The 136,171-nt window shown below is 61.0% G+C and overlaps 7 protein-coding genes and 1 long non-coding RNA gene across 19 annotated transcripts in view; 2 read left to right on the top strand and 6 right to left on the bottom strand.

Moving 5' to 3' along the window:
• Window positions 1-3,601, bottom strand: part of CYTH1 (cytohesin 1) — a 16,036-nt gene extending 12,435 nt beyond the window's left edge. The window contains exon 1 of the mRNA XM_017837684.1: window positions 3,560-3,601. Within this exon, the coding sequence (XP_017693173.1) occupies window positions 3,560-3,587 (28 nt within the window). The 5' untranslated portion in view covers window positions 3,588-3,601. The remainder of the gene's footprint in view (window positions 1-3,559) is intronic.
• A 265-nt stretch (window positions 3,602-3,866) lies between these two features.
• USP36 (ubiquitin specific peptidase 36) lies at window positions 3,867-13,840 on the bottom strand. Its single transcript, XM_017837637.1, has 20 exons — window positions 13,751-13,840; window positions 13,391-13,679; window positions 13,079-13,303; window positions 12,241-12,351; window positions 11,884-11,986; window positions 11,182-11,249; window positions 10,731-10,801; window positions 10,278-10,360; window positions 9,841-9,961; window positions 9,439-9,579; window positions 9,019-9,119; window positions 8,597-8,735; window positions 7,738-8,379; window positions 7,037-7,122; window positions 5,913-6,572; window positions 5,535-5,674; window positions 4,978-5,142; window positions 4,571-4,686; window positions 4,348-4,480; window positions 3,867-4,261 (listed from the first exon to the last, which is right to left on the bottom strand). Exons 1-20 carry the CDS (start codon window positions 13,838-13,840, stop codon window positions 4,257-4,259), a joined length of 3,489 nt encoding a protein of 1,162 aa, XP_017693126.1. The 3' UTR covers window positions 3,867-4,256.
• Window positions 13,841-14,665: 825 nt separating this feature from the next.
• TIMP2 (TIMP metallopeptidase inhibitor 2) lies at window positions 14,666-23,806 on the bottom strand. Its single transcript, XM_017837686.1, has 5 exons — window positions 23,462-23,806; window positions 17,299-17,399; window positions 17,108-17,216; window positions 16,643-16,767; window positions 14,666-16,234 (listed from the first exon to the last, which is right to left on the bottom strand). Exons 1-5 carry the CDS (start codon window positions 23,586-23,588, stop codon window positions 16,034-16,036), a joined length of 663 nt encoding a protein of 220 aa, XP_017693175.1. The 5' UTR covers window positions 23,589-23,806; the 3' UTR covers window positions 14,666-16,033.
• Window positions 22,808-23,136, bottom strand: LOC108508694. The gene is made up of 2 exons (XR_001878463.1): window positions 23,082-23,136; window positions 22,808-22,936 (listed from the first exon to the last, which is right to left on the bottom strand). It is a non-coding gene; the product is annotated as an uncharacterized LOC108508694 (long non-coding RNA).
• A 378-nt stretch (window positions 23,807-24,184) lies between the features above and the next one.
• CANT1 (calcium activated nucleotidase 1) lies at window positions 24,185-30,864 on the bottom strand. The gene is made up of 4 exons (XM_017837727.1): window positions 30,835-30,864; window positions 28,680-29,319; window positions 28,232-28,435; window positions 24,185-27,745 (listed from the first exon to the last, which is right to left on the bottom strand). The coding sequence occupies exons 2-4, from the start codon at window positions 29,296-29,298 to the stop codon at window positions 27,375-27,377; spliced, it is 1,194 nt and encodes a 397-aa protein (XP_017693216.1). The 5' UTR covers window positions 29,299-29,319; window positions 30,835-30,864; the 3' UTR covers window positions 24,185-27,374.
• A 587-nt stretch (window positions 30,865-31,451) lies between these two features.
• On the top strand, window positions 31,452-36,567 carry C1QTNF1 (C1q and tumor necrosis factor related protein 1). Of its 3 annotated transcripts, none has more exons than XM_017837632.1 (5): window positions 31,452-31,839; window positions 34,076-34,214; window positions 34,471-34,624; window positions 34,742-34,869; window positions 35,208-36,567. In XM_017837632.1, exons 3-5 carry the CDS (start codon window positions 34,485-34,487, stop codon window positions 35,756-35,758), a joined length of 819 nt encoding a protein of 272 aa, XP_017693121.1. In that variant the 5' UTR covers window positions 31,452-31,839; window positions 34,076-34,214; window positions 34,471-34,484; the 3' UTR covers window positions 35,759-36,567. The 3 variants fall into 3 exon arrangements, with proteins under 3 accessions (XP_017693121.1, XP_017693122.1, XP_017693120.1); XM_017837633.1 differs by having other exon boundaries at window positions 34,451-34,624; XM_017837631.1 differs by having other exon boundaries at window positions 34,076-34,624.
• Window positions 36,568-37,579: 1,012 nt separating this feature from the next.
• ENGASE (endo-beta-N-acetylglucosaminidase) lies at window positions 37,580-42,212 on the top strand. The gene is made up of 14 exons (XM_017837636.1): window positions 37,580-37,791; window positions 38,127-38,203; window positions 38,339-38,540; window positions 38,829-38,977; window positions 39,067-39,224; window positions 39,395-39,543; window positions 39,701-39,866; window positions 40,197-40,300; window positions 40,536-40,644; window positions 40,745-40,917; window positions 41,137-41,291; window positions 41,391-41,493; window positions 41,585-41,699; window positions 41,808-42,212. Exons 1-14 carry the CDS (start codon window positions 37,580-37,582, stop codon window positions 42,210-42,212), a joined length of 2,277 nt encoding a protein of 758 aa, XP_017693125.1.
• A 2,038-nt stretch (window positions 42,213-44,250) lies between these two features.
• On the bottom strand, window positions 44,251-133,030 carry RBFOX3 (RNA binding protein, fox-1 homolog 3). 10 transcript variants are annotated; one of them, XR_001878469.1, is made up of 15 exons: window positions 132,956-133,030; window positions 121,485-121,600; window positions 74,036-74,080; window positions 63,312-63,648; window positions 50,895-51,146; window positions 50,242-50,376; window positions 49,792-49,845; window positions 49,211-49,303; window positions 48,210-48,270; window positions 47,931-47,984; window positions 47,512-47,644; window positions 46,929-46,963; window positions 46,300-46,361; window positions 45,934-46,012; window positions 44,251-44,338 (listed from the first exon to the last, which is right to left on the bottom strand). XR_001878469.1 is itself a non-coding variant. In XM_017837725.1 (15 exons), the coding sequence occupies exons 4-15, from the start codon at window positions 63,411-63,413 to the stop codon at window positions 45,046-45,048; spliced, it is 1,104 nt and encodes a 367-aa protein (XP_017693214.1). In that variant the 5' UTR covers window positions 63,414-63,648; window positions 74,036-74,080; window positions 121,485-121,600; window positions 132,956-133,029; the 3' UTR covers window positions 44,967-45,045. The 10 variants fall into 10 exon arrangements, 1 of the variants encoding a protein (XP_017693214.1); XR_001878472.1 differs by having other exon boundaries at window positions 50,242-50,379; window positions 63,312-63,331; window positions 132,956-133,023; XR_001878466.1 differs by having other exon boundaries at window positions 50,242-50,379; window positions 132,956-133,022.
• Between the last annotated feature and the right edge of the window lie 3,141 nt (window positions 133,031-136,171).

Here is a 136,171-nt window from a genome sequence, read left to right as displayed (position 1 = left end):
CAGGAGCCCACGCGCCAGTCCCAGCCAATCCCGGCCGCACCGGCACACCAGCCCGTGCCGCTGCCGGAGCCCCGGCCCACGGCTCAAAGCCACTTAGAGGACGAGGAGTTTGGGAAGTCCCCAGCAGCCCCTGCGCCCAGGCCGCCTGCCCCCCAGCAGCCCCCTTGCCCCCGCAGGGGGCCGGCAGCGGGGTATTTTTAGAGTGGTTTTATCCCTCCGTATTAGAGCATTAAGCATCGGGAGCCGGCGGTCGCGTAGCAACGAGCGCTGCATGAAGGAAGGTGCACCCAGAGACAGCGCGGCGTGTGAGCGTGGGGGAGCACCACAACCCCCGCTCCCGGGGCGCAGGGCCCGGGCCCCGACCCCGGCACAGCCTGACAGGCTCAGCCAGCCCTGTGTGCAGGCATGTGCAGGTGCCGAGCCCCGGTCATGCCCCAGAGGTGCTGCCCACTCTGCTCTGATCCTGGAGTGTGGGGGGCCTTCTGCAGCAGGAACTGGGGGGTCTTGCCCTGTGATCCCCTGAGGCAGAGCTGTGGAGCTAGGGAAAGGTGCAGCCCTCCTGCCCTCCTACCCCACAAGCACTGAGCAAACCCAAACCGGACTGACAGCTCCTTCCCTCAAAGCAGAAGCGATCTTGAGCACAGGGCACGGCCATGAGTAACAAACCCCAGGGCCTGTTGGGGCAGGAGCAGCCCAGCAGCTCTGCTCGCCTGCCTCAACAATCGCTGGGATCGCTGAGCCAGAAGTAACCCAAGTGGGGCAGGCAGGAGCCCAGATGGGGTGGGCAGTGGGGAAGGGCACCCTGGCAGGCAGGAGCAGTCCCTGCTCCCGGGAGCACTGTGACTACAGACAGAAGGAGAGACAGTGGAGAAGGGCAGCTTCTGGAGCTGCGAGGGCAGCCAGGCATTCACCACTGATGTGACTGACCTCCTGCTTTCAGCACCACTTCCCCTTTCCCAGAGGCCAGAGCAGTGGTTGCCCCATCACAGGGAGGCAAAAGGGCAGGCAAAGAGAGCTGGGGACACAGTGGGGCTGAGCTGTGGCAAGCACCTGCCCGGGGCCTGGACTGGCATCTGGAAAAACTCCCATAGGGCACACGGGTGCTGTGGCCAGGATGAGGCAGGGCCAGGTGGCATCTCCCATGCAGAGTGATCCAGATGCTCAGTTTGGTCCTTGCACCCTGCCTGGGTGAGGTGGGGTGCTTACAAACACCTCTGGGTCACAATAACCACGGCTGCAGCCCCGACGTGTGATTGTGAGCATCAGCAGTGGGGCTCATCGTTCTCTGCTCCAAACATCTCAGGAGAAGAACCAGCCAACTGCCTCTGCCCGAGCACCCAGCTCTGCTCTCCGAGCCCACTGCTACCCCTGCACTGTCCCTGCACCTTCGATCTGGGAGCCCCCGAGCTGGGCCCAGCGACTCGCCCTGGCTCACCCCACATCATGCCAAGGAAGGAGCTGGGGCATCATTGGCAGCTTCCCCAGCAGCATCCCCTGGTGCAGAGGGGCATGCCATGGTCCCAGGATGCCTCTGAAACAGCTGAGCCTGTGCCAAGAAGTTGCCAGTGCCCACTGGCAAAACAGGGCTGTGCAGGCTGGCCTGAGGAGGACAGGGATTCTCTGGGTGGGGAACCCCCTGGCCTGCTGGGGGACGTGGCAGCCCACCCTCCTTTGTGGATCCCCCACACCTTGCATAGTCCATCCTGCCTCCACGCATCCATCCTGCCCCAGACAGCGAGGCCCCCCAGGCACAAGCCGCTTTGCTGGAGGCTGCATCAACCCCACTTAGAGAAATCCCTTAATCCCCAGGCCAGAGCGAGCAGTAATCCCTTGAGTGCAGCAGGATTACCAGCACTGCCCAATCCCCCTCACCCTGGGCCGGGCCTGAGCCGTGACGGGGCCCAGCTCAGGACACGGTGCTGGGACCGGACCGTGCTGCCCACATCCTTCCGCTGGTGCTGCAGGAGCAGCTGGGATGCTCCCTGGTAGGACATCGCTGCCCCACGGCCCAGAGACGTTTGACCCGCACTGCCACGCTCGCTCAGCTACGGTGAGGTCTGGGATGGGTTTGGTCTCACCGCCGTCCCATGGGGAGATGCTGGGAATAGGATGGGAGTGCAGCTCTGGCAGGAGTGGGGGGAGCCCACATCTGTGCCACCAGCTGCTCGCCCCAGGATTTGCTCTCCGCTGAGGCAGATGGCTGGAGAGGGGCTGTGAGCTGTGGGGCACACTGGCATCGGCAAAATCCCACCAGCAAGAGTCTCCCTGTCGACTTCCACCGTGCTGTGGCCCCAGCAGAATGTCCTCTGCTGAACCGACTCAGCTCAGGGGCTTCAGGGCAGCTGTGGGTTGTGTTGCCCCCGGCACAGGGACAGCGGCAAGGGTTGGAGGTGCCTGTGCTGCTCCCTGTGGCCCCCGCGGCAGGGTGAGCAGGACACTTCTGATGCTGACAGATGACCCGGGACATCTTCCAGGTAATTCCGGGAAGCTGTGAGAGGCTGCTCGCTGAATCGCTCCCCGCGGCGCTCTCCCGCTAATGGGCTGTATCTGACAACGCCCGAGCCAGGCCTCAGCGGGGCCGGGTGCTGGCACCTTATCTCACACTGTGAAGTCCTCGCAGCCAAGCACAGTCATTTCTGGGGTGGAACAGCAGTTTCTAATCGGCTGTGCCGCACAGCTGTGCAGGGCAGGAAGGCGGCCCGCGAACCAGCACCGCCGGCAGCAGCACTTCCCTGGCACTTCCCTGGCACCGGCTGCTCCCGCGGGAAGAACGGCCACCAGCACCGCTCCCCCACCGGGGCCGTGGGCTTTCATCTCACCCAGACTTCTGCCTTCCCCTCAGCAAAGTCCCTGCTCTCTCTGCTCAAGGCAAAATCACCTGCCGACTACAGGAACCTGCCTCGAATGGCCTGGCACAGGCAGTGACTCCCTGCCCGGTCCCGGTCCTCAGCACCGGGAGGGAATGCTCGGCGGGCACGGAGCAGGGAGGGAAGCGGGAGGCAATTGCGCGGGCATGAGAGGGGGAACCCGCAGCCCCTGAGCCGCCGCTGCCCGCCCTGGAGCGCATCCCGAGCCGGGGCGTTTGTGACACTCGGCAGGCGCCATCGAGGCGAACCTGCCCTGAACTCTGCGGCGTCGGGACGCGGCAGCTCCGCGGGGGCACCTGAGAACAAAGTGTGAGCGGCGCGGGGCAGGTGTGCGAGCAGCGGGTCCCGGAGCTCCCGGCGCAGTGCCGGGGGCGCAGCGGGAGCAGCCCCGCGGCCCGCCCGCTCCCCGCGCCGGCGGCGGGAACCGGGTGTCGGCTCTTTCCGGCGCCTCCTCCGCCACCCACGGCCCTGCCCGCCCGAAGCCCCGAAGGCCGCGGTCGCTCTGACACCGGGTCCCGCCGTCCTGCACCTGGGAACGGCCCGGCCCAAACGCTCCCGCCCGCCCGGGAGAGGCGCTTCCGCCCCAGTGCGGACCACGGAGAACGCCGGCGCTTCGCCCCTGCCCAGGTGCCCCCTAACCCCGAGCCCTCCGCCCCGTCCCGCGGGTGCCGGGACCCCCGGCCCGCACTGACCGCAGCCGCCGCCCTCCTCCTCCTCCATCCCGCCGCCGCTCCGGCCCCGCCCGCGTGACGAGCGCGCCGCGGCCGCCACGGCCGGGGTCACGTGGGGCCGGGGGCGGAGCCACGCCGACCCCGCCCCCCGCGGCCCCGCCCCTTTCCCGCCGCTCCCGAGCGGGGCCGATGGACAAACACCGGGATTTATTCCGTTCAGTCCAATCCTTCAGTCCCGCGGCCCCGGCGGCAGCGCCCCATCCCCGCGGGGAGCCCACCGATGCCCCCCGCGCCCGCGCGGGGCCTGGCCAAGCGGAGGGCAGGCTTTCAATGCGGCTTGTGCAGGGAATGGGGGTCAGGGAGCGGCGGGGAAGGGCAGTCCGGGAAGGCGAGGGGCGGCGGGAGGCACGCTGACACGGAGCAGCAGGGACGGTCTTGAGGCACTTCCCAGGAGCCCCCGCAGGTGCAGGCTGGGGAAAGGAGGGGAAGAGGCACGGAGAAGTGAGGAGGAGCCTGGCCAAGGCACGTTGGAGGCACGGCAGCGTGGGAAGGTTCCTCCGCAGGTGGAAAAGAAGCTCCCGGAAGGGGAAGGCACGACCCCAGGACAGGGGCCGCATTCCCTCCTCTCTGAGCATGGTCCACCAACAGCTCCCAGGACAGTGCTGCCCCTGGTCCTTCGCCTGGGACTGCTCCATGAGCTGTCTGGGGGATGCAGATCTCAACCTGTGAGGCAAGAAGCAGTGTCAGCCCCTGCCAGTCTGCCACCCCCTTCCTCCCCCTGGGCTCACTGTGCCCCCCAGCTCACTCACCTGAGAGCCGGTGGCCCAGGCTGGCCATCTTGGCAGGATGTGACATCAACCAGAAGTTGCGCTTGTTCTGCAGCTTCTGGAAGGGATTCGAGTCTCTCTTCCGCTCCTGCTTCATCTTTTTCATTTTCTTTATCTGTGCAGAGGCAGGCAGGCTCTCAGGTCAGAATGCAGAGTCTCCAGCCTCCTCCCACCCACCCCAGCCCAGCACACAGCCAGCATCCACCTTTCCTTTGTCGAACTCCTGGTCCCACTCATCGATGATGGTCTCACTCCGGGCCAATGCCGTGTCCTGAATGGCATCCTGGCTGACAGCCGAAATCTCGCCCTGCCAGGTCAAGACTGTAGAGCAGCGTGGTCAGCAGGAGCACAAGGCTGTGCCCCACTGCACCCACCTGCACTGGGCCCCCACTGGGCCCAAGGCTGGAGCCCCTCGCTTCAGCCCCCCACCCTGTGCCATCCCTGACAGCCCCCAGCTGGGTTCACCTGCCTGGCTCCAGGAGCCCTGTCACTGCCTGTGCTGGAGCAGGGGGAGCTCAGGCCCTGGCAAAACTCAGAGGGCTCTGCCTGTATCCGGGGCTTGGGGCAGGGGGGCTGTGTGGCTGCTCACCCACCCAGGTGAGGCAGGATTACCTTGTTTGCCATAAGCCTTGTCCAATGAGTCCTGGAGCAGCTCGCCCACCACGCTGGTCTCCTGGCCCCCAGGGGCTGTGCTAGCCCAATTGCTGGCTGCAGGGCTCGGGGCAGCCAGGGTGTGTCTCTCGTCTCCAGTCTGGCTGTCCTTGGCACGCGCTGCCACTACAGAAACAGGTGGGGTGAGGACATGCTGGGAGAGCTTGGGGAGCTCGTGCATCCCTCCTTCTCCAAGGCAGATCTAACCCCAGGAGACACTGATGGCACAAGGTGTTTGGGAACACCAGGACCTATGCTCAGGCAAATTGTCACCCCTCAAGGAGCCTGTCCCCACCCCTCCTCCAGAGCACAGCTGGGGGCTCTTGGGCTGTCCCACAGGAGTAGCAGATGGGTTTGGGGCAGGGCAGCCCAGGATGGGGGGCAGGATGATGGGCATTGCCAGGCAGCTGTGGGACCAGCAAGCGCTGTGGAATGCACAGCAGTGTTCTGAGGGGCCCGTGGGCAGGTGAGTGGCTGGCTCAGCCCTGCCAGGCACCAGACAGGGTACACGGTCACACCTTGGGGGGTGGTGGTGGCAGGGACGGCATTGGCAGCCGGGCTGCTGAGGCTTTCCATCCGTTTGCGCTTGCGGTGCTTCCTCTCTCCAGCCTCCACGCTCCAGTGTGTCTCACAAGGCTCCAGCTCAGCCCTCCTGGAGCTGGGAAAGGCAGCAGGGTCAGCTTGCTCCAGCCAGACCAGAGCAGGGAAGAGTCTGAGCATTGCAGGGCAGTGGGGTTCAGGGACACCTGCACTGCACTTGGGGAGGGGTGAACCCACCCCAAGGAAGTGGGTGTTTCAGCTGGATCCATGCCAAGGCACATCCCATCCTCAGGAAGATGAGAGGCCCCTAAACATGGCCCAGAGAGCCTGACCTCAGGCTCTCATGTGCCCCTCACCTGTCCAGTGACAGCAACCCAGAGCAGCGCTCTTCTGTTCTCTCCAATGGCCTATCTTTGCTCCTGTTTTTCTTTTTCTTCTTCTTCCTCTTGAGTGGGAAGGTTGGCCCTATGCCCAAGTCAATACTGGGCTCTGGCACGTGTTGCTTGGGCCCACTCTCCATGTCCTGACAGCCCGGACTCCCCAGGCCATCAGCACTTCCCTCGCCTTCTGTCTCCTTCCCCACAACAGATATGAAACCCTCCAGAGAGACAATTCTCCTCTTCTTCAGGGGCCTGGAGTCTTTATCCATGAAGTCCTTCTGAGACCCAATGCTCTCCTTCTTGGGGGGCCTGCAGTCTTTGTTTTTGAAGCCCTCTGAAGAGACAAATCTCTCCTTTTGGGAGGGCCTGGAGACTTCATCCATGTCACTCACAGCCACAGCACAAAAGTTCCTGTCTGTGCTACGATGCTTCCTCTTTCGACGCTTCTTTTTCCAGGAACCCTCTGTTTCCAACTGGCTGGATCCCTTCTTCCTGCTGCTGGAAGGAAGGTGGTGTGAAGGGTGGGCAGTGGAACCGTGGGTCAGCGGGGAGGCTGGGAGCCGAGAGTCCAAGGTGAGCATGAAGCTGAAGGAAGACTTTTCAGGACTTGGTAGTTCGAGAGCAGATGAGGACAGGCTGAAGGACAGGGAAAGAGGCTGATCTGAAAGCCCAGAAGCCCCTCTCTCCCATGCCACTCCGACTGCTGCCATCTTGGCCATGAAATCAGAAATCAGACACTGGTCCACAAGTGCTCACAGAGACTGTGCCCCACTGTCCCACAGCAGACAGGGCAACAGTGAGCAATGCTGCAGCACATGCTGCTGTTGAAGGCTACAAGGGGGACCTGGAGCAAGATCTAGACCAGGCTGGTGCCTCCTGATCCCATGGGACATTAGTCCAAGGTCAGGGCCTGCAAAGCTCCCTCCCACCCTGTGCTGACAGTCAGAGACTGCCCTGCTTCTTGGATTCGGAGCAAGCCCTGCCAGCCCTGGAGAACTGGAGAGCCAGCTGCGAGGCCACACAGATGCCCCATGGAGCACCCCGAGGCTGCCATTGGCCTTGCTGCCACGCAGGAGCCTGGGAGCAATGGCACTGCTTACCTGGACTTGCCCAGAGGCCCAGGAGTGGAGTCAGGGTGGGACTGTGTGTGGCGGTCACTCCCACTCGCCTTCTGTGAGGGTTTGCCCTGCAGTTATTGACATAAATAAAAACTTGGTGGTCTAAAGCAGAGGGGTTTCCATGAGCCAAGACAAAAACGGGAGCCCAGAGAAAGGGGAGGGGAACAGACACAGACGGGGGGAGGGAAGTGGGGGGTGGAAGAATCAGAAGTGCTTTCAGTTAGAAGAACAAAGGAAAAAAGGAAGGAAAGAAATTTAAAGACCCAGAGCCCCAGCACACCATCCCGAGCCCTGACTGCACTGCGGCACCGAGGGCCGGTCCCACACCCTGCCTGGGGAGGAGGCACCCCCACACCCTCCTGCTGCAGCATCACCACTGCCACTCACCCCAGGGAACACCTGACCCCAAGAAGGTGCCAAGGCCACCCCACTGCAGGGACTGGCATAGCCACCCCTCCATCCTGGGAAGGGGGCAGGAGCCATCCCCCTACATCCCTCAGGGATGTGAACAACAGCAGGCACTGGCCCAACATCCCGACCCAGAGGGAGGGCAGAGCAGCCACCATTGCCCTGGGGGGCTCTTCCCCTCCACCTCCAGCTCAGCAGTAGCTCTACACTTCCTCCAATGCAATCCCAGGTCAGAAGGTGTTGAGTGGAGTCTCCAGGCAGAAGCTCAGACTCACCTTTTTGGCAGAAAGTGATGGTTTCTTGGCCAGTGGTGGTGATGTGGTGCTGCCCTGCTCCTGCATGGCACTGCACAGTGGGGAGGGTTCCACAGTGGCTGTCCTGGAGTCTTTGGGGACAGCCGGCTTGGCGCCAGGGCCAGTGGGGAGGTGGGTGCCAAAGTTCCTTCCCTGAGAGCTGCAGAAGCTGCTGGAATTGCTCTTGGCCTTGTGGGCCTCCTTGGCCAGCTGCCCCACTGCACTGCCACAGGAATCCTTCTTCAGGGTCCCGGCCATCGCCCCACGGCCACTGGGCTCCTGGTTGGACTTCAGCAGCTTGGATGAGGTAGGTGGCTTTTCTCTGTCTGTCCCCTGTGGGGGCAGCCCCACTTTGGCCCCACTCACAGTGCTGGTGACATGGAAGCCTGCTCTGGGCATGGCAGGTGTCTGTGGCTTCTTGGACCTCTGGAATACATCATGGGGCAGTGGTATGGCCTTGTGGGTGGCTTTGTGGGGCAGTTTGAGTGATGGGGTCTGAGAGGGCAGCTTTGATTGAGCAACTCCATTTGTCAGCTTCAGCCCCACGCCAGAACTGCTGCGGGACACGGGGACTCCGACATCGTCTGGGCCTGGCAGCCCCTTCCCCAGCAGCTTTTCTTGTTTCTAGGCAAGGGGAAAGAGAGAAGTTCAGTGAGGAGAGAGTCAAGGAGCCATAGACACAGGAACAGTGCCCTCCAGGATCCCTGGCCTCAGCAGGATCAGGATCTCTCCTGCACACTCTCCTCCCACATGCCTGTCTCCCAAGTGTGGCTGCAGAGCCCAGTCCCCACAGAGCAGCAGCTCCTGGGAGCACTGGCCAGGAACAGCCTTCAGGACTCACCGGACCCGCTGGTGGTGTGGGCAAGGTCCCATTAGTCTCAGTTTTCTTCACCTGATTGAAGTCACCACCAGTGTGGCTGGACAGGTTGGAGGCAGCCTTGGCCACAGGCCCTGCTGAGCTCTTCCTGGGGCTGGAGAGCCTGGGGAAGGCAAAGTGCAGGCATCAGCTGTGGGGTGAGAGCAATCAGGAGTCTTGGCAGACACACACAGGGAACAGGAGCCAGGCACTCCGAGGAGATGAGGTGCTACAGCAAAGCCATGAAAGGGGATGGATGCCTCCCTGCCACCTCCCACCCTGAGCCAGCACACACACACAGGCATTGGGGTCGCTTGGGCCAAGCTCCCTCCCCCAGCCAGGCAGGTGCTGCCATCTCTGTCTCAGATGGTGGGACCGGGGCCAGGAGGCACAGGGTGCTCTCTCACCTCAGGTAGAACAGAACGTAGGCCTGCTGGTTGAGGACTACCTTGATGTTGCTGGGGTAGACCTCATGGTCATTCATTCGATACCACTGCCCATTGCTGGCCTGTGGAACAAAAGGGCACAGGATCAGGCTGTGTCCAGGAGGAGAACAGGGTCAGGTTGTGGCCAGGGACAGAGCAGCAGGAACAGTGCCTGTCAGCAGAGCTCCTCTCCCCAAAACACACAGATGACCCAGGGCAGGCCAGGGGACTCTACCAGAGCAGAACTTCACATTTCCAGCAGCAGACTACAGCGTGTGTCCCCTATAGTGCTCAACACCACCCTCTCTACCCAGCACCCTCTTCTCCGCACCCTACAGGGACCCACGAGCACCCCCCAGCCCCCAGCCCAGGCAGGGTGCCAAGAGAGCACCCCAGGCTCACCTTCACATAGCAGAAGTAGTGCCCTGCATTGCAGCTGTACCCGGAGTGCACCAGCACTGCATAGAGTCCGTATGTGACAGGATCACCCTTGGGCTCAGACATGTAAGGACGGATATCCAAGAACTCAGGGTATCCCACATCCTGCAGAGAGAGAATGTCTCAGGAGGTCACACAGTAGATGGCTTTCTTGCCAGATCAAGACTGGCTCTGCTGTCCTACAAGTCTTGTCTCTTGAGGGAGGGGACACGCTCTCCCCAGGCAGAGATCATGGTGAGGAAGATGCCAGGATGAGCCCAACTTCCCCCATGCAGTGGGGAATGGCTGCAGGCCTATACCAGGACCACCTCCTGCCCTGCCCTTAGACCAGGACACAGCCCCTGCTCTGGATTGCTGAGCACTCACCTTGGTGATTTTTCTTCCACCTGAAGAGCCACAGCTGCCAAAGCGCTTCAGTGAGATAGTGAGAACATTGGAGGCTCGGTGGATGGTGAAACGTTTGCTGGCCAACACTTTCTTCCTGCACCTGCCCAGGAAAAGCTCAAGCTATTCAAGCTGTTCCACCACCCAGACAACTGCCTGCCCTGGCCATGGGAATGGCAAACCCCACGGGAATGACCACGCTGACACCAGGCACTGCTCCAGGCACCTGCCTGTGGCCATGTCTGCTGGCCCAGGTCCTCCTCATGTGAGGAGGGAGCTGAGGAGTGGCAGGATTCATCACAGGCTTTCATGGCCCTGTACCTCACAGTTTAGCAGGTACAGAAGCCCTCCCATATCGTGGCAGCCTTCCCACCATCACACCCGTGGGCTCCATCCTGCCTGCAGCCCCCCACACTCACATGCTACACCTGTAGGCGTTGTCCCCCCCCAGCTGCTCCGGCTTCACGAACAGCTCCAGCGCCCGCACGACGTTTGCGGCTCGCTGTGAGGACAAAGTGGAAGTCAGGGCACGAGGGGCCTGTTCAGGCCACAGCTGTGCTCTGTGCTGCGGCGCTGGGTCCAGGAGAGAGCACACAGCACAGGGCCACGGGCTGCCCCAAAGCCATGAGCCTGCCCCCAGCACACCACGGGGGTGGCTGCTCTGCACCCCAACACCACCAAGCCTCCACGAAGGAGTCGTGCCTCAGGCTCAGGCAATGGGCACTGCTCTGCCAGACTGAGAAGGCAGCGGAACAGTGGGAGCTGCTTCCCTCCTGCCAGCACCATTCCTGCACACTGGCAGGTTAAGGAGCCTCAGAGCAGGAACACCCTCCCAAGGTCAGAGCCCCCCATCCCTAACCCTGCCTCGCTACCTCAATCTCCAGTGTCACATCCAGGTAAGGGTCATAGGTGTCCGAGACAGTCTTGCACTCCAGGCATTTCACTGCAAAAGGAAGAGCCATGAGCACACCCCAACACAACATCTGCACCTGCCACCCCCACACCACAGCACGGGCAGCTGCAGTGTCCCCCCAGTCTGGATTTAGGCTCTGGGATGTGAACACCAGGATTCACAGCCTGGGAGGGAGAAAGGCTGGTGATTCCACTTTGTGCTAGGACAGCAAGTGTCGCTGGATAGCTGGGAAGATGGGTCGCTTTGCTGGTGGCACACAGCCAGCAGCTTTTCCTATCACCACAACTGGGGTCATGACCCTCAGGTACCGCAGGACTGACTGACTGTGGCTGTGGATAAGTTACACATGCTTAGTCATTTTCCCAAAGAGTTCTACTGCCCAAACCCTGGCCCTGGCAGCTGGCACTCACCACGGGACCGCAGGTAACCGCCAAAGATCTGGTGAACCAGGGTCGTGGCCTGGGTCTGGCGATCCAACCTACACAGAGACAGTGGCACTGGATCTCACACCACCCCTCTGCAACAGCCACCCCTGCGGGACCCCTGTGTTATCAGGACAGCCCCACTCCATACTCTGGGCAGCGGCTGGGTTGTGGAGCTCTAGGAGCAGCAGGAAATCACAGCCCCTGCCAGCCTGCTCTCCCTGTGTCACAGCCAAGGGATGGCATCAGGCTCCAACATGCACCCTCCTCTCAAAGGAGCAGAGGCTCCTGGCTGAAGCTCAGAGCTGGGTGCTAAAGGCAAAGGCAGTGCTTCCTGGGATAGAGGGCCTCGGGGAAGCTGCACTCCCACAGCCACAGAACTAGGGCTGAACTAGCAAGCATGCCTGGATCCCTTGGCAATTGGGATGGGATCCCACCCCATAGCAGGGTGGGACAGGATTTTGGGACAGGACTGCAGCTGTGCCGGGGTGAAGGAGTCAGGAGAAGACAAACAACAACCCAGAGCCACATCCCTGAGGGGCAGGGAGCTAGACCCCACACACAGAGCCCCTGAAGTCATGACCTCCCCGCAATAAGGCCAACACAGGGGACACGTTCACCCCACAGTCCCCTCCCATGAGCACGGGGGACCAGTGAGGGGACAGCAAAGAGCCATCAGGCCCCACATACTTGGTGTAGCCATTCAGGCAGGCCTTCTGCATGGCATCAATGGTATAACGCAGGAACTCATGTGCATCCTCCTGCCTGCCAAAGCGCAAATTATGGGAAATCTCTGCAAGAGAGGGAGGAATTAGCACGTGCTGCAACAGATGCTGGCCATCCCTGCCTCCCCTGTGGCAGGAACTCTGCGGTTCAAGCCCCCTCAACCAAAACCAGACATCAGACTTATGCCAGCCACAGGACAAGTCCCAGGCAGCCCCCTGGCAGGCTCTGAGTTTTCTCAGTGGAGCCATCTGGCAAAATGTGCCCCAATCCCAACAGTTCTGCTTCTGCATTAGTCATGGGGGGAAGGGCAACCATCCTTACTCTTGAGGTCTCGGATGATGGACAGTGGCTTTATCGCATTGCCGCTGTTGGCAAAAGCCTGGATCGTGTGGTTCTGCATAGTGCACATCATGCAGAAGCTTCCGTGGGCACCTGTAGCAGGAGAGATGATGGGATGTTGGGGGCAAACCCGGGAGAGACGGAGGCAGCACAGGAGATCGCTGATCCAACACAGCACAGCCATGCTCAGTTTTCCCTACGAGCTCTGTGCTCCAGGACAGCTCTGGGGCATCCCAGGGACATGAGAACCAGCACACGCCACACTGACTGGCAGAGCCCATCCCAGGACCAGCTATGGCAGCCCCCCTGGCGAGACAGCATCCACATGGATGGAAAACAGGTCCCAGGTACTCACTGGATGAGCCCACAGGTCGGCTCTGAGGGGTAGATCCCACCGGAGTCCTACAGATGGGGCTGCAAGCCCTTTGTGTTCCCCATGGTGACAGCTTGGAGCAGGGCCTGCCACACTGCCCTCAAGCAGTCCCCATAGGCAGGAGCTATTTGGGACCCCTCAGCTCAGCCCCCGAGAAGCCAGCAGGTCCATTGGGCCTATCTTAGTCCAGGCTACACCCAGCAGAGAGAAAGTCTCCCCAGAGACAGAGATGCTGAGCTTGGGAACACTGCTATGACCAGGACGTCAGTTGGACCCGGGAACAGCCTCTTGATGGAGAAACAGGCAGAAGGGAGCAGGGAAGGTGCAACCCGACACCCACACCCCCTCACCAGAGCCAGGCGCAGAGGTGCTGAGCACAGCACTGCGAGCGGGACCGGCAGACGCTGCTCCTCCCTCCCGGCCCCCCGAACTGGAGTCCCCACTCACAGGTGCGTCCGTGCTCCCGGGAGAGCAGGTAGTTGGTGAGTGGTGGCGTGTAGGTCAGGCACTGCAGCGCCGAGTTTAGGAAGCAGGTGTTCCCCAGATTACTCAGCCCGGCGCCCACACGGTGGACACGCTCCCACTTCATGGAGAGGCGCTGGGCTGGGAAGAGCACCTTCTGGGGCGTGGGGATCCCGTCACTCACGGCCCTCGGGGAGGCTTGTCTGCAGCCTGTGGGGAGCGGGGGGTCAGCCCGGGGGGACAGGGGGGGAGCGGGGCACGGGAGCACGCGGGTGTCCCCTCGCCCCCTCCACTCACCCTGGGGGTTCTGCGGCCGCTCCGGAGGGCTGCCGGCCATGCCGAGGGGGCGGCCAAGGGCCTCGACCCCGATGTGCTCGTACTTGTCCCGCAGGTGCTCCAGCTGCCCGGCCAGGCCGCGCCGGGCGGGCGCGAACTCGATGCGCTGCTGCAGCACGGAGCGGGCGGCGGCGGCCAGCGGCCGGCCCAGCTCCGCCGCCGCCTCCCGCCGCACCGGCTCCAGCGCCTCCCGCAGCTTCTCCGCGATCATCGCCGTGGGCGGCCGGCTCGGCGGGCCCAGCGGCCGCGGCTGCGGAGAAGGAGAGAGGGGGGCGGCTGAACGGGGGGCCCCTCCCGCCCCGCTCCGGCTCTCAGGGCCACTGGCCGCGGCCCGGACCCGCCGCCGCCCGTCCCGGTCCACTCGGAGGGTCCCCGCCCGCCGCGGGCACCGCGCCCCCCGCCCGCCGCCATCCGCGCCCCCGAGCGCCGCCGCCGCCCCGGCCCGGCCCGCCCGCCGCCATGTGCGACCCGCCCGGTCCCGCGGGCAGGGCAGGGGAGCGCGGCGGGAGCGAAGCGCAGACCCCGGCGCCCCTGGGCCCGTCCCGCCCGACCCCGGCAGCGCTCACCATCCGGGTCCCGCCGCACGCACGTGTCACCGCAACGCCTCTCGCCCGCCGCCGGCACAAACTCCTTCCGCGCCGGCCCCGCGGGGCGGCCCCGCTCCGCCTCTGCGCGGCCGCGGCGCCTGCTCGGCACAGCCCAGGCCCGGGCACGCTCCGCCCGCTCGCTCGGAACAGCCAACGGAGAGATGAGCTCCGCCCGCTGCGAGTCCCGGCGCGGACAGGGCCGGGCCGTGCCACGAGGGACCGCCCCGCGCGGGACCGGACGCGGGGCTCTGAGCGCGGCCCCGCCCCCTCCGGCACAGACCGCGCCCCCTTTCAGCCCCGGCCCCGACCCTCCCCGGCACCGGTCCCGGTCCAGGCCCCCATCCCGGCCCCGTCGGACCCCGCGCTCAGCGCTGCCGCCCGTATCTGAAGGTGGCCCTGCAGCAGCTCTTCCCCTCGCCTTCTCGTTCCTTGCCCTCCGGCAGCCCCGCGTGGAGGACCGGGTGGCCCGGGGGTGTTCGGTTGGATCCGGAGGGGTGGCGGGAGCCGGGGGGGTCCTGGCCGAGCCGCCGCAGGGCCCCCGCCCATCGTCTCCCCTCCCCGGGAGCTCTCGGCACGGACCCCCCGCCGATACCGGGGCGGCTCCAGCGCCGGATGAGGAGACGGAAATCACGGCACAGGGACCACAGAGCCGGCGGCAAAACAACTGGCGATATTGAAGTCAAAGACAGAGGAGCAGCAGCGACAGGAGCACAGCGGGTACAGCCATACAGAGCGCCTGGGATGCGCGGTCGGGACTGAGTAAAGGTTGGGTGGGGTTTTTTTTTTCTTTTTCTTTCTTTTTAATTTTTCTCTTTAATATGTTGCAATTGCCCAGACTGGTCCAGTACGACATCTCAAACCTTACAGGGACACACAGCATGAAAACGCCCCCGATGCAGGGCCCCGGGGAGCATTCCTGGCACGCTCCCAAAGCCGTGGGTGCACGTGCCAGTGCCACGGGCGTCGCAGCGGGGCAGCTCTGCGGCACACGCCAGCACCGCTGCAGCGTGGGGATGGCTCAGAGAATGTGGGGCCGAGGAGTGCAGGGGGTTCACTGGAGGGGACAGGTTTTCCTGCAGCTGCCCTGCCGCCGGTTCCAGGCTCCATTCCCGACACCATGGAGGAGGGAGCTCTCCTGGCTGCAGTGGTGCTGAGGGCCACAGCGCAGCCCAAAGCTGCAGGAGGCAAGGATGGACACCCCGTGCCTGCGCAGCCAGAGCTCTGGCTCCTGGTGCTCTGCCAAGGGTTCCCTGCCAAGCCCAGTGGGTCTCAACCTCTCCAGCAGTGGCAGCTGCAGAAGGATCTGCAGGAGGTTGCAGGGGAATGGAGCCCACTGGAGAGAGGAACATGTGGAGAGAGGAGCAGCAGTGCCCGGGTGCATGTGGGGGTCACCCCTGACATGCTAGCGTGCCCTTCCAGCTTTTTCAGACGAGGCACCTGCACGGGAGTCCTCTGGCCCTGTGAAAGGCCCGGAGCCCCTTGCACTCAGCTTGGGGCTCTGCCACATGGTAAAGCCCTCTGGAGCCCCTGCCCAGAGAGGTACCCTTCCTACACCCCAAGGGGAGGGGATGGGCAGTGGGTGGGGAGGGAGGTGGGGGTCTCTGGGCACTGCGGTGGGCAGGGCTGCCTGGCCAGAGCTGCGGGGGCGGCTCCCACGGCAGGGGCACTGGTAGACCTGCTACGCAGCTGGGGCAGCTCCCGCCACTCAAAAGGGCTCGATTCCTTCACAGCTGCCAGGGCAGGGCCAAACATGGCTGGGGAATCATGACCCTGACAGGGGGGTCCCAACACCCTGCTCAGCCCTGCACAAGCCCAAGTTGCCCAGTGTGGCCGTGGGTTGCCAGGTGCCTGCGACGAAGTGGGTCCCGGTCCCTGCCCCCCGCATGCACGTGGCAGCCTCCGGTGACCCCCGCGGCTGAGCAGATTTTCATGCTGTCTCCAGGATTTGATATCAGCATGGACCAGTCTAACATCTCGCAGGTTTTTTCTACTGGCTACTGGAATGCGCTCGTTTGGCTTAGGGGTCCTCGATGTCGAGAAACTCTTGCTTGGGGGGGGCCATGCCGCGGTACCAGGCACACGAGCCGTCGCTCCTCTTGATGCAGGCGTAGTGCTTCGCCTGCCGCCCATCCACGTTGTTCTTCTCCATCGCCCAGTCTGTCCAAAGACACTCGTCCGAGGAGGAGACGAAGCAGGGGATGGAGAGGCAGCGCGAGATCTGTGCACGACAGAGACTGTCACCCATCACCCCGACGGGGGACACTGGGCTGGGAGGAAGCAGTGTGGGGCAGTTGGGTTGGGGGTCCTGCACAGCTCTGCTTCATTCACTCCCTCATCTCTTAACACAGATTCCAGGCTGACTCTGCACTGTGAGGCATGCTGGGGACATGACCCTGATCCAGGGGGACTGAGGGAACCCCTGGGTGCTGGTCCCAGGGCTGGCTTTGGTTCCCAGCCAGAGGGAGCCAGAGGCTCAGCCACTCTTCCAGTCTGCCTGGCCATGCTGTCTCTGCACAACTTCATCCTTGAAGGACAGGGAAGAGCGTCTCCCCACAGAACCCACCCCTCCCTGGGGGCTGCAGATCCCCCTGGTGTGGGGTGTGTGGGGGACAGCCTGGTCACTCACCTTGCACTCGCAGCCCATCTGGTACCGCTGGTTTAGGCTCTTCTTCTGGGTTGGGGTCAGCGAGTCCCAAGTGGAGACCAAGTCGCAGAGTGTGATGTGCATCTTGCCATTGCCCTCCGACTTGCCTGGGGAGAGGCCAGACAGACCACTCAGGGGGTCCCCCCCAGTGCCCCAGGACCCCAAACTGACTCGAGGTGCTTGGTCCCCTCACTGTGCACTGTCTCTGGTGACCCCCCAGGGAGCAGAGGCTCATCCCCCAGCTGCCTCCACCACAGGCCAGGGCTGCCAAGTGTAGCCAGGACACAGCTGGGGGGTCCCCCAAGGGCTAGTGGTAGGAGCTTGAGGGACGGGGGGGGAACATGCCCAGGGAGCAGGCACACACATCAGGTGTCTCCAGGGGTGGGTGAGGCAGCAGAGTCAGCACTGTCCTGGCACCCCTCGAGCACCCTCCCCTCCAGTGCCCACCTGCGATGAGATACTCCTTCTTCCCGCCGGTGTCCAGCAGCCGGCCGCACACAGCAGTCGACGGAGCCGTGTAGATGAACTCTATGTCCTGGTCGGGGCCCTTGAACATCTGGGGAGCAGAGGCAGGAGTGAGTGGCTGGTGCAGGGGTGCCCCATCCCCCTCAGCCTCCTGCCCTGATGTGCACTGTTACCTTGATCTGCTTGATTTCATACTGGATGCGTTTGATCGGATTCCCGTATATATCATTCCCCGAATCCACCTCTTTTGCAGAGACGGCCTTGGCTCGGATCACTGCAAGGGAAAGGTGAGGTAAGTGAAGGTGACCAGTCCCACTCAGCCCCTGCATCCCACAGTGATTCCCACATGCATAAGGGGCTACTGCCCACAGCAGACCCCACTGCCCTCCCCGCAGATGCTCAGCTGCCCACAGAGCCAACTGTCCCCTGCTGTCCCCAAAGGAACGGGGCTCTGGCACGTGCATGACAGTGACTGGCAGCATTGCAACAGCACCCTCCAGGTGGGTGAAAAGGAAAGGTCATCCCAGGATTGCCCGGCCCTGCTGCCACCGCCTGTGCCAGACCGTTCACCCTTCGCCGGCGCTGGCTCAGTCTCTGATGGATTCCTGGGTGCAGGCTGGCCCTGCCTGGACTTGTGCCCATCACTCAGATGGCACAGAGAGTTAAAACCTGCCTGCAGTGTCCTGGGAGCACCGCGGTGTTTGTCCCACTGTCATTAATTAAACCAGTCCTTGACAAGGGCCCCATCCAGGTGCCCGAGTGGCCTGGCCGGGCCGGAGGAGGGAAGGGCAGAGGGAGTGATTTGGACAATCATCTTCGGGAAAGAATCACCTTACAGAGGGTGGCAGAGCCACGTCCCCGTGGCACAATCCCAGCTGCTCACCAAGGCCAGTGTGGGCACCTGCACTGCCCACCAAACACCAGCACCTTTGGCTGGGGTCCCCAGCCTCACCAGACCCTTGCTAGCCTCTCTGCACCCGATGCTGGGAGAGCAAGGGTCCCAGGACAAGGCTGCCCTTGCACCCTGGAGCACGGGATCCCTGTCCCACCACAGTGGGGTCCCAGCTGCCCCAGGGCGATGCTCCAGCTGATGGTTCCTGCCTCACATGGAGCATTGTGCTGTGCAGGCACAGAACCCACATCCTCCCAGGACTGGGGCCGCGGGTGTTGCTTCCTGCCCTTGCTCCTGAAAAACAATCTGGGACACCGAGAGCCATGGGGGCGGGAGGAGGCAGTGAGGGCCCAGCCAGCAGCCAAAGGCAACAGCCCTCCCAGCACTGGTGGCCCTGAGGGGGTCCCAGCTCTGGGTGCTGAGGGACAAGGTTGGGAGCCCCAGGGCCAGAGAGGTGCGGCACCCTGAGCCTGGGGATAGCTCTGCTATGGCAGGGTCCCTGCGGTCACGCTGCCAGCACAGCCCAGGATACACGATCCGGCATGTGAGTGCTCAGCACGTGGCAGTGACCCACAGGGTGCCGGGCAGGGCGGGCAGCCAGCTCACCCTTAGTCACCAGCTGGGACATGGGGCTGGCTTGGTGCTGTGCTGTGTGGGTTGCCTGGGTCCCCATGCTGAGACCTGCAGCTCCCAGCCTTGCCTGTCTCCCTCCACTAGTGTGAGGACTGGAACTCCCAGGCAGCACTGGGGATGCTGACAGTGCAGAGGACAGTGGCAGCCCCAAAGCTGCAGCTCCTGCTCAGCACTCTCAGTAGGGAGGAGGCCTGGTTGCAGGAGATAGGCTGGTAGGACTCCCCACTCTGCCAGGGTACCTCTATCCCATGGGAAGGCCAACCCCCTCTCCTGCAGGGCTCCCTGGTGCCCTGCCAGCCTCATATATGCACTGTGGGGTGGGGGACAGGGAGCTGGGCACTCTCACAAAGTTCATCCCCACTCAAGTCCCCACCAAAAATGTGCTGGGCTGGGAGCGGCCAGGGACGTGTGGGGGTCACCCACAGCTTGGCACAGAGGAGCTTCTCCCACCTGGCATGGCCAGGAGGGAATCTGACCTCAGTCTATAAATACTGCTGGGCATGGGGGCACGTGGATGGGCTATTTCAGCTGAAGGTCAGGGGGGCACAGCCACACGTGGGCACCAGCAAGCACCAACAAAGTGGTGCTTACTCTGGAAAGGTGAGGGTGGCGCCAGCGTGAGCAGGGAGCAGGGAAGAGGTTTCCTGTAACAGCTGTCCCTGGTCAAGGGGGGCACTCGCTCTGTGCAGGGCTGGGGCATGCAATGGCTGCTGGTACCAGGGCTGCACTGGAAGCTTTCCCAGCCATGCTTCCATCCCTTGGGAAGGGCTGGGCTGTCCAGGCCCACTGGCAGCATCTCAGCTGTGCCTGAGGACAGCGCCCACTCCTCTGTCAGCAGCATGCTGGGGCCACTGCAGGCACGGGCCACCCCTTGCCCCTTGGCCCTGCGGCCGCTGTGTCCCCACGTGTGCCAGGTCCTGTGTGTCGGCGGCTTAACTTGGGTGCAACCAGTGCTGGCCCCATGGCTCCTGTGTGGGGAATGGTTACTGGTTCAGTGGGCTCCAGCCTTTTCCATTCACGTGCTGATGAATCACTTGACAAAAATGCAGCCCAATTCTGGGCGGATTTGTTCTGAACAGTGCGGCTTTGTGGAGGGGACGGCCGCGCTGTGCTTTCCCCGCCAAGACCCCACGGTGCAGCCAAGCTGCTCCGCGCCCGCCAGGAACCAGGGTGGCGGGGAGGGCAGCCACAGGGATGGTGGAGAGAGCCCTGAGGAGAGCCCGGGACAAGGAGACTGGGTGAGGGATGGAGAAAACCCCTGGGTGCATAGGGACCAGCAGTTAGACCTCCCCAAATGCCAGTGCCCCCACTGGCCATGTCACCCACCCCTCCTGCTGCCAGCCTGGGCAGCCACCAGCTCCAGGAGCAAAGCTGGGGACACACAGTCACTCAGTGCCACAAACCCACCAGGATGTCTCTTTGGACTTGCCAGTTGTGAGGTTTATCCACCCTGGCCTCACACAGGGTGCCCCAGCTCAGGACACTGCTGTGCCCACCTGTTCCCCATGGGCAGAGAGGCAGCACAAAGGACCTTTAGCCCCAGGCCCCCTCCTCCCAGCCTAGGGTGTCCTGACTGGCTGCCGCTTCCTCCACCATCCCACCCCAAACCTCTCCAAGCCACCCTGCCCACACCTGCCCACAGCTGCCCAGGAAGCACTGGTGGCCGTGGACTGTGAGGCTGCATCCAGGAGGCTGGTGCCAGGCTGGATGCCCAGGGAACAAAGCTCCCTTCTCCTGGGCTGCTGGCAGCATCGGAGCAGAAGGGCCGGCTGCCAGTGCCAGCACTGTCCGTTGCTCACCCGGCACTGCCAGCCCAGGCACCCGTCTCTGTAGTGAAGGGAGCCCCGGGGTCATTCCAGCCCCGCTTGAGCCCAGCAGAGCTGCAGAGCCGGCAAATCACCCCGGCAGGGACTCCTGCATCCCAGCTCTGCCTGGCACACGAGCAACAACCATCCCACAAGTGCCTGCCCGCACCCCAGCAGCCGTGGGTGCCCCGCCCCGGCACAGCGGTTTAGAGATGCTGAGGCTGGAGGTGCGGGGCTGAGCAGGGCGGTCCCGCAGTGGGGAGGCCGCGGGGGCTCCCCGGTGCCCGTGGGGCGGCGGGTCTGCCATGGCCGTGCGTCATCCCGGCCGTGACGGAGCGCAGGGAGCCCACTCAGCGCGGCCCCCGCGCCCGCCCACGGCCCCTCCGCACGGGAGGGCACCGGGCACCGGCAGTGCCGGGCCCCGCCAGGCTCGGCGGGGTCGGCAGGCAGCCGCACCTCCCCGGCACGGACGGCTCTCACCATTCCCACCAAACCTCCTCCTCTGCGCGGTCCTTACTGGCTGCTGGCAGCCCCCTCACTTCCTGTGCCCCCGTCCCGGGGAACCAAGCACTGGGATGACTGGAATCGGCACAATACTGCCAAGGGCCGCAGTCCAGGTGCCCCCGCCCCAGGCGGCACCGAGCCCATCGGACCCTCCAGGAGTGGTGCTGCCACACAGGGCCAAAGCCACAGCCGTGCCCAAAAGGTCTGAGCATCACCCCCCTCACACTCCACATCCCCATGCTACTCCAGAAGGGACTGAGCAGAAGCCAGGTTTCCTGCTGTGGCCCCTGGCCTGGTTGTGGCCCCACCAGGCAGCCGAGCATCTCCTGTAGTGGAGCGGCCCTGCCAGAGCACCTCCAGTCCCCACTGCTCAGGCATGGCTCCAGTGAGGGACGGTGGACAGGGCAGCCCCAAGCCCTTGGGCCCTGCTGAAACCCCCCGCACATCTCACTGGCCAGGATGCGCAAGTGTAGGCTGGCAGGTCACTTGTTCCAAGTCACCAGCTCCAGTGACACAACACCCAAGCCCCTCCATGACCCCCAGTCCCTCAGGCACCCCATGTCCAAAGCAGAGTTGCATGGGCCTTCCCCTGCACTGCTTGGAAGTGCAGCCCTGGGCTGCAGCTGCTCCAGCCCTGCTCCAGGGCAGAGCGATTGCAGGGCAGGTGCAAGAGCAAAGGGGCCATGGGGAGGCACAGAGGGATATGGCAGGCACTCCCCATGCTATGGAACAGAAATGCCAGCCCCCAGGGCCAAGACCCCACAATGCACTCACCTTGATCACCTCTACTGAGGGCTGAGTGTGAGCCTTGGGGCCCACTGGCCACCTCGGGTGCACCCACCCAGCACCACAGGACATCAGCCATCCCCACACCACCACATCTCTGTCAAGGACCCAGCCTGGACATGGGTCCCTCCAGCCACAGCAGCTGGGAAGGGTCCCGGCAGCACCAAGGGCCCCACACTCTCCCTGGGCTCTGCATACCTGCAGGGATGGAGCTGTCTGAGGAGCATCCCAGCTCCAGAGAGCATCCAGGGGGAAGATGAGAAGCAGCAAAAGGCTGGGGATCACAGGATCATCCCAGGACACGCCCTGCTCCATCCCCAAAACCAGCACTGTCCCCACTCGGACCCACACAAGGCACGACTGACATACGAGCAGCACAGGGCACCTGGGCTGGGAGCCAGAAGGTGCCAGTGCTGGCGGCAGCACAGATGGGAGGAGGCTGCCCTGGCAGGATGGGCTCCGGGCACTCGCAGGACAGGCACCTGCTGAGAGTAGTGGGGCAGCAGGAGACCAAAGCCCAGCCAGGCTGTGCCCTCCCAGGGGATGGTGGAGACAGCTGGGGCCGCCAAGACAGACGGTGACTCAGCAGCTGAGTCAGGGCTGAGCCGGCACCCCACGACAGGCAGTGAGTCACAAGTGCCCCGAAAGCTGATCCTGACAGGAGTGCGATGGGAAGCCACAGCCGCGCTGCCAGAGGGGGCACAGGGCATCCTGCGGGCCAGGGACACCTCCAGAAGCACCTCCAAATATCCAGTGCTCCATTTTGTCTCAAATCCTCCCTGTCCCCGACGTGCCTCACTGTGAGGCTGGGCAGAGCCGGGCATGTGGAGCAGCAGCCAAGTGCTGCAGGAGTTGCCCTCACGGGGGAGAAAGGCTAGGAGTGGGTTCTGGAAGGCGCAAGGGAAGCTTGGGAATCTGTCAGGAGCATCCTGGCTCTGGAGCAAGGGAGAGGGCAGGGCCATCCAGAGGTTGGGGCTGCCTCAGTGTTTGGGAATGTTACCTCTCCAGCTGAGCCTGGGAACAGCCCCGGGAAGGGAAGCGCCGGGAACTGGGGCCGGCCTGTTCGGTTCATATGTTAAAATTTAATAAGGGCATTATTCATAGAAAGAGGAATCCAGATCCCGGCGCTGCCAAGCCCTCCCTTTCAGCAGCATCCAAGCCGAACAAAGTGGGACGGGGGAAAGGAAATGCCTGGAAATAAGGAGTAGACGGGGGTGACCAAGCCCGTGGCGGTGGCTCCCGGGGCCGGGGGCTCCTCCGGGCTCTGGGCCCGTGCCGTGGCCATGCTTGGAGGGCCCCAGCCGCCCCCAGGCCCCAGCCCCGCGCTGCCACGTACCTCCGCGGTGTCATCAGAGTCGGGGGAGGCCGGGCCCACCCGTGTCACTCACCGGGGAGGCGGCCAGTGGGGACCGGCCTCGGCGGAGCCGCGCTCCGGCCGCCCCCTGGAGGGATGGCGGGCGCGGGGGTCCCCCCGAGACGGCGGGAGGCGCGGGGAGGGTCGGGCACAGCCCGGACGGAGGGACCGCGCCCGGCCGCGCATCCGCGCCCGCCGACACACCCCCGGGCCGGGCCGGGGCTGCGGGCAGGTGTCGGGAGTCGGGGGGCTCTGCCCCCTCCCCGCCCGCCCCGCGCCAACTTTCCGCCCCTTCCCCCGCTGGGAAGTTGGCGCGGGCCGGGCCGGGCGGGGCTCGGGACGGGGGTCCCCGCGGCGCTCACCTACGTCGGCGTTGCAGAAGGCCTGCTGCGGGTGGATGGGCGAGCAGCTGCAGGCGTCGGCCGGGCGGGCCCTGCCTAGCAGCAGCACCGCCAGCCAGGCCAGCAGGCTGGGCAGCGCGGCGGGCATGGTGCGGGGCTGCGGGCTCGGCCACCGGCCCCGATCCCGCACCCACCGCCGGGCCCGGCCGAGCCGCCGCCGGGAACTTGGGTCCGGCCGGGGCGGGCGCTCTGCGGCCGCCGCTCCGTTGCCTCCACGGAGCCGTTCGCTTCCTTCCCCGCCGCGCTCGGCCTCGCTCTTTAACGTGCTCCGGGGATCTGCTGCTCCTCCTCCGCGTGGCGCGGGGCCAGCCCGGCTGCGCCCGCCCTCCGCGGGATGCGGCTCCGCCGCGACCGCCGCCCCCGCCCCGGCACGGCCCCCGCCGCGGGCACCGGCCGCCCCCACCCCAGCGCAACCCGGCCGCCCCCGGCCCCGTCACTCCCGGCCCCACCACCCACGGACCCGCCGCCCCCGCTCCGGAGCTGCCCGCGCCCGCGCCGAGAGGAGCACTGGATGTCCGCGCAGGCTACGGTTCTGGTCGTGCCCGAGCGTTTCTTCCCACTTCAGCCCCTCCAGCCCAGCTTGTCCTACCCCCGAATCCCCTTGCCCACTTCCCACTCCTACCGGAGGTCCTGCACCACAGCGACCTTCCCGAGGCCTCAGGCCTCTCCCCCTGGGCAGCAGCTCCTGCCCTCTAGCACAACTCCAAAAATCCACCTTGTCCCTGTCCTGGCTGCGTGTTGGGGTTTAACCCCAGTGGGCAACTGAGCCCCCACAGCCTCACTCCCCCCGGTGGGGTGGGGAGAGAATGGAGAGGGTGAAAGTGAGAAAACTCCTGGGCTGAGGTAAAGGCAGTTTTACAGGTGATGCAAAAGCCACGCACAAGCAAAGCAAACCAAGGAATTCCTTCACCCCTACCCCATGGCAGGCAAGTGCTCAGCCATCCCCAGGACAGCTGGGCTCCAGCACGTGTGATGGTGACTTGGGAGAGACAAATGGCCATAACTCCTAATGTCCCCCCCCTCCTCCAGCTCTATATGCTGAGCATGACACCATACAGTATGGAATATCCCTTGGGTCAGCTGGGGTCACTGTCCTGGCTGTGTCCCCTCCCAAAGCCTTGTGTCCCCACTGCCCCTCACTGGTGGGCTGAGGAGCAGAAAAGGCCTCGAGCTGTGCAAGTGCTGCTCAGCCATAATAAAAATATGTCTGTTACCAGCACTTTTCCCAGCACCAATCCCAAACACCAATCCCCACACCACCTAATATGTAAAGACACGACTCTATCCCCATCAAAACCTCCATGCTGTGTCACCGTGGAGGTGTCGGGGTGCTGCTGCTGTCACTAGACCTGTACCCCGTGCCCGGGGGGCTGCGCTTCATCTCTCCTGCAGTGCCTCTGTCCCAGCGGAGCGGGCAGGGAGTCCGGCTCTGCCTCTGGGCAGGGACACAGCTTCCAAGCACAGCCAGGCCAGGTGTCACGGGCACATGTTAGCAGGGATAGTTGCCACTGTGGCTACAACAGCTGCTCCCAAGACAGCCTCTTGCCATGGCACTCCCACAGCTGCTCATGGTGGAAGGAGGTGTTGGAGCTGCTTGGCCTCTGGAACAAGAAGAAACAGTGGAACTGCGGGCAGCCAGACCTTGTCCAATCCCTGCCTGAGGCTTCAGGAAACATGTGGGAGGTGACAGTACTGACAGTGCCAGGATGCTGGATGGCACCTGGAGATGGGGTTTCAGGTCCCCAGCTCTACTGCAGCACTCATGGTCTACAGAGACTCCAGCAGCAGCAGGATTCCTGCCAGCCTGGCTGCCCAAGGCACCGGTGCTGTTGCTCCAAGGGTACCTCAGGGCTGAGGTCTGGGGCCCAGGGATGCTTCAGCCCAGGGAACAAGAAGGGGTCATGTGGCAGGGACAGCCACCAGCACAGTCACTGGCACAGCCCTGGGGCCGTGACAGGTGCTATGGAGCTGTTGGCCCTGAGTCAGGAGGGTGAGTAAGGCCAGGAGAGGCTGTGCCAAGTGAAGTGCAGGCAATGGCTGAGTGGCCGTAGTGGCCCAGGGCCAGCTGGCACCAGCATGGGCCGGGAACGCACCCTGGATGCCCTGGGCTGGGTGCTGCATGGCCCCGAGGCCACATGCAGGGGCCGAAGCCAGGTCTGCCCGCAGCACTGGGGACAGGTCCATGTCCAGAGGAGACAAGCGCATCCGCTCACAGCCCAGCGCCGGCTGAGTCATTGTCTGGGCTAAACGAAAACACGTGTCTGGCCTCGTCCGCGCCCCGCACGGCTCGCGAAGGTGCCGGCAGCGTAAACAGGGATGAGGCGGAGAGAGCCTGTCTGGGCTCTTGGGAGGGCTCTGTCCTCTGCAGGTCCTTCCACCCAACTACAGCCCAGTCACTGTACCAACAGGCCCCCTCCCTCCCTGAGCACTGCTGTACCCCCAGCAGGACAGTGCCAGGGCACAACCAGGGGCCATGGTGGGCCCAAGGCCCCCCCAAACCACAGTAGGCAGGCCCAGTTCACTGAAGGCTTGCCTGCTGGCAGAGCTGCTCCAGGGGCAGGGTGTTAAGGGGGACCGAACCAGGAACAGCATGCAACCAAACATTGGTCCTGGCGTGAGGATGTGCTGCCCTGTGACCTGGAGCAGGGCAGGGCTGAGCCGGGGAGTGTGGGCAGGCCACAAGCCACATCCCCCAAGGTCAGAGGGGTCAGAAGGTCCCTGGGGCCAGCAGATGCCCCTTTGACACTTCTGGCTCCCGAAACTGCGCAAGTTCCTGCCAGAGGCCACAGGCTGCGGATGTGATTTCACAATGTGCTGGGGAAGGCTCCCTGGCCAAAGCCTCGGGCTGCTACGAATGCTTCCCAGCTGCTGTCAGCCCTGGGAAGCTGAGCTGGCGCTTCTGGCTCTGCTCCTGCACCGAGCACAGCAGCCCTTGGACAACGGGGCCATGCATGCCACTGCCAGATTCCAGCAGCTCCTGTCCAGGGCTCAGCTATTCCTGGAGCTCACAGCTCTGGGGCTGGAGCCACCTCTGGGGCTGGAGCCATGTGCAGTCAGGGCTGGGAGAAGAGACACAGCCAGCACACACATGGCTCACAGGAGGTGGGCTGCGAATGGCACTAGAATGGGCCCATCAGTTGCTTGGGACCACCTCTTGCCCCTGCCCCACAGGCAGGGCCACTGTGACAGTACCACAGCACCAGGAGTGGCAGTGGAACCGGTGCTACCAGTGGTGCTGGAACTGCTGCACCTCCCGTGGTGACAGAGGCAGAGGGACACAGCCACTGTCCCTTCCTACGTATGACTTTTCCCAGAAACAGGCCACCTGTCACCCCAGCCATCACCTCACCCAGCTTATGGGAAAAGGGAAGGAAAACCAGCTTCTGGGGAAAAAGCCTGATGAAATCTGGGTCTGACTCGCTTCAGCTGCACACCCCTTCCTCTGCCTGGGGAGCCCCGCGGCGCATGAGGCAGAGCTGGAGAGCTGGGGCTCAGCTGCTCCTCAGCTGCAAACCCAGAGACCGGATGTCACCAGAATCGCTGACCCACCACAGAGGGGTCTGTCGCAATTCGGGGCTGGGCACTAAGGACTGCAGCAGGGCCTGCCCGGAAACCGATGCTCCAGGATGTGGCCACTGCCACTGGGGCCGGGAGCACCCTGTGGTGGCGGTCCCTTGCCACCAGGTGCCACTGTCGAAACACTCGCACCATGCCTGCTGCAGCACAGCCAATGCTTTACGGGAGAGGCCATGGCCAAGAACAGAGCTGGGAGTGCTGTCTGGCATCCCTCGCAGAGCCCAGGCTGGAAGCAGGTTGGCAGGGACTGCCCATGCCCCTCGGCCGCCCGCGCCCCTCCACTCGGTCCAAAAGTCTGTTAAATAAACTCGATGCCCTCGTACTTCACACTCCCGATCCTGGTCTCGGGCAGGAGTAAGCGCCCATCCAGAGTGAAGGCCATGATGTAGCTGGCGATCTTGCCGTTGTCCTCTTCCGATTTCAGCGCCACGATGATCTGGTCATCTGTGTCTGGGATGAACTTGAAGGAGGAGAAGCCATGGGTGGGAACCACCTCGCCCACATGCCCCACTGTCACGTCCCCGAAGTCCTGGGTGGAGCTCAGCAGCAGGTTGGTGCCTCGCCGCTCGTCCGCCCTCTCGCTGTAGCGCTCGTGGCTGGCGCGGCGCGGCAGGAAGAACCAGCGCTGCAGCGTGTCGCTCCAGGAGGCCGACTCGTGGATCAGGTACCCTGCGGCAGGAAGTGGAGTGTGACCGCATGGGGCACACGGCACCGGCCGGGCTGGGGCAGGACCCTCTCCCTCCTCCTCCCCTCCTCTTCCCCCTCCAAAACACTTCACAGGTTGCAGCCCTGCACAGGCAGCCCCTGTGAACATTTCTGCCTCCTTCTGCCCCACTGCTCAGCAGCAACATCTCAGTCCCTTCCAGAGCCTGACAGGGGCACCTGGCACAGCTCGCTCTGCCCAGGGGCCTGGCTGCCAGCCCAGTGTCAGCTGAGCCACCCCAGCTGCTTGTGGCACACTCAGGAGAGGGAAATGGCCAGGGCAGGGGAAGGCTCTGGCCTCTGTGCCAGGACACAGGGAGGTCTCTGACTGCCAATGGCCTTTTAATATCACCCAGTATAATACAGTCCCAGTATCCCTAGGGAGGGTGACCGGCCCTGGAGCCGTCAAGGGTGTGGGATATGGGGTGACAGGAGGTTGTGCCCGCTCCATACCTGGGGGTCGGATCCCTGCTGCAGCCCTCAGGGCATTGTAGTTTGCCACCCAGTTCTCGTGGCTCACGTCGCCCTTGTAGCCGATGACCTTCACCCATAGGGGGTTCTCGTTCACCACCTCCCCCGTCGTGGTGGTCCACTCCTTGCCCAGTCCCCCCACATACAGGTGCTCGTCCTTCACCGCCAGCCACTCTGCCTTGAAGCCTGCGGTGGAGAGAATGGCTTGAGGGGGCCTTGGCCAGCACAAGGGCATCAGAGTGGCCCCACACCCTGAACACCACACCCTAGAGCCCAGTGCTGGGCACAGCGTCCCCCATGCAGCTGGCCCCTGGGCAGGAATTGCCCCCATCCTGGCCAGGCACAGGGGTCACAGGAAAGGTGCACCCCACCTCAACAAGCCGAAAAGAGCTTCACTGCTCTGCATCCACAGGGCAGGATAGGAGCTCACCTTTCCCCACGGTGCCGTCCCCATCCGGGAGGATCACCCAGGGCACCACCTTGTTGCCCTCAATCTGGTAGACCACGCCGGTCCGGTCGTCCACGGCGTACAGCTTCCCATTGAAAACCACCAGCTCAGAGAGCTCCATGCCCCGGCCCTTCTCAGCCAGGTGGGACTGCAGCATGGTCTCGTCCTTGTCCCACTCCACTGTCACGCTGTCCCCACTGTCTGACAGCACCAGGTAACCCTTCTTCAGGTAACTGAACCAGGTGTGCTCCTGGGAGCCCCGGGACTGCGTGTCCAGGTCCGCGATGACAGCGATGCGGTAGCGCACGCCCTCGGGGTTTCTCTGGGGGGGGGACAGCGGGTAGGTGTCATTGTAGCGGTCCCCTGCCCGCAGGCCGAGCTGCCAGGTCCGAGGGCTGGGGGGGCCATGTCGTGCTGGGGAGGAGCGGTGCAGGCAGAGGAGCAGCAGCACGAACCCCACACAGGCTGAGGACAGCACGATGGCCTTCCAGCGCAGTCGGAAGCGGGGGTCAGCACCCTTGGTCATGGACGCGAGGACAGGCAGACCACCCACGCTGATCCGGAGGGGGCTCATAGACTCATGGCAGGGCGGGACTGGCATTAGAGTGGGGGCAAGGAGAACCTAGTGGAAAGAGGGGAGGGAGAAGGTCAGATTGCTGGAGCTGGCACCAACTGAGCTTGGGGGGTGGCAGGACACAACCATGAGGGACCCTATCCCCCCTCCTGTAGCAGGAGAAGGTACTCCCACCTCATGCGTGTAGGAGCCACCACACCCAGGGGCTGTTTGCTGCTGGAACCACTCTCAGCCCCTCTCACCTAGCCCCCACACCACCTTAAACCAAATGAGCCCCAGTGCATTGGCAGGAACACATGACCTGCCCAGCACCTTTACCTGGCCCAGGGTCGCTGCAGCCCAGGCAGCGAGCCAAGGCAACCGGCTCAGGGGGAGCCCTGTATCGGGGTGTCCTGAGGTATGTCCCCACACAGCCCCAGGAGTGAGTGGGTTCCCCTCTGGTGGCGAGGATGACCTTTGCTGCCTCCAGGGAGGCTGGTTGGCCTGGCCCAGCTCCCGCAGCCCTGGGAACAGGCCCCACTGGTGAGGGCTGAGTGCGTCCCCAGGCTCCACAGGGACACCTTGAGACACGTGGCAGCTCCGCCCGAGCAGGATGTCAACACCTGAGCAGGAAGCACAGCACAGGGCACACACCCTGACCTGCTCAGTCTTAAGAGACACAGCAGACCCCCACCCCTGCCCACGCTCACAGTGTATATCCCTCCGGGCATGTGGGCACTACAAGCCCACCCCAGACTGTGCCCACTGTGCCCACCCGCGGGGACGGGGTGCCGGCAGTTCTCCTCACTGCCACCTCCCTCCCTGCAGCACAGTGGACGTGGCAGTGGCCCGGACTCCTGCAGAGGGGCACCCCGGGCTGAGCAGGGGGCAAGAAGCCCCCAAGACCGGATCCATGCTTGTTCCGCGCCATGCAGCCTGGGGCAGAGACCCCCCAGCTCACGGCAGGGAAAGGGGTCCCCAGCTGCCATCCCAGGGCTGTCCCCAGTGGGTCCGTCCGTGTCCCCGCGCCCGGAGCTGGGCTCGGGTCGTGCTCCCCGCAGGGTCTCAATGTGCCTTTCAGCAGACCGAGCGGAGAACAGAGCCGGCATTGAGCGTGGGGGGCCGACCCCGGGCAGGGAGGCTCCGGCGCGGCGGGCACGGAGAGCCCGCGGGGCTGCTGCTCGGCCCGGGACCCCGCTGGGGCGAGGGGGGAGCGCCCCTCGCCCTGCCGGACCCGGAGCATCGCCCTCGGCACGGCCTCGGGGACCCCCCAAAACCCCGGGCCACGGTCACAGGCACCCCTCTGGGCACGGACACGGGGACCACCCCAACACCCCCGGGCAGGGACACGGGATCCCCTCATAAGGACACGGGGACCCCCCCATCTCCGCCGAGCGCGCCCTTGGGGACCCTCGCGCTTCTTCCCGGGCAAGCTACCGGACTGAGCGGGGCCCTGAAGTCCCCGGCGCCGCGCGGGGCACGGCCCCGGAGACCCCGCCGCTCCCGCCCGGGCAGGGTGCTCGGGGCCCGCGGTGGGGACCCCCGGCTGCCGGCCCGGCGCCCCCCGCCCGTGTCCCCGCTCACCGCGGCGCCGCCGCTCCCCCGCCGCGCGCAGCCGCCGCCGCCGCCGCCTACAGCTCCCGGCGGCCCCGCGCGCCGCCGCCGCGACCGGGAGAGACCAGACCTCCGGGTCCGCGAGAGGACTACAACTCCCAGAAGCCCCCACGCAGCACAGACCGCCCGCCGCGCCGCGGGGGCTGCCGGGAGCTGTAGTCCGCGCCGGGCCGGGCCCCGCCAGGCCGGGTGTCGCACGCGGGAGGATGGAGCCCAGCGGCGGGGGCCGAGCCGGCCCTGCGGGGTGGGCATAGCCCGGCTGCCCGGAGGGCATGACCTCGCTGCAGGCCCCGGTGCAGCCCGGCCCCAGCCTGCAGCAGATTCTGTCGCTGTGCCGGCTGTCCCTGGTGTCCCTCTGCCACTGGGGTGTGGGGAGCGGGACAGACCCAGCCCTGCGGTGTGGGACCCGTGCGCGTGTCCGACCGCCAAAAGCTGGTTCCCGGTGGGGCTGTGCTGGCCCCGGTGCCCTCGGGGCTGAGAATGGCCGGCGACGCTCCCGGCATGGGGCAGGGTCCTGCCTCGGGGCCACCGGCACCCGCCGGGGCCCGCCCCGTCCGTGGCGCGGGCGCGGTGCGGCGGCACCGGGAGCACACACGGTTTATTCGGCCTGTCCTGGGAGCACAGACGGTTTATTCGGCCTGTCCCGGGAGCACACACGGTTAATTCGGCCTGTCCTGGGAGCACAGACGGTTTATTCGGCCTGTCCCGGGAGCACACACGGTTAATTCGGCCGGTCCCGGGAGCACACATGGTTAAGGCGGCCGCGGGCGCACATCTGGCGGGGGAGGGCTGCAAGCCTCGTCCCGCGCCTGGCTGCCTCCTGCGCTTCCAAAAAGTGCATTTCCGCCCGGGCCGAGAGAGGAGAAGGCTCCGGAGCGGGAGGCACCGATCGGCCGCGGGCAGGCTCTGCCCCGGCCCGGGGGATGCTCTAGGGCAGCAAAGGCAGCGCCGGGAGGGAGCAGCCCTGCCCCAGAGGTACGTGGGGGGCAGGTTTTGGGGAGCCCTGCAGGCCTGGGCACCAGGCCTAGAGCTGCACTGTGTTATGCTCACTGTGGCTGCTGCGGCATCCCTGCGGAGACACCCGAAGGCGGCTCCGCCTCGCCAGGATCGCGTATGCCCTGGGGCAGGTCCAGCGAGGGGCACCGGTCCTTGTGCCCCACCCCCGCCCAGTGAGGCTGGCCCCTCCCCAGCATTTCTGTAGGGGACACTTTGGCTGTTGGGGTCCCTGCACAACATCTTACTGGTGCTGCAGGAGCTGGAAGGCTGCAACCACCCCGCGCAGCCCCCACACTGCTGCCTGCCGGGTCTGCACTGCTTCAGGGGGGAAAAAAGGGCTCTGCAACTATTCCAGCTGCTGCAGCAGAATGTGGGGGTCCTGTCCCACCAGCACGACCCCAGAGGCATCCCAGCTCCAGCTGCTGTGGAGCAGGGAAGTCTGTGTCCACCACCCTGAGTGGAGGGACAAGCAGGGGGTGCAGGTCCTGCCGCCTACATGCCACCCTGAGCCCCTTGTTCCTCCCTCAGAGTTTGTTCTGTTTCATCCTGGTCTTTATCTCTGCCTGGAATGTATTTTGGGATGTTTTGACTTGCAGTCCCAAGGCTTCCGCAGCCACTGAGTTTAAATCTCCAACCGTTCCTGGAGAGCATCCAACCCTGACAGGAAAAACCGCGTCCCTCGGCAGGGCTGTGTGTGCCCACACGCACGTGAGCACCTCCCACCTGGCACACCTGTGGGGTACAGGGGGGACGTGCTGGGGGCCCAGAGAGCCCCACGTACCCTGTGTGTGCCACATGTTTGCCTCCATTCCCAACAGCCTGGGAAGCACTGTCTGGTGCTTCCTGGTGAAGGGTTTCTCCTCATGGAGCACCTCCCTGGGACACTGTGTTTTCCCCAGGGCTGAGCCTGCTCTGGGTCCTGGGGGAATGTCTGGTTTCATGGTCTCAGAGCTGAGGGAAATCCACAGGCTTTCCAAATTCCTGGCATGCTCCATGCCATGCTCAGCAGCTCAAGGCCAGGCAGGATGAGCAGAGCCAGGGCCAAGCTGGGTGATACCTGCTCATGAGCCCCTACTTGGCCTTCTCCATGCTTCTATCCATGAATCTGCCTCTCCCCTGCCTCAGAGCTGAGTGCCCACAGCCCTGCCTCTCCCCACATCCGGCAGCACCAAGACATGGGCCGAGATAATGGGGTAAGAGATGGTGGGACAGAGGGGCCCAGAAACCACACGAAGGGGTGAGGCACTTAGCAGAGGGTGCAAGCAGTGGGAAAAGCCCTTTGGAGCTTTTCCCTATCCCTTCGCCCCTTCCCGGTTCCAGTGACTCATGATCCAGTCATCCGCCCTGGCCTCGAACGCCCTCCGCACCCGCTGCGGGAGCACACACAGTCCCCCGACCCCCAGCTTGGGAACAAGAGTAACAGCCACCCAATACCGACTGAGGGCCCCAGTGCTCCGAGAACGGGTATTCAGCAAAATAACAGGATTCTGCCCCAAAATCCTTCCTAGCCTCGCCCACCCCCAGGGCAGGGCAGGGCTGCGCAGGCCCTTTGCCCCTTGGGCCGGTGCTCTGGGATCCCGTCAGAGCTGTGGAGCATGGCTGGGTGGTGCCAGGGGAGGCCGCTTGGGAGGGGAGAACGGCAAAGGCCGCACCCAGTCCCAACCCAGGGAGGTGCCTGGCTAAGACAGGAGACTGGGGAGCAGCCAACCCCATCCCAACCCAGCACCGCCTCAGACCCTGCTGCCGCGGGATGCCGAGCACTGGGCAGTGCCACACGCCTGTTTGGCCAAGGCTCGGGGCCTGGCGCCTCGGGGCCAAAGGACAAGGTGCTGCGTGCCTGGCCCCACGTCTCCATCAGATATGGCTGCGATAAGGCAGGGAAGGGCCATGGAGGGCTCGGGCTGGGCCACGGTGCCACCACCACTGCAAATATTTGTTTTGGCCCCACATAGGATGTGGTCTCCCAGGAAGGTTTCTCCCTGTGGTAGCCAGCTCTGAGCTGGGACTGCCAGCCCACATCCATGTCTCTGGAGAAGTGGTTCTTGTGCCCTTGCAAACCCTTTGGCTAGCAGCCCCTGGGGCACAGGAGCCCCCTGCAGAGCCTGTGCAGCCTGTGCTGCATCCTTGCAGGAGTGGGGATGCAGATATGCTCCCCAGACAGGGCTGCACCCTGACATTTGCCTTGTGGCATCTGGAGCTGCCTGTAATTTTTCAGGTGCTGACACCCTAAATTGCTGCTCTTGGGCATTCATGGGAGGCAGCTGAAGCCAGGCTGAGCAGGAGCAGCAGCACTCGGCCCAGGATTTGGCTGGTCATCTAGAGCCTGCTGCTCTGCTCCACCCTCAGCTCTCCAGGTAATCCCCTCTGCTGCGTGTGCCAGGACTTGGGAGACTGCATGGTCCTGGCCCACATGTTGGTGAGCCCAGAGCCTCCACACTGCCCCAGTGTGGGTCTCCCCAGGTGCTCACTGGGGTGACAGTGTGTCCCACAGTCCAGCCAGAAGCCTAGGACTGTGCAGTGCACAGGTCCTGTCCTAGGACAGTGCAGGGCATGGTTGGACTGGGCATCTCCACACTCCTGTCCCCCTCAGCTATCCCTGGCACCTCACAGGGCACTGCCAAGGCATGGAGGGGCTGTGGGTGCACAGTGTCCTGCTGCTCTGCCTGCTGCTGTCCTGCCCTGTGGGGAGCCAGACTGGACCCAGTCCCGACCAGCAGTGGTGGACAGATGCTGAAGAGGCCCCAGCCCGGCACCAAGCTGCCAGGTGAGGGGACCCCAGGGCCAGGGCACTGCAAAATGGGGGCCAAGGCAGCCTTGGTGCCGCAGAGGGCCCCCGCCCCCTCCGTAGCTCCCTGTTGGGCTTTGCTTTCTGCCTTGCCAGGGCCACACGGGAGCAGAAGGCTGATGGTGCCCAGGAGGGGCTGCCCCCACGGCCCCGCTGTGTCCGCTGCTGCCCCCCGCCCGACCAGTACCAGCCTCTGCCTCAGATCAACATGACCATCCTGAAAGGTGAGGGCTAGTAGGACCCCACTCTGTGTGCCAGAATCTGTTGCCCCACAACTGGGTTCCCAGTGCCAGCTCTTGCACAGACTGGGAGCAAGAACCTGGGGTGGTACCTGTGGTCCAGTGCCCTGCATGAGCAGAGGGCAAGAGCCACGCCAGGGTGTGAGCAGCCACTGCTCTGGTGGCCTCTGGGCAGCAGCATCAGGGGAGGGGGGTAGGGGCAGGGCAGGACTGGGACATGCCTGCTCCCTCCATCCTTCTCTGTAAGGCAGACAGGCTTTCAGGGTGTGGGTTCAGTGCTGGCCCCCGCCTGACAGTCCAGCTCTCCCTCCTGCTCTGCCCAGGGGAGAAGGGGGACCGTGGCGAGCGTGGCATCCAGGGCAAGTTTGGCAAGACGGGGGTGGCCGGCAGCAGGGGCCACGCAGGGCCCAAGGGACAGAAGGGCAGCATGGGCGCCCCGGGGGAGCGCTGCAAGAGCCACTATGCCGCCTTCTCGGTGGGCCGCAAGAAACCCCTGCACAGCAATGACTACTACCAGACCCTCATCTTCGACACGGAGTTTGTCAACCTCTACAGCCACTTCAACATGTTCACGGGCAAGTTTTACTGCTATGTCCCTGGGATCTACTACTTCAGCCTCAATGTGCACACCTGGAACCAGAAGGAGACCTACCTGCACATCATGCACAACGGGGCAGAGGTAGTGATCCTCTACGCCCAGGTGAGTGACCGCAGCATCATGCAGAGCCAGAGCGTCATGCTGGAGCTGCGGGAGCAGGACGAGGTCTGGGTGCGGCTCTACAAGGGCGAGCGTGAGAACGCCGTCTTCAGCGATGAGTATGACACTTACATCACCTTCAGTGGCCACCTCATCAAGTACAGTGGAGACCCCTGAACACCAGCCCCTCCCAACTCCTTCTGCACCAGGCCGGGTGGCCAAGGAGCTCCTGTGCCCTCTCATCCTGGGCATGCCACCCCCATTATGCTGTTAGCCACCCACCCTTCTGTTACTACCCTCAGCACCTGCCTCAATGTGTGAATTCCCCCACTCCAGCTTCTTGAGACTGATCAGATGCACCTGGAGGAGCTGGAGCCATTTCCAGCCTCTGCCACATTTGTGACTGGGAAGCAGCTGCTCACCTGGGGTGGGCAGGGAGCTCCTTCCACGCCCCTCCCACCTGTTCCATAGCCGGGTTTGCTGGGCAGAGCCCACTGTGGCACTGGCTGAGCTGGCACCAGGGGAACAGCATGACTGCTGATGCCCTGGTACAAGCCAGCGCAGACACGTGCACCGTGTTCCTCCTCCATGCACCATGCTGTGCTCCCTGCCTCGAATGGGCAGAAGGTGCTCAGCACCATCAGGAAAAGCAATGAACCACTAAGGGGCCCCTTTCCTTCTGCAGAGCTGGGGGCCAGTGGGGCGGGCGTCACAGCATGGGGCTGGGTACCCTTGGTGGGAATGGATTGCGTCAGTTCCCTCTGCAGGTCCTGTCACTGCTCGCCACAGCCTCTGCTGGGGAGGGGCTGGCTCCCCACCGGCAGCCCTGACAGAACCTTTGGCCTCAGCCACTTCCTCTTCCGTTAGATTATCTGATGGCCAGGCTTCTTGTTTGTGTAGATGCTGCAGTGGTGTGGGGCAGCATTCTGACCTCCCTGTACAGCTCTTGCTACATTAAACACCCCATGTTTCCAGCCTTGCTCACATCCTCAGTGTCCTCTTGCTTTGTGTGTATGGAGGCTCCAAAGGGCTCACGACAGATTTCTGCTTCTGGAGTGCTGGGGTTTCCCGAGAGCCGTGGGCTGGTACAGTGCTGTTGGGCTGGGAGTGGAAAGGGAAGGGCAGACTGTCCCTAGAGAGACGGGGATCCTGTGCTGGGTCTGCACGGGATCGGCTGTGTCCTGAGGGCTGGGAGCTGAGCACAGTGACGGAACTGTCAGCCTGGGAACAGGGCAGGCTGGGGAGGGTTGCCAAGAGTCCAGGTCATCCGGCACGGCCACAGAGAGGAGACAGGTCTGAGGTGAAGCTGGGAGTCAGGGTCTGGAAGGGCAGGTCCATGGCTGGGCTGATCAGGGCTGCAGCTGGAGACCAGCACCTCAAGCACATCAGAGAGAGGAGTGGGGGCTCAGGCTGAACTCAAATAGAGCCCTGGCACCACAGGTGGGGAGGTGGGGGATGGAGGATGTCTGGGTGAGGTTGGTCAGGGCATCCACTGCTGTACCTGTGTGGTGTGGGCAGCAGGGCCCCAGCCCAGTCCCATGGCAGGGCCAAAGCCTCCTGGCAGCACCAGCCCCTCAGGACCAGCTACCATCTCCATCCCAGTCTGCACAGCAGGGTCTGCTATGGGACACAGTTTGCATCCCAGCACACAGATCCTATCCTGGGACACATGTTCTATCTCAGGACACACAGCCCGGTCCCAGTACAGATGTCTCATCCTGGGAGACACATCCCTATCCTGGGACACATGGCCCCTCATCCCAGCACACTTGTGCCATCCCAGGTCACATGTCCCATCCCAGAACATAAAGTCCACCCAGAGACGTGTGGTTCCATCCCAGGACATGTATCCCATCCCAGGACACACGTCCTATCCCAGCATACATGTCCCATCGCGGGAGACACGTCCCCATCCCAGGACTCACGCCCCTATTCCAGGACCCGCGGTGCATCCCAGGACACGTCCCGCCCCGTGACTCGCGGGCGGTGCCGGGGGCGATGGGGGCTGGCGAGGGCGGAGCTCCGGGGCCGCGCCCCCGGGAAAGCCGGGCCCGGTGGCGGCGGCGCCGCGGTCAGTGCGGGAGCGGCGGCGGCAGCAGCGCCATGGCGGAGGCGCCCGAGGGGCCCGGGCGGCGTGGGAAGAGGACGGGAACCGACTCCGGGGCAGAGGAGCCGGCGGAGGCGGAGCGGGCCGGGCGGCGGCGGCGGAGGTGGATGGCGGGGGCCGGGGCCGCGATCGGGACCGGGGTCGGTGCTGTGATCAAGACCGGGACCCAGACCGGGGCCGGGACGGGGACCAGGATGGGAATCGGGACCAGGACTAGGATGGGCACCGGGGCGGGGATCGGGCCGGGATGGGAATCGGAGCCGGGGTGGGGACCGGGACTAGGAGCGGAATGGGGTTCAGGATCAGGACCAGAATGGGGATGGGGAATGGGTTAGGGATCGGGACCGGGATGGGGACCGGTGCCCGGGCTCGCGGGGCCCCGGAGGGCGCTGACCGCGGTGCTGGTCCGGCCCGGCACTCACCCCCATCCCGGGGCAGCTTCCAGCCGGCGGCGGAGACCCGGGGAACCACCGTCCTGCACGACACCATCAATGACCGCCCGCAGCCCCTGCCAGGTGAGGCACCGTGAGAGGGGCCCGCTGCACTGCTGGGGCCCTGCCGGGGTGAGGACAGTCTGGTGCCAGTGCCGGTGGCGAGCTGCTCAGGCAGTGCTCTCTGCTGACCCTGTCCCGTCTCCCCACCGCCCCCAGCGAGGTACTTCGACACAAAGACGACAGAGCCCATCAGCTTCTTCTTGTCCGGCCTGGAAGAGCTGCTGGCCTGGCAGCCCAACAGCAACGATGACTTCAACATCTCGGCCGTGCCGCTGGCCAAGCGCCAGCCCCCACTCCACAGCAGGAGGCCCCGGACGCTGGTGTGCCATGACATGCGTGGCGGGTACCTGGAGGACAGGTACGTGCTGGGTGGAGGGGAGATGCAGTAGCGGGGCTTGATGTCTCAACCCCCAAACCACTTCTGTTTCTGGATGATGTTTCCTTCCAGCTCAGCCACAGGTGGGCAGGGATGGGGCATTTGGCTTTTGGTGCCAGTGCTCAGCAGCCTTGCTCAGGCTGGGATGTTCAGGGCTGGGTCAGTGCCACAGCTGTGCACAGCTTTCAGGTGTGAGTCAGGCTCCTACCCAGCCCTGCAGCATCTGCCAGCGTCCTTCCTACACTGCCCAACCCTCTTTTCTCTCTGCAGGTTCATCCAGGGCTCAGCCACACGCAACCCCTACGTCTTCTACCATTGGCGCTACATCGACATCTTTGTCTACTTCAGTCACCACACTGTCACCATCCCGCCCGTGGTCTGGACCAACGCGGCGCACCGGAACGGTGTCCCCGTGCTGGGTGAGGGCAGGGCTGAGCCTGGGGCAACCCCAGGCGTGCAGTGGGTTCACTGGGGCGTGTGGCTGATGCTGCCCTTGCCGTCACCCCAGGCACGTTCATCACGGAGTGGACGGACGGGGAGAAGATGTGTGAGGCGTTCCTGGCTGGGGGGGAGGAGGCGTTCGGTGCCGTGGCCGAGCAGCTGGCCCGCATCGCCCAGCACTACCGCTTCGATGGCTGGCTGGTCAACATCGAGAACACGCTGAGTGTAAGTCATGGTGGCCCTGCTCACCTCCCTGCCTCCCCTGCTCACCTCCCTGCCTTCCCCCTGCTCACCTCCCTGCCTTCCCCCTGCCCACCTCCCTGCCTTTGTACTTCACCCATAGGGAGACCCCATCCCACACCTTTCACCCACCTCTCCCTGCTCTCTCCTGCCAGGCAGCAGCAGTGGGGAACCTGCCCCCCTTCCTGCGGGACCTGACAGCACGGGTGCACAGCGCTGTGCCAGGGGGGCTGGTGATCTGGTACGACAGCGTCCTGCAGGATGGCACGCTGAGGTGGCAGAATGAGCTGAATGAGGACAATAGGTGAGGTCAGCAAAATTGAACCTGGGTGGGGGGCATGAGCCCACCCCAAACCCTGTGCAGGAGTAGTCAGGGCATGACCTGTGCAGCCCTCAGTGTGGGGGGGTGTCTGTGAGGACAGCCGCAGCAACTACCCTGCCACCCTGACCCTCATCCCTAGGGTGTTCTTTGATGCCTGTGATGGGCTGTTCACCAACTACAACTGGAAGGAGAAGCAGCTGGAGCACACACTCAGGCTGGCCGGGCCACGCCACGCTGACGTTTATGTTGGTGTCGATGTCTTTGCCCGTGGGGACGTAATCGGTGGTGGCTTCGACACTGACAAGGTGAGTGTGACAGGGCTGGGCCAGAATGGGACCTTGGACCTCCCCTGGTGCAGGGCTCTGAGCTCCCACCAATGGCTGTGCCATGCCCTGTTGGGCTGCTTATCTGCGGATGAACTGGTGAGGAGTGGGGGATCCCAGAGCTCCTGGACATGCATAGAGAGGGAGCTGAGGGTTCCCCAAGCTGCCATCCCTGGAGAGGGAGATGCCACAGCACATTCCCACAGTGTTCTGCCTCACCACGGGGCCAGTGGGATCTGGGGGGAGCAGGGACAAGACAGGTGACAGTGACTACGTGGTCTGACCTGTGCTGCTCACCACTCATCTCTGCAGTCCCTGCGCCTGATCCGCCAGCACAGCCTCTCTGCAGCCATCTTCGCTCCCGGCTGGGTCTATGAGCACCTGGGGGAGGAAAACTTCCTGCAGAACGAGAATAGGTGAGAGCAGCTCGGCAGGAGGTTGTGGAGGAACGGGGCTGGGCCAGGAGGACTGTGGGGTGGCAGGAACAGGGCTGCCAGGACACCGTGGCTGCCAGGGCACTGTGGTTGGCACACGGGCTGCTGGCCAGGAGCCAGCTGGTCCCACTCTGCCACAGCCGACATGATGCTCTAGGCCATACAGGGCAGTAACTATAGCAAGGGGCTCTGCCCTGACACCCACCTTTGCCTCCAGGTTCTGGAGCTTGCTGGCTGAGTACTTGCCCACACACAGCATCTGCACACTGCCCCTCGCCACCTCCTTCAGCCTGGGCATGGGCACCAGCAGGTTCCTGGATGGAAAGGTGGGTGCAGGGTGACAGCTCTGGTCTGGCTGGACTGGGTTGGGATGGGCAGGGGGTCCCTGCTCTTGGCTCCCCCAGCCCAGCTCTCCCTGTGCTGCAGGACGAAGAGTCTGGGCCCTGGTATGACCTGAGCATGCAGGAGATCCAGCCCCTGTACCCAGAACACCAGGGCAGGCTGAGCACCAGCTGCTGCCTGCAGGACGCCTGGTGTGGGGGCAGCTCCCTGAGGCTGCAGGGGACCATTCCCCCCGGCGAGGAGCGCGTGGCCGTCCGGTGAGTTGGGGCAAAGCCCTTTGCCCCCTCCTCAGCACCAGGCTGGCACCATGTTGGCACAGCACAGCCAGCATGGCCCAAGCTGTGTGGCCCCAGGGCCTCATGGCAAGTGAGCTGCGGCTCTGCCCACACTGCCCAGCACACCTAACCCAATGTATCTTTGTTTCTCTCTCTGTCTCTGTCTCTCTCTCTCTCTCTGGGTGGATTTGGGGTCATCAGCCTCTTCTCTTTGCAGATGCCGGCACCCCCCAAGCTCTTCTTGACCCTGCTCTACAAGCTGGAGGGGCCGCAGTCTGATGACTTTGTGGTGGCACTGGAAGTCACCACCTGGGACTCAGGGACCTGCCTTGAGGGCAACCCCACCTCCCTGCCTGGTGAGGACCCCGTCTCGCCATGCTCTCTGCAGTGAGCACCCGCTGTGTGGCGCGGGACCAGCTCAGTCCCCCGCCCCCTGACCTGGCTCCCTCTTGCAGAGCCCAATGGTCGGTATCACCCCCGGTTCCTCCCGGCTCCACCGCCTGGACTTGCCAAGCTGCTTGCTTCCTGCCACCGTGGCTCCCATGGCTGGACCAGCCGGTGAGTGCCCTGCCTGCATCCTGTCCCCACAGGCAGGCATGAGACCCCGTGGCTCCCTGGTACAATTCCCGCTCTGCCCCTTTCCTCTCAGGTGCTATGAGCTGGAGCTGCAGGACTGCAGCCTGCGAGACCTCTCTGTGATTGTGTCCCGCCAGCAGCCCAGCCCGCGGGAGACATCCTTCACCTGCCTCCTCGGGGAGGTCCGGGTGAGTGCCTGCCGCTGTCAGCTGGAGCCACCTGCCTGATGCCACCCTTGTTCTGGGAAGGTGGGAGGGTGCCTGCTGCTCCCTGACAGCCCTGTGGTTCCCTCACAGGTGCTGGACACGGCCAGCTTGGCGGCTTCCCCACCACAGGTGCAGAGTGTGACAGCCTCGCAGCTTTGGTGGCAGGAGGGCCCTGAGCCCGAGGAGCTCTCACTCAGCCTCACCCTGCGCTGGTCCTTCCCACCTGGCCGTGCTGGATGCTTCCGTGTCCTCAGCCAGGGTGCCCGGTGCCGCCGAGGCCAGACGGCACCGCAGCTGCTGGGGCTGGCACAGGGCTGCCTGTTCCGTGCCGTGGGGCTGCCGGTGCCGCGGCCGACGCCCGGGCAGTCCTGCCGGCTGGAGCTGCTGGTGGAACCGGTGCTGCTGGATGAGCTGCCCGTGGACCCTGACCGCTGGGGCCGCCTCGTGCTGGTCTATTCCTCACCAGGCAGTGGCACCAGTTCAGATGGGCATTAAAGCAACCTTGGTGCAGCCCGTGTTGTTTCCTCCATGTGGTGGGTGGGCTGTGGGTGGGGGACACCAATGGTAGAGGCTGCATTTCATCACCCTGGATAGGTGGGTCCCTCTTCTCCCGATCTGTGGTTGTGCTCAGCCCCTCACCGTGGGGGCCCGCTGGGTGCTGACCAGGGTCCTGTGATGGGCTGGTAGGGACCCTCCTACATGTGTGACCTGCCCCCCAGCTCCTGCAGCACTCACTGCCTGCAAGCTGTGTCCACAGGATGGGGCTACTTGTCCCAAGAACCCCAAGCCCCATACCCCCTCCCCTCAGGGCCCAATCCAGTGGGGAGCTGCCAGCATGGCCACTGTGCCCATCACCGTGGACCCAGCCCAGTGCCATCAGCCTGTGCTGCCTCCCTTGAGCATCTTCTGAGGAGGAGAGAAAATTTATAGCAGCAATTATTTTCTCACAGTCTGGTGAGCAAGCAATTAGCAGGCAGAAGCAGGCGAGCGCGCCCGCAGTGGGGTACTCAGCCACACACCCTCTGTGTGCTGGCCCTGTCCCCAAACAACGTGGGCTCCGATCAGGGACGTCAGTGCCAGTGGTGAGGCGGGAACACGCTGGGGAACGAATTACTTGATGGTTTGAAGAATGAAGGGCTAAGCCCAGCCAAGGAAGGGCTCCCTGTGCCGCACCCTGCTCCCTCGTCATGGTGAGGCCAAGGGCTCCGTAGGTCCCCCCCTCACCCACAGGCTGCAGCCCCCTGCTCAGCACGACTGGACCTGCTGTGGCAGCCGCAGCCCCACGCCCCCGCACCAGCACCCCAGTCAAAACCTGAATTGCCCTGGTTGAAGAAAGAAATCTTTATTAATAATTTCAATAATAATAATAATAATCCTTGTAATAATAATAATAATAATAATAATAATAATAATAATAATAATAATAATACTGTTTATTAGAATGGTCACACCTTTAAGCATACAGGATGGGCCGGCGCCAGCCCGCGCGCCGGGGCGGCGCAGGGGTGCTGTAAGGGAGAAGCCAGTACAGCGATGGACGGAGCTTTGTACACGGGGGCGGGCGGGGGCCGGGGCTATGTACACCGGGAATAGAAAAGGGGGAGCTCATCGCTGGGGCGTCAGGGGGGTCTGCAGACTATAAAGTGAGGTTTGAGGAGTGGCAGAGCCACGTGGGTGGGGGGGCAAGGGGCTGAGTGCGAGGCCGCCCATGGGACGGGGCTGCACCCCAGGGTGGGCTCCACAGCACCCCGTGCCATCAGCCACCGGAGCCAGTGTGCCAGCGGCTGCAGCCCAACCCCGGGGCTCAGGCAGGTCCCCACGGGTGATGCAGCAGCTGAGACCCCGCGCCCAGGGCTGGGGGGTCCTGCTGCCTTGGGCAGGGTGGCTGTGAGCATGACCCACGCTGCGGAGCAGGCGGGAGCAGGAGCAGGATTGGGGCAGTCCCTGGCCCGGCGTTGGTCAGGGCTGCTCTGGGCAGGGTGGGAGGGCAGGGTGTCAGGGATGGAGGGAGGGGAAGGGGTCGCAAGCGAGTTGCAAGCTCCTCTTAACAAAAATTCCCTTTAAAAGGCAGAGGCTTGTCCCCTGCAACGCCTCAGCACCGCAGCCACGCCGCCGCCCCAGTTCCACACTGGAGCCGAGGCCTCGCACACTTGACACGCTGATGGCCGGCAGCGCCGGGTCTCGGGCAGCACGAAGCTGGGTCCCCACCCTGTCACCCGGTCCCCCGAGCCAGGCAGGGGTGCAACGCTGTGCCGGCACCCCCAGCGCTGCCACACCGGGGAAAGGAAGACGTGGTGCCCAGGCCCTGTGCCTGGGCAGGTGAGGGCCCCGTGGACCCCCACGGACCCCCATGCCGGCTCCCTCCCTGCCAGGCTGTGGGCCGGGGCGCAGTGGGTCCCTCCGGCGCGTCCGGCCGCTGGTGCTCGCCACGGCTCCTCCGGGACTTGCTCGCTCGGTGCTTGTGGACAGTTTGGGACTCACTTGGCTGCTTCCGCTTGGCTTTGTTTTTCTTTTTTTGTTGCTTTGCTTTTAATTTTTTTGTTTGGTTTTTTTTTTTGTGTGTGTGTGTGTGTGTGTTTTTTTGCCCTTCCTGGTCCCAGAAGGAAACAGCCGTGGGTTCACTACAACAGAAATAAGAGAGGCAGGTCTTTCGCTGGAGCAGCCTGGCCGAGCCACTGGCCAGGGGGAACACAGGCACCAACCTGGCCCCCCGAGCCCATACAGCCAGCCCAGCCTCATGCACTCAGCTCTGCAGAGCAGCACGGTCAGCCCAGAGAAGTGCTATTGCCCGGGGGTGCCTTGGGGTCCTGCACCTTCCCCAACCCCATCTGTCTCCAGAGCTGGCAGCAGCCCCCGCTGGCTTCTCTCTCTCCTATGGGGGCAGAGGGGCTGCTTGGGAGCTGCCATCGCCCCATGCCCCAGCACCTCGGGTCAAGCATCCCTGTGGGCCGAGCACCCCGGCGGGCTGAGCATCCCCTCCTGCCTCACAGGGGAACGAGCCCTCTGCACTCCAGCCAGGGCAGTGCCTGTGGGGGGACCCTGCACCCCAGCTCTGGAAATGGGGTGCCACTGGGGCCGAGGGTTGGGCCCGCTCCCCGCGGTCCCCGGGGCGGGTGGACGGAGCAGGAGAGGTGTGTGGCGGCGGGCGGAGAGGCTCAGGTAACCCTACAGGTGTGGGTGCCGCGGCCCCGCAGAGCCCGGCGCCAGCCCCGGCCACCCAGGCAGCGCCCGCGGGTCCTCCGCAGGCTCGGCCTCGGCTCTGTCTGCCTGGTTTGGTTTGGTGCTAGTGAGCATCGGGGGCAGTGGTGGGGGGGCTGGGTCTGTCTTGCTAGTAGGGAGTGAAGCGGCTGTACCCTCCTCGGTATAGACTAGCCTGCAACATCAAAGATGAAAAAAAAGCCAATCAGTATTTGGAGAGAGGCAAAGCCCAGATCTTCCCTTTTTTCTTCTTTTTTTTCCTCTTTCAACTGATAACAAATTCCTGCTGTTCTTGGGACATGAGGATTGGGCAAGGCCAGGGTGTCCAGTGCTGCCCAGGCTCTGTGGCGGCCATGGGTACTGCCCTGGGGCCAGAGGGTGCCATGTGCCCCAGCCATGGCACCGCCATGATGTGCCCACCGAGGAGCCTGTCCCTGCTGTGCCACGGGGTTGGAAACCCCCAGGATGGAGTGCCCACGGCCCCTCACTAGTGGCTGCCTGGGGCTGGGGGTGCCAAAGGAGTAAAAAAAGGCAGAGAAAGGTGGGTTGGCTTTGGGGTCCTACCCATGAGTGGAGATTTTTCATCTTTGATGCTGTCAGAGCTAGCCAAGAGCTGCAGTGCATAGGGGGCTGCAGTGCTCCCTGAGTGTGGCTCTACGTGGGGGCCTGGGGACAATGCCCTGCACTGGGATGAGAGAAGGGGTCCCAGACCCCAGGCAGGGCCCTGGGACATTGAGCAGGCAGCTGGCGTGGGGTGTAGCCAAGCCCCCGGGAAGCAGAGTGCATGGGCAGGACTACGCAGGGTGTGAGGGGTACATGGAACAGAGGTGCAGGGTGGGGGGTCTTCTCTCCTGCAGACAGAGCCAGGCAGGGGCTGCGCTGTCCCCGCTCCCCTCCCACAGTCCCCGTGTGCGGGGGTGCCCCATGCCCTGCAGGCTGGCCGGCTGCCGTGCTGGCCCCCTCCCCGGGCTGGCTGCAGCCCCCCGGAAGCAGAGGAAGGCCGAGGGGCTGCTCTTACCATGGTGCCGATGCTGTACGTGGCGGCGGGGCCGATGGTGTGGTGGTAGGGGTCTGCTGCTGCGTACACTCTGCCGTAACTAGGAGCAAACACAGTGGTGGGTGTTAGTGACAAGAGGGGGGGTTCTGTCTCCCCTTGGAGCCCTCCTGCCCAGCTGTGCCTGGGAGCCCCCTGGAATCTCCCTCCAGTGGTGCCAGTCCTTTCCAGTCCCAGCTCCGAGGGAAGCGCAGGGGTCCCAGTTTGCAGGACACCCTCCCCATGCCTGACCCTGCCCATCCTGCAGTGCACAAGAGCTGGGGGTGTCAGAGCCGGCAGTGCAGGGGGTGACACGGGGCTCCCCCCCAGCGCGGTGCCCGCGGTGCTTACCTGTCACTGTACGCTGCCGCTGCTGCCGCAGGCTGGGCGTACCTGTAGGCAGCATAGCCCCCCTGCAGGGAGGAGAGACTGGTCAGGGGGCAGCACCCACAGCGGGGGGGACTGGGGTGAGGGCAGCTGAGTGCCCCATGGCACTGCACATTACACTGGTGAGGCCTGTGGGGAGCCAGTGCTAGTGCCACTGGGCACGCAGCAGCCTCATTACCATTCCCCAAGGGCTTTCACAAACATTAACCTTAAAAAATTAAATTTCCAGAGGAGAGAATGTCACCTCCCCACTTGCTTTAATGAGGTGCCACGTTAGATAAATCCTTCAGCGCCCGCCTGAAATATCGGCGCTGGTTCCTCAGACACAGAGGTTAAACGTGGGTGTAAGGCACTGAGACTGTAAATCCCACGTGGTGCTGGCCCCACAAGGGGGCTGGTGGGCACAAGACATGGCACAGGACCCCATGCAGTGCCACCCAGATTGCTCCAGAGGAGCCACACTCTGTTCATGCTCTGCCTCCCAGGAAAAGGGGGTGGCAGGGGCAGAGCCCACCATGGAGATGCCCAGTGCTGCCTGCTCCCTGCCCTGGCATGGGGTCCCCGTCATGGCCCAGCCCTGGGCACAGTGTCACTTACAGCTCCGTAGAACCCGTCCTGGTAGACGACCCTGGAAATGAGGTGGAGGTGTCAGAGCCCAGCCAGTGTCCCCAGACAAGGGGAGCAGAATGAGGGTGGTGAACGAGGGGAGCTGCCTCAACAGCGCAGCTGAGGGGTGAGGAGTGGTTGTGCAGGCCCTCGAGGGCATGTCCAGGCTGGCACTCTGGGCAGGGACCTAGGGACAGGTGGACAGCACGGCCCAGGGCCAGGGGTGCTACAGGGATGGAGGAGTCTGGAGCACGATAGCAGCTGAGCAGCTGCAGATGGCCATGGCCATGTCCGTGCCCAATGCCAGCACAGCCGCGTGTGTCAGGAGAGAGTCTCCATTAAACCAACCATCCTGGCTGGAATAACATCCCATGCCTTGGGGCACAGGAGGCTGGTGAGTGCATGGGTCACCCTGAGGGCAGCAGCCTGGGGGTTGCAGAGAGTCCATGGCCAAGCAAGTGCTGTGGGAGCTGCAGCCCGTTCCTGATGTGTCAGAGCCTGGTGACGCTGCTGCAGACCCGGAGCAGTGCCAGCACACGCCCCCCGCCCTCCGTGGCCGTGGATACTCACGCGCCGTAGGTGGGGATGGGCGGCGGTGGCGGCGCAGCTCGGAAGGTGTTGTAGACGGCGCGTCCCCGTCCCCGTAGGTGTGCCCCTCGGTAGGCCACGGCTGTCCCCGTGGTGGGGTATGGGAATCCCGTTACTGTGGGAGGAGGGGACACACATGGGCTTTCCACAGCAGGTCTGCACAGCTGCAGCGGGGCATCCGTGACAGAGCCCACCTCTGTACCCCCGGCCTGTCAGGGACATGGCCCCGTGGGGATGCTGGGCAAGGGGATGGGATGGGGGGAGCAGTCCAGGCAGGGGTGCAGGACAGGGAGAGGGATCAGGGGCTGCTTGCTGTGCTGAGCAGTGGCAAGGTCAGACAGAATGCAGAGCTGACGTTTGGGGGGCACCTGTGGCAGGGACGGCTGCAACTCAGTTATTACCTGCGTAGAATTCGGGGCCATAGACTGCTCCCACCACTGGGTTCAGCTTCCAGCCTGTGGGCAGAGAGAGCCAGTGAGGACAGGGCACTGTTCCCGTGGCACTCTGAGGGGCCACAGCCCCATCCCCAGGCAGGAGGAGGGCATGGAGGGGTTGTACGCCTGCACTGGGCAGGGGTGGCTGCTCTCCACAGTCAGAGCTCCACGGCAGCCAGGCAGCGAGTGTGCCCAGGGGATGCCCCTGCCCACTGCAGTCCCTGCTCTCTGGACACTGGCCCTTACCGTTGGTGTAAGGGTTGGCCACCTTCTTGTTGGTCATGACGCGGGCTGTGGCATTGTTCACCTGCAGAGAGAGGGACGGGGGCTCAGTGCCTGCGGGCCGTGGGGCTGGCGAGGCCGTGGTCCAGAGGGCCCGCTCGGCTGTGCTCGGCCCATCTCGCTGCTGCTGCAGGTGCGGAGCGAAGGACGCCGGCTGCGGCGGAGCTGTCACGAGGCAAGTCTCTGCTGCAGCCGCCCCACCACACGCAGACCTGCTCGTACCCCCAGCCAGGCCAGGCCTCCTGGCTGCAGCAACGAGCGTGGGTCAGGCTGATGGCTGATGCCCCGAGTGCTGCAGTGCCATGCTCAGGCCTGGCTTTGTTGGACCATGTTTTCCCCATCCATGGGGTGCTGCTGTGCCCTGCCAGGCTCCTTCCCTGCCCTCAGCACTGCTGGGACATTTTGTCCCATTCCCTCTGCCATGTGCCATTCTGCTTCCACTGCTTGCCGGCCACCAGTGAGGAGCTGCCAACGAATGGGCAGAGCCTGATGCCTGTGCCAGGCTTGGAGAAATCAAAGCCTCCAGGGACAGGTAACCTCCGGCACTGAGGGTGCAGAGCCCTGAGTGGATCCTCCCTTCCGGCACAGGACAGGTGGGAACGGCACATGGGGCAGAGCCCTAAAGCTCCCTGCAGAGTGTGGGGCAGCTACACAGCAGGCACAGGGCTGCAGGTGGGGGTCTCTGCCAGACCCATCTGTACCAGGCAGAACAAAGCCCCAGCTGAAATCCCGGCTCTCCCCGCACATGGGAGGTTCCTTTGGGCCGGACGCTCCTTGTGCCAAGCGATGAACTTCCTGGCAGCCGGCACACATGCTCCTGTGCCACATTCAGGGACACATGCAAAGGCCGGGCACAGCTCCCCGGGGGCACCCAGGACCCAGAGCTGCCCTCAAGCATCCCACAGCCCGGGCAGGGGACACGCACACGCAGGCATGGCACGGCACTAGCACACTTATCTGAGCACCTCAATCTTCCGGCCCTCTACGATGGTGCCATTCAGCTTCTCTCGTGCCCGGTCGGCATCTGTGCTAGTTTCAAAAGTTACAAACCCAAAACCCTGTGAGCAGAGGAGAAAAGGAGAAAGAAAGAGACAGAGAGAGAGAGACAGAGAGAGGGTGTGGGGACAGAGAGAGAGAGGGGGTGAATCAGGAGAGCTGGCGCAGAGGTGAGGCTGCCACAGTGCAGAGATGGAGAGCCCAGGCTGGGGTCCCCGCAGGGGCTGGGGGTCCCGGCTGAGGCCTCAGCATCGCCCACAAGCTGGGAGAAGAGTCTGGGAGAGGGGCACAGAAAACGGGGAAGATACAACAGAGACATCCAGACACAGAGGGACATGAGCTGCCTGTGGGGGGGCAGAGCAAGCCCTTCCTTCCCTCCAGTGCCAGGGCCACCCCAGTTGGTGCAGGAGCTACCCCGAGATGGGGCATCCCATGCCAAGATCCCTTGGGGCAGGAGAGGAGAGCAGGTTACAGTGCTGCCAGGCAACCCGGCTCCGCTGACCCCCTCCCCAGGACTTGCCATATGGTGCCAGCTGTGGGCAGCACCCACCTTGGAGCCCCGCTCATTGAAAATGATCTCCACATCCAGTATCTTCCCAAATTGCTGCAAGTGGAGAGAACAGAAGGGTGAGTGCCCGTAGAGCCCCCGGCCCCACACCTGGGGCTTCTGGCATGGGGTTCTGTGCCAGGGATGGGCCAGGGGCTGCCTTGGGGGCCAGGCCCAGGGACTCTCAGGGCCATGCAGGGGAGAGCCCTCATCCCTCCCACGGCTCCCACTCTGCCAGGACTTTGGGAGTGTCACCCAAAATCTCATTAGCCAGCACTGCTCTGAGTCCTAATGAGGGCTAGGAAGGGGACAGTGAGGGGAGACAAGGGCTCTGTGTCACTCCACGCACAGGATGGGCCCTTGGAAGGGGACAGTGTCAGTGTCCCGATGGTGACACAGGGCAGCATTGAGCAGGGAGCAGGTGACATGGTGGTTGGATGGGGCTGGACTCACCCCAAACATTTGTCGCAGGTCAGGGTCCCGGAATCGGAAGGGGATGTTGGAGACGTGTAACCTCTTAGGCTGCTGTTTGTCTGTGTTGTCTGAGGAATGTAGCTGCTGGCTGTCTGTCTGTGCCGCCTCGTCTGTCTGCTGTGGGAGGCACCACCACCATCAGCCCCTGGCCGTGCCAGACTCATGTCCCTGCTGGGGCTCCAGTCTTGGGGAATGTCCCCCTGCCCCGTGCTTGGCCCTGCCTGCCCCCAGGGACACCCTGAAACCAGTGGTCCCCAAGCTTCAGGCAGCACCCCATGGGTGTCCCTGCATCCTGGTGAGCCGGGGGGATGATGGCAGGGCTGCGGGGGTGCTTGAGGCAGGGGTGCAGACACTGCCTGTGGGGCCATGTGGAAGCACTGGGAAATGCTGAGCTCAGCGCTTTCCCAGTGCTGAGTTCCAGCCCTGTAATTGCCATGATCTGGTGGACCAGAGCCAAGCAGGTGGATTACAAGTGATTAGAATTGAGGGGGGATGCTACGAGGAGAGGTGATGGTGGGAGCACCCAGCCCGGTGCCCCGTGGGAGTGCAGCCAGGCAGCACTGCCCCAGCACCCTCCCAGATGCTCCAGCAATGCCCTCGGCCCCCCCGTGCCCCCTGACCCGCTGCCTTACCGGTACTGTCTGTGTCCCTGCTATGGACTGTGTGCTGGCGTCGGTGCCTGGCTGCTCGGCGTGGCTCTGTGCTGGTGTGTAGAGGGTCATGGCGTGCTCCGGTACTGTGCTCTGCCCCGAGTAGTCCTGCGTGGGGTGGGGGTGCGGTGGTGCGTACTCTGCGGGGATTCCGTTCTGGGGGGGTGGGGGGTACTGGGCCGGGGGGTAGGGCTGAGCCATCGCGTCCGGCGGAGCCGTGGTGTCCTGGTTACCCTGCCAAGAGAGTGGCACCGTCCCCCTTAGCCGCTGGCGTACCTGGGGTGCCTGGGCTGCCACCTGCCCACAGATGGAGTCCTGGTCCCCGCAGCCAGACCCAGGCCCCCCACCCCACTGCTCCACAGCCCCCCCAAACCCTGGTCTGTCTCTGTGCTGCAGTGGCTCTGGGCTCACGTTTCTATCAGCTGAGCCCCGATCCTCTCCCCCTCTGAGGCCCTGTCTACCTAGTACACTGGGGCTTGGGTAGGAGGATGGACACTTCTCCGTGGGGTTTAACTCCTGAAGCTGGCACATCTCTGCCCTTGGGGAGGGAGACCCAGGCAGACCCCATTTTGAAGCCCAATGTGGGGCAAAGCAGAGCCCAACTGGCAGCATTGCTGTGGGGGGCTGCACAGCACTGGCACCTGCCAGTGTCCCAGTGCCAGTGGTGGCAGTGAAGGGGAGCGGGGCTGGGCAGGCAGGGAGGCGAGGCAGGGAGGAATGCTGATGGCCCCTTGGCAAACACCGTACAGGGATCAATTAACTGCTAAATATTTGATTAGGCCTTTTGCTCTAACGCAGTGGGCCTGGCTGCCCCGGTCAAACTGGGTGAGCTGCACCCACGCCAAAGGCCAAAGACTGTTGGGGGTTTGTGGGGGGCTGGAGGTGCCACCCACATGGCTGTGCAGCCCACAGCCTGCACCTTTCCTGCACATCCACCCATTCACCCACTGTCCATCTTCACAGCCCAGCGTGCCCTCGTGGGCTCTCCCCCCTCACACACGTGTGTGCCGCACACAGCCGCCCACCACGGCGCGGCCGCAGCCCCCACGGCAGCCCCGAGGCCACGCAGGGCAGTGCCCGCAGCCCCCCAGATGCTTTACAACGTGCCGTGGCAGCCTCTCGCCCGTGAAATCCATCTGTGGCTCAGCCTGAGGAGACAAGCTCCTTAATTGTGTGTGTCGCGAATTTATGTTGCTGGGGGATGGCAGAGGGCTGCAGAGGGGACGCGCTGGCAGCTGCCATCCCCAGCCCACAGGGCCGTCGCGCCTGCGAGGGCGGCGGCAGAGCCGCGCCGGGGACACATGGAAACCCAGCGGGAATAGCCCCGCTGCAGATCTGCAAGTCATCGGCAGCACCGGCAGCGCCGGCCGTGCTGACTCAGCTGCTCGGGGATGCGCCAGCCTGAGGCACCTGCCAGCGTGGGCCGGGGCTGCCACGCTGCAGGAGCCGAGCCCATCGCCGGTGCTGCCCCAAGACGGGCAGCCAGGAACTGCTCTTGCCCACATCACTCCTGCCCACACCGCAGGTGCTAATGCCACCTGGCAGGCTGGAGGGTTCTATCCAACCCTGCTCCAGGGAGCAGGCAGACACCGACAGTCACAGCGGTCACACCTCCAGTGTGACCCTCCCTGCTGCATCCCTAATTCCCAGTGCCCATCTTTGCCTTGCCTGCATGCACAGAGAAAGGAGCAGCCCACATCCCTCCTGCCTGGCACACTCATCCTAGCTGTCACCACAGCCAGGATCAGCCACCACCATGTGGGGACTGGGGGCAGGGGGATGGAGATGGGTGCTGGGACAGGGACTGTCCCGACCTGCCCAGATCTTGGGCCCTGCTGGCCCCTCGTCAGCCTGTCCCGACAGCCATGTTCATACCAGTTATTAATTAGGGCTGTCGCAGAGCCTGTCAACCCGGGTATTATTTCATTCAGGGACCATTAGGTTCCCCTGGTTGCTGCTCACAGTGCCGGGGCTGCAGGTGCTGCAGAGATGCAAATCCAGGGCTCCCAGTGCCTCCCACTGGCTCCAGCACCCAGCCACCCCCACCGGGGACAGGGATGCTCAGTGGCTGGTGGGGGCTGGGGGCAAGGGCTCCACAGGGAGGGGGATGCAGGTGGGTTTGGTTGTGTGATGCTTGCTGACATCACAGGGAAAAAGCCGCTGCTCAGCTCTGCACCCCACACTGCCCACAACACCGGAACAGCCCCATCCCCGGGCAGCCCTGGGCAGCGAGGGGCCCCCCGCTCCTCCCAGGCGGTTACTGTGGCCCCTTCTCGGGGTCCCTCCCTGCACTGAGCACCCAGAGGTCCTGGGGGACCCAGCTCTGCAGCCCAGAAGAGGCAGCCCAGGTGCCCCCAGCCTGGTGTGCCTGGCCATGTGGGGAGCCCGTGGCACAGTGCTGGCCCGTGGGTGCTAGGGACAGGTGCTCTGACACACATCCCTTGCTCCCACAGTACCTGTTCCTCCTGGGGTGTGGGAATGCTCCCACACGGTGCTTTCGGCACTTGCAATAAAAGAAATGCTGATCATTAATAGTCCTTGGCCTCATTTAAAACGAGACAGATCAGTGCAGTGCCCAAGCCTGGAGCAAAGCCGGTGGCATTTAACATGGCACAGGAGACACAAGTAGCACTCCACCACCTCCACTGCCCACCTGCTTGTGCAGGTACTGCCAGGACTGTGGCACAGCCCTGTGCTGAAACACCACAGCCCCAGGGACAGCAGGGGAGAGGCTGGGACGGGGACCCCAAGTTCCCCTGTGCAGAGTCCCCTGTATGGTGTCCCCTGCCCAGTGGCTGCTGCCTGGCATCCTCTCCATGGTGTCCCCTGCCCTGCCCATGGCTCAGTCTTGCACCACCAGCCCTGCGCAACGGCTGCTGCAGCAGGCAGTGGGTAGATATCATCTTTAGCTGATTAAATGTCCCTCATTAACGAGTTTCTTTAATTAATGAAGTTTTTTTGTTTGCTCCACTTGCTTTCTCCCCCTGTACTCTGCCTCCTCAGCACAATCCAGGCCATTTCCTTTCAAGTCATTTAGCGTGTGGGGCCGGTTCCTGCCGACGCCGCACTTTGGTGATTGTGCCTGTCAGCTTGGGGCTGACAACGCCGTTTCCCACATTTGCTCCTTTTTAAGAAAATAATGCACCGAGAGCCCCCAGACCCAGAGGATGGGTCAGAGCAATCAGCCGAGTGCAGAGCCCTGTGCTAACAATGGGGCACCCGCTGGCCACGAGCACCCTGCCACGGGCCACCAAACCCTGCCCACAACAGGCATCCTGCCAGCACAGCGATGGTGCCACGAGTGAGTGCCTGGGGTTATCGGCCGCACACCAGCACCTGCACCCTGCTGCCACCACAGCCGCAGCCACCACAGACAGGCCTAATTTCCTCTAAAGCCTCATGACCACCCTGCTGCTTTGGCCTGGCCCCACTCCCATCTCCAGCCCATGCCAACTCCCACCAGCCAGCTCTGCCTGCAGCTGGGTCCTTCCCGCACTATGCAGTGTTGATGGTGCAGAGGCAGCACGGCACAGCATTGCCCAGTCACAGCATGACACCACCCAGTCATGGCATGGCACTGCCTGGTCATGGTTGAACCTGCTTGGTCACAGCACCACCCGCTCATGTGCAGCTGGGCTTGAAGCCGGCATGTGGAGCCCCGGAGCAGCTGGAGAGGGGACACAGTCCTGTCACCACACACTTCCCCACCCTGACAGTGGTCTCTATTGCTGCAGCTGTCCCACTCCTCCTGCTGGGAACCAGACACCTCCTATGGGGGGGGGAAATGGGGCTGAGGTCCTTCCCCCACCACAGCATCTGCAGAGGCCCCCTAGGTGTTTCTGCAAGCTGCAGAGCCTCAGTGGGCACATCCCACAGGCAGCACAGGCAGGGCAGGGAGGGCAGGGAGGGCAAACAGCATGGGCAGAGAGTGCAGGCAGAAAGCGCGTTGCTGTGACCTGGAGTGGCTTCTGCCCGCTCACGGAGGACAGGGCATCCCCTTGCCACGTTATGAGGCAGCCTGAGGTCACTGCTGTGCTCAGGGAAGGGTATTGAGCAATTCCCAAGGTCCCCTGTGGACCTGTGCCCACCATCAGGAGACAGAGCAGGCAGCAACCAGGGAGGCCAATGGGACCATCTGTCCTTGTGCCCACTGCTCCAGAGCACAGCAGTGTAGCACGCTGGGCTGCAGAGATGGGCTCAGCAAATGCCCCCATGGAGGCAGGAAGGTCCTGGCATGGCCCCACATGCCCCCCATGCACCCTGGGCCCCCCCAGCCATCACCGTGCCCAGCACGGCTCATCTGCGTGACAGCCACAACGTCCCCTCTTCGACCCGGCAGCTCATTCATGCTAATGACTGTCAACATGAAACAGAGGCCGTGAAGGGGAAGAAAATTACTCCCTGAAAAGGAATTGACTGATCCCCATCATTTCTCACGGAACCACTGACCTGTGAATATTTCATTACCCCAAATGCTGCACCATCCATACAAAGCAGCACCTGGCCCTGCACATGCACCGGCGTGGAGCTCCAAGCTGCTCATGGAGCGGGGTCAGGGTGCTCACCATGGGGACAGCCCTGGCCCCAGGAAGGACGAGCCCTGCTCACCGTGGGACAGTGGGAGGTGGCGGCAGGTTGCTTCTCCCTAGAGTGGGGCCAGACCTCACAGAAAGCTGGGTGGGACGATGAGGAAGGACCCAGGGGAAGCAGCAGTGAAGGCATGAGGAGCTGCGGGGACCAGAGGCAGCAGCAGCTGCACTGGATGTCTTCATCACCGAGGAGCAGGGAGGGGTGAGAGGCTGGTAATGGCATCTGCCAGGGATGCTCCAGTGGGAAAGGAGGGCTGCAGAGAGCAGCAGGGCTGGTGAGGCCAGGCGGGACCTGAGGGGCAGCAGTGGTGGTGTGAGAGGACGAGTGGGGAGGAGCAGGCCAGCCCGCTGGCATAGGAAACACCATTTTTCTGAGCTGCCACACACTGTCCAGGCACCTTCCATTCCCCCTTCCCTGCTCCTATCCTTGGCCCCCTGAGCCCCCACAAACAGAGTCAGGGCTGGACACTGCTGCCCCTCTGTCCACAGGAGCCTGGGGAGGAAGGATGCAGCGGTGGCACCCATGTGACATGCAGGAATGGGGATGATGAGATGCTGGCCTGGGCACACACCTGTGCACGTGTCCCCATCACCTCCAGTGTAGGGCAGGGGGACCTCGGTCCGGCCCCAGCTCCTGGCTCTGCCAGCTGGAAACTTCGGAGCTGAAGCTGCATGAAATATTCATGAAGTAAATGGTGCAATTTCATCTGCATTCAGCCAACTTCATGTATATTTCAGAGTATTATGAAATGATAATGTTGTGTAACCGAGGCGAGACGGGGGTGCTTGGGGGGGCTCCTGGCCACCCCCTGCCTGCGTGGCCGACAGCTCCCAGCTCGCCTGTACCTGTGCCGCTGCACCGGGAGGGACCGACGGCTGCGCTACGTCGGAGATGTGGCAGGAGCAGGCACAGCAGTGGGAGGAACAGAGCTCTGGGACACGCGGCACTCTGCTCCCTCCTGATCAGTGCCCGGAATCTCCGGTGGGGTCAGGGCTCACCCGTGGCAGCTTGTGGCATTGTCAGCGATGCCAGGGCTCACCTGCAGCAGCCCCCGGCATCACTGGCAGTGCAGGTGGCATTCCCGGCACAACTCTTCCTTCAGGCACGCTGGAGCAAGTCACACCTGGTCTGTGCAGTGTTGGCCAGGATTCCCAGAAGCATTTGGTCCCCAGTGGCCACCAAAATGTTGGGACAGGTGGCACATAAGGTACAAACTTGGCTGCAGAGTGCAGGGATCGGCTGCAGAGGACCTGAGTCCTCGGCAGCGTCCACCGGAGCTACCTGCTCCTCCTGAGCTGTACAGCACCAGTGTTGGATGCCAGTGCCCGGGCACCCCACACCTTGGCACACCAGGGTGACCCGTCTGCTGCTCCAGCAGTCCTGGGAACAGGTGCTGTGTCCTCCTGCTGGCAAGGGCTGGGGGCTCTAAAACCCTTGTGTGGAGCTGCCAGAGCCCAGCTGGATCCAGGCAGCTCCAGAAAACGTAAGCAGTGGGATGAACGGCCATGTCCACTGGCCTCATGCCTTCCTGTAAGCTCCACGCCAGCTCCACTGCCATTCCACACCTGGCCCCAGAGCTCACAGGGCTCAAGGAGCCCAGCTGGACCCTGGCACTGATCTTGCAGAGCCTCTCACACCCCAGAGTCCTCTCACGGCCCCTGTCCCTGCCACACCTTTGCTGCTGCGCTGGGGCTGTGGCGCAGCTGCTTGCATGGCCAGCGTGGGCACCTGGGGCACCACAGACCCATGTGTTTGCCCGGACAGTGCTCACATGCAGCCCTCTCTAATAGGCAGCCAGAAGCATAATTTTTCCTCTAATTACATATTCAGCACTTCTGAGAAAATGAGATTTTGGTAATTCAATTGGACTGAGCAGCAGCGCTATAATAAAATGAAATTTGTAACAATCGCGCAGTTAAATTAGTTAAATGGAGAGGAAGGAGCTGTGGAAAATTGACCCCTCGATCTCCTAAAGACTAATCAGACATTTGAACCGGGTTGTGCTAACAAAGCCCCTGGGGTGTTCGGCACAGAGAGAGGGGAAACCAGAGACACCGTGAGGGAAGAGCTGGAAAACAGCCGGGGCCTTGTGGTGCCACAGAGGGGACGCCCCTGCTCCAGTCCTGGGGTGGGCCAGGATGGGTTTGGTGGGGAAGGTTTTGGGTACAATACTGGTGCCATGCCCTCTGTGGCACTGGCCATCTCCAGGGCTTGGCCAACTAGGTCCCAGCAATGGCTGATGCTGTGGAGGCCACTGTCCCCACGGGCTCCTGGACACACACTGCATCCCTGCTGAGTGCACAGAGGGTGGCAGATGGTCCCTCTCTGCCAGCAGGGACTGCAGGGACACGAGCACCTGTACCCTGCAGTGGGACCATCCCTGAGTGGGAACAGGCACCGCAGGGACAGGGACAACACACCACACTGGGCACGTGGGGGAGGAGCATCCCACAGGCTGGAGGGGCTCTACAGCAGGTACAACGTAATTAGCCTCAATATTTATCTTGTTGTTCCTCTTCTCTATTTTTTCTTGTGAAAGAAAAGGAGAAAAAGACGAGTTTCTCATTTGCAAGTTAATTAGTCTAATTACCTCTAATTAAGAGCTCCCCACACAATGCAGATCACAAATAAGCTGCCACTGTCGCCTGCTCCCACTCTTCTTTCCCCAGTTTTGATTTTTCACAGGAGCTGTTTGAAGGCTGTGGCCGGAGCTGTGGCTGAGAGATGCCGAGTGGGTGCACCAGGGATGGGGGAGAGATGTGGGATCCCACAGTCTGGGGCTGCTCCCCTCCAAGGCTGGTGCCTCCAGGCATGCAAAGGGACGGTCCTGCTGCTGCTCCCCTGGGAGACCCCAGCACAGTATCAGGGCTCAGCTCACCCTGGGGAACTCCAGCCTGGAGCCAGGGCTCAGTCTGGCTCTCCGACCCTGCACCAGAGCAGGACCCATGCGTCCTTCCCTCGATTCCCTCCCTGGGAAGCTCCTGTGCACATAAGGGGCTTTGTCCACACACCCTAACTGGTGCTGCTGAGGGGGGACGAGTGGGTACAGCCAGTACCTGTGTGTCCTGCCAGGCTCATGGCTCAGACCCGGAGGCTTGAGCTCTGTTTCCACCAGCACAGTGTCTCCCCAGACACGACCCAGCCAGCCTGGGTGAAAAAATGGGGACAGGAATATGCTGGAAAACACAATCCTCACTGGGCTCTGCAGGCGCTTACCCTGACAGCTCCCCAAAACTGCCTGCTTTCCTGGCAGCACCAGCCTGGATGCTCAGGAACCTATCGGGGCGCAAAGTGAGAACCCAGGCTTGGGACACTGGCTGGGTACAGCAGGGCTTGTATGGGATTTGGGAACTGCACTCGACACCTGGATGGCAATGCCCGCAGCACCAGGCGATGCCACCACAAACCCTGCCACGTGCTGGAGCGAGGGGGGACACCTGCTCCCTGCTGGCTGCAGGAACACTGAGGGAGGTGGTGCAGGTTAAAGCCCTGCCATGGTTGCCCAGGGGCAGCAGAGGGGTGAACCCTGTGGCAGCCCACAGCTCCCAGCCTGCTCAATGGCACTGGGGTATCATCAGGCCAGTAGCCACGGTATGGCCAGGACTGCAGAGCCCCTGGCCACATGCTGCCAGGCTCACATTGGCACTGGGAAGATCCAGTTCCTTCCTTGGACATTTGGTTCCCTTCTGAGCTCAGGTGCCCTTCCTAGCCTTCCCAACACTGGCACTTCCCCAGGGCTCCCTACACTTTCCTGGCACCCAGCCCCACACCTGCCTGCCAAAACCAGCTGCACCAAAGGTACTAAGACCCCTCCTGGAGCAGCTGCAGTGCCCCTTGGTGCCCCCAGCTCCTCCATGGAAGCCCATTATTCCACAGGCACAGTGCCCCCACGCATGGGAGTCGCCGTCCCCATGGGGAGAGCAGCTGGAGAGCCAAGTGACTCTGAATTTCATGGAGGTGCCTGAGGTGCCCTCGCTGCAGCACCCACTGTCCCACCCAGCCCTGGCTGCAGGCCCCGGAGCCATGCTGGCCCAGGGGCAGTGCAAGAAAATCAGCTTTCAAAAGCATTTTCCTATTTGGATGCTGGTCCCCAAGTGGAGGAAGCCGTAGGGCCAGGGCAGTGGAGCCAGCGGGGGCGGCCCATGCTCACTGTCCTAATTAGCCTTTCTTTGTTAACCCCCCCCAACTGCCTGTGATGCTTAAAGAATGACAGATACTAAATCTAATTTAATCTACTCATTCACCCATCACTATAGCACTAAAATAGGAATATACCTATAAAAAGAGCATTGCCAGGCAGTGTGGGCCAAAATCACAGCTATTGTGGGAAAAGCAGCTTTGCAAAGCTAAAATTAATGTCAATGTTTTCAATATATGTATATATATAAAAAGCAGAAAATGTTTCTGGTGGCTTTAAGGCTGGTCCTCACCGAGCAGAGCAGCTGCCACAGCATGGCCAGAGCCGTGAGCCACCGTGCCAGGTCTTGTATCCGTGCGACGCGCGAGCAGGGGGAGAAACCCAGTTTGAATTGAACCCGCTGCTGCAACACACGACAACACTGCTCGGAATAGACCTGCTCCCTAAAAATATAACATGCTAAACTTGGCAGCAACCCTCTTGGAAAGGAATTTTCCAAGCAGGATTTGCAGAGGCTGTTTCCCAGCGGGCCGGGCACTGCTCAGCCAAGTCTCCTGCGCCACAGTGTGACCGTGGGCACCAGGGATGTTCCCAGCAAGCAGTAGCTCAGGGGCAGCGTTGCAGTGGGGTTCAGCACACCTGTACATCAACCTGTGCTGGGGCCAGAGCTGCACATGCATCACTGCCTGTGCCGGGGTTGCGTTGGGGTCGAGCACTGATTCCGAGGCTCAGAGCCTGGGTCTGTTCTGGGTCAGTGCTGAGCCCTGTCCTGCAGCCATCACCTGCACACTCACAACAGCAGTTTTAGGTAGAGATCGACTCCTCTGTTCACGAAATGAAGCCACCAAAGTGTCCCTCCGCACCAGGTCCTTGCTGAGCAAGAGCCAAATGTCCCCGCCAAGCCCCACCGAAGGATGCAGCATTCCTGAGGGCACGGGCTGCTCCGCCAGGGGCACGGACCCACCCTCCTGCAGCCTCTGGCCCCCCAGGGGCACCACTCTTGGAGCATGTCAGTGCTGGGAGGAATTCCTGGACACAGCACTCAGAATGCTGTGGACCGTGGCTCCTGTGGCCAGGCCAGGGTGGCCACATGGGGGGAGAAGAGCAGAGCGAGCTGCTGGTACCCACAAGTACCTGCAAGCACCTGGATGAGCCACTGGCACTGATGAGCTCTCCCTGGTGCTGGGAGAACTGAAGTTTTCCTGAGAACTTCATTTCTTGATCCTTCCTTCAAATCCTGGCACTGTGGAGAACACTGGGGCTGGGAGCTATGAAACACAGGTAGCATACTGAGGAACAACTCTAGCCTACGCCACAAACTCCTGGCAGGGAGAGCATGTGTCCAAAGGAATGATGGCAGCTAGTGCATGCAGACCCTGGAGCCTCCCAGCTCCTGACCCCCTGGCCAGTCCAGCAGACTCATTTCCCAGCCAGTGAATCAGTCACGATCACGGTATGTGCCCACCCCAGGTGCCCCACTACAAATCCCCACACCTGGAGAGGGAACTGTAAGTCAGGGGGTCAAAACCAAGCCCCCCACAGACTTCAGGACACAACTAACTTGTGGAGAGTCAGTTGAAGCCCCTCAGGTGTCCCTGCTACACAGGGGTGAGCTGAGCCAGCTGACCAGGGCCAGCTCTGCAGCGGGCACACGCCCACGGGCACAGGAGCATTGCTCACCCTGTGCTCCTCCGGTGCAGGCGGCACAGGTGGGCACATCCAAAATCCAGAGCAAATTCAGGACTAAAGCAGGTGCCAGGCAGGCCCATTGCTCACCTGAGCAGGATGAGGGGCCTGGCAGAGCCCATGCCCTGTGCCCCTGCCCCACGTGATGGCTGCCAGTGACGTCCCTCTGCCTGATGCCTTGTTGTGACATGCACTGGGAGACACCTGTCCCCAAGCACCGGGTGCAGAACCTCTGTAGGTGACAAACCCCAGGAAGAGGATGGAGATTTTTGCCTCCATTGTGTTCAGCTGGGTGAAAATCCAACTCCAAATCTTGTAATAAAACCCTCCTCCTGGCTCACAAGTCCGGAGATGCTGCCAAGGAGCAGAAGGCTTCTGGGAGAGCAGGGAGGAAGAGATGCAGAACACGATGGTCAAATCAAACCAGGCAGGGCGATGGGGGAACCAGGAGACACTGGGTGCAGAGCCACGCATCTGGGAAAGCTGCTGCTTCCCAGGGATCCCCAGTTCCGCTTTGCCCAGCCCTGTGGGCACCAGAAGCCCTCGTTTGCCCACCATGCTGCTGTCCCTGTCACCATGAGCCGCAGGCAGCACAGCCAATCCACGCCAGAGCACTCCACAGGGCAAGAGAGCGGCACAGCTGAGCCCCTCGTGTGGCCAGGGACAAGGGGATCCCGGCCCGAGAGGGACATCTCCCGTGCTGCAACAGAGGCTCCAGGCCCCGTTCTGGCTTCTATTCCAAAGCATCCATGTGCTCCCTTCAGAGGGACAGAAACTACCCTCCGGGACGGGTGGGAGCTCAGGGATGGTTTCTGCTTGGTGTCAGAGGTGCAGCAGCCTCAGGGAACTTGACACAGCCCGGGGAGGCTGAGAGTGAAATCCAGAGCAGCTCTGGCTCTCCCCAGGCTCTGCCTGCAGGAGGGTGCAATAAATCACACACCCGCCTCAGCAGCCCCTGCCGCAGCCCCCGCGCGCCCCGTGCTCGTGTAACCAGCACCAGCTTCGCCAGCCCCATCGCCCACGCACCAGAGAGAGCAACCATGGCCTTGCCATCCCCACCACCAGCGGCCACGCTCCGGCTGCGACCCCGCCTGGACACCAGCCATGGACATCCCAAGGGACAAAACACTCCATAGCCCTTCGGGCTGGAGTGGAGGGTTGGCACCAGTGCCTGTCCTTGCCGCCGGGTGAGCCGTGCCGGCCACGCCATGAATTTTTAAACTCCTGAAAGCACAAATGGAGTGGTTTGCCTGGCTGGGAGATGGGATTTCCGATGCAGCAAAGAGGCATTTGAAGAAGATGCTGCCTCTCCCAAACTGCGCTTCCCCTGGGATGACGAGCCTGGAAACCTGGGGCGCTGGGTCCAGTGCAGGAATCAGGGCAGCCCCGTGGGACAGCAAAATCCTGGCCAGGGTAAAGGACCAAACTGATGGCCCTGGTACCCTCCATCTGGGCCACCCAAACTTGGGACTCGCCCGGCGCTGTGTCCCCCAGTCCCTCTGCAGCACCTTCCTGTGACAGCGAGACAAACCCGGCCTGGCTGCGGGCACGCGTGATGTGACAGCACACACACACACACACACACACACACGCATGTGCACACGCGTGTGCACGCACAAGCTCGTCACCTTCCCTTCTCCCCAGAGGCTGCTCAGGCCGCGCGGGAGCCTCTTTCCTTTATCCGAGCATCCATCATCGCCAAGCGGCAGCAGTGCCGAGGCGGGGAAGCGCTGGACCCGCGCCGGCGGCTCTGCCTGCTGCACTGCCCGCGCCTCAGCCACGCTCCAGCCCCGGCCGCGCTCCTGCCACCTCAGCGGGGAAACCAGAGAAACCCCCCAAAGCCGCAGCTGAGGACCCGGTGCCGCGGGGCTGGAGGGGATAGGCTGGGAGGAACCTGTCAAGCTCTGACCCTCCGCAGAGAGGGAACCAGCCAGAAACACGTGTGAACCGGAAAGCAAGAAAATCCCCTGGAGAGGGTTGCTTACCTGTTGGAGGTAGAGGAAGGCTGGAGGACAGGGGAGAGAGTGAGGAAGCATGCCTGAGTTGGAGACAAGGAGGCAGCCCGAGTTAGCCATGGAGCACAGCATGTGTCGACAGGTAGCCGTGGAGCTGCTCGCGGGTCCGTCCTCTTCCGCACACTGCTATCCACCGCTATCCTCGTCTTCCCGGCTGGCCCCTCGGGCTCTCCCCTCCTCGCCGTCCCTCCCGACCCCTCGGCGCTAGTTAGGAGGGTTCATCTGTGGCAGGCCGGCCGCGCTGCCGCCGGAGCAGCGCTCGGCTCTTCACTTCGGGGCCATTAGACACTGGCACTGAGCGCACGGTCTGCAAAGGGTGTGCGTGAGCCAGAGCGGAGCGGGAGAGAAAGGAAGGGGAGGAGGAAGGAGAGAGGGCTTGGGAGTGAAATAAAAGGGGTGGGAGTTGGAGGAGGAGGGGGAGTCCCCTGTGCATTCAGACATCAAACAGAGCTCTGTATAAAATGAAGAGAATCCGTAATGACATGAGAACAGCTGATCCCGCACTTAACCCCTCCACCGCCGCCGCTCGCAGATGGCTTCCCTGCTGTCCTCGCTGCCCCGGCCACACGCTGGGGAAGCAGCCGGGCAGGATGGGGCCGAGTGGGCAGAGCTGTCTCCCTTCCCAGCGCTGGCTCCCAGGGGAAGAAGGGTCTTACAGGGAGTTTCAGTGGTGCAACGCGGGCGCCGCGGGAAGCCGTGCCGAGCAGGCGGCACTTCCAGCCGCGCAGCCCCCGCGATGGCAGGGCCGCCGGGGCTCCCCATGCACACACCGCCGGACACGTGCACACGCGCCACGCTCTCGGTGGGAGCCGGCACGGCAGGGACACGGGAGCCATGCAGCAGCCCCAGCTCCGCCTCCCCGGGAGCCACCGACCCGCTCCCGCCTGCAGCCCCGCATGGCCCCGCAGCCACTGCCGCACCACCACGGGCCTGCGCCACCGCGGGCAGGGCCGGCAGCCCACGGCATTCCCTACGGAGCGGCCACGGCCACGGCCTCACCGCCGCCTGTGTGCCCTGGGCACAGCTGCCGGGCCCTGCCGAGGTGTGGAGCCCCAGGCAGGGCCCTGTGACCCCCCGCCAGCCTGCCGGTCCCCCAGGCGTGGAGGGCTGCGGGAACCCCTGCACCCTGGGGTGACATGAGTGGCCCTGCCCGCTGGTGCTGGCTCCCCTGCGTTCCCCAGAGCGATGGGGACCCTCTGCCCCAAGAACCACCGGCTGGCCAGCGGTCAGCCCCGGCAGAGCTCGAGAGGCATTCTGGCGTTTCTGAGGGGCCTGCGGTGCTGCCAGCAGCCCTGACGCATCCACACCACACACACCGCTGTCACAGCTGCCATGGCAATGGCCTACGTGCCGGTGCCCGTGAGGGACCGCTGGCGTGGGCACACACCTGTGCTCACTCCGGTCCCCGTCCCACCTCACGCCTCCACCCGTCCACGGCCCCACAGCAGCCCTGGCCCCCTCTGGTGCCACAGAGCTCAGCACTGGCACAGGGGTCCCTCCCCAGCACCCCACACCCTGGCACTGCATCATGCCTGGCTCTGGAGCCATGGCCAAGGCCACCAGGATGGTGTTCTGCTGGGGTATGTGGGAAACAAAACCTGGGCTCAACTCAGTTTCCATCTTGGCCAAATATGATGCACAAAGGCAGGGCTGTGCCAGCAGCTGCTGATGCTCTGTCTCCGCCGGAGCCTCCAGCACACGACCAGCCCTTTTTGGAGCTGGGATTTTCCACAGTATCCCCAGGCAGAGTGACATGCTGCAGTGTCCTGGTACACTCACAGCGGTTCCCGTTTCTACTGCAGACACTCAGAGCGGCAGCATGTGGCACGGCCGGCCCGGAGCCACAGGAAAAACCTGCTCTGGAAGAGCTGTCCTGAGGAAGCAGTGTCTGGGGCCTAGGGAGTGCCAGCCCCTCCTGTGGGGTTCTGTGACTGGGGGCACCACACTTCATAGGGACCACGAGGTGCCAAATTGGGGAAGGGATATCAGGCTGGGGGAGGGTTTGTCAACACCAGAATCAAGCGCCAAAAGGGTCCAGCAGTGACATCCACTCCATTGCCAAGAGCATCCCTGGGCACTGCTCCCTGCGAGGAGCACGGGTGTCCCACCATGACCGTTTGCCACCCAGCTCCAAGGACCACGACAGACGCAGTGGCCCCTCCGGCACACCGCAGTGCTTGGACCCCGTGCTCCCGCTCGCCTCCAGCTCCCTTCCTCGGAAGCCCCACGGCCCCAGTGCCACAGTCTCCAGCACCCGGGGCAGGACGTAGGACAGCTCTCTAAGGCACAAGTGGGTCCTCCCTCAGTCCCTCAAGCAGCTGAGGGGAGAGTGGCCCCCCGAGGCACCTGCACGCACCCAGGCACCACACAGACCCTGAGCGGTGAGGGGCACCCTGAGCAAGCTGATGGGCAGCTCTGAAGGCCCTGCAGCTCCCGGAGGTGACAAGGGCAGGGCACTGCCCAGCACGCCGGCCTGGCGGTGCCCAACCAAACAAACCACGTGAGGCAGAGGCCGGCTCCAGGATGAGGTAATCTGCCCATCCTCCCCCGCGCCAGAGCCTGGCTCCGGTCAGGGTGACTCAAAGGCATTCCTGGCCTGTGGCAGCACCACGAGTGCTGGCACTGCCCTGAGCCAGCAGCAAAATGGGCCCAGCTCTGGGAACTGAGGAGTGTGGGATGTTGGGAGTCTCCTCTCTCCCTCCTCCAGCCATCGCCAACACCTGCCTGGCTGCAGATGCCCCACAGCAGCAGGGAGCCCTACGGAACTCCAGTATGGCAGGGCAACACCAATCCCACGGCTCCAGTGGGGAACGTGTTCCCAGCCACCAGCGGCCGGTTTCCCTCACCCTGCTGCTCCCAGTGACACTGTGCCACAGCCCCAGCTGACAGCACCAGCGGTGGCACCAGCCCCGAGGAGCCCTGGTCAGGGTTGCCCAGCCCAGCGGAGCCACAGCCCTGGAGGAGACCCTCTGAAACTGAAGCCTCCTGGAATGAAAGTTTATTTATCTGTTTAATTAAGATGTGTTCACCAGGCGCACAGACCCCGTTCCATCTGTCTCACTTACAGCCGCGTCCCAGTAAAATTAAACCTAATAAATATCAGCAGAGGGAAAGCAAAGGGCATGTGTGAGATATACGATCAAAGGCAGAAGCTGCACAGGGCTGCAGTTCTCAGCACATCTCTCTCTGCCCTTCGGGGCTGGGCTGGCACTGTGCTCCCCCACGCAGGATGGGGCTGCCTTTCCTTCAAATCAGCACAATTCCCAGCTTTTTATTTATTTTAAATGAACCCTTGAGGGCTCCTTCGTTTTGTTTGCTGGGAAAGGGAGAACAACATGGCACTGGGACAGGAGTGGTCTTGGCTACTGTGCTGGTGCTGAAGCCAAGGGGCAGAGCCTGCAGTGGGACAGTTGACACGCACCCCCCCCAAACCACCACCAAGGGAACCTGCCGGGGACAGTGCGGCACATCCAGCTGCTCCAGGTATCCAGGATGTACCAGCAGCCAGTGCAGTGCTGGCAGCTCCCAGGGAAATGCTAGAACAGCTCGGCTGCCCTCTGAGGCACACTCCACCATTTGGACCCTTCATCTGCCAGGAACGAGGCCCCAAGGTCTGCCGGGAGCCCCGGCCCCCTCAGGCCCCCCGAGCGGGTGGTGCCACAGGCTGCTGGCATGGCATGGCTGCGGCACATCCAGGTGCCCAGGGTCCTTCACACACTGCACTAAGCCCTGAGCACACGTCAGAGCTGCTGCCCTCCCAGGTCTGCCCCAATGCTATGTCCAGATCCTGACCCACGGGATGCAATGGGAAATCCAGCCCCTGGTACTGCACTCCTCACCAGGACCCATCCCTCATCCTCTCCCAGAGAGGGATGACACAGTGCCCATGGACCTGCCGTGGGGGCACAGCCACGGGTGGGCTGGTGCCGCGCAGGCTCCCAGTGTCTAGTGCTCAACAGGACCCCCATGGCCCCCCACAGCACGCACCCACGGGGCAAAGCTGGATGCTGATGCTTGGGAGAGCTGCTAAAAGAGGGCTGCAGGTCAGGTGAGGTGCAGCCACCGCCACAAGGGCTGGTGAAGTCAGACTAGTGAGGTCAGACCGCGAGGTCAGATGCTCCGGCCTCCCCGGGGTCATCCTGCGAGTGCAGTGCCAGTGGCCCGGCAGCACCCAGGGAACACAGCACCCGCCTAATCCTCTTCTCCCACCCACTCCAGAATGCCTCCAAGCCATGGCATTCATTAATTAAAAGCTCATTAGTAGTTAGTCATAGACATAAAGCGATTAGATGAAGGTGCTGACGGATCTGAGCCGCTGTGCTGCGAGGGGAGGGTCCCACGTCCCCAGTGCCTTGGCTGCAGGGACTGCCCCAGTGCAGGGCACAGACCAGGACAGCGATAAGGGACCAACAAGCCTCCTCTGCACCCTGTTAAACCTCCTCTCCATCTTTCCCCGCTCCTTCCTCCTACTCCAGCAGCTCTCAGGGGTCACTGGAGACCCCACCTGCTCTGAATTCCCAAAGGTGAAGCACCCAGGCATGATCTCACCAGGTGAGGAGGGGACTGTTACCACGACATGGCCAGTATCTGAGACAGCAGCTGTGGCAGTGGGAGGGGAGCAGGAATGCAGGGAAAGCATGTGGAAGTTTAATGGGATCCAGGGAAAAAATCCACCTCACTGAGAAGTTCATGGCCCATGGTGGGGGACAGGACGGGGCCTTGGGCACCTTCAACTGCTGTCGAGAGCTGCCAGCACCATGCAGAGCAGGAGAGTGGCTGGGCCACCATCTGGGGATGTCCTATGGCCCCCCGTGTCACCCCTCCCTCCTTTGCCCTTCAGCCACCCAGGCAGGGAGAGGACCCTCAGTGCTCTCTACAAAACAGTGCCCTGGCTGCAGTCATCCTATGTCCCCCATCATCTGGCACGAGTAATCAGTGCACAGGGACCTCCAGCAGCCGGCCATATCCCACCCCCTGTGGGACACACGGCAGCTCCTGCGGGGACACACTCGGCACCCCTGGCTGTCACTCTGCCTGGCTCCTCGCCTCCACCCGCACGACCCTTCCAGAAGCCCTTTCATTTGACAAAATATTTACATGAAATGGCAATTAGGCTCCCTGAATTTAATGAGAATTAACATGCAGCAGCAGCACCGTGGCAGAGCAGCTGCTGCTGAGCACCTCGAGCTCGTGGGCCAGGTGGGCAGTGTGGGGGGGCCATGGCAGGGGAAACGGCTGCACCATGTGTGTCACAGGGTCACCAGGGCCACCACCACCACCACTGGGGCCAGAGTTACTGCCACTGCCAAGGCCAGAGCCACTGCCAGGGCCAAGGCCACCACCAGGGCCAGGGCCACCACCACTGCCAAGCCCAGCGTGGATGAAGAAGGACGCAGGAATGATGGAGGGTGATGCAGGAACGATGGAGAGCAACGCAGGAACGACAGAGGAACGACAGAGGGCAATGCAAGGAACAAGCAACTACAGACCCAGGGACCCAAAATGCCTCATCCCAGAGTCCCCCTCTTTTCTGAGACCAGCTCTGTTGCCTGACAAAGAGTTCCCAAGAAAATGCACCCCCTAAGATGTGCACCAGCCTCTCAGGCTGCTGGAGGGCTTTGGCAGCAGGCTGTGGGGTGTCAGCACATGGGACAGGACAGGGGAGTCCGAGCAACCCCAAGCAGGGGTACACGTGGCATGCCAATGTGGGCACTGGGCTGGGACCCACTGGAGCAGCAGACAGGTGAGGTGGTCAGGGAGGAGCACCGGGCTGGAGTTGCTCCAGGAGCAAACACTACATCCTCATTATGAGGCTTTTTAAATGCACAGATAGGATATTAGTGTTAAACAAGCACTGGGACTCCAGGGCAAACTTTAAAAATCATAATATTTACAGACCCCTCCTTCCCCTCACCCCACGTGCTCTTTATTTCCCTGCAATTACTGCTCATTTGAAGACATTTTGCTTTGGCATCTCAGCCTGTTGTGATGTCAGTGACTGAGCCACCCACTGCCTCCTGCCACCACAGCACTCCCACCACGAGGGGACACCGGACCCTCTGCTTCCTCCCACACCACGATGGAGAGACTCCTGTGATGCCATGAATGACACTCACTGCTCTGCCAGGACCACAGCCCTTGCCCAGCCCCTCCCAGCAGAGCTGGGGATGCCACCGCGCAGAGCCCAGACCGGCTGTCCCAGGCAGGCTGGCTCCGTGCACTGCATGGGACAGGGAATAGGGACCCTTAAGCACCACTGCCCCAGAGCCAGTGTGGTGTGGGGAGTTGTGCCTGGAGCTCCCACGGGAACTGGCACCCCATGCTGCCCGTGTCTGCCCGGCTGAGCTCCGCGAAGCCACATGGTGCCAACGGAGCCTCAAGCGGAAGCTCCGGTTCACTCCTGCAGCTGTGGTGGGTCGTTAAGTCCCTGGGCAGAATTAGCACCAAAGCAGGAGGCTCTGCCAGCCCCGAAGAGCTCCAGAGCGGCACACTGACATCCCTCATGACAAAGCACCTTATGCCTGAAAGCTGCTTCCTTGAGCAACAATGAATTTGCATTATCCTCTTCCTCCTCCCCATAAACTCCTTTCCCCACACCCCCCATAGCCTGGCTCTGCTCACTCTGTTCCCTTCTCACAAATCCAGGGGAGCACAACTCCCTGGAATGTGTAATCTCCAACAGACTGCTGCAGCCCCCAGCCCCTTGCCATCTCTGGGAGCGGGTGGAAGGGGCTGGCACCACTGGCTTCAGCCCCAGTTATGGGCCGGGATGCCACAGGAAGGCCCCTGGATGGTACAGAGCCTGACACAGCCCAGCTCCTGCAGTGCTGTGGAGGGACCTCAACAGCTTCGGTCATCAACTTCAAGCCTGAGATAAAGTGTGGGGACCACCCCACGAGCATCCGATCAGACCCTGGGTGAGCACCCACAGGGCACAGACCCAGTGAGAGGTGGCTGCTGCTCCACACAGACGTGTGACCTGAACATCCCGCTGCCACCACAGACTCGTGCCCCTGCCTAACACAGCCCCCAGGCAGGCTCCAGAGTCCACTGCCCACCACCATGGCACAGCTGGGGCAGGGGACTGGTTCTGGGCATGGGAGGCAGCTTCTGCCTGTGGCCAGCACTGTGTGGGGCTTGAAGGCAGCAGCGGGGAGGCAGAAGGGTTGTTTGGAGGTGCCCTCAGCAGGGCACAATGTCTGGGCAGGGACATTAGCCCGCTGCTCCGTTCCTCCTCAACACCAGGCCTGCCTCCAGCACTGCAGCCCGTCCCCTGCCCGCTGCCTGCAGCTGTGGGCTGCGGGTGCCTGGCCAGAAGGGAAAGCTCTCCCTGACCGGCAGCACAGCCAGGGAGCAGCAACAGCGAGAAATGACCCCAATCCTGAGCAAAACCCCGGCAGAGAGGGAGGGAAGTGCCCACCCTTGGCGGAAGTACCTACCCAAAAATACATCATCATGTTGGTGGCCGGGTGTTGAGCTGCTCTGTGGGGTCGGCAGGAGGGCAGTGGGCTGCTCCAGATGCTGGCTGCGCTGGCCGCCGCCCCTCCTGGGTGGGCTCTGTCCCCTCCGGCTGTCCGGCTCCAGCGCCCACGGCCGGCGCTCCCGGAGCCCTGCGCGCTCGCCTCCCTCCCTGCGGCGTGAGCGCCGCGGCTCAGAGCCGCTGTTCGACCTCCAGCATGCTGCTGCGGGAGGGCAGGGGCTGGAGGGCAGCCCTGGCAGGCAACAGCTTATCCACCCCAGGGAAAAATGGGAGAGGAGGAATAAAAATGAAATCCTCTCTGGCGTCCTCAAGAGCAAAGGGAAGGACGACCGTGAGAGGGGAACCGACCCCAGCGGTGAGAGGGGTGCTGGGGTGGGGGTCCGGGGCCAGGCTGGGCGTTGGGGCCGCAGCAGCAGCAGCGTGGGCACTCGCCAGTGCAGCGTGGGCTCCGCTGACACTCCGAGGAGCCGATGTCCTGCCTCAGCATTTTTCAAGCTACCCTGTCAATAAGGGAATCCGCTGCTCGCGGTTAACCTGCGAGGTGCCAGCCGGCTCCTGGCCCCCCTGGCCACAGCAGACTCCACAGCCCCCTGCTCCCATTCTGCTCCCAGCAGGCAGGGACGCTGGGCCGTGGTCGGGAAGGTCCTGCCGGGACGGGCTTCCTGGGGGGGCCCAGCATCCCCCCCTTTGTGGGAGCAGCCGAGCAGTGGCCCAAGGGGGACAGAGCCAGCAGGCACCAGCCCCCTTGTGCAGTGGGGAGCAATGGGGACGGTCCCTGCAGCCCATGATGCGGCCACCTCTGACTGCATGAGAGGGCACCCAGGAATCCCCAACAACAACAGGGCAGCCACCATCCCTCAAAGCCCAGCCATGCCCCCCATAGACGTCCAGGACCCCATCCCACAGGGCAGAGCAGCACGACCAGTGGAGATCTCAAAGGGGACACAGAGGAGAGCTGGCTGCAGGGTCAGCCATGGGGATAAGTCAGGGGAGTCCTGGGGTAGCTGGATCCTGTGGGGCACGAGCCCCCAGTCGCCCCCGGCACATGCTGCAGGCTCAGCAGCTGGGCAGTGCTGCTCCTGAGGCACTAAATCTCCATCCTCCTGGGGCACTGCACAGTGGAGGGAGCGAGGGAACCATGAGCACTGAACCAGGCACGGGAGCGAGAGAATAAATAAGGATAAGGGAAGCACAGGAGCGAGGGGGGCAGCAGATCGGTCTCCAGGGCCCAGCGGGCTCTGACATCTCCAGCCCCATAATCATATTCAGAGCAGTGCTGGGCAGAGGCAGCTCTCCTCCAGCACGGCAATAAACGAGAGCAACACTCAATAATTCAGCACTGGGAGAGGTGATAAAGCAGCAAAGGCACCACTGCAGGCAGCTGAGGTGGGGGGCTCCTTGCTCCCTCTTATATTTCACTGATCCAAACCTTCTCCTCTCTGTGCCCTACAAATGCAGCCTCAGCCATGTCTTGGGGTCCCCCCAGCCTGCCAGACCTCCCCTGCTGTTGTGTGAGACAGACGGGGCAAATGCAGCAGAATGGAACTCCTCAATCACCAGCAGCCAAAATCCAGGTTGTCAGTGGGCAGGGGGGTAGAATCATCCTGGAACCAGGGCAGGGGCAGATGCACCTCCCCAGTGCTGTTCCACCCTCTGCCACTGCAGCCCCCCAGCCCTGCACACACCCCTCACCCCGAGGTGCCTGTGCAAACAGCACCCAGCTCCCCGTGCCACATCTCAATTCTCCCACCCAGACCAGTCGTGGGGCAGCTCAGCCGCAGGAACCCACCCTGCTGCCCTCCCCTCCGCCGCAGACACGTCTCCTCTCCAGACGCACCCGTGTGGCCACAGCCCAGCGCTCCAGCACCGCAGCCACCGGACCGACCCGCGATTCCCGACCCCGCACGCAGTCGGACACTGGGAGGGAGCAAAGCCCTCTCCTCAGCACAGGGAGTGCTGCCAAGGCACAGACACGAGAGCCAGAGGTGGGGGCAGCCCCGGCCCTGCAGCCCACACCACTGCTGCCAACCAGTACGTGCCCCCAGGCTCGCCCCCACAGCCCAGCCTTCATCCCGTTCATGCTGGCTCCTGGTTTATGCTCCCTGCGAGCCCTGCTCCTGCCCCAGCCTTCCTGCTCCTTTGAGCAGCTCTTTATCCACATTTCCCACAGCACCTCAGGACCCTTCCAGACCACAGTCCCCTTCCAGCATGTCACTTCCAACCTTGTCCTGTAGGTGACAGGGACGGGAGTGCTACCTGCCCCAACACCTCTTTCCTGCATTAGTTTGCATGGTGGCAGCTCCCAGTGCCCAGAACCACTGCCTTGGCCCTCACCACTCCTTGGTCCCACTGGCATCCCCAGCCCATGCCGGGACCCAGAACAATGGATGCACCAGCCTCCTCCTTCCCAGCCCCTCGGCTTTTTCTGCTCCTCTGCTTCACCAGCTTTGACAGGGGAGCACAGGTTGTGCTACGCTCAGCGGGATGGACCTTGGGGGATGTGGTGTCCCCTCTGTGACAGGATCCTCCTACTGCCGTGAAGTCCAGCAACACGAGGGTATGATGGGAAGGAGTCATTCTCATCTGCCCAGCAGACACCAGGCTGGCAGAGGGCAGCCCATCTGGCCCACCTTTCACACGCAACCTGCCTCAGCCCAGGGGCACCATGAGCTGCTGTGACACCTCCCAGCACAGGCTGCAGGACCCTGGGGGCAAACATCCCCTGTGGTGGGCAACAGCCAGGTCCAGGCCACTACAGGGCTGGGGGCTGCTGCCCCCCCCAGTAAGGGCAGGGTCCCCTCAAGAGGCTTCCCCAGGGATGGCTCCCAGGAGCTGCGCAGAGCATGGACGGACAGACAGACAGCAAGTCAGCACACACGGACACTCACAGACATGGCAGCCTCAGCTCTCCTCACGCAGGACTTACGTCATTGTGTCACGCCTGCGTGGGGGCTCAGCACCCAGGGGGTGGGGTACTGGGGCCGCTGGCAGAGGGGAGCAGGCAGCCTTCCTCCCATCCCTCCCCCACGCGTGGCTCTGAGCCCACCTGCCCCTGACCACTGCTCTGCAGGCTGAGGTGCTGCCCCGTCCCGGCCAGCCTCGTGCCGAGCACCCATCACCTGCCCCTCACATGCAGGGTTTAGCGTGCAGGAGGGACCCCTGGAGCAGCCAAGGCAGAGCCCAGTACAGCCACTTGGATCCAAACACTCCGTACCTTTTATTCAGCTCAGTTCCTCCCACGGTGCTCGCGCTGGGGTCTCTAGAAAAGACGGGAAAGAGGAGGAAGAATTAAAATCAATGAACATCATCACTAACCTGTTACAGTCAATGCTGTCTGCTCATCGACTGCACAATGTTGGGATATGAGTATGGATGTGAGTGTTACCTCCCAGGCGCTGGGAAGCCTGTGCTGGTCAGGAGCCAGTGGCCAGGCTGGGGACTCAACCCAAGGCAGACGAGCAGCACCAGCACCCACCAGCTCCCTGGACAGGCTCAGAACACCCGCCTCCAGCTCCATCAGTGCACCTCAAACCCAACCCAGCTCCCACAGACCACGGGCCCCTTCCTTGGCCCCCTGGACCCTGCAAGCACAGCCACAGACCTGCACACATACACGGGGTGAGACAAGGCACAGCTGGCCCCACGCACATCCACGACGTGGGACAGGACACAGCCATCGTTGAAGCCATGGCTGCACAGCTGGTTTGGTGTATCCTAAACCTTCTGTCCACCCCAGCACAGTGACATGGTCCTGTGAAGAGCGATCCCTGCAGCACACAGCTCCGCTGCCGTCCTGGCTCCGGGCACTTCTTGGAAAATTAAGCCAAATTTCAAAGAAAACTTCCTGAAAGCTGCACTTCAACTAATTAGCTTTTGCAGCATGGCCAATGCAAATGTTCATCAATCATGTCAGACCCTCAGAAATAATGAGAATGGCTGATACATCCCAGGAGTGGTTAAGGAGTGAGCGAGGACTGCGCGTGTCCATAACCACTGATTCGGTGACCTGGAAGTGCTGAGTCTCACCTGCCCAACAACTCCGTTCCCAACTGATGGAGCTGTGACACCTGGACCCCCACACCAGGAGCAGCACCCTGAGATGAGGCAGCCCTGGGTGCTGAGTGTGGGTGCAGGGACACCAGGCCCAGGTGCTGCCCCAAACCCGCGGCCGATCCCGGTGAGCGCGCGGCCCACGGAGGGTCCGGAGGCCCAGCCACACATGGCAGCGGCTCAGGGAGCACAGAGCTGGTTCCCAGGCACTTGTGTTAGCAAACACGGCTCTCAGCCACGCAGCAGGATAATCAATTATGGTAATTCCTGCCTCAATGAATCAGATTCATGGAGGAGCACAGCTCATTAGGCTGGTGCTGACTTCCATTAGCACTCTTATGATAAAATCCCTCCCAAATGCTCTTGCCCAGCACGGTTTGTTTGCCAGGCTGGGAGTCTCCCCTCCCCAGCCCCAGAGGCCAGGGCAGATCCAGCTCTGCAAAACGGGTGTCCTAAAAAAGCTGTTTGGGAACTCCGTGGTTCCCAGCAGTGTGGGGACACCCCCGCAGTCGTGGGCTCAGCAGAGCTGCCTGCCTTGCAGCCACCACTCCTGAGCTCTTCCTCGGCTTCGCCAAAGCAGCGCCCACCAGGATCCCGGCTGGGACCGCGAGACGGCACAGCAGGCACAGAGCTCCAGCAGCAGGGCTGGGAGGGCTGGGAGCACAGCCTGCCTCTTCCACAATGAATAATTGACGCCATGCGCTCCTGGGGGAGGCTCAGCGATGGGTAACGCCGCTTTTCCCAAACACATTTCCCAAGGAAGGCGCCTTCTGAGAAGCTCCCCAGGGCAGCGCGGGGCCCGGCAGCCGGGATGCGCCGCAGTTGGGATGTGCCGTGCTCGCTGGCACAGACAGGGAATCGCAGAGCCCAGCACCAGCCCAGGCAGAAATCTCTGGTGGTCCCGGCACTGCAGGGAGTGGGATGCTCAGCCAGAGCCTCCCTGTCCACAGGCACCGAAGTGGGAGAGGGAAACCCCTGGCAGAGCATTGATGGGAGGTGGGCAGGAGCAGCTCTGGGCGTTACTGGGGAGATCTTGCCTCAGTCCCTGCTTTCCTGGCAGAGCTCTGGGCTGACTGGTTCCAGCTGGAGCCTTGTGAAGCCTCACAGGGACCTGCTGCCAGAACAGGTGATCCCAACCCAGCTAAAACCACCCAGATCCAAATCAGGGGGGCTTCACAGGAAACACAACCCATGTCACCCAGCTGCACGGACCCCATGGATGCTGCACCCCAACACCCCCCATCCCACGCTGCACCCATGGGGCACACCCTGAGGCAGGCCTGGTTTTGATCTGCTGGGAAACTTCTTGGTAGTTTCTCAAAGTACATTTTGACCCCCCTTTCCTCCACCAAAAATCCTAAATTAATTTTGATTTTAATTAAATTCATTAGCAAAGATTATCTGGCTGAGGAAAAATAATGTCTCGCCCCTCCCCCCGCAGCCCTCTCTATTTATATCCCCATATACAGAACAGCAGCGAATATTTCTTTATGGGCCATTAAAGGTTTAATGTTTAATTTATAACCACGTTCTCCAGCGGGTGGGATGGCCAGGCACAATGTCAACACTTTTAATTAAATGAGAATTTTTTTTTTTTTTTTTAAACTAAGAAAGATAAAATGCCCCGTTCCCAGCAGCGTTGGAGGTGGGGGCAGGAGGGGCAGGGGCTGGGGTGGGGGCTGGCTCCTGCACCACAGATCTCGGGATGTGCCTCCCCTCTATCCTGCTCTGCCCACGGCTGAGCCTGGGCTGTGCCACGCTGCTGGTTGAGAGTGGAGGAGATGATCATGCAGTGCCCAGAGGAGCCCAGCTCTCACAGCAGGGCTGGTGAGGGGCCATCACCAGGATGGCTCTAGGACTGGCCAGGAGAATCCTTGAACCAGTGGCTCCAGTCTGGAAAGAGCAGTCCTATCTTGGGGACAGGGACAAAACACGGCACTGCTCCCACTTTGGGAACCCCCTCCCAAATCCGGCTGTGGGGACAGGCAGGGTCCCAGCACGGGGCTGAGCACCAGCTCCAGCCGTGGGTCCCTTGGGGGCGGAGGGGAGGGCACAGCACCACAACACTCAGCACAGCCCATGCCAACATCACCCGTCACCAAACCCCGCCTGAGTAACAGCTGTGAACCCAAAATCCTTCCTGCAACTTCTGCTGGTCCCCAGCATTTCATCCCACCTGGTGACAGCAGCTCCTGTGGCATCACCACCTTCTCCTTTCCAGCAAGGAGATCAAACTGCTTCCAACACCCATGCCGACCAGGGAACCCAATGGCAGAGCTGCATGGCACCAGCTGGCGTGGCAAGCACTGCCAGAGGAGTGTGGCATTCCCGGCTCATCCCACTGGCATCCCTCCCACAGCCTCCCATCCCACCCCACCTCAGACACAGGGGCACAGGAGTGACAGGGGAGTGTGTCCAGCTGCCCCGTGTGGGGCTGGGCACCCCCCAGGCCGCTCTCAGTGCTCCCAGCAGCAACAGCCTCAGCAGGACAGTGCAGCCCTTCCTGCCTGGACCACGGTGAGGGGCGGCTCCAAGCAGGCAGGTTCCATTAATGGACTATTTTATCTTACAGGAGAGATTAAATCTCTGTACAGAGAAGCCCAAAAGCGCTGAATCAGCAGTTGGCCGGGGGTGGCAGGCTCAGCCATGAGCATTTGGCTCCAGAACAGCCCATCAGTGCTTCACCCTCCTGCAGCCATGCTATGCTGGGCAGTGCCAGCCCCAAGCACACCCCACACCCCCCGTTCCCTGCCTGGTGAGTTCCCGGATGGCTGGAGAAGCCACAGGCAGCCTCAGTCCCCTCATACTGCCTGGCAGCCCCACGCCAGCCCTGTGCCATGCTGATTGACACGAGCAAGCTGAGTGCCTGTGGCATGGGTGAGCTGCCTTCCCCCCTGCCTCCCTTATCATCCTCTGCACAGCATGCACAGGTTGGCAGGAGGTGTCCTGGCACAGCTGCAGTGCCCACTGCAGCATTGCAGAGCGCTGGGGTCCAGACTGTGAACTGGGCACAGCCTTCAGTATGTGGGTCCCCAGCCCATCCCTCCCTGGGGGCTTTGCTCCCAATACCCACCCACACCGCCACGGGGCCCCTTCACAAAGCCATGTCCCTGCTCCCACAGACACAACTCTCACACCCCACACTGGCTCTCAGGCCAAGGCAGAGGCAGAGTGGCCACTCGCCCCCATGTGCCTGCACACGTGTGCACACAGGAGCAGGAGTGTGAGGCCCCGCCGTGAGGAGCCGGGGAACCGAGCAGGGATGGCACCGTGCCGCTCACTAAAAGCATGAGTGTCACTAAATCAATAATTCATTTACTTTAATGAGATAAGTACTTGGAAAACTAATTGCAAACCTGCTCCATTTACTCCAACCCGTTATAGCCTTTAATGTAAATGGCAGGAATGCTGCTGGAGGAAGGGGAAGGGCTTTGGGTGGTAGATGGTGTTGATCTTCCCCTTCTAAGAAAGAGAAATACCAGTCATCAACTGGGACACTGGAAGCTGAAGGAACTGATGGAATCACTGTGTGGAAGTGCTGGTGGCAGAATCACTGCATGGAAGAACTGATGGTGGAGTGAGAAGAACAGCCGGCCCTCTCCCCAGGGTCACCACCCTCCCTCTGCATATGCTGCCAGCACGGAGGGGGTGTACCAAGCTGGGATGGGGCTTCACTCTTCCCCAGTGCCACAGAGCCCCAGCCGGATCCCCCCTCTGGCTGTGCACCCGCTGCAGGTGGTCACTGTAACCACTGGTGGCTCGTTATAAACTCACGGCTGCATCACTGGCACAACATCCTGCGCCGCCGGCAGCTGCCAACCCCTCTGCCTCAGCCGGCACTGCCCCTTCCCACCCCTCTGGCCCCTGCTAGCCCCCGTGTGCCCAGGAAGCCAGAGTGAGCAGGGGCATCCTGCCAGGCCCTGGCACTTTCCTGAAAAGGAGCTGTGGCTCCCGGCAGCGATGCTGCCGCGTTCCTGAACGGCAGCCGGAGCAGGAGCTGGGCGCCAAGGGCTCACTTCTCACTTGCTGGAGCAAATGGCAGGTCATAAAAAGGAACTGTGACAGAAGAGAAAATGTTCCAGAGTCCACAAGGACCAGTCCAGGGTAAATCCATCTGCTCAGCAATTTAGCTAGAAAATCCTTTCCAATCATCTGTGCTGTAGGTACTTCACTCCCACCGTGCGGCTCTGGGCAGGGCCTTTTCCCACTCTAGCTGCTCACACAGGGGTCCTGGTGATGGGTGATCCCGCAGCATCTCCACTGGGGATGCTCAGGGAGGGGGCCACACCTCGGGGAGGGTCACACTGCCCCTTGCAGAGGGGCTGATAGTGGCACTGGATGCAGGGGCTCTTCCCCAAGCTGCCACCTCACTCAGAAGAGCACATCATCCTTCCCAGGTTCTGTATCCACAGCACCATTTGGGAGGGTGCCCAAATTCCATGTGGAGCTACGTGACCAGCCCTTGCACCTCCCTTGGGCAGCAGGAAGGAGTCTGCCCTGGGAGCCGTGGCCGAGGATAATCCTGCCTGGCTGAGGACTCCACAGCTCAGCCCTGCACTGCCACCGCAGAGATCTCCCTGCAGGCACCCCAGTGAATCCCACCTCAGCCACTCCTGTCTCACAGAAAATCAATGGCAAGCATCTCAATTAATCACACCGGGGGCAAATTGATTAGGAGCCTAAATAAGGTCAACATGGTTGTCTGCTTATAGGGTAGGACCCTTTAATCATCATTTTATCTGCAACGGGCTGCGGAACCGACAATCACAGCAGCTCAGGAGCACGGAGGCATCTGCACTGATCTGCAGCTGTGAGGTGGCACCAGAGCCACAGCTCTGCATAAGGAGCTGCATTCCAGCATGTGGCAGCCTAAGGGCACAGGCAGCTGGGAGCCCCAAGTGGGGACAGTGGGAGCCCCAAGTGGGGACAGCAGGAGCCCCGAGCGGTGACCCCATGGCCAGTGAGCCCAGTTGTCACCTCTATCTCCAAGGAAGACAAAAGCAGCAAAGCACTGCTCTGGGTGCAGCCCTCTGACCCCAAACCAACAGCTCATGCTGGGGGTTTGATTAGCCCCATCCTTAGACTGCACACCTGAAAATAGCATTAGTGGTCACAAAGGCACCAAACCTCTGCCATAACTCAGCTATAGTTCTCCTCCCAGCTGCCTTCAGCATCTGGAAGACCCCTAGGATGAGTCTCTCTCCTCCCAAAGCACTGTGCCCTTGTCCCTTCGTGACCTGCCATTCTCAGCACAGGGAGCAGATGCTGCTCTGGAGCCAAAGGGTTTCACAGCCAACTCTGTCCACTCCAGAGCAGAGTATTCCATATGGTTCCACACCCCCAACAGGCACTCTGCATGGCAGGCGGTGTCATGGGCTGGTGTTGGGACCCTTCAGGTGCCCCAGGGAACTCTCTGGTAGGCACAGCCATCTGCCAGGCCTCCCCAGTCCAGGGGGACCCACTGCCTCACACTGCCTGCCACTCTGCTCATCCCAGGGGCTGGAGGGGACAGACCAACCCTGGCAAGGGGCTACAGGGCTCTCCAGTCCCTACTACCAGGACTGCTGGCATGGTTTGATGGCAGAGTGTGGGACAGAACACAACCTGGGGCCGGCACAGCTCATCCTCCCTGCAGGTCATGGGGCAGCCACACACTGCACCCCCAAAAGCACCAGGTGATTCCTTCCCACTCTGGTTTGGAGAGCAAACAGTCCCCCGAGGCAGTGTGGGCACAGCACGACGCTCTGGCAAAGCAGTCCTGCAGTGTGCCCTGCAAAGGCGCATGTGCTCAGCTCCTGACAGGCTGGGAACACCGTTCCCTTCGCCAACAGATTTTCCAGTTGGAAGTGAAATCAGTTCAATGGGTATTGTACTCCATTGGTACTTGGCGAAGAGCAGTCCACGTCCCTGCTTATTTGCAAGCCATGGCTGGGCTGGGTGGGAGACAGAGCTTCGACTGTTCCTCTGGTCCCCATAACCCCTGTGTGCTGCCCACAGTCCCTCCGGCGCCGTCCACCCCTCACCTCGCCCGCCCAGCACTGCCCCAGCCACCCACCGCCCCTTTTGGTGTAAATACAGGTATAAATATTATAATTTGGGTTAATATTTAATATAGTCAGGTTAAATAAGCATTCCCAGCCCCATAAATAATCATTAACGGAGGGTTCTAATTGTGCTGTTGGGATCTGGCTTCATGACTTATTTAGCCGGCAGACACTCTTCCCCTCTGCGCTCCCCACACACCGTAAATTAACCTGCGGCTCAACCTCTCAGCAAGAACCTGGTGGGACGTGGCACAAGGAGACAGATCTGCCCTGGGATGGCACTGGGATGTGGAGCCAGAGAAATGGCTGAGATGAAGTCAGTGGGGACAGGGGGACTAGAGCAGTTGGAGAAACCTGCAGGAATGCCAAGCAGCCGAGTGAGACCAGACTGTGGGAAAAGATCCATGGACATTGGGGTGTCTTTGGCTCTGGACATGCGTGTGCAGGGTGAGCCCTGGAGCAGAGGTAGGTGACCCATGGGTGAGGGGCTGCCAGGCATAGGGTCCCCACTCACCCTTGCTGCTCCCAGGCTGCATCAGCAGGGACACAGGGACACAAAACACGTCCAAGCAAGCAGAGGGCAGGAAAGGCTTTTATCCTAACCACAAACCTACTACGAAATTGATTGGAAACAATAGCACAAAAAGAAACAAACCCCAAAGCACCGAACCCAGCGCGTGGGGAACTGGCCAGGGGCGAGCATTCTGAAAGCGTCGTGCGGAGACACGAGGACAAGCAAAGTGCAGGAAAACCTCTGTGTGTCTCTCCCTCGAGGGATGTGCTTATGTGGTGCTGTAAAAAAAGGTCTGGGGTTTCTTTCTGTAGCTTAATTTCATCTTGAAATGAAAAACTACAAGAGTAAATGGAAAGATCCCCCTCTCCACTGAGTTTGCCTGCAGCCGCCAGGCTGGGTCCGCGGGTACCCTCAGCTCTGGGCCGGGAGCAGCTCTGCGTGCCCAGCTCCAGTGGACACACTGTGCACTCCAGGAGGAGCGGGGATGCCAGCCCAAGGGAAACCTGCACATGTCCTGTTCCCGTTGGCCCACCCAGGGCTCCGTGCTGATGCCATCAGGATGGTCATACTCAGGGTCTGTCCCCAAAGGGTGTCCCACACCCTCTGGCTGTGAAACACAGAGGGACCCTCAGGAGGTTTCCCATCCCACTGAGAGATGCAGCAGAGGGGACATGCAGGACCCAGAGGTGACAGCCTGTGGCACGTGTGCTCCAGGCCCTGCTCATCCTGAGACACGGGTGCCCCAAACAGTGCCACCCCTGACTCTGGGCTGCAGCTCTACGGAAAATGGCCTATTTTATCTTTATTTGTCAGGATTTATATAAAAAGGAGATAGTTCAGCTCTAAATGTAATGAGTTGGAAGAACAGCCCTCCAGTGGCTTCCTCAGCTAACACAGCATCAATAGCATCGATCGCTAAAATTAACTGATAACCCTGGCTTGGCGTGGCAGGGGAGCTCTTCCCTGCTCCGGGTCCCCAAACCACCTCAGCACCGGGACCCCAAACCACCCCAGCACACAGCCCCAAACCACCCCAGCACACAGCCCCAAACCACCCCAGCATACAGCCCCAAACCACCCCCTCTACCCTGCTCATGGTCAGCAGGGGGTTGGCCTCCTAAGAGGCACAGGGACACGTCTCTGTGTCCTCAAGAGGAGAGAAGGTGAGAGCTGCCAGTCTGCAGGGATACCCCGGGATCACCTGGACAGGTAACATCAGCACAGCACTCTGTCCTGTTGTCCTTACTGACCTTCCCAGGATGGGAACAAAAACCCAAGAGAGAAGAAAATGATCAAACATGAGTCTGCAGTTAGGGAGGGAGAGTTAGTCAGCCTGTTGGAAATGAGTCTGACTTAACAGAGAAGAAATAAAGTATTTTAAAATTAACAATACAAATGTTAGCCCCATCACAGGGATATTAAACCCTGAGGTTATTTTCTGACCTTCTGCAGAGCTCCCTCCCTCCCCGTCCCTGGAGCATGGCGAGCACAGACACCACAGACACAGTGCTCCCCAGGGAAGCTGCAGCTCCAGAGAACAGGAACCCCCTCCTCACAGCCTGCTTGGCACAGGTAGGGACTGTGGGGTGCCTTGGGCACACGTCCCCTTGGCCAGGCAAGCAGAGGGCACTGGGCACAATCTGGCTGGTTCTGTGGTGGAAAAGCATCACGTGGCCCCTCCAGCACTGAAAACGCCCTCACAGAACCTATCCGGGAGCAGAGAAACACACACTGTTCCTGTAAAAGTGATTTCAAAGCCCCAAAGACTCATCCTGATGCTGGCAGGGACTCTGCTGGAATCTGACACTGGAAACAGGATCAGTGCATGGAATATGGTGCTTTGCAACAGAGGGCACTGCAGCAAGCAAGCAGTGGCTCTGCTGCCACAGTGAGGGGCACAGTGATCTTGATCCTGCATCCCCTTGCCCCAGCAAAAACCATTCCTGAACCATTCCACAGGAGCCAGAGCGATGTGCGCTGCCCCAGAGCTGAGGGGCTCACAAAGCACGTGTGTACACGCGTGTGAGGGGCAGGAGCGCATGTGCCCGGACAGGGCAGTGTGTATGGCACAGCAGAGCAGAGTTATTTGTAAATAATCCTTAATTAATGAGATTCCCAAGCCTGGACGGCTCAGTGGATTCCAGGCAGGGACAACAGCAATCTCCATTCTTCCACTTCTCAATTACAGCTTTGGGGAGGGAAGCAGGAACTGGCCAGGGTGAATTAGAGAGACTTTTGTCACGTTTAATATCACTTCATTTTGCAGACTGCTGACACAGCGGGATTTCACAGCTCGGAATTTATGGTCCTTTTGAGAGACATGCGCAAAAAAAGGGGAAAAAATACCCTGCCATCAGCACAAAACCATCAACCCTGCTGGGAAGGAGTTGGGGTCTGGGGGACCCCTCAGGGACCCCAAGGGGAGCAGAGCTCAGCAGGGCTGGAGCCACAGCACCTGGTTCCTCAGCTTCAGGTGAGCACACGAAGGGGTCCTGGGCATCCAGAAGTGCCCTTGGCTGGGGTGCCCATGTCCCCCAGGTCCCTGCCCACCGCGCTCCCACCCACAGCTCCTGAGGAGCAGCCATGCTGGCAGTGCCGGGCCGGTGCTACACAGTGTTATTCAGCCCCGAGGGGGTTTTATGCAAAATGACACACAATATAAATGACTGTTGTAAACAGAGAGTTTAATAAAGGGCTGTGTGCGAATTTTACAGCCTCCCCAAGGATAATTAAAATTATTTATCTACTTACCTAGCTCGCCGCTGGAGCAGTCTATTAATTATTATCTATTACACAGGGCCTGCTTTGCATGCTGCCGGAGCACCGCCTGCCACCGGCACGCACACGGACGCACTGCAGCACCGGGCGGGCCGTGGGCCACGCCACCGCCATCCTGGGCTGCTCCCGGGGCGCTCCAGGCCCCTCACAAACCCTCCAGGAGCACGAGGTGCTCACGATCAGGTGTTTCTCCACCAACTTGTGTCAAGGGAGACCCTGCTGGGTTTTACGAAGCTCCCCAGAGCCAGGAACAGAGCAGAGTGCCAGGCGCAGGGTGAGACGATGCCCTCCCAGCCTGCCTCCAGCACTGGACAGCCACAGGCACCAGGGATGGTGGAGGGAGACGCCACCAGTATCCCGATTGTACAGCCCCTTGAGGGCCAGCAGTCCCCAAGAGAGTGCAGAGGAGCACTGAGGGGCTTTGCAGGGTGCCCAAACACGGCACGGTGGGCACTCAGGGGAGGCGGTGGTGCACCGGCCTGCCCACGGCGCTACCTGCTCCTCTCCATCTACTGGCGTGACAGAGTAACCTTCAGCATGGAGGCTCCAGGATCCCCCGGCTCATCTCTGCACATAAAGAGACCTCGGGGGGCTCCACTGTGCTGATACTTAATGTTGCTTTATTAGGTTAATAAACCCAGTGATGCCGACAGAATCTCTGAACCGGCCGCAAGCCCTCCCTGCTGCAGGAGAAGCCAGAGTGGGGAGAACCACCAGGGCACAGGCTGTCAGCACAGCTCCCACAGCCTGGCTGGCACCGAGAGCCCTTGGCGAGGCACGGCCCTGCAGCCTAAGGGGCCTGGAGCAACTTGTTGGGAGCAGAGGATCCAGCTGCTCCCTGCTACCACGGGCACTGCGAGCTGTCAGCTCCGCCAGCACACCATTAATCACCGCTGCAATTGCTCTCCCTGCCCGCCTTGCCCAGTCCCAGCAATGCCCTCGGCAACCCCAGCAACAGGTGCTGTGGCACCCAGTGCTGTTGCCAGCACCAGTCCTGCTGAGACCCTCTGGACAGGCCCCAGGACATGTTGTGACGGGCTGTCCAGGACCACCTGCAGTCACCGGGGATGTGTTGGGACAGGCTGTGTCCTTGGGCATGGCACAGCCAGTGGGACATTCCCTCCTGGCTGACCAAGCTCCAGCGGGTCCAAGTCCTGGTACTGAGGTCCGGGCTGGTGGCACAGGGCAGGATGGCCCTGGAGGCTGGTGGCAGCTCAGGAGAGGAGCCTGTTGTCCTCTAGCAGCTGCCAAGGCACGAGGGCTGTACTAGCTGCATGAGAGTGGCTCTGCCATTAGGAGCTGGAGCCCCTCAGCAGCCTGCTGGGGTATTTTCATCTCCTGGGGTGACTCCTCTCCCTCAGCCCTGCAGGTCCCAGCTCGCGGCCGCATCAGCTTCTCTTTGATCCCACACAGTTACACTTCACCAGTCTCACAATCTAATAAAAGCCGCGTGATCAAATTCCAGGTCACGACTCAAGGAAAGAGACCCCTCCACGGCGAGAGCTCCAACCCAATTACAGTGTGCCCGGAGCTCCTGGCAGCCGCCTGCCATGCATGGGCCTCGGGGCCCCGGCGCAATAAGCAAGATGCAGAAATGTTAATGGAGGTGTTTAAAGGTCGTGCTGGGGGATTCTGGTCAATCTGGGCACTCGGCAAGGGGGGCTGCTGCTCGTGCTCAGCTGCCAGCAGCACCAAAAAGGCAGCTCTGCATCCATCTAGGATGGGCCTCTGGGGAAAAAGCTCAGTGTCTCCTCCTAAAACCCTTGGAAAAGGAGGGAGACGAGGAGGGGAGCAAAGAGCCAGACTGCTGGGGTCCTTGGCCCCAGGTCTGCTCTCCTGCCCACTCTCAGGACTGCTGGTGCCTGGACAAACCTCCCCACAGGAGAGGGCTTGGTGACAGCCACCACACAAGGGGTGAGGTCCTGGGCACAGGTAACCCCAGTGAACTGCAAGCAAGCCATAGCCACCCACATGCCCCAGTGCAGACACGCACATTCCAGATGTTAAATACCAAATAAAATCACCATAACCGAGCCAGGATCAAATCTAGATGTTTAGCACCAGGGCTGGGTGTCACCAGCTCCCTGCAATGTGGCCACCAGCACTGATCCATCGATGCAAATCCCCTGAGGGGAAGGGGCAGAGCTTGAGTGGCACACTGGAAGGGATGGGCACAGGGACAGCATCACAGGGACAGGCAGGGGCTGGGGCAGCAAGGAGCCCAGGACTGGGGACAGAGACCTTGGGGCTAGCAAGGCAGCCTGGGCTCACAGAGGGGACAAGACCCCAGGAAGGCAGTTGGGGTCCTGCTCTGAGGTGGGCAGTTGGAGCAGGTCCCAAATGCTGCCAACGACCCTGCCAACAGAGCGGGCACCAGCCAGGCTGCTGGAGCAACAAAATGCCACCAGGCTAACCAGGCTCTGCCACTTCATGGCTCAGGAGGGCCCATTCCTGCCACCCCCAGGCAGAAGCCACTGCCTCAAGAGAGAGCCTGAGCCACTGGGTTGAGGACAGTAGGGCAGGAGCCAGGGCTATCACTGTCCCCAGGCAGAGTCAGAAGGCACCACAGCTGGAATCTGTACTGATGCTCCTGCCCCAGCACCATTGCAGGGAGCAGAGAAGGGCAGCAGCCTTTGGAAAGCCCCCCTGTGTCCCCACCTCACTGGGGGTCATCCTGCACTTGCCAGAACCAGAGCAAGGAGGGCTCATGCCCCCCGCTCTGCCACCGTCCTCTCTGTGCCTGCTCCAGCCCCAGCCTCTGGGATATTGTTTGTTCCCCCAAGCCACGGTGGCAGCGGGGCCGCTCACACTCCATTTCGGGAGAGCTCAGTTCCGTCGAGCTTGCAGAAACAGCAGCCTCTGAGGAGGAACCCACCCCAGCCACGCTCGCTCGGGGTGATGGACGATTATGGACCATCTGCACTTCCAGGAGGGGATGGATTTATGGGCGGCACAGACAGCTCGCAGAGTGTCCATTACTATAACTCACTGGCCTCTCCAGAGCCGCGGTGATCGGCCCCTCCGCCGCCGCAGGGAAGTCCAGGTTAAGCGCTGGCAGGGAGGAAAATCAATTCTGTTTTCTTGATACAGCACTGGCAGCAGGAAGGGGGCAGCCAGGGGCCCCCAGGCAGTGCAGGGCAGGGGGTTCTGCTGGCACAGCACAGCATCAAGGACCCGGGCCTGAGCACACTGATCCTGCCTGGCCCCCCCAGCGCTGTCAGGGAACGGCTGGGGCGCAGGGTCCCACGGAGGGAGGGATGCTTCGCTCCTGTTCCCATGGACCATGAGGCTCAGAGCACATGGTCAGGTCCTGCAGCCCTTTGGTGACCCAGCCCCAGCAAGGAGGATGCAGCCGGGATACCTGAGCATGAAGCACGTGCCCCCTCCACACCCAGTGCCCACCTGGGCACGAGCCTGGCACACTGAGCTGCAGCTCAGAAGAAAAAAACCCTGCAAAACCTGTATCCAACAAGAAAAGCGATTTCCCAAACTGGTTTTTACATCTGCAGAGCAGCTCTCCACCAGGAGCTGGGGAGAGAGGTGGGTATTTCCATCCTGGCTACGCTGCCCATGATCAACACCGTTCCCCAACACCTGCCCAGGTTCACTCCAACAGCCCCAGCCCTCTCCTCGCTGCCCAGGGGCTCATGCCAGGAGCTGGGAATGGCACAGCAGCCCCACTCTGTTCCCCCTTCCTGGCACCCACCACTTCCACTGGGAAGAGGTCACTAGCAGCAGGACCAAGCACTGGCCAGCACGTCCCAGGTGGGTAGAAGGAGGCAGCAGATGGGACCTCTGAGCATGGAGAGCAGAGAGATACACGTTGAATAACAATGGTGTATTCCCCTGAGCTCTGGTGTTTTTAATGCTGGATTAGGCTGTCAGGCAGCAATTAAACCGGGTAATAAAAAGTTAAGTGCTCGTATTTCAAGGTTCCTGCCTCCCACGCAGCAGGGACAACTGGGGCAGGGGGCTGCTCTGCTCCCCCCGGGGTCCAGCCTAGGGTTTTCAAGGAAGAGTGGAGGAACTTTTCAAAGGAGGTTTGCACACAGTTTACACAGGATCTGCCAAACAGGGGATTACGGGGCATAAACCTGTGCAAACCTTGTCCTGCAGCCTCCGACCACAGGGGTTTGAACTCAATGCTCCTCACGCTGTCTGGGGCAGCTCTTTGGAGACATGGGGGGATCCCTGCTAAGCAGCAGCCTCCCTGCAGTGTGATGGGGAGGAGGGGTTTCCCCCTGAAGCGTTGCTGCTCTGATCCCCAGATGTGCTCCGGGGCAGCCCAACAGGCACCACCGGGCACCTCCTGATCCAACACTGCCACAGGCCTGAGCACCCACACAGGCTGGGGAAGGGAAGAGACCCTTAAACACCATTCCAAACATGGAAACACCTCCAAAGACACTTTCCCATCACAGCTTCGTAATCTGCCTCTTGTTCTCAAAACCAATATATTTAAGAGGTGTTTTGTGCTGAGAAACACAACAGCAGATGTCCCTGCGACACCAGTAGCACCCCAAGTTCCTCTCTTCACCCCTGCACTCCCCCAGTGCTCCCAGCATGGCCAGGGCTGCAGGGCTCAGCCCACCTCTGCCTTCCAGGCCCCCAGGCCACGGTCACCAGGACAGCTTGGCCACTCTGCTGCTGGTACCAGTGGTGAACTCCTGGCAACCCAGAGAAATGATGGTGAGGAAACACAGGGCACATGAGGGACTTGCCCACAGTAACACCCAGCTCAGCCCCGAGCCTCAGCATCTGAGGAACTGCAAAATAACCTGAGCCTTTCAGGGCCAGAGACTCTAGGAACCCTGCAGGGGACATGCCAAATAACCATGGCCATCTCACAGCTGGGAACTGTACTCCAAGCACAGACCATGGCAGCCAAGCTCCTGATTTGAAGGTGTCCCAGGGAGGGCTCAGGGCTTCCGGCAGCCCCTGACCCCTTCCCTCTGCCCCAGGCAGGGTCTGCCAAGACAGCTCCAGCACCGAGATGCTCCAAACCTGCCTGCGCTGCCTCTCCCATGGGATGTGTGTCTGGGAGCAGGGCCAGCTCGGCCCATCCCACCTCCCCTCTCTCCCAAGACCCAGAAGCATCCCCATAGGTGCTTCCCCTTCCCACCCCATCCCGCCGGATCTGATGCAATGAACTCCTGCGCTTTTCTAACCTCGTTGTGCAGCTCCTGGTTGGGACCCGGCTTTATCAGTTTTTATCCCGTGTAATATTCATCACGCTGGTTTATTTATGGGCCCCCTCTTCGGGAAGGTATTTTTCAGGCCTGGTGAATAAAACATAAGGCTGTGCGGGTTGTCAGAGGGAATGCGGCTCCTCTGATGTCAGCCTGACTAACGGCCTTTAGTTTTCTCCAACGACTGCACTTTGAGAGAAATTTATTTGTATTTGGGTTCTCGTTGGTCGGTGAGATGTGAATTCTTTTCCCTTCAGAATAAATGAGGCTTCAGCTCCACAGCAAGGGGTGGGAGTGGGACGAGCGGGTACTTGGCCCTGGGGACAGTACAGGAGCAGGACCCCAGAGCACGTGGCCTCTCCAGGACACCTCCAGCAGCCACCCCCCAGGCAGGAGAGCAGGACAGGCTGGGCAAGGCTGAAGCAGCCAGTTCAGCTCTTAGCACTGCCCCTGCCATGGGGACAGTCCCTCGTCTGGACCTCAGATCCCTTCCCTATGGCACCTCTGCACACAGGACTCCCCTCCTCTGGGGACCCTCCTCCCCCGAGCTCTGCGCCCAGCACTCAGTGCTGCCCAGGCTCAATGCAAACATCAAACAGCACCATTAGCTCCTTTTCTGCAGCAGCATCTCTGCCCCGGAGTTTGGAAGCACACATTCCCTCTCCTCGCAGGGATCCCCCTCGGCCTCCCTCCCTCCAGGGGCTCTCTGCCCACCCAGGGCTCTCCAGACACCAGCACCCATCAGGCAGGAGCTCCACATCCCTGGTGCTGCCAGAGCCCAGGCAGGACACACAGGGAAAGGCTCCTGCCTTGGTCATGTGTTCAGAAAAACAGGTTTGCCATTTGAAAAGATGATTCCCTGGATGGGAATGATTCCCTGCTGTGTGCAGGGACCACAGGCACACACCTGTGGAGCAGGTAAACCCCTCCACGCCAGCCACCACGAGCTCCCCACGCTCAGGCGACGCCTTGAGCTCACGATGCTGCATGTCCTGGCAGGAGGGAGCAGGGCTGGTCCCACCAGGATGTGTGCTCCGTGCTGGCAGCGTTTCACACCGCTCTGCAGGTAAGGAGCAGGATAAGGACACTCGAGAAGCTGCCCTCTCACACCAGCAACACGAGCAGGAAGTGAAGGGAGGCAAAAGCCCCTTCTGCAGTAGAGACCACCGCAAACAAATCCCTTCACAGCAAACACCAGCCACAGGCTGCAGCCTCTGCCACCACCAGGCACCCCCACCCCTGCGGGACCTCCCACCCACACATGGCAGAGCCTTGTCCCACTGCCCAATCCCCAGTGCTGTGCCACCCCCCCAGTGCAGGGACCCACAGACACGGTGGTGAGCACCCACAGCCCTGCACGCTGACGCCACTGACAGCAGCTGCTCCTGGGGGCCAGTACCACCTCCCACCAGCACAGCCCTCCACGGCACAGCCCGGCATCGTCGCACCATGGGGCAAACCCTTCCCCGAGCCAGGTAAGGAATTCCTGGCCGTGACCCAAAACTCCTATTAACAAATCAAACCATAAAAACCTACAGCCGCAGCCAGGAGATTTCCCTCCATCAGCTGCTAATTTATAGGGTTACTGGTGTCAGCGGTTTCAAAGCAGCAAAATCCCATCAAAGAGTTGCCCCAACTCGGTGCTGGGCGCTTGAAAACAATCACACGGATCTGAGGAGGCTGCTTGGGATGCAATTCCTTGATGTTTAATTATTAATATTCCAGGCAAACAAGTTAAATTCTACTGAAGAGAAGGAGAAGCTAGAGTTTCAAGTGAGCCGAAGGAGCATCATACATCATCCCGGGAAGTGTTTGGCAGGAGCCCCACTGGAGCCGCTTGTGCTGACAAGGAAGAGAGGAATCTCGGCAGGGAGCAGAGGGGACCGGCAGCACACGATGCCCCTGAGACACAGAAAGACCGTGGAGCAGTTTCCAAAGCTCCACAGCTTTCTGCTCCCTGGACAGACCAGGAGCAGGGACGGGACGAGCGCAGCGGCTCCATCCATCACAGCACTGGCTGTGCTCTGACCTCCCGGCTGCTCCTGGCAGCAGCTCTCCCGCACCGCTGTGCTCCACCATCAGCACCCGGCTCCCCACACCGCTGTGCTCCACCATCAGCACCCAGCTCCCCACACCGCTGTGCTCCACCCTCTGCGCCCCGGTCTCCCCACTGCTGTGTTCTCCACCATCAGCACCCGGCTCCCCACACCACTGTGCTCCACCATCAGCACTGGCACGCGCCGTGTCCCCGCGCTGACTGCCCTGTCAGTGCAGCTCTCCAACACTCACTGATGCGCCTCAGCGCCACACAAGATGCTCTTAACACAGACGTTTCTTAGCCCATAATATTTGGGGGCATCCCGCTGGCCTTCCAGACCCCACCTGTCCCCTCAGCAACCCAAGCTCTACACGTGGGACCCTGGGGCTCGATGTGACACAAAGCCAGCGCTCGGTGCCCAAACGCAGACCGTCGGTTGATGCCCGAAGGCCCCGGCGCAGCACCTCCTGTCTGTACCAGTTCTGGGGTCAAAGCAATGCTTTTCTACTTTTCTTCAGCTTCTGATTTCTTTTTCAGTGTGCAGCACAGTGCAGAGGGAGGACGACAGACAGCTCTGTCGAGCTGCCTCCTACCTGTAAGTGGGGCCACAAGTTTCACTTATGGGGGTCTCCCCATTCCAGGATCAGGCACTCCAGCATTTTTCCCACTCTCCTCTCCCTTCTTTGTAGTTTTGTTTTCCCACCCAGCAGAGAGGAGAGCAGCCAACACTTCTTGCTGCTTCATCTCGATTCAGTCAGTTTTATATCTCACAAATGCATGTGCAGATTTTTCTGCTTCTTTATTTGTTCATTAAGACTCCAATAAAACTGTTATAAAAATGCCCTTTTTTGTTGGTAAATGCAGTTTCTGGTTTAATATGCGAGCGGTGCTGGCTCTCCTCAGAGGCTCCTGGAGCTCTCTGTAAATACCGTGGCTGCCCAGCCCGCCGTGCGCTGCAGGTCCAGCGCCAGACCCACCAGCCCCTGGAGCCCAGCAACCACGGTGGCCACGGCACCTCCTCCAGACCGGCTTCTCCTCTGCTGCCCCACACAGAACTCCAAGCCCTGCACAGCAGGGCAGAACCAGCTGCTCGGAGAGAGTCCCAAGCCCACGCACCCCTGTCCAACCTGCAGCAGCCCTGCTGGCACCAGCAGCCGTGCAGCCTCAGCCGGGAGAACCAGGAGACAGCTGCTGGCTTGTGCTGTGAGTGTTGGATCAGGTCAGGAGTGAGCTCTGCTGAGACCACCACCAACACTTCACAGGACGTGGGGTCACCCAGCAAGGGGTGAGGGGAGTTTCCAGCCAGGGATGATGTGACATGGGAGGTCAGTGTCCAAGGGCCAAACCCACCCATGGGGACTCCGCCAATGCCAGAGAAGATGCTGTGATGGATCCTCCTCATCCCCAGGCTGCTACAAGGGTTTATGGACGGTGGTGCCACTGCTCAGCAATTCCTCCCCACTTTCAGAGCCCCATTATCCCTCGCCTCTGTCTTTGTGCAGCACAAGGCTTTTCGCTCTGATGTTTCCCATATTGAGCTTCTGCCTCGGGCTGAAATTTTGAGGGAAGTTTTAGCAAAAGCAGTTCAAGCATTTCCGAGAACAAGACAGAGGGAAAATGCTGTTTTGACACATTAGCAAAAAATAAAAATGTTCTACAGCCCTGATGCTCAGGAGCCTCCACAGCTCCTGTGTCCAGCAAGCAGCCAGAGAGCAGGGCTGGGGGTGCCCCCAGTCCCTGCTCCCCCATTGAGCCCCTGCCCACCCTGGCAGTCACACACAGTGTCCAGCACTTCTCCCTCTCCCCGTGGAGTTCAGGAAAAAGCCAAGAAAAGGCTGAAGCTGCAAAGCACCAACCAAGTCCCTGGACAAGGCAGCGAGACACAGCCCAGCTCCCCCAGCCCCTCTGTGAGAGAGGGCCCGACCCTGCAGCAGGGCAGCCCATCACCCAGGACACAGTTCTTGTGTTCAGTAACACAAGTCAACAGGAACCTACAAGAACCACATGAAACGAGAAAGGACCTGGCCATCCTACATGGCAAAGTGAAGCTGTTTGAGACTCCAATTCATTAAATGGCTGCAATAACACTTCGTTTTAATGGCACATTTAATTCATACCTAATTCCAGGGGCGCTCCGACAGCAGCCCCCATGGCACCAACAGGAAGAGCAGACAAATGGGTTGCACTTAGTGCTGAGCCAGTGAGCACCCAGCAACCCCCTCACGGTCACACACGAGAGATGTGTAACAGAAAATACACCTTGTGACACGTATCACTGACATGTTGGGTAATGCATCCTAAGGAACCGGATTCAGAGGGACCCCTGGCTCTCTGGCACCCTGACAGCAGGGATCAGTGAGGGGTCTACACCTGCACTTCTACCTGAAAAATTCCCAAGTGCGAGGAGGACTGGGAGAGCAGGGGGGCATGAAGAGGCACAACACAGCACTGGAGCGGGTGCCCACTTGGAAAAGAAGAATTTGGGAACTGGCAGACAGAAACGCCAACTTGTGGAGCACAAACAGCTCCTGCCAGTGCTGCCGCAGCACCAAAATGCACCCAGGAATCAGCTCAGCATAAACTGCCCCAAACAGCCCCCATCAGCAGGAAAAACAACTTTCTGGTTTCTAATTCTGGACAACTGAGCTGCACAAAGCTCAAGATTTCTTTATGCCGTCATTTTTCACTCAAAAAAAAAAATCAAGGAAGTGCTGGGCTCTAGTGGCAAATGCCTGTTTCAGAAGGAAGCTGCTTCAGTGGATCAGGTTGTTCTGGTACCACATCATAATCTATCAAAATCCGAGTCCCCAGAGTAAATAGAAATCAAAACATCATGAATAAAGTGCAACTTTAAGACTCGGGTATTCTGACAGTGTCAGCCTGAGCCTCCTGCCACGCAGCGCGGTATCGATGCCTTCCCCTAATCAAGTCGATGCCGGCCGAGCTGTGCTGCCGACAGCGCATTTGCTCAATTAGAGGAGAACAAATAAGGCAACAAGCCAAGATGGAAGCGGTAAACACTGCGCCGAGGGCGCGGGGCTCCTGCACCCTGTGGGCGGCCACGGGCAGCTCCAAACCTGCTCCCGGCCCGTGCCAGGATGAGGGAGGCACACCCTGCTCCCCTTCATCCTCCTGCCCTGATGCTGCGGGGATGAGCAGGCACTGCACCCACTGTGGGACCTCACAGCTCAGGGCAAAGATGAAGCCACAGTACATCGTCCAGATGTGGCACCAGCTCCATGACCTGCCCCTTGCTGAACGGGGACCACTGCTCACGGGGACAGGGATACAAGTCCATGCAAACACAGCACAGGTTTTGGCTGCCGTCCCTCCCAGAAACACCCAAGTCCTGTTTGAGCACGAGCTGCCAGCGCTGTTTTTAAGTGTGGTGCACACAGCACTGTGCTCCCCTGTGCCGGAGCCCTCCGGCATTCCCAGCGCCCCAGGGTCTCCTCGGGGCCACCCCGCTCACAGGCTCAGCACGTCCCCCCAGAGCAGGCAGATTGCTCTGATCCTCCCTGCATCTCCAGTGGGCAGAGGCTCCCTGGCTGCTGCAGGCAGTGGGGAGTTCTGGCCCTCGTGTGCTGCCTCTGGCTCTCGGTTCACACTTTCAAAGGCAATTAGAGCAGCCCGGGATTTGTCAGCTGCGGCAGCCGGGCAGCGCAGGAGGGTCACACTGTCCCATCTGCTGCTGCCCAATCACCCACCTCGGCACAGGCGCACTGGAGAGCCCTGGGGAGCTGAGGGAGAGGGACGAGGCAGATCAATACCCGATTCCCTCGTGCAGCCCTGGGGAGATAGGCTGGGTGTACGGTCTGAAGCCAGAAACATCCTGCAGCCTCACCAGCAGCCAAGGATTGCTCAGGCTGCAGCACTGCAAACTGGCCAAGCGCCCAGCCCCGCCAGGAAGGCACCGAGGAGTGCCCAGGGACCCCCCCACCTTCTGCTCTGCCCTGAACACCCTGGAGCTGCTGGAGCAGGGCTCAGCCCTGCCACCACCCACAGCTGACACCAAGCAGCCCCCAGCAGGTCCCCATCCTCCCACTGCCATTTGGAGCGCAGAATAGAGGAATCCAAAGGAAAACTCCCTCTCCAAAGAAGGGCAAGCAGAACAGACAGATGACCGTGGCCAGAAGAGCTCAGTGCATGCTTAACTGCATGGAGCTGGGCCAGTCAACATGGAAAACATCTGGAAATATGAGTACATGTAGCAGAAGCTCCAGCAGGTCAGGGGAGCCAGGCAGATGGCAATGTAGGAGTTGGGATGGAGACAAACCAAGGCAAAAGGGACAGCAACAAGCAGTGAGGAGAGGGGCTATGCACAAGACTGGCCACCTCGCACTCAAGAGTAGGAAACCTGATTTACACCAGCCCTGTGGCTCATCCTCAGCCCATCTCCTTGAGGCAAGGCCACCTCTAACAGCCCTCCAAGGGCCTGAGACCTTCAATGCCCAGGAGCAACCAGCAAAGAGCTGCTGCCAGCTCAGAGTTTGTGCCAGGCACCTCCAACAGGCCATCAGCACAGGGATTAAAAACTCTCCTACACGGCCAAGTCTGATGCCTCTGAGCTGTGCTCTCTAGGCTGCAAGTGGAAGAGCGAGGCTGTAATAGAAAGTCTCCACGCGGCTCCATCCAGTCTGAGCAGCATTAGATCAGTGCAGCCCAAATCCCCCGGCGCCAAGAGCTCCCAGCCTTGCCACCGGTGCTGAGCCTGGGAGAGGCGCGGGCAGGGTGTGCAGGCAGCTCATGGCACCACGGGATTTGTGAACACCACGACCTTGGTGACCTTCCCTGTCAAGGGCAGGGCCAAGCCTGGCATGATCCCAGCAAGGTTGATGGGAATCCAAGGAGGGGAAGGACAGGGCTCAGCTCAGTGGGTGCCCCACGTTGAACCAGCCCACGGCTCCGAGCAGAGCTGGGACCCAGCCCTGCCAGCAGCACTACAAAGGCAGAATGGCCTTGGACAGAGCCCAGTCCTGGTGAGGTGCAGCACTGATGAGTCCTGGACTCCTCGCCCACACCACCAGTGCTGCTGGGCTCCCGCTGCCAGGGCGGAACGTCGGGCGATGCCGTGGCTGCAGCACACAGACCTCCTGCCAGTCCTCCTAAAACGCTCTCTCACTACAAGGCCCCTCTCTGCTCCCACCCGAGGAGCCACACAGACATTTTTTCACAGGTTTTAAAGCTCTGTCACATCCCACTGAGCTCCAGCTCTCACCACCAGTTCTAAATCCACAACCTTGACTGTGGGATTTCCAGCCGGCTGCCGCCCCCGCCAGCGAAGCAGGGATGGATTATGGCACCTTGGCTCGGCAGCACCAATAATCCTCTGCCTTATCAGAGCAGGGGGCAGCTGACAAGAAGGACACTGGAGCTCACAGGGACCCCAATGCCAGTGATGCCTGCTTGGAAGGGAGCTCCTACCTGGCCAGAGGTGCTGATCCTGTGGCAGAGCTGCTCTCCTGCTGCACCAAACCCAGCGGTCAGCAAAGACCCTTCTCCCACCACTGCAGCCCTGCATGTTGGGATTTTACCCCTGGGAGATCAGGGCTGGCAGGGCAAGGGGACAGCCCCAGGGAGGCAGTGGACACAGAGCTGCCTCTGCACTGATGCAATTAGTTAAAGCAGTTAAATGACAACTCCTAGTCAAACGAGCAGCACTAAATGAGCAGCGCCGGCCACATCAGACCCTCCTTACCCCAGCGCTCCCATCATGCCTGTCAGGCACCCACACTCCTTCATTCCCTTCTGTGTTGCCCCCCGGCTCAGCCCCATGCTGTCCTGCAGACCCCCTGCCCAGCCACCCTACTGCTGGGAATGCATGGGGCACCGGCACAGCAGAAGGATTTAATTGCATGTCAAAATTAAATCTCTTTTGATGAAGAACAATTCAACTATGGCTCTGTCTAATCAAATTAACAAAGTCTTTTTTGATTTTCAATTATCTTCTTTGCTGGAACACTTTACCCGCCACTCCTGCGATGCAGCTGACAAGCCCCGACTAACAATTGGTGTTCTGCCGCACTTCAGCAAGGCAGGGTGACCGTGGGGCCCCGAGCCGGCCCCCCCGAGCCAGCCAGGAGACAACTGCAGCAAACACGCAAAGCAAAGTGACGATGGCAGCCCCTTGCTGCAGCACAGCTGGGGACAGAGCAACTCCTCACTGGGATGCTGCTGGGACCAGCACATCCACAGCACCCACAGCAGCACCACTCTAACACCCCCCTGCTCCAAACCAGGAGCCCAGAGACCTGGGGACAGCCAGCAGTGAGGCCAGTCTCACCACACCATGCCCCCACAGCAGCAGCAGGGAGAGGGGACCCCAGGGAGCCCACCCAGCACCCTCCTCAGGAGGAAACTCCAGATATAAGCACCCAGCACTGCCTGGTTGCTACCTGTTAAGGATTGAGCTCCCTGTGCTCCTGCTCCTGACAAGCCCTAGGGAACTGCAGGAGATTCTAGATAGGACCCAGAACCCCAGAAAGGTCAGTACTGGGCAATGCTAGGTCATCCCAGCAATGCCACCAGCGGGGCTGCACACCCCACCATGGGCCCTGGAGCTGCTCTGAGCTCCCTGCAGCTGCAGAGACATTAAGCTCCGATGGCAGGACAAAATGTATTAAAAGATGCTAATTTAATTAAAAGAACACTACAATGGCTAAATGAGCAAGGAAGGAGAACACCTCTGTAACCAGGGCACACATACAGGGGGATGCAGCAGGACCCCACGGCGGAGGCACAGGTTGAGCTCCAGGCTCCCCCCTGCACCAGGATGGGGTTCCAGGGATCCTGTCACCTCTCCATCCTACTGTGGGTGCTCAGCACACCCAGCCAAGCACCCAAGGCTCTTCCCTGGATTATCTGACAACTTGCAGCCATTCCCAGACAGCAGCAGCATCTCCTCCTCACCTTGGTTCCTGTTCCCAAACACAGGCTACAGCATTTCATCCCACTGCAGGATCTCTGGGGGCAGGGAACTGGCCTTTACCTTCTGCTGCATTTGAACTGGAACTGAGCTTGGTCTTCCCCCCACGAGCCAGGGATATCACCCACCCCATGGGCAGGGGACAGCAGGATCCCCTCTGCAGCACATCCCTGGCCCATCCCAGCACGTCCTACAGTGGCTCCAGCACAGCTGTGGCATCTTTTCCTCCTTATTAAGCTGTTTGCAAGGGAAACCTTCTTCATCCCTATCGATCTCAGGTGGAGCAGTGCCCCTGCCTGCCTGGAGCTGGCAGCCACCCAGCACGGCAGCCCCCTCCTCCCTCCTGCCGGGGGGTCCCCGCAGAGTCCGCACCACACCCCAGACCACGGGGGGGGTCCCCCGGGGTTCCCGCACACGGGGGGGGTCCCCCCGGGGTCCCGCACGGGGGTCTCCCCGCAGGCGGGCGGGCACTGCCCCCTACCGGCCGCCCGACCCCCCCGCAGGCTCCCGCCGCTCCCCGCAGCCCCCTCCGGCTCCCCGAAGATGAGACCCCCCGACACAGCCTCCCCTGCCCTGTACCCCCATACCGAGGTCCCAGGGCAGGGACCGCCGCAGGCTGGATAAGCACACACAGGCACCTGCAACACGGATCGGAGCGAGGGCACGGGGGAGCTCCCGGGACACACAGCAGGGCTGAGCAGGGGTCCCGGAGCCTGGCCTGGAATAGTGCAAACACCCCAGGATCCCCAAGGTCGGAACGCTCCCCGGAGAGCTGCTCTGACTGCCCAGCTGAGGAGAAGGAGCAGCACGCTGGAAGCCAACCCCACACTGCAGCACAGAGGCACATTGCAGCCCCAGCCAGGCAAACACCACGGGGTTTCAGGGCTCCACATACCTCCAGGGTGACCTGGCCTGGCAGGATGGGAACAGTAGCCCTGTTCCTCACTCCTCCTGTCCCGGGGTATGGCAGGCAGAGGGGCTGGAGGAATGTGTGGATGCTACTCGTCCCAAACACCAACTGCTTCCAAATGAGTATCTGACTCTCTCTTCACGGATAAAGGGATCTGCTCCCATTCCCAGGTCTCTCCACTTCCAATCCCTTTTGTGCATTTTCCAAAGAGGGGTTGATCACATCCTGGCAGATGCTGGGAGCAGACGCCTAATGGAGGCCATCTGCCACATTTCACAGGGAAAATTATTCAAACTCACTAGGACTTTAATTTAATCAGCTGGCACTGAAGTGGGCACCGGGCATTCACGGGAGCAGGTGTGAGCAGGGACCGACAGAGGAAAGAGTTTCACCCCCAGTCACCGCGCCGAGAACAGGAGCTGATGGCACTGCGTGGCCACCAGCATCTCACACTGTCACAAAGGCACAACGCACACCAGCCTCCAGCTACCGAGGAGCTCCTCCCTTGGAAAAGCCCCTCGAGTAGCCCCTGCATTTGGGAACTGCAGCATGGAGGGGGATTCATGGCAGGTGACACCAGAGCAGATGGGCCATTGGTCACCAGTAAGGAATTTGCTGGCCCTGCTGCAGGCATGTTCACCCCCATCCCTGCAGACCCAGAGAGCTGCTGAGCCACGGAACACCGGGAACGTAATCCAGAGCGTGGAGCTCACCCAGACCCCTCCCACCTGGATGAGACCATCCCACCCTCGCTCCCCCAAAGGCTTCCCATATGCGAAGTGACAGATCGATTTACTGCAAAGAGGGGAACTGCCAGCCTGGCACTGGGAAAAAGGGACAGGAGGAACAGTGCCGTCTGTGCTGCATCCTCTGACATCTCTGCCTTACCCCAAGGGGAGGCAGCTTCCCATGCCCAGTGGCTCCCGGTACGCACGGGAACCCCCAGGGAAAGACAAACACGTGCCTGTCAAAGAGAGGAGGCAAAGGCAGCCTCCTGGCCGCTGCTCCAGACATCTGCAGAGATCTGGGATCTCTCCAAGCATGTGGTGTGTCTTCATCGCCTCTGTCACAAACCATAGAGGACGTGTGGAAGCATCCGACCATGGCAACCCCACACACCCAGCACGGGAGCCCCTGCCAGGGACTGAAGGGGAAATGGCCCAAGTGCAACATGACCCGGGAAGGGAGACAGGACCAGAGGTCCTGGAAAAAGGTCACTGAAGTCCTCATCTGATCACCATGAACAGAACCCACCTGCACCAGATGAAAGGACAAAGCCTCCAGCAACCCCCACCCAAACTGATTAAGAGGAAAATTCTTCCTGAGCCCAAATCCAGGGGCATATTTACATCCAAGCCACTAATTCTGTCACGTCATGCAAATACAAGGTAGTTCTACTTTCTCACCTGTCAGATCACTTCCTCCCTGGTATTACAGTGTGTCCAGACTCAACCACTAAAACACTTTCATCAAAGCTCAGCTCCACAGTGCTGACCTCACACAGCTACCACAAGACCCGTGGGCTGGGGGTGCCCCCGGTCCAGCTCCTGCCACATCACTTCCTTTCCCTTCCACCACCTTCCATGGCCACTCCAACTGGCCACGGACCCCCCAGGCAGTGGGAAGGAGCAAATCCAAGTTCTCTCATCCTTGGGAAACTACTGACCTGCCTGCTCAGGACCTCTCCAAGGGCCACGGCCCAGCTTAGCTGGAACATCCATGGAGCCCAAATGAAACTGGGCAGCAAGGGAAGGGGATAACTTGGCAGCTGCTCACATTTAGTTTGCACCTTCTTTGCCAGTATGGAAGGAAACAAACGACCTGTGAAGGGAACTGAGCATAGTGATTCATTACCCCCGATGTGTGATGATGGCTTAATTATTTTTCTAACTGGGGAGAGACGCTTTCTGACAGCAGGTGCAAATTAATTCTCCACTGTTTTTAGGAGTGATCGGCCCAGGACAAGTAGAAAACTGGAAAACCTAATTAAATCGGGAGCTAGGTGGAATAAGGGGAGCAGGGAGTTTGTTTGCATGGTGCTGATGGGTACTAACGATTGCTGGGAAAGGCACAGGGCTCTCAGCAGGAAACTGGGGCTGTCTCTGGAGCTCCTCACACCAGGACAGGTTTTAATAGTTTTGGGCAGGAGATGCCACTGCACATGCTACTGACTGCTCAGGGATGGGGAAAACCAGGGCTGTTCCCAGGGAGAGGCACTGATGGACAGGGAGGACCAGGGCTGTCCCACTCTGCAGGTGCTGAGCAGAGGAGATGTTTCACAGGCTGCCAGCCAGATGTGCAGCACTGGAGCTCCCCAAGTCCTTCCAGGCTTCACATCCCTCGAGGGCCACAGGACACCCAGTTACTGAGCCACCAGCACCCACTGGGCAGGGGAGCGAGCAAGAAGCCTGTCCCATTCCTGTGCAGCCAGGGCAGGGCCAGTTAACATCCCTGGAGGAGCAGTGCCCAGCCTCCCAGACACGAGAGGAGCCAACACGGCTCTTCCAGCCCTGGCACACGGTGCCACCACTGCCGGCTCCTGCACCGAGGTGTGGAAAATAACCAACACCTGAAGGGTTTTGCCACGGGGGGGAGCAGCCAGGGCTGATCCCAAGCTCCACAATGAGGGAAGAAAGAGTTTATGTTGAACGGTTGCCATGGAAACACCATTTATACTTTCCCGCAGCTCCAGAGCCGACTCTTCCAGTACAGCCACTGCTCAGCCCCACTGCCCAGGCCAGGTTCTCCATCACACCCCCTCCCTCCAACTTCAGCCTCCAGGGGCTTGAGCCCCTCTCCAATGGCCTCAGGGTGCTGAGCCAGCAGTGGCACCACAGGGCTATTCCCCAGCTGCATCCCAGAACACCTCCAGGGATTTTAAAGGGAAGGAGCATCTGAATCCCAGCTCAGATGATACAAAGCTAAAAACAGGGGAGTGCAGCAGCATCAGGAGGTTAAATGGGTGTCCTGGTCTCCCTGTTAATCCTCTTGCTGCCTAAGGAGTTTGCTCCTGTGCACAGCTCTTGGCCCCACTCATCCCATCCCACACCTGGGGGTCCCTCCCACCGCCCCCCGAGTCTGCCTGAGCCTGCTGGGCTGCTCTGCCAGTCACCCCCACCAACACACCCACAATGCTGGGAAAAAGAACCCTAATTGCTTCTTGTTTTTCTGCTTCTCCCATCATTAAATCCCTTCTTCATCCCTAATAGTTTGGGATTCTGTGAAGGTTAATATGTTTCAGGTTCCACACAAGTACAGCTAATTAACAAACAGTCCCCTCAATTCCCTTTAATGCTACACATGGAATGCAATCGCTGCAATTACCTGCTTCCCAAAGCCATTACAAACCACAGAAAATTAGCTGGAACAGGTGATAAAAACCTTCTTTTATTGGTTCATGAAAGTAGCCGATCTCCAGGCAGCAGCTTCCCACCACCCAGCTGGAAGGGGCCAGCACCCCCTGAGCAACCCGGCTGGGATGACCCTGGATCCCAGTGAGCCCTAAAACACCATCAAGTTCAGGTTCACCTTCCCTTGGGCACTCAAGCCCAGACTCACCACCTCAGACCTTGGCACTAAGAGCCAACCACGTTCTTCTACTCATGAAAACGAGTCTGTAATTAAAGCAAAGCCTCCCCACCTGCTGGGGGGACCCAGGAGAGGGGGCAGAGCTCTAATCCTGAGGGACACCAGGACACCCTGATGCACAGGGTGAGAGTGGGGCCAAACCCAGTACTGGCCCAGGGTCCTCAGGGCTGGTGTGTTGTCACCATCCTGAAGGAGAGTTGGGCCACAATCCCTAGGGAAACACACACAGAAATGGGCACAAGGAAAGGGGGAAAGTGTTCACATCCACTCCTGGAGGAAAAAGAGGAAGGGAAAGCCCTTATCTGCCTCCTCATCCTCCCAGAGGAAGAGCATCCTCTGCAGACTCCAAGAGGGGTCACAGACAAACCCCTTCACTCTCCACCTGGGAGCTGGGCTATTCCCACAGGAATGCACTCGCTTCAAAACTCCTTCATGTCTGCTTTTGGGAGCCCCAGAGGGAGATACCCAGTGCCAGGGAATGCACTGAGCTCCCAGCAAATTGCTCCATTAGCTCTCGTTAAAAATCAGCACCTCTCAGACGAGGTTCAATTTCCAGCTCCTGGAAGAGCTCTCCAGTATCAGCCTCCCCTCTGCTCCATCACTCACATGCAGCAGTGATACCTGGGCTTGCTCCAGAGCCCACGGCCCTGAGGAAGACCCAGCTGCACCCCCAGCACCGAACAGGGCTGCTCCACAGCCTGCCAGGCAGGTAAAGGGAGCACAGGTGGAGCAGAGAGCACCGTCCTCCTCTCCCCAGCACTGACACTCCTGTGCAGCAGGAGAACCAACACCCAGGCTGTTCAGAGTGAATAGATCAGCTCAGCAGACACGAGGGACCCCCACACCCGGCACAGCCTTCCCAGGCACAGCCCAGGCATCCCCCCACTCCGTGGGGGCTCGACTCCCAGCTCGCCCAGCACCAGCATGGCCACAGCTCTGCCAGGGGAGCCGTGCTGCTGGGCAAGCCCAGAGCCAGGCAGGTGCCCAGGACCAGCCGGCAGCGTCACCATCCCGCCCCTGGAGGCAGCTGAACCGAGTGTCTCCGGCTGGGCTGTACCAGCTCCTGTGTCCCGCAGCCCCCGGAGCCGTGCACAGTGGGATACCAGCGGCCAGGGCACGATGCCCAGGCAGGTGCCCGGCTCCGGGGGTCCTGCTCATCACACCCGATCCCAGAAGCACCAGCCAGCCTCTCCACAACCTCCTCCTCTCTTCTCAGCACTCCTCCCCGAGTGCCAGAGCACCCTCCAGTGATGGGCTTCCCATGCAAGAGCTCCTTATAAATGTAAATTGGGAACAGCCTCTCAGCACAGGAGGAAAATCACTGTAAACAAAATCGCAGTTGCTGTGGAAACCATTAAAAATAGATTCCCCATGCTCCCCCTTTTGTGCCGGGTATTATACAGCTGGGTTCCTTCATTCCGCATTATTATTACTTTTTAATTATGAATAATTTCCTCCCTTCTATAGGAAGATGGAGTAAAAAACAGAACTTTCCAAACAAGGGGCCTTTAGGATATGTTTCGATATGCAAATGAAGGCAAACATGCATTCGGTGGTGTTTATGCCACAGGGCAGAAATCTTTCTGCATTAACCCTTCTCGTGCCACATTCCCCATTTCCTCCCCTTTCCCCCAAACAGGAAGGTCAGTGCCCACAATCCCATGGGCAGTTGGATCCAGGATGAAGGGGAAGGGCAGATGTGGGGTAACACCTCAGCCAGCTGGGCACAGTGCTGCCCTGCCAGCCCTGCTGTGCTGCTCAGAGCCACTGCCCTGTTCCCACAGCCCTCAGGCACCATGTGACAGAGCTGCTCTATGGCAGGAGCAGCTCTCCATGCCCAGAAACACTGAGATCAGCACAACCTGTGCTGCCTCAGCCCTGGTGTGGAGCCCACAAGTGCTGGAGGAGCACTGGGAGCAGAGAGATGGGGACACGCTGCCCCACGGGACAGAGCACAACGAGCCCCCATCTCACCAAGGAGTGACAGAAATCCCACTCAACACCCCTGTACTGTGGCACTGCCCTCTGACACAGGATTCATTCTCTGAGCAGAGGAAACATTCAGAATTATTTGGAAAACGATGGTACCTGGGAAGATGGTCCCATTCCAGAGTCTGACTCAGTGGCTATTTGCAGCCCTTGTCCACGGGAGAGGATGCTCCTGCCCCGGGCACACAGTTGGCCACCAGCGCCCTGCCGGGTGCCAGCTGTGGCCCTGGCAGCAGCAGCAGGGCACAGGCAGCTCCTGCCCACGTCCCCCAGCACGCCCGGGCCAGGCTGGCCCCGGCCCAGGGCCAGAGCCTCCTGTCCACACAAACCTCCTGCCGCCACCGAGGAGCAGATGGACGAGCCTGGGAACCCTCCAGCACACGCTGAGCCCGTGTCCTGACAACGTGCTGCCCACGGCTGGGGTCAGACCCCCCCCCAGCCCCAGGGACGCTGCCCCGCCCAAAGCACCCAGGGCTGTGGGACAGACAAAACCATCCATCCACGGTGACCCAGCCCAAGATACAGAGCTGCAGGAGCCAACACTGGTGTGTCACAGACACCCCCATCTCATTTCGTTCCCCCAAAGGTGTCCGGGTCTCTGATCTGAGAGCAGCATGACTTGCTTTGACTTTTGGAAAGTTTCTGCTGCCCCATCACACAGTGTGGGTAAATAACACTGAGCAGCACGGTCTGGCCAAAGGTATTACAGCATGGGCACAAAAAATAGGCTGGAAAACCCCAAACAGGCCTGGATTTGGAGTTCAGATTTTCACAGTTAAGAAGAGAAAGTTTTCACTGGTTTCCTGCAGATACCAAATGGGGACAGGGCCAGAATGGAGCTGAGGGGAAAGGGCAGGGGTCTGACTTGAAGGCAACTTTAGCACCTTGCCACCTCCTTCTAAAAATCCTCAGGGAAAACAAGAGCCTCTCTCCACAGAGACAAGCTCTCCTAATTCCCATATTAAGTGCTTTAGTGCTCCATGTCTCCTGTGTAACCCAAATTTCAACCTATCCCCAAGTACTGACACTGAACATTACAGCCCAGGGCTGGAAGGGCACTTAGACCCAGCAACAGCTGCCCTGGGACACGGGATAAAGGCTCCAATCCCGTGTTCATCCCATTCAGTGCCTCCCTCCCAGACAGATATCCGGGTTTGATCCAGAGATGTCAAGCAACAGAGAATCCCCCACAGGCTTAAGCTGTTCCAGTGGTTAATTACCTTCCCTGATAAAAATATGCCCTTCGTTTCCAGTCAGAATTTGTCTTGTTGAAGCTTTCAGAGCCTGGATCTTGTTATGTCTTTTCCCTGCTAAATTAGAGCGCTCTGTACCCATAGATATCTCTTGATCACAGCCTAAAACAACCCACGTCGCAAAGCCACCTCTTAAACTTCTCTTGGATGAAAAGTTCAACCTACTTAGGCTCTGTCTCCCACAGCAGAGCAGATTTTCCAGCCCATGAACCATTTCTGTAGCACTTTCCTGCACATTTCCCATGCCACCAGTGTTTTTCCAGCACAGACCCCAAGCACGGTCCCAGCATCCCAGTGACACTCCCACGACACACGCTCCCTTTGTCCCCCCAGCCTTTCACCCCAGCTATTAGTGGGGTACAGCCATAGTCACCCTAACGCAGAAGGGGGACATTCAGCATCCTGCCCTGGTGCAGGGGGTGACAGCCATGCAGAGTGGCTGGCTGCCCCCACTCCCCTCCAAGCAGGATGGTCCCCAAACCTCTGTGACTGCCAGCAAGCTGCACCCGGGCCAAAGGGACAGCTGACACCACTGTCACCCCAGCACTGCTTCCTCCTGGCTCAGCAGGTCCAGGTCACGGGTTTGTCACCACCACTCCAGGCAAGGACATGGCTCCTCAGAGAGCAAAGATCCAAGTGCCTTAAAACTCCCCTGGGAGTTTGTCTTAGGGAGGGGAAGGCAGCAACCAGAACTGGGGAGACCCAGGGCAGGTAGTCTATTGAGCACCCTTAACCCAGAGGCATCTGGTGTCCCCCACAGTGATGCCACCCCAGAAGGTCACTGAGCAGTGCCCAGGCTCCTCCCCCCATCCTGCCAGGGAGTTCCATGGCACCCAAGCCCCCTCAGGCACACTGGGATGGGCCCCTTGCCATGGGGCTGCAGCTGGGAACAGGCAGGATAGCAGGATACCAGGGCAGAACCCTCACCACGGAGCCCTGCACCCCAGGAATGGCCCAGCACCAGCTGCACACGGGATCAGTGTCTGCAAATGCACACGTCGAGTTCAACAAACCCAGGCAGCCCCCGGGACCGACACAGAGAGAAGATAAACCGGCAGATCCCCGGGAATACTCACAGGCTGCCTGGCTCTCTCCCATCAGTACACCCATCCAGTCAGCACAAACATCCAGTCAGACCAGTCAGCGGAGCGAGGGAGGGAAGATCTGCACCGGGGTAATGCCCAGAAACCCCCAAAATCCTCCTCAGCTCCAGACCAGCAGCAGCCTCCCTCCCTGCTGGCACAGGGGGCCAGGGAGCAGCCCAGGGAGCCCCAGCTCTGTGTGCTCCCCGCCAGGCAAGGTCCTGCTCCAGCCACAACTGCATCCGTATTTAATTCACAGCAATTACACTCACATTCTGCAAGACAAATACATTTTACAAGCCCTCAGTTAAATGTGGATAATTACGTCTGCCTGCACCAGGGGACGGCCCTGCCCAGGCTCAGGAGGAAGAATCACATCCCGATTCCACTAATGCTGTAAATTAGCAAGGAGCATCCCAATGGCAGCAGAATAATTACCAGCTCCCACATCCCCCCTTCCTGTGGGCTGCTGCTCCCGCGCTCCCCCCACTCTGCCTCGTCCTCCCGCGCAGCACGGGTGTTCCCAGGCATATGCTGCTGTTAATGGGGCTTCTGTCACTTCAGCTGCTGGCAGAGATTATTTTATCTTGGGAACCCTCTCCCAGTGCCAGAGCCCAGGCTTTCAGCTCTAAATCATCCACAGGGGAACTCACAGGTGCACGGGAACACAAGATGGAAGCATCAACTTTTTGGTTGCGCTTTGTGCCACAAAGGCAGCAGGACAGAGTTGGGAGTGGGTGACCTACAGGACCAGCCCTGGCAGAGCCCAGGGAATGCACCCAAGTCCAGCAGGCACAGAGCAGCACTGAGAAACGGAGAGGAAGAGGGGACAAAACCATCCAGAAGGGCAGAGAAGAACATCTGGTCCACAACAAGCACCAGGGCTGATGGAGGAGCCTCAAGGCCAGGGACAAGCTCCAGCCTTGCCAGGACACCCAACAGCAAACACCAGCTACACCACATGGTCTGCAAAAGGATGTTACACCTGAGCTCTGTTTAACAGTCAGGTAAACTGAGGCAGGCAGCAGCAAAGGAAAAACAAAGAAGCCATTGAGAGACCAAAACAAGCACAAAATTTCCTCCACGACCCTACTAACCTGTTCCATCTCCTCTCCACGCTGCTGCACTCACAGGATGAAAGCAGAGCTGCAGAGTCCCCACTGGCAAACACCCTGTACCCTCCTCGAGGGGCTTTTATAGGGCACAAGTGCTGCCCCCGCCCTCCCCAAGCCCTCGTTACTTCAACTGCCTGCAGATGTGCCTGACCAGGGAGAAAGCCTTGGGCAGAGAATGAGGTAGCACCAGCACCTGTCAGCACTGCCAGGGGCCCTCCTGGGATCCCAAGCCCCTCTGAAGGTGGCAAATAATGGAGCCAAGGGCTCCCAAGCCTGTCCCCAGGCAGGGATGTGCAGGGACCCAGCTGGGCTTGGCATGACCTCAAGCTGTGTTGCAGGGAGTCCCTGCTCCTCTCCCCACCTGCAGTTGCCACAGTAGAATAAAGATAAATAACAACAACAGAATGAAATTACCTCATTTTTCACATCAATGTGTCAAAGCCAACCTGTTCAATCCAGCCCTGTGCGGTCCTGCAGTGCCACCACCTTCCCACGCTGGGCACAACCAGCTCCCACGATTTCTCAGCCCCTCCAAACCTCAGAAGGTCCCAGATCAAGCTCTTCTCCTGGTGCACAGCTCTGTGACCCCTCAGGAGCTCCAAAACCAGGACCCAGGGGGACAGATGCAGTGTCCCTCGCCTGGCTCCCCAGCGTGTCAGACCCACTCAGTGGGGCATCTGCTGAGACACTTCAGACCCGTGTGTGAGCAGGGCTCAGGCTGGGGGGACTGGGGGACACAGCACTCCATTAAAATAATTGGTTTAACATGGATAGAAGAGGAGAGCAGCAAGAACACATCTCCAGCCCAGAATCTGCAGGGGAGATGGGACCTGAGGCCACAGCAAGGGCAGACTGCAAACCTGGATTTACCCCGCATGGCATGTGCATCCTCCACCTGTGCCACGTTACTGCTGGCAGCCCGTGCCCAGCCTCTGGTGTGGGAACGGAGCTGGGAGTGTTCCTGCTCTGGGCAGGATGGCCATGCATGGGGCAGGCAGCACCAGCAGCTCCCGGTCACGCTCCACCCCAGCCCCAGAGCACCGTGGGCTCTGCACGGCACTGCCATGGTGTGCCAGAGCATCGCTGACCCTCCCACCCTGCTCACACCCCGAGGAGAGGGGACACTGCTCCGTGGCTGGCATGGCAGGCACGAGCAGACGGAGGCTCAGCACGGCTCCTGCCAGGGAAAGCTCATGCACTTTACCACTGCTGAGCAGCTTCTGTGTTCCTGAAATATCCTCTTCCCCTGGGCAACTTCATATGCGAGTCTTGGGACTTGCCGGAGCATTAAACTGACATCTAGGTCACGGTAAGGAATTGCTCAACGCCTCCAGGAAAAAGGGTTTTCCTTCCACATCCCAGCGCCTCCTTCACCAGCTCAGGAGCGAGCACTTAACAGGGGTGACCACTTCTAGCCAAGAATGAAGGAGGCTGTGGGGGTGGAAAAGGGATTAAAACAATTTCTGAGACCTGGTCTAGAGATAAGCCGCCTTTTCTGGAGTCCTTTCAGCTCTTCACGGTTCCTGGAGCAGCACCTCTGCAGGAAAAGACACTGGCACGATTTAAAACCCAGGGAGCCTGGCTGGACACAGGCCAAGGCCGGCAAACAGAGTCTCAGCATGTTTGGCCGGGCAGATGCCGTGCCCGAGAACCACAGGTGATCCATCCTGGCTGGTGACACCCATGACCTTGGTGGCAAAGAGCACCCCTGGCCAAGTGAGCCCCAGCCCTGCCTGCAACTCCTGGAGGCTCCACAGCAGCCCCTGAGTGCCTGGGGAGGGGCACGGAGGAGGGATGCATCCCGCTCCAGTGGCATGGACCACACAGCCCATGGCACAGCCAAGGGAGCCCACAGTGGTCCCTGTGTTTGTCAGGAGGGAGCACCCAGCCACCAGCAGCCTCATGGCACGGTCTGACCCCCAGGGGATGCCTTGGCCCTCGTGGACCTGCAGCCTCCGTGGTGGCCACACCACAGCCTGAAAGCCAATTAAACAAATGGTGCTTGCTGGGAAGGACAGCTGGGGGACTGGAGAGCCCTGGGGTCCTGCGGGCAGTGGCCGCTGCTGCCCTCAACCCCTGTGGCACTGAGTGGTGCCAGATCCTGCACCCCGGCTGACACAGCGGCCTCCCCGTCAGGGAGACAAAGTGTAACCCCTCAAGCACATCACTGATTTTTAATAAAAGCAGATAATCCTCTGGGAATCCAGCACTCAGCCCCGTTTGCTCTCCCCTGGTGGCCCCAGCTGCCCCAGCTGCAGCTCACTCCCCTGATGGCTCTGCCCCAGAGCTGGGACCCCAGGGTCACTCTGGGACCCTCACACTGAACACTGGCAGCAGCACCAGCACTGGGAAATGGGCAGACATGGGACACCCAGGCTGCGGGATGGACAGGGGACAGACCAGGAGGGGTGTGACCACTCGGGGACAGGGATCTGTGGGACAGAGGGCTGGCCCTGCTCTCCCGGGGAAAGCTCGGGAGGTGCCTGTCCCTCTCCCTGGCATGTCACAATGATGGAGTGCCAGATGCAGGCACTGTAATGGTTTCATCAACTTAGCTACTTTTTACGAGAAATTTGTTGCAATCCTTTCCCTCTCCCCAGCTGCTGTCACCTTAACAGATGCCAGACCTGAAAGAATAATAATCCTGGCAGGAACCCTTGAACCAGAGTGAGCAGCATCCCAGGGGGAGAGCAAGAGTGGGCAGAAAATTCATTTTTGCAGGAGCTCAGGTCCACTCAGAGCTGCCCCAGCCGGATGCTGCCCAGGCTGGGAGAGTTGCTTGTGCCCTCCTCTTCCTTCCCTGGGGAAATCTGCTCTGTGCAGATCTGCTGCCATGCTGGTCAAACTCTGGAGAGGAGCCCCTCAGCCCCAGCCCATCCATCCTGCTTCCATCCAGACTCCATCCGGACTCCCGCCTGCTGCACTGACCACCCACCCAGTGAGCACCTAAAATCCACCTCCTCTCCTGACACAATTCCTGCACCTATTCCTGTCCCTGACACCTCTCTAAGAAGCTTCATCAATGGAACTAGTGCAGGCAGAGCCAGCTCCAGCAGAACAGACACAGATGTGAGCAGATGTTATCGTGCCCCACATCCCGCTGCCAGATTCCCCTGGCCACTGCCCGGCAAGGCTGGGCACGGGCAGCCTGTGCCGTGATCCCTCACGTCCTCGCTCCCCTGCTCTGGGAGCTCACCTGTCTGTCACCACCAGTGCTAGGGGGTGGCACGGGCAGGAGGCAGCGGCACAGTGACACCATCACAGTGCCACCATGGGCTGCACAGCGGCACAGTGACACCATCACAGTGCCACCATGGGCTGCACAGCGGCACAGTGACACCATCACAGTGCCACCATGGGCTGCACAGCGGCACAGGCGGGTGGGCAGCGGGGACAGCACAGTGCCCTCTGCTATTCCCGGTATGCAGGCTCCAGGGACACCCCAGACTGAGCCAGGGATCTGATCCCCGTGCCAAGCCCCTGGGCATTGGCAGCAGCTGGAGCAGGTGGAGCCAGTGGGATGGGCAGCAGAGGCATCTGGGGTGGCTTCCCCTGCACTCGGCAAAGCCCCAGGAGCTGATCTGGGGATTCCCAAGGCTTCGAGTGCCAGACCTGCCCTCGTGCTGCCTTCTCCTGCGAGGAGCTGCTGCTCTGCGATGAGTCATCGCTGGAAGACGAATTCTATTTAAAGGACTTTATTCGCAGAAAATTGAGTTTTAATAACAGGGCATCAAACGAGCAGAAAATACCAAACTTCCAAGTGGAGCGAAGTTTCCGTATGTTAATTTATACAGCACAGTCACCGCTTGGAGGAATAAAAACCATGCAGAGAGCTCCTCTCTCTGACAGTGCAGCAAAGGGAGCCCTGTCCTGCTCCCCAGAGCATTTCCCGGCCACAGAGGACAGGGATGGGGACAGGGATGGGGACAGCCAGCCCGGCTGTGACCGCTGCCGTTGGCACGGCTGTGAGCAGGGCTCTGGCTCTGCCCTGCGCCGCTGCCACGCTCCCAGGAGCCTTCGGGCTCTCTTTCGCTGCCGGTGGGAGGGCGGGAGGAGACAGCATGGAGCTTGCTTTAAAAATAGATCAAACCCTCTGCTACGAAGCCATTTTATTAGAGCAGCACAAGCTGTCGGGCTGGTGACACCTCTGTGAGCACCCGGGGAAGTTTTCCCAGATGAATTTGAAAAGCAAGTGAGGGAAAGAACAACAAAGACGAAGCAGGCTTGTTTTCCAACCAGAAAAAAAAGCACGGGGGAGAAGCCTGTCTGCACTCAAGCCCCCTGTCCCATCCCCAGCCCACATCCCTGTCCCCAGCCCACACACACCTCCCAGGCATTACCAGCTGCCCTGGGGCCAGTGCTGCGGCTCTCACACGAGGGTGAGGCTTTGGCTCAGCCCAAATCTACCCAGTGGCTCCTCTGCACAATGTGGTGACTCCTGTGCCATGCACTGTGCCCAGCTCTGGGCAGGGCCAGCATCTCTTGTGAGGGGCAGAGGGAAGTGCCTCAGGTCTCCTGGAGCTGCAGCAGAGCTGTGGCCGAGCTCACCATCCCTCTGAGGCTGCCCAGGATGGGGATCCTGGGGCTCAGCAGGGCTGGGGTTTCAGCTCAAACCCAGCTCAGTCTCCCTGAGCTGGAGCTGCCAAGTGCCAAGGACAGGATTTGTCCCTGCAGCGCTCAGCAGCCATCCCAGGATCCCAGTATTGCCTCTGTGTGCACCATGACTGACTCACATTTTTAAAAGGAAAATTGGGAAGAGGAGAGGGAAAGAGGAACACGTGGGAGGTCTCCCGAAAGCAGGAAAGCACTTTCCATCTAATTCACCTCTTGTCATTCAATCACCACCTCTCTGGCTTCCACAGCTGGGCAGAAGCCGAGTGCTGGGAAATCCACAGTGGGAGAGGGGCACACTTGGTCCTGCCGTGAGCCGGGTCCTGTCCTGGGCGCTGCATCAGAAAACTCCCACCCACAAGGAGCTGGTTCCCTCTGCAGCAGCTCACAGAGCAGCTGGCACAGTGCCAAGGTCCTTCCAGAGCAATGTTAGCAATGCCCAGGGAAGAGCTCATCGCATGGCACAGACACAGCTCTGTGCTGGTCACAGTGTGGACGGCCAGAGGACACGGTGGGCACCGGTGAGGGCAGGACCAGGGCTCTGCTCTGGCTCAGCTGCCAGTGCCCATCAATGGCCCCATGCACAGGTTTGGCACCTGCTGCTCCCAGGACTGCTCCTGGTGCCAGCAGCTGACCCCTCTGGCCCCATCAGACCCAGGTGAGAGCAACATCCGCCGCCGGTTGGCCTCAGCTGGTGGGACACGGCGAGTGCTGGGGCATGGAGAGGCTGGTCCCCAGGCCAGGGAAACCACTGAGCACTCCCAAGGCTGCTCCACAGCAGGGATGAGGGGGGAGAAAATCAACCTGGGTGTTGCCTGAAAACTGACGGAGAAATTTGCTTCAGCGCATGGGAGGGATGAGAGGAGAGGGATGAAGGAACAGGGATGAGGAAAGAGGGATGAGAGATGAAGAATGAGGGATGGTAACTCACTGGTGTCCAGGCTGTGGGACAGAGCAGAGGAACAAGAAGTGAAGCTACAGGCTCCACAGCAGGAGCAAAACTCAAAACATCCTGTGAGTTCAAACCAGAGGAACAAGGAAACCTCCATCCCAGAAACCCCCCAGAACTGGCCCAACACATTGTGTCAAGCTGTGATGGGCCACAGCACTGGGAAGCACAGGACAGAGACAGGAGGAGTTGGGGTAGGGAGAGACCCCCCCAGAAACCCCATCATGCAGAACAGGAGCTCAGTGAAAACCAAGGTGGAAATATATGACAAATAGGTAAGATCTGCCCATACCTAATGCAGCTCATGCAACATATAAGTTGGGAATGCAAGGGGCTGTCCTGGCAGCAGCATCCCAGTGGGATGGGGGCTGGGGGCAGGAGGAGGGGTCAGCCCAGAAGGGGTTGGCAGACATTGAGACCAGAGCCAGCAAGCAGCACCAAGTCCAAACCACCAGGACCACGTGGGAGCATCTGCTCCAACCTGGGAACCACATGGAGACACTTCTTGGTGCATTACTCAGCCATGGGCTGACTCTGAGTCACCAGCTCCGGCATCTGGGAAGAGAGTGAGTGTGAGCTGCGAGTGTGAGTGTGCTCCAGGCTGCCTGGCACTGGGAGCTCCAGGGAAAGGTCTGTGCTTGGCTTGGATCTGTGCCGTGGGATGACCCTGTCTGGGAAGGTCAAGCTGGGGGAGCAGGGAGAGCTGCCAGGGGATGGGGAGCTGCTCTAGGAGCCAGTGGAAGGACAGGACAGAGGAGCTGGTCCGTGCCCAGCCAAGACTTCTCTATAAATACACAAGGAATGGGCACTGGGAGGAGCTGGTCAGGGTAAAGGATGATGTTGGCACAAGAATAAATGGGTATAAAAGGCTCAGATAAGGGAGGCAGGAGGAAACAGGGAAGGACAGGCACCACATGAGGAAAGGGGATGCTGTGAGATTGCCTGGACAGTGGGATAAGACTCGGGGCTCTAGGCCTCTTCCCAAAACACACCTTTAAATACCACACAGATGTCTCACTGCTTCCAACCCGGAACTGAAAAGTGATGCCCAAAGCAGAGCAGCCCTTGTCCCCATGAGCAGCAACCACCCACTGCAGGGAGCAGGGAGAGGACAGGGGGTTGGCCCATGGACACCTGCTGGCCACTACACTGGAGCCTCTTCCCACTGCATCCCTAGAAAATCAAGTGCTGCTGCTCCCTGCTCTGTCCAGACTGCTTCCCTAACTCTGTGCAGCAATCCAGGCTGCTGATCAGATGGAAAGTCTCCATCCCATAATAAACAGAGTGTACTATTTATAAACCTGAAAACGTCTTTATTATTATTATTTTCCCTCAGAAAAAAAACCATAATAAACCCCCCCTGTACACTGCTGTTAAACACACCCCAGCACGGCCCTGCAGGTCTGTGGTGCTGGTGCTGCTTCCCCAGGCAGTGCCCAGCGGAACAGATGGCAGCGTGGGCGTTAGGTACCAGCCTCCTGGCAATCCGAACATCTGTTACCGTTAGAAAATGCTAATTGCCATCAATCAGGACAGCACCTACCCACATTTACATGCAAGCACAAAAAAATTACGTCTAAATTTCTCCGAGTGCAACACTTGCTGCATGTTAAGTAACCGGAGCTGCTCAGATGCTGCGCGGCAGCCTGGCACCGGCACGGCGGGTGATGCGCCACAGCTGAGCGCCCAGCAGTGCCTGGCCCCCCGGCAGTACCCGTGGCACAAGGGGCAGAGCCCCCTGGGGCTCATCCCACCCTGCCCCATCCCCGAGGAAGAACCCCCCGGCTGCAGCCACCCCCATCTCCTGCCCAGGAGCGCTGCCACCAGCGCGGGGCAGCCTGGGAGGACAGTGCCCTGTCACCATCCCTCTGCAGTGGCTGCAGGGCACCCACATCCTGCCCTCTGCACAACACTCCCGCCTCACCAGGATGTGCCAGACACAGCGGGAGCCCTTTGCCCCCAGCTTGCTCCCTCTGATGACTCCAAAGCAATCTGGGGTCCTACACCCTGTCCTGCTGCGCTCAGAGACCCCCATACCCTCCGCTGCTCCCCTTGCCCTGCCACACGTCACATCCCAGCTTGGAGCAGCCCTCAGGAAGGGGACAACATCCCACCCCACAGAAATTCATCACAGACCACCGGCTGGGAACTGCCTGGCCCCAGCTGGTCTTGTGGTCCATGCAATGGAAACGAGACCCTCTCCATCCCCAGAGAGCACAGAACAGACAGGAACACAACCAACCCCACCGTGGTTCATCAGATCACGTCACAGGGCACCGGCCCCGAAGTGAGATGGCAATGATGACAACTCCTGTTCAGAAAAAGCAAAGGCACAAATCCTGGACAGCAAACTCGGACACAAAGTTGAGGCAGAGAAGAATGAAAACAAGAAACCTGGAGCACGGTGATCCCCGAGCCACAGCCCCCTCCGCAGCTGTCCCACGGGATGCTCTGACAGCGGAGCCGGTGTGCGGCCGCTCCTCACCCCTCGGCTGCCGGCCCCCGCCTCCCTCACAGTGAGGAGCTGCGCCTGAATGCAAATGATGCTCCGGGAGAGTGCCAAGAGCTCCTTGTTCCTTCCCCAATTTAGGACACCTCTTGGTGCTGCAGCCCTCAGGAGCTGGCAGGAGGCTGCAAGGGTGCCAGAGGAGATGAGCCTGCCCAGGGTGACTGTTCAACGGCAAAGCCGCACGTTGCAGTGCCCTCTTCCCCTCGCTTGGATCTGTTCCCTCAGGACCACAGTCCTGGATCGCAGCTCCAAGAGAAACCTCACATGGCAAAAGACTTTCTACCTGCTGCCCTCATGGACACGAACTGGACCTCTAGTGTGTCCCCACACACATGGCAATGGCAGGAGAGCTCTCCTCACACTTGGCCCCGCTGTGCTGACTGCAGGCACTGCTGCCTTGGCTCCCGGAGAAAACTCAGGCCTTTCCCAAAGAAGAGCACAAGGAGAGAGGAGGAATGATCGTGATCCCACTGCTGAAGCAAAGAGCCAGGGGCACAGGCTGGAGGAGCTGTTGGAGGCTCAGAATAACCTCACTGGACACACCACACTCTTCCCACAGCAAAGGGGAGCCAGGGATTGTGGTGCACATTGAACTTCCCTGCAGCCATCACCTCAGGGCTGTCGGGCTCTGGCTCCATCCCCTGGCTTACCCCACATTCCTCCCAGCCCTGGCTCCCTGACAGGCTCCCGCCAGCGCGAGCAGGTTGCGGCACCGCTGCCGCTTCCCGCGGCTCCCACCGTTACTCAGCAGCCGAGGGAACCGCTCAGAGCTGCAAGGTCACTCAAAAACACCATCTGTCCAAGCACCACTCCTCGCCTTGGGGAGAGCAGCAGAGAAAATATTCCGATGTGCTGAAGGCCATTGTCCCCCTCTCTGCTGCCCCACCTCGCGGTGCTCACTCGGCCTTGGCTCAGCGAGGGGGAAACCACAGCATCAGTGTCTGGGGGAACGCCCCAAAGGCTGGGGCAGCCCCCCACACCCTCCACACCATGAGGGCACCCGAGGCTCCAGGAGTCGATGGGGAACCCTCTGAGCGCTTGTCACGGGGTGATGCGTTTGGTGTTGAGGAGAGACCACCTGTGCTGGCCAGAGCCACTGCCAGCTCCCTGACCCCTGGCTGGCAGCCTCTCCAGTGCCATGGAGGGGGGGCACTGGGGGTGCAGTGCTGGGAGCAATAGTGGGGGTGCAGCTTACCTTGCATGGGGGCAACAAGCCACGGGAGCACCCCAACACTCCCAGAAATTGCCAGCTCCAGGTCCCCTCTCCCAGCACTGCCTGGGGACTATTTCTGGCGAGCTGAAGTCACTTGCACTTGGGCTCTGAAGTCACATTCGTCTCTGCTTGTGCTACTTCTCCTGCACCTCAAAGTGTCACAACACGGCGCTATCTCTGTCAAGGTGGTTGGCCCCTCGTGCCGTGCCCCAGATGCTCCAGGACAGCACAGCAAAGCACAGCACAGGGCTGCCAGCGCCGGCTGGGCGCACCGAGGGACTCACACCCGGCCCCAACAGTAAATAAATGTTTCATTTGAGCTCATTTACAAACCCAACCCTGTGGAGCACGCCCAGGGCTTGGTGGAACATCCCTCTACTCAGGGTAGGGGCAGTGCCCGGCTGTGCCCCTCATCTGTGGGTATCCCAGCAGCTCCTTCCCACACTCGCCAACCCCCCATGGCTCCATCCCACCTCTGCGTGGCCCCCAGCTGTGGTGCTGATGACAGAGGTGGGCACTGCCCCCAGGGCTGCCCCGCAGTGGGGTTCCCTGCACCCCAGTGGCCCTGGGACCCTTAGCCAGGCTGGCCCCGTGGCCCCACAGTGAGTCCTGCTGTGCACAAGATCCCTTCCATATGGGAGCAGCCAGCGGAACTGCCAGCTCCCAGCTCCAGCGCTTGCCTCTACATCTGGAAACTCTTCTCACCCTTAATTGTTCCTAATGCCTTAACACGCAGAGTGACTAATAAGACACTAATTGGGCAGCGTTAGCAGTGAGCAGAGCAGGAGCACGCTGGCAGTGCCCTCCATGCTGAGCCACCCGCTCCCAGCACGGCACTGCCAGTGCCATAAATCCCCACAAACCCCAGTGCCTTTCCCTGCTCAGCCTTCCGGGTGCAGCAGGAAACCAGTCCCAGCAGCAGGGAGCACGAAATACCACCTCTTTTAGCTCCATCTCATGGTCCCTGTGCCCCAGGAGCCGGTGGAGGGAGGGCACGAGGCCCCCCCACCCAGCAGGGATGGCCCACACACTGTCACCCCTTGAGCAGAAAGGCACCAGGTGCCCAACGCCCCATCGCTCCCCATCACTGGCACTGCTCGGGGCTGCTGAGTCCTCATGCCACTGTGCTGCCTCTGGTCACATATGGGCACTGCCACGATGGGCTTGTGCTTGGCACTGCCCACAATGAGCCCAGGCGAGAAGACAAGTGATGAGCAGCAGCGGGAACGCACCTGCTCCAGGTGATTTACGGCAGCTGGGGAGCCGGGGCAGGAAACGGCTGCACTGGGGACCCTCCCGTGCCCCAGAGAGACGGGGTGACAGCCCCCCACTGCTGGGGCTGCCTGCTCTCCCTGGGAGCTCCCACGGGGCTGCCAGCCCTGCCTGCCCATCCGCTGGCAGCGCCACGCTCGCCAGAGCTGCTCGACAGTGGGAAAGAGGCACAAATCTTGTTACACACTGGCTAAGCCTCCCTGGGCATGTTTTCTATAAATCTCCTGGAATTTATTATATGATAACTAGCCTGGAAAAGCTAAATTAAATCCACAGCCAAGAAACTGACTTTCAAGTGTGACCTAATTTAGTTGCTGGAAGGGGAGGGATGGAGCGGGGATCCCGGTGCCAGTCATTCCCGGGATGACCTCCCGGTGCAGCCGCACACCCCCGTCCTCCTCCTCACCGTGACTTTGGGGACGGAGCTGTGCAGCCTTTCATGTCTGAGCGGATCTCACACTCCCACTCTGTAGAACAAAAGCGCCTCAAGGGCTCCCCTGTCAGATGTTTTCCATTGCTCATCTCCAAGTCTTCCTTGAAGGAGCACTATCCTCCCGGGGGGTGCTCTGGCAGGTTTGGGAATGATGGGGAGAGTCGCCGCAGGGGCTCTGCATTGGCATGTTCCTCCCTGCTCTGGGCTGCTCCTCACCAGCCCAGTGAGCCCGAGCTTGCCACCAGCACCCACACAGTCCATGGCCAGCAGCCACACACAGAGGCCAGCGAGGGGGACGGCTCATGGGAGAGAGGGGGAAAGCAGCAGGGAGAAAACCTGGATGGGGAAGAACTTGGTGGCCTGAGCTCCAGTGAGCCCAGAGCAGGTCCTGGCAGCAATGGCTGCACCAGCCCCACAGATGAGGCACATCCCCCAGGACGGGCACATTCCTCCCAACGCAGGAGCAAAATGTGCATCATGGGTGGGGTGACAGCCCCCCAAAAAACAGCAGAGCCCCAGCCCCAAGAGCCAGACATGCCCCAGTACAGCACAAAGTCCCAGGAGGAACTCCCACTTCAGCCAGGGCGCTTCCGATGGGCAGCTCCTGCACACCACGGAGCTGTGGGGCCGGGTAGGACCGTGCACACCCTCACCCCAAACCTACCCGACCATGGGGCTGCTGGCTCTGGGCAGGAGCAGGTGGCAGGATGCAGGAGCATGGTGCGGGTGGCGCGGGCAGGGCCTACAGTGAGGGCAACGTGGGCAGAGTGGCACCGTGGTGCTCTGGCAGACCCGGGGGTGGGCTCAGGGCTGGCACGCGGGCGCGTGCTGTTGTTCTGGAACGGAGTGCACTGGCAGAGCTGCATGTGGGAAGCTTGCATAATAGTGCCAGCCCACACTACGCCTGCTCCTTCCCAGCATGATCAGCCCCTTGCTTTCATGAGCAATAACATCCACCCAAAGTTTTCTAAAAGACAAAAAAAAGAGCTTCAAGGTGATGCACAGAGCTCAGCTGCCTTTGCTGCCTCTGAACTGATGAATGCAGCTGGGGAATCCATCTGCACAGCCTCTCTAATCCTGGCTCGGGACAACCTGTGCCCCAGAGTGACGAGGAGCCTCAAACTCTCACTGCCATTTCATGATTCCCGAGCAGGCACTTGGGGCTGGGGCACAGTGGAGGAGCCGGTGTGCGGCGAGCGGCACTGCAAGGGGGGCACACACAACCCCCCCTCACTGGAGCCAGACAGTGATGCACAGCTCCACAGGCACTCCCACCTGCCCGGGCACTCCCTCGGCTCATGCAAGGGGGAGAAGAGCCCTCAGCTCTGGGGGTCCCCCCAGCACTCCCCTCGGCTCATGCCAGTTGGAGAAGAGCAGTCCCAGCTCTGGGGGTCCCCTCAGTGCAGCAGTCGGTGGGGAGGGCACTGGAAGACACGTGCAGTGGCAGAACAACCCCAAGCAGAGCCCAGTCCCTGGTCATCGCAGCGGCCACAGCGCTGCTGCAGCCCCCCTGAGCGCCTGCCGTGCCCCTGGGTACTCGCAGCGCTGGGAAGAAACGGGGAGGATGCCTCATCTGGAGGAGAGAATCCTACTGCCTTTGAGAAGTTTAAATTTTAACTCCTCCTCAAGCTGGTGCGAGCTCCCAGTGCGGGCTGGTGTCAGCACGAGGGGGGCTCCAGAGCCTGTAACATGAACTGACGGGGACGGGTTCAGCCCAGAGCACGCGGAGCCGCGCACGCAGCCCCGAGGGGGGTTTGCAGCACGGTCGGTGCCAGAAGCCGGTTCTTGGCGGGTCCAGCCAGGCTGCGACGTGCAGGGCTGTGCGTGCACTGTGGTCACACGCTCCCCTGCCCGTGCTTGGGGACCACCCAGGTCCCACACGCTCTGGGACCTCCATGCTCCTGCAGTGAGCAGGAGGGAGATGGCTGGGACTGATCCCTAGGCAGGACCAGACCCCTTCACCTCACATCCCATGAGGACCAAAGCAGGCATGCCTTCTCCTTGTGATGCTCCCCTTTTCCAGGTCATCGCACAAGAGTCTGGACCCACAGGATCTGTACCCAGTGCCAGTGCAAAGCACCTGGTGGGCTGATTGTGGGCTGTTGCCCCAGGCACAGCCGTGGGAAGCAGCAGCTTCATCCTCGACAGAAAAATACTTCCATGCCCTCCCCTACATGGACTGCTGGGTGGGAACAACGTACCTGAAGACCAAGAGCAGGTGCCTCAGGTGCAGTGGCAGGCAGGAGCTCACACTCGTGTTCGCCCCTCGGAGCCGTCAGAAAGAGCCGTTGGGGTCTCACAGCAGCAGCTTCTCAGCCTGAAAGAGAGAGGGAGAGGCTCCAGTCCCATCCCTGTGTAGGCACCACCACTAATAACGGAGGAGGACGTGGCAGAGCTCGGCACCTCAGAACACCACGGCTACAGGGACTCACACACGCTTGGCCCACTCCTTCAAACAGCACAATTATCTCATGGCTGGGGGGCAGCTCTGGAGCAGCCCCTTACATGTGCAGAGGCAGGACCCTGCCCACTGGTAAAGGCCCCCAGGAGGGGGAAGCATGGCCCTGGAGAATGGGGTTTGGCCACACAGGGCGCACGGGAAGTCCCCAGCTCAGGATCCCCAGCGGGACACATCCCGGTCTCTGGACTGATGCAGGATGCTGAGGCTGGTCCTGCCTCCCCAGAAGCACCAGCCCTAGCCTCAGATGAGCACCTGGGATGGAGACAAGAAAAGGCAAATACTTCCTAAGGGAAAAAACACCTGTTCCCCCAAAGGCTCCCCAGAGGCTGCCCACAGCCCCACATGTACTTTTCTCCAACCCAGGTTGAAGAGGAAACAATTTAACAGCTTGTCCCCTATTTTCATGGGACTTTTTCCCTGTTCCCCTGGGCAGCCCATCCTTCCCAGCACAGAGTGGTGACGTCCCCCCTGCACTTCAGCCAGGCAGCCCCCCTGCCCGCCGTGAGTTATGACGCCTGCACCGTGCAGCGGGATGGGCTCGGAGCACCGGGAGCTGAGATTTATCCCCTCAGCAGAACAGGGGCAGAGGCCGGGAGATAAGTCACAGCAGAGCTGTGGGAGCGGCGCTCAAGGTCCTCCAAGGTTGGCTCATTAAAAAACGAGGAGAAGACGAAGGAAAAATCTGCCCGCAGTGGTGTGGCTGCAAATCCCCCCCCTGCTGCCAAACCAGCATGGCCAAGAGGGAGGTGGGAAGGGAGTCAGGACCCCCAGGCCATCTCTGCAGCAATCTCCAGCGCAGCCTACTGGCCTGGACCCCGTAAAGCCACCAGTGTCCCCCAAACACCATCCCAGCACATCCCAATAACCACAGCAGCACAGGGCCCGGACAAGGATATGCTTCCCAGCAGCGCAGGAGCAGAGAGCCAGTAAGGAGACAAGGGCAACCCACAGAGCTGTTCAGATGCTGGCCCCAGGACCAGCTGGAGTTGCACACACTGGGACTGGCACCAGCAGTCACCCAGCATGCCAAGCCCACTGCTCGGAGTGGGCACCATCCCCACGACAGGCACCATAATCAGTTTGGGGACAGACCAAAGAAAATCCATAGAGATGCAGTGAACATCACAGGCACTCCCCAGCCTCCCCAAACTTGCTGGAATTCCCCTCCTGTCTCATTAGTCCTGCTCATTAGGGTCTGCTCCTGATCAGCAGGCAGAGCTAGAGCTCAGTGCAGTATCATGCTCAGCAGCCCCTCCATCCCAACCCCTTTAATGCTGGTCTGCCACAGCCGGCCCCCTAAGGCCCTCCTGGTGTCCCCAACTCCCCTGTTGGTTGTCCCCTAATATCCCCTTGGCTGTCCCCTCCAGCAGACACTGCCACCAGCCTCTCTTCCCTCTGCCCTGGGTGGTTTGTGTGTGACCAGGAAGCGCAGCTGAGCCAGGGGTTCGGTGGGGACTCACACTGTGGGGTTTGCCCAAGACTGAACCACCCATGCACGTGCAGTGAGCGCAGGACATGATAAACACTGGGAAAATCCAACAGCATCCCTGAAACAAGCTGAGCACAGCAGGACTTTTTTCAGCACCTTCTATTTTCAAAAGCAAACCCACGTGTGTGCTGGGGATGGGGATGGCGTGTTCCCCACTGGTGTCGGAGGCCCAGCAGCATCCCTCACCTGCCAACAGCATCCCTCACCATTGGCAGCATCCCTGCAGCACCCCCCTGCAGGGAAAGCGATCCAGCCCCAGGAGGGATGGGAAAGTAGATTGCAGATCCCCATGGGGCATCTCCCCCAGGAGCCACCGGGCTTTTACTACACACTAAACAACAGCGATTAGATCGACAAGCCAACCCCTGGAAGGCTGAGCGGTTTTATCAAAGCCAGCAGCACCCCAGGGAGGAGATGGAGAGATGATGCAGCTGCCCGCAGCATCTGCAATCCCAAGGCCAGCCCGGCGGCTGCTGCAGGGGGGGCAGGACCAGGGCTGTACCTGCTCATTTTTGGGAGGCTGAGCCCCTGCCACTGCCCCTGCACTCCCATGAGGACGCTGGTCCCTGGTCCCAGCCCAGCACATTCTGCCAGACCCCACCACGACAACGGGGTGGCACAGAAATGCCCCTCAGCAGGGCAGGGCTGGGGGTGCAGTGGGGGCCTGGGGGGCCCATAGTGGTTTTCCCTGGATTGCAGAGGAGGGGGGAGAGGAATTTTCTTTCAGCAGCAAACTCACTGAACCAGCACTTGGCGCCTGTGCAGCCTGAGATACAGCTCCTGCTCCAGCCCAACCAGGAGCTATTTCCCACTTATCTCTGCCGTGGCTGATATCTGTGCAGCAGAACACGGCACTTGGTAATAGGATTTTGATGCTAAACAGAAGATGTTTTTTCCCTGGGTCTCACTTACGTCACACCTGGAGGTATCCATGGCCATGGAGGTGACACAGAGGAAGGCTAAAGAGTTTCAACTCTTGCGCTGAGGGAGCAGCTTCTCCTTTAGCTGCAAAACAGCAGAATTTCAGTGATCTAATATTAGCTGCCCGCATCATGCCCCCATCCCAGCACAGCCGTGGGAAGAGGAGGGAGGAGAGCACGGCCCTGCTACTGCAGCCCATCTGATCCCTCTGGGGATGTGCCTGCACCCCACGGGCATCATCCACTCCCTGTGGGCATCACCCATTCCCAGTGCTTCCCCCAGCCCTGGGCACTGCTGTCAACCGCATCCCGTGCCACGGGGACCACCCACACATCACAGCAGCAGCGGCAGAAGCCAGGCTTGGGTGGTGCAGCCGCGCTCACAGCTGCCTCGGGGAAAGGGGAGGAAGGCTTGTCACCTCCCTGCCACCCTCCTCCCTATCTGAGTGAAAGGAAGGTCCCACGCACCCCCGGCTGCTGAAGACTGGGAAAGTCTCTGCCTGCCACAGACAAAACTGAAGCGATGGGAACCACCCCCGCTGGGCGCAGGTGACATCTCACCCGTGGGAACGCTGCCGGCGCGGCGTCAGGGCTGTCACCGCGGTCAGGGCTGTCACTGCTCCACGGCACAAACCGGGTGACAAAGGGCACCGGCAGAAAAGCCACAGGCTGGTGGTGGTGGGAGAGTCTGGCCAAGGCCAAGGTCAATGTGTCGGGCCGGACTCCAGGACGCTTGGCCAGGCTGACCACAGCCCTGCCAAGAGGTGCTCACGGGGCACACAGTGACTGTGGGGTGCACGCTGACCACAGGGTGCACGGTGCTCGTGGGGTCCCACACTGACCATGGAGTGCACACTGACCACAGGGTCCCACACTGACCATGGAGTGCACACTGACCACAGGGTCCCACACCACCACAGCGAGCAGCTCCAGCCCTGGCAGTGACGGTGCCCAGGGAAGCAGGTGCCCAGGCCAGCCCCGCTCCAGCTGACCCGAGGAGCACCCCAGCACCATGGGGAGGGAAGCACAGCATGTGCAGGCAAGCACAGCACTGGCACGGCCATGCCACCACCGACCCCATCCCACAGGGACTGTGCATGGGCAGCATATGTCCCAGAGCCAGGGCAAGACGGGCAGCCCCTGCAGCAGAGACAGGGGTGCCAGGCCAGCCCCTACTGTGGGGACAGGGGTGCCAGTAGCCAGGTCAGCCCCCACTGTGGAGACAGGGATGCCAGGAGCCGGTCGCAGTCTGTTTTCCTGCACAAGTGCATTAAGCATTCCACACAGCACTTTTGCTGTAAATCACTTCCTATTCAGGCTCACTGCTGAGGGTCTCTGAAGGTCGATTTTCCATGGTTATGACAACAAAAACTAAAATTGGGTCAAACCTGAAAGGTATTATCTTCCTCCAAGCTGCTAAATGCACAATAGTAATGAGGTTGGTTAAGCAGTTCACCCCCAGCCCGCATTATTTGCTCTGAAGATGTATTAACCAGTTAAATGAGCGTGATAAGGCAGCTCTGCTCGTTCCTCCCACCAGCCGCACGGAAGATCTGAGGTTCTGGGTCTCTGCATCCTGGCTAATAACCGGGACCGCAGCCCCGACGACAAAGGCGGCCGCGCCACAGCGCTGCGGGCCAGGCTGTGCCCGGCCTGACCCACGGGAACACAAAGGCAACTTTAAAGGCATCCAGCGGCTCAGAGCCATTGGTAAAAATAATTATCCTTCCTCCTCCCCTTTCTCTTTCTTCTTCTTAATGCTCTCCCCCATCCAACCTCCTGATGAAAGAAGGAACCCGCCAGCCGCCCCAGCAGAGGCGGTTCAGCAGCATCCCTGCGCCAGGATGGGGGATTATCCCTGGCAAACACATGCAGATGACCCGGCTGCCACTGCTGGGCATGGGACCAGGGGGGAAAAACCCACCCAACCACCTTGTAAGCATTGGAGGTCACCTCACAATGGTACCCAGAAGATGCTGCGTGCCCAGGGCAGAGCTCTCCGTAGGGACCTGCTGTAGGGGGTGTGGGGCTAAGGCTGCCTAGGGCACCCACCTCGGGAATCCCAATTCACCCCAGCTGGGCTGTGGGGCTGGTTGTGGGACACAAAAAACATTTGTTTTTACAAGATTTCTGCTGTTTTTCCTAAAACAAACACTCATTAATTTAAATATAACTGATGTAAACAAGCACGACCCTAAAATCCATGTGCAGCTGTATGGAACGGGGGAGAGGGAAGGAGGGAGGGGAAACACTTTAATTAATCCCTAAAATGAATGAGATGGGAAAACTTAAACTGCAGGGAAAGCATCTGGTGCTGCTGCAGGAAGGGGCTGCCCAGGATGTGGGTCGTGCTCTGCTGTGTGACACTGCTGGAGCTGCCACACCAGCCATCTCAGGGCACCAGCCCACGGGTGGAAGAGTCACACCACATCCACAGCACCCAGGGAGGGGAGACCACAGTGGTGCCAGTCCCACGTGCCACAGCCCCAAAGCCCTGAGCTAGACACGTCTGACTGGCTCTCCCCTCGTGAGCTGCTGCAGGTCCCTGGCTCCGTCCCCAGCACAGGGAGGAGGGGCAGGATCCCCACAGGCAGCCTGTCCCCATGGGGGACAGCTTCCAAGGGAAGTGGCAGAAGGCTTCACCTCCCAAAGGAGGGACCCTGCCACCAGCCAGGGAGCACATGGAGGAAGAATGGAGAGAGCCTTGATGTGTCTCTCCCAGTGATCCAGCTGGGGCTTTGCCAGGAGGAAGTAGCTGCATGGAGAAATGCCAGCACTTTCTAGCACAGAAGGATGGATGAAGGTATCCTGAGGTGGGACCTGTGTTGGCAGAAGCTCTGGGATCAGCACTATGGCCTTCAGGAGCCACCTCCTGTGTGACCAAAATACGGCTGTGAACAGTACCTGAGGACCAAGCGAGAGAGGGACTACAGATCAGATCCAAGGAGCAATAAGACGGGAAGAAAAGAGCTGGTGGGGGTCAACCAGAGGCAACAGCGGATCCACACAGTGTAAGGGGACAGCAGTGGACCCACAATGGGCTCTTCCTGACTATTCCAGGCCGCTCTGCCAGCAGCTGCTGCTCTGGGCAGTTCCCTGGGAGCAGCTATTTGAAATGCAAAGAAAGTTGGATGAACTGGAAAGACAAATTTGGTGCTTCTGGTCCAGAACTCTCAAGGATAGATGGGATCCCTTGGGAGAACAGAGCAGAAAGATGGAGCCTAACATGAAACATCATGTCTGGAGCTCGGAGCAGGGGCTGCTCAGGGCACCGCAGCACACAGTGAGTGGGGACGTGCAGTGACACATCTCGTGCCAGGGGTCATGGCAGAGGATGGACAGTACCAAAGGACCAAAATGCTACCACACACAGGATCCAAGAGGCGAGAGAGGAGACCTGTCCTGCCTGGCAGCAAGCCTCTGTCTTTGCCCTGTTCTGCAAACCCCCAGCTCCCACACTGATAGCTGGCACCACATTGTGCCCTGGCATGGCAGGGAAAGGCCAAAACTAGCACAGCCACACAAGTTTCCTGCTGTCATTCCTGATTTTGGCAGTCTGCCCACACCCCTGCCCTGTCCCTGCCTGCACACACACAGCGGGCTCTCAAGGCTCCAGCCACACCCACACTCCATCCTCCTCCAGGCCAGCAAGTTCCTGAGGGACTGTCCTTCATCCCAAATCTGGAGAACAAATAAACACAGTGTGGCTCCTCTTGGAGAAACACCAACCACCAGCACAGCTCCTCCCCAGTGCAGCACTGGTCATCGGCTACACCGGCAAACCAGGCCCATCTCCAACTCTGGTCCCACCTCTGCCATGGCGGTGGGAGGCCAGCCCGGCACGGCACTCCGCTCTGGGAAGTGCCAGCCCCTTGTTCCCTTACCTCGGTGCACCATCCATGATGCCGAGGCTCCTCAGCAGTGAAGGTTCCGGGATGGGCAGGCAGGACGACGGCACCTCCAGGGCCCACCCAAGCACCGGAACCGGCACGTGCCGGGCTCTGCACCCCTCCGGCCCCCCCGGCCACGCCATGGCCGCGGATCCCGGCGCTGCCTTTGGAGCCGCTGCCGCAGCACACCCGTCCTCCCCTCTGCCCTTTCCAACGCCGCCGGTGATGGGAGGGAGTTAGAAATGCCAGGAGAAGCATTCCTTATTTCAAGAAGCCAGATCATCTGAAGACTGGCAGGAGCCCAGCGCCCGGTGAAACATCCCCAGATTTACGGCCAGTACGGCTAAAGAGACAGAGAAGCTTTAGTGAACCTGGTTTTGAGATCCCATGGGAAAGCGACAGTGGAATCTGAGTGACCCAGGAACTCCACCACTCTGAGGGGAAAACAAAGCGATACAAGAAAGGAGCCCAGCAGCCCCAGGGACTGCAGGGAGGGGGCTGCCAAGGGATGGGCTGCATCCCAGGACCAACGGGACACGCATTGAGACACCACATACCAGGGACCAGGTGGCTGCTGGGACAGCAGAGCATCACTGCTGGAGCACCCTGCACTGCCTGCAGCACTGATCCAGCCTCCCCCTCCTCCTCCTCCTCCAGGGCTTCTTCCTCTCCTTCCCCTCTTTGTCATTCCTCTCAGCTCACACCTCTTCTCTGCTCTCCTTCAGCTGCTCACAGCAATAATCCAGGGCACTGACGCCCTGGCAGATTGCTCAGCGAGGCTCCACGCTGCTGACCGGGGTTTTAATGACTCCCCCAGCTGCACTGGGGCCAGTCCCCACCTCCGCCGGCTGCCAGGCAGGCTCTCCCCACCACCCCTCCTCCAAAAAACACCTGCACCCTCCGCAGGGATGGGTGAGGAACACCCACCACCTCCAGCTTAGCGGGGGCTCAGCCGGCATCTGCTCTCGCCTTGCACCCAGGCTCTCAGCCACCGCAGGGACCCACGGGATCCTCTCAGCAGCCCCGGCCCCTCAGGGCTCCGCTGCCCCCCAGGCAAGGTAAGTGCAGCCAAGGACAAAAATGCAGCAGCCCGAGGGGCCGCAGCCTGACTGCACAGTGCATATTCCTTGGGGACAGGGAAGGGACAACTGCGGCTCGGTGTCGGTCAGACAATGCTGCTCAAAGCGTCAGGGCACAGGCTCTGCACAGGCACGGACCAGGCAGGGACAGGACAGGGACCAGGCAGGGACTGAACAGGTATTGGGGCTCTGCCTGCAGGATCCAGGCAGCACTCCGGGCTCCAGCTGCTCCATGCCAGCTCCTGGCACCAGCACCTTGTGAGGGATGGAGTGAGGGTCTGCTCCCCAGCGAGGAGGATGGGTATGGTGGGGACAGAGCCCCGTCCCCAGAGCTGAGCTGCCCATGGGCAGCCAGGCAGGAACATGCTGCCTGGACCGGGGGACAGCACCATGACTGGCCAGCCCTGCCATTGCCCCCCACAAGGCCACATCTAGATCCAGTGTCCAGCTTTGGGCCCCCCAGTGCAGGTGGGACTAATATACTGGAGTCTGGCAGAAGGCCACAGAGATGGCTGGAGGTTGGAGCATGGGACAGAGATACAGTGGGAGGGAGGTGGGTGCTCAGCCCAGAGAAAGGGAGGCTCAGGGACACCATGGGTGGGGGGAGTTATGGGGAGATCAGGGCCAGGGCAGGAAGCAGAGAGGGCAGTGGAGGTCCAGCTACAACATCCTACTTCCCAACAAATCCATCCATCTGTGCACATCAGCAAAGCAATTTGAGGTAAGCAGCAGCCACCATCCAGGAACCATAAAGTAAAGACAGTGCCAACAGCCTGCTGGTCCCCTGCCTGGCATCACTCTGGACAGTGCCTGGCATCACCTCAGACCCTGCCCCCATCTCCACGCTCAGCCCCAGCTCCAGCTGCAGGGAGCAGCAGATGAGCCGGGGCACAGGGGGTGCCCCATGTCCCCCAGCCCCCCCGACCTGTCACCACCAGGCACACCGCTTGCTGCCAGGCTGCAGGTCCCTGCGTCCTGTCCTTTAATTAACATTCCACATGTAAAGTTGGATTGTAATTACTGCAACTGATTAACAGGCCGAAGGTAGCCCGTCTCCGAGGGAGCAGATTAGCCGTGGCTCTCTCGAGCTGCTACTCTCACCTCGGCACTGCCGGTGCATTTTAAGCAGGGCTCGATGCCCCTGCAGTCAGTGATTAATGGGTGAACTGGACGAGGACACGGTGGCTCTGTCCCTGCTGCTCTGCCCACGATCTGCTGGGGCAGGATGGACCCGGCTGCAGTGGCTGGGGGCTGGCAGCGGGGAAGATGCTGAATGTTATGAGGTGATACCCAGAGCCTCCTCTCCCCACTGTCCAGGCACCAGGCAGGGGACATAGGACACTATTCCCAGAAGCCAAGGCCCCTGTGGAGGGAGAAGAGCACACCACTCAAACCTTGCACTGTTTGGATGTGAAGACACATGAGAACATCCCACATCCCCAGCTCGGCCCTTCCCGGCTCACCCCTGGCTCCAGACCCTGCACTGCCCACCTGCCAGGGCCCCAGGGTGTGACAGGACCCTCCAGCCAGAGCCCACCGTGGCTCCATCATTCCAGGCAGGGAAGGCAATCAGCTGTAATTAACGGCTGCCGCGGGCAGAGCACAGCACAGGAACCTTCTTCACTTCTTTTCCCCAAGACTGCAAAATAAATTATCCTGCAAAGTTAGCAGAGGCTGAGCTATGGAAACAATTAAACAAAAATTAAATCTAATTCATTTATACTCGGAGCACAAAGTGGATAATGTGGGGGTTTTCTTTGCTCTCCTCTCTTTGCCTTGGTGTTACAGAGGACTATTATGGGAAATTAATCACGGGGAAAAGCAATGAACGTGATCTATCGGTCTTTAAAAGTGCACTGTAGTGATTATATAAAAATCTATTAGAGAGGCCAGGAAATAGCAGAGTGACACCATTTAAAAGGAAAAGGAGACAGGGCTGGTGGCAAAGGGATCGATTTCTTAAATGACGGATCCATGGCAGAGGGAGCGGGAGGAGGTCAGAGCTGGGGTGGGCAGCGGTGCAGACCGGGACAGCTCTGGGGGACAAAGCCAGGCCCTGGGGCTGTGCATGGCTGAAGGGCACTGCATCCCCACAAAGGCCATCCAACAGCCCACATGCTGCTGCAGGGAGGGCTGACCCCATGGGGCTCCCACAGAGCACAGTCCCACGATGCTGCTGGCACGGGCACAGGGATGGCTGTCCCACACAGCTGCAGCATCCCATCACATCCCCCATGGCACTGTCCCATCCGAGGGTCCCCAGGAAGGTGACCCCCATCACTAGCAATGATCAGGAGAGCAGACCCTCCCTGCCTGGCCCCCCGGCACACGCTGGGCCCCTTAACAGCGGCGATAAAACCTTCACCGAGGCAGATTCCACCATAAATCCCAGCCGGCAGCAGGACCGGCTCCGGGCCACTTTGAAGCTTTAACAACACCATCAATCCCTGAGGAGCCCAAGGCTGAAGCCCCAGCACGTGGCCAGGCAGGGGCTGAGCCCCTCAGGTGCCCGACTGGCCACACAGCTCCAGGCAGGCAACCTGCACCGATGGGCAACTGGACCCTGAGATTAGCTCAGCTGGTCAGAACATGGTGTGCATAACACCAAGGGTTTGGGTTTGATTCCTGTATGGGCCATTCATTCATTTAAGAGCTGGATTTGATGATGCTTCCAACTCCCTTGTGTCCCTTCCAACTCTGAATATTCTGTGATCCTGTGGATTCCACACTAATGGGCAATCCAACACCAAACCTCAGGCAACCCTGTGCCAGTGGGCAATCCCACAACAACAGGCACTCCCACTCCGACGGGCAATTCCACTCCTCTGGGCTAGCCCACGGCCACCACAGCCACCCAGTGCCATCACCCTATGGCCACCATTTAGAAACTCCTCCAGTCCCACATTAGCGCAGGGAAATGCCTTTATGGGAATTTAACGGCAGTTTCTCCTCCCCACCAGGCATATGAAAGCCAAACACACCGTGCTGCTTCCACTGCATCCTTTCAACAATTTGGAAAAAAAAAAAAGAGTGGAAAAAAACCCCCTTTGATCTCAGCAGCCCGTTTGTTTAGCCCATGCCGGGATTTAATTGAGAAGGGATGTCCTTGAATAAATGCAGAGATGTCCTCACTCCCCAGGAAGGCTGCTGTGAGTTGAACAATCCCCTGTATGAGGTTTTCTGCTCATCCAGGGATATTCTGGGACAACACAGCCCCGGGGCTGCTGCCGCATGTCACCCATCCATCACTGGGAATGCCGGTGGCGGGCAGGCTGCTGCACACAGAGAGCAGTGAGGGGGGCACTGGGCCCTGAGGGACAGTCAGGGACACGGCTCTGCCCCCAAATCCAGCATGGGGAGAAGCCATGCACGCAGTGGGACAGGGACCGGGGCTCAGCTGGCACTGTCGGAGGGCTGCGGGTGGGTCGTGGTGCCCCAGAGAAGTTGAGTTACGGCGCGACAGAAGGCAAGGGGCAGCCGCCCCACGAGAACTGGCGCTCACACTCAGGGTGCCAGCACCAGCCCCTGGCAAACGCCTTCCCTGCTGCCAGGCTTGGCAGCAGTGGAGGAGCCACAGCAGAGAGCCCGCCAGGGAGGTGGGCACCGCCGGCCGCAGCGGGCAGGTTCCTGCTCATTTCCTCCCGGGTGCGGACCCTGCCAGCGCTCAGCACCCCGGCATCCCTGGCACTCCTCTGCCAGGTCGCTCCGGCCCAGCCAGGAGGCTGAGGAAGGGAACCGGTCCTGGGGATCCCCCGGTGCTGCACACCTCCGAGGAGAACCAGAGAGGGGCAGCGATGTAGGGAGGGGACCCTCAGCGGCAGCACTGCACTCACAAATTTGGGTCTTTGTATCTTCTGCCCTGCCCAGCGCAGCCGGTGTCAGGCGCCGATCAGCATCATCCTCCTCCTCGTCCTCCTCCGCGCCGCCGCAGCCGCTTGGGTGTCTTTGCCGCAAGCCTCCCTTGCCAGGGAAGCGCCGCGCTATTTTAATCCGGCATCTCCCACCATCCCAGCGAGGCTGGCTGCGAGCGCAGCCCCGGGAGAGCTCTGCCCCGCGCCCCCGCACCCGCGCACGATGGAGGAACACCCCGAGGCCATGCTCGGAGGAGTCAGGCTGGAAGCAGGAGGGGGCTGGCGGGCACCGAACCCGGGAGGGGGCTGCTTTTACCCTGGAAGGGAATTCATGGCGATAAAGGCGAGCGCGGGAATTCCCAGCTCATTAAAGTGCTGGCATTTTCAGCAGTTACAGCAGCTCCTCTTCTCATCCGTTAAAGTCCTTGTCCTCTCCCTGCCCAGGGGACCTGCGCTCAGCTCTGCAGTCGCCCCGGCGCTGTCCCACCAGCCCTGCCACCGGCACGTGCCGGCGCAGGGCCGCGGGGATGCGGGGTGTGCCCGCGGGATCAAACGCTGGGTACCCGGGTGGTGCCCGGCCCGGCTGCGCTGGGGAGCGCGGGGGCTGCGGGGGAAGGGGAGCGGGAGCAGGAGCGCTCTCAGCCCCTGGACTCGCTGGCTGCGGTGGCTAAAGGCGAGCTGATTAAAGCAATTAGGATTTTAAATAGTAACACAAGAGTGGCTCATCAGCGCTGAAGAGGCAGTCAACTGACAGGCTGAGGAGCCTATTTACGGATCTCGCTTGGCTGAGGATCCTCAGCGAGGCCCCAAGGCTCCCCTGGAGAGAGGGCGCCGGCACACGGGTGTCCCAGGGACCCCACAGCCTCCCCGGCGCCCGCCCGGGCACACGGAGCATCCTGGCCAGGGGGTGACAAAGGGGACAGCCCCGTGCACGCTGCCAGCACTCTCCCCTGCCCTGAGGCCACAAGGACGTCAAGGAGCACCTGGCGCAGCCCAGGAGCACCGGCACGGCCAAGGAGCGCCCGCTGCCTGCTCCTCCCTCTTCTTAAGCTTGTTTGTTCTCTCTAATAAAGGCTCCGGGAAGGGAACACGGAACGAATTTCGCAGTGTTTCCCAGGAGGCAGTGTCGTGCAGCAGCAGCTCAAAAGTAACAGATAAAGTGCCTTTTGCAACAGCTAAAGCCCCACACACACATTTTGTCTGCTTTGACTCAAGGCTGAGATGCCGGAGATTTAAGGCAGCCTGGTGGGAAATCCATCTGGTTTGGTGTATGCAGATCTCCAATCGCAAAGGAATCCGGACTCACATACAGATGCAGGAGCAGCATAAACAGCCTTGAAACGCTCCGTACCCTTCCCGCTGCTCTTCCCTACACCTGTGTTTGCTCCTGGCTGTGCTGGCAGACGCCGGGGTGCCAACAGCTGCAGGGCCCGGCCTGAGCACCTGCCGCGGGATGTGGCCCACAGGGACAATGGGGGGACAACTGCAAGGAGCTTCTCAGTCCTGTCTCCATGGGCCTTGCAGCCCAGGACTGGGCTGCTGCTCCATCCTCACTCCTGCAGCTGCATCCCAGCAGGATGGCATCACTGCCGAGCAGCTCAACGTCCCCGGACTCCAGGGCTGGATCCACTCACTCTCAGATGGGGGAAAAAAGAAAAGGGTAGGAACAGGGAAGGGAGGGCAGGAGCTGCAGCCCAAGCACAAGCCTCTTGCTGACTTTCTTGTGAGCTCCGAGATGCCGTGGGAGGGAACTGGCACAGGCGCATTCCATTTATTTATAGGCATTTCTGTGGCACTCGATTAAACGCTGTGGTGGAGATATTGCAGCGTGAAGAGTATTTAGAGCTGTTTAACACCTCTTAGTCGGCAAAAGCCCATCTGATTCCCGCAGCGAATTGGGAAAGTGCACACAGCAAGGGCAAGAGCAAGGAAGATGCCCTCTCCCAGCCCCAGCTCCGCTCAGAAGAGAGATGGGATCTTGTGATCCTTGATGCACTTGGGGCAATGCATCCATGGCCTCACATGATGCTCCACTGCCTCCAGGTCAGTAGCCAAGGGACCAGTGTTCTGCAGCAGGACACGCATCTGCACCCTGCCTGGCTCCCACAGAGATGCCTCCCTCCAGCTGCTGCAGGGGTGCTGATGGCACAGTGCTGGTATGAGGTGCTGGCCAGCCCCAGCACCCACGGGCCCTGCCTGCACCATCCCCAGATCTCCAAGTCCTGCTAAAGGATGGGGCCTGCCCAGGGGAGGGCACAGGAGTTCCTGATGCTCAAGAGAGGCTTGCTCCCAGCCTTCCCTGGGTATCTATAACCACTCTGCGAAACCTTCCTGTGCCTTATCAGTATGGTGGAGGGCTGAGCCAGTAAATCTCCAGATCTCAGGAAAGCCGTTGGGGGAGAGAGTTCAAAGGAAAGGCTGCCAAGTGCACACCAAGGTGAGCTCTAATTGCACTGCTGCAAATCTACCACTGGCACTTTCGCCCTTGGATCACTTCACCCCTGCTCCCCTCTGCTGCAGAGCTGGGCCTGCCCATCCCCGAGACACAGGGACAAGCCATGGGAGCATCCAGGGCACCAGCAGCTGGGTGGCCACACCACTGCTCACCCACAGCACGAGACGCACACGAGCAAGGCTGAAACATGGGGCAATCACCAGCCCCTGGCCATGCCAGTGAAGCACCACCAGCTCCTCGAGAAGCAGATTCCCATGGGCTCTCCCACATTATCCCCCAAGCAGCAAGGCACCCTGAACCCACCAGCATCCTGGCAGTGCTGGTTTTGCTTGAGCTGAGTGTGTCCTGGCGCCTGGACAGGAGATGCCCTTTGCTCTCTGTGGTGATGGACCCATGGATTCCACCCACCAGGGTGCTGGGGGCAGGCTGGGGCCAGTGGACACGGGGTGCCAGGGCTCGCCCTGCCAGCTGCTCCCGCTCACCCGGGCCGTGTCGCTTGCAAATGGATGCAATTAAGTTGATACTGCAGCGGCCTGTAATTGCTGTTTCCTCAGCTTGGCAACACGACCCCGGAAACCCCCATTATACTAATCACTGTCACACGAACACAATCGCAGAACACATAAAAACCTGGTGTGCCTCGTGCTGAAATATAACCCCGCCGAAGGCTCTGCTGTGCCATAAATCTGCTCAGCACTTAACACTGCCGGCTAAATGGCCCCCGCTTAATTATAGCTCCATAA

The sequence above is a fragment of the Lepidothrix coronata genome, unplaced genomic scaffold (genome assembly GCF_001604755.1).
Source record: "Lepidothrix coronata isolate B3197 unplaced genomic scaffold, Lepidothrix_coronata-1.0 Scaffold308, whole genome shotgun sequence".
In the NCBI taxonomy this organism is placed as follows: domain Eukaryota; kingdom Metazoa; phylum Chordata; class Aves; order Passeriformes; family Pipridae; genus Lepidothrix; species Lepidothrix coronata.
This window is presented reverse-complemented; position numbering and strand designations above follow the sequence as displayed.

Excerpts from the sequence above, each read along its gene's own strand:
- USP36 (XM_017837637.1), bottom strand. The coding sequence starts at position 13,840 with ATGGCGGCGGGCGGGGGGCGCGGTGCCCGCGGCGGGCGGGGACCCTCC. Across the intron at positions 13,304-13,390 it reads GCGGCCGCAGAACCCCCAGG|GCTGCAGACAAGCCTCCCCG; the intron begins GTGAGTGGAGGG and ends CGCTCCCCACAG. Across the intron at positions 8,380-8,596 it reads CCACACCACCAGCGGGTCCG|AAACAAGAAAAGCTGCTGGG; the intron begins GTGAGTCCTGAA and ends CCCCTTGCCTAG.
- TIMP2 (XM_017837686.1), bottom strand. The coding sequence starts at position 23,588 with ATGCCCGCCGCGCTGCCCAGCCTGCTGGCCTGGCTGGCGGTGCTGCTG. Across the intron at positions 17,400-23,461 it reads CTTCTGCAACGCCGACGTAG|TGATCCGAGCCAAGGCCGTC; the intron begins GTGAGCGCCGCG and ends TTTCCCTTGCAG. Across the intron at positions 17,217-17,298 it reads ATGAAATCAAGCAGATCAAG|ATGTTCAAGGGCCCCGACCA; the intron begins GTAACAGTGCAC and ends TCTGCTCCCCAG.
- CANT1 (XM_017837727.1), bottom strand. The coding sequence starts at position 29,298 with ATGCCAGTCCCGCCCTGCCATGAGTCTATGAGCCCCCTCCGGATCAGC. Across the intron at positions 28,436-28,679 it reads GGACGGCACCGTGGGGAAAG|GCTTCAAGGCAGAGTGGCTG; the intron begins GTGAGCTCCTAT and ends TCTCCACCGCAG. Across the intron at positions 27,746-28,231 it reads AGCAGGGATCCGACCCCCAG|GGTACCTGATCCACGAGTCG; the intron begins GTATGGAGCGGG and ends TTCCTGCCGCAG.
- C1QTNF1 (XM_017837632.1), top strand. The coding sequence starts at position 34,485 with ATGGAGGGGCTGTGGGTGCACAGTGTCCTGCTGCTCTGCCTGCTGCTG. Across the intron at positions 34,625-34,741 it reads GCCCGGCACCAAGCTGCCAG|GGCCACACGGGAGCAGAAGG; the intron begins GTGAGGGGACCC and ends CTGCCTTGCCAG. Across the intron at positions 34,870-35,207 it reads CAACATGACCATCCTGAAAG|GGGAGAAGGGGGACCGTGGC; the intron begins GTGAGGGCTAGT and ends TGCTCTGCCCAG.
- ENGASE (XM_017837636.1), top strand. The coding sequence starts at position 37,580 with ATGGGGGCTGGCGAGGGCGGAGCTCCGGGGCCGCGCCCCCGGGAAAGC. Across the intron at positions 37,792-38,126 it reads GCCGGGCGGCGGCGGCGGAG|CTTCCAGCCGGCGGCGGAGA; the intron begins GTGGATGGCGGG and ends ATCCCGGGGCAG. Across the intron at positions 39,867-40,196 it reads GTGGCTTCGACACTGACAAG|TCCCTGCGCCTGATCCGCCA; the intron begins GTGAGTGTGACA and ends TCATCTCTGCAG.
- RBFOX3 (XM_017837725.1), bottom strand. The coding sequence starts at position 63,413 with ATGCTGTGCTCCATGGCTAACTCGGGCTGCCTCCTTGTCTCCAACTCA. Across the intron at positions 47,985-48,209 it reads GGCCAACCCTTACACCAACG|GCTGGAAGCTGAACCCAGTG; the intron begins GTAAGGGCCAGT and ends CTCTGCCCACAG. Across the intron at positions 47,645-47,930 it reads TGGCCCCGAATTCTACGCAG|TAACGGGATTCCCATACCCC; the intron begins GTAATAACTGAG and ends CTCCTCCCACAG.